This window comes from Mauremys mutica, chromosome 8 (genome assembly GCF_020497125.1).
Source record: "Mauremys mutica isolate MM-2020 ecotype Southern chromosome 8, ASM2049712v1, whole genome shotgun sequence".
NCBI lineage: Eukaryota > Metazoa > Chordata > Testudines > Geoemydidae > Mauremys > Mauremys mutica.
The window spans coordinates 29,713,097-29,824,500 of NC_059079.1; the positions used below are offsets into that span (position 1 = coordinate 29,713,097).

The 111,404-nt window shown below is 50.3% G+C and overlaps 2 protein-coding genes and 1 long non-coding RNA gene across 3 annotated transcripts; 2 read left to right on the forward strand and 1 right to left on the reverse strand.

The window, feature by feature from the left end:
- The first annotated feature begins 11,896 nt into the window (after positions 1–11,896).
- LOC123375817 lies at positions 11,897–16,387 on the forward strand. The gene is made up of 3 exons (XR_006581582.1): positions 11,897–11,965; positions 13,843–13,938; positions 16,278–16,387. It is a non-coding gene; the product is annotated as an uncharacterized LOC123375817 (long non-coding RNA).
- A 30,828-nt stretch (positions 16,388–47,215) lies between these two features.
- Positions 47,216–67,039, reverse strand: LOC123376276 (adhesion G protein-coupled receptor E3-like). Its single transcript, XM_045028174.1, is given in 19 exon segments — positions 47,216–48,073; positions 48,603–48,710; positions 48,827–48,965; positions 49,680–49,771; positions 50,543–50,609; positions 51,357–51,592; positions 52,130–52,324; positions 52,493–52,663; positions 53,324–53,526; positions 54,219–54,338; positions 54,879–55,056; positions 55,734–55,838; positions 58,245–58,312; positions 59,410–59,541; positions 63,489–63,508; positions 63,510–63,642; positions 64,324–64,461; positions 65,648–65,704; positions 67,009–67,039. Coding segments are annotated over 19 exon segments (2,199 nt in total). The 3' UTR covers positions 47,216–48,067.
- Positions 67,040–81,940: 14,901 nt separating this feature from the next.
- LOC123376172 (calcium-activated chloride channel regulator 2-like) lies at positions 81,941–107,307 on the forward strand. Its single transcript, XM_045027983.1, has 14 exons — positions 81,941–82,111; positions 84,133–84,270; positions 86,224–86,374; positions 88,596–88,704; positions 89,553–89,721; positions 90,524–90,751; positions 95,094–95,321; positions 96,424–96,601; positions 98,474–98,580; positions 100,734–100,958; positions 101,896–102,166; positions 104,223–104,393; positions 105,348–105,587; positions 106,559–107,307. Exons 1-14 carry the CDS (start codon positions 81,941–81,943, stop codon positions 106,969–106,971), a joined length of 2,799 nt encoding a protein of 932 aa, XP_044883918.1. The 3' UTR covers positions 106,972–107,307.
- The last annotated feature ends 4,097 nt before the right edge of the window (positions 107,308–111,404 follow it).

Sequence of the window (111,404 nt, forward strand, 5' to 3'; positions counted from 1 at the left end):
CTTCCTACTGTATTTTTCACTGAATGCTTCTGAGGAAGTGGGTTTTAGCCCACGAAAGCTTATGCCCAAATAAACGTTTTATTCTCTAAGGTGCCACAAGTACTCCTCATTCTCTTTGCTGACACAGACTAATACAGCTACTGCTCTGAAACCTGTTAACAAAAAAAGATGCTCCAGTATGTCTGGTCAGCTCTGCCTTTACACAGTGGGGAGGGAGAGGGTCAAATTGTGTCTAGGACTCTTTAAGCAGAGCCCACACCCCCGGATACAGACACTTGTCCCCACCCTCTTTCTCTCTCACTCTCAGGGGATTTGGCATCCCTACCCCCCTGTTTAGCGAGTGAGCGTCACTCAGGGCAGGCTACGCACAGTTCTGCTGCCCTTTCCTCACACAGTCAGGGTGACAACCTGCCATTCCCCTGCACTCCCTACTAAAGTGATTTGTAACCCGACACCCACCAAAAGGGGGCACTTTGGCACAGCAGCTCCCTGTGCTGAGTTCCTAGGCACAGTAGGGTGCTTAGGCAAACACAGTCGGCTCCTGGAGTCTGTTCCCCCAGCTCATCACTCCACGTCAGAGGGGAGCTCAGTCCGACCCCACCTACACAGCAATGAAGAATGTGGAGGGAAAGCGGAGCCTTGTGTGTCTGAAACACCTCCCTGCTCCCGCCCAGCTCCAGACACTGCAGCCTTCACATGGGAGAGGAAGCTGCTGGTTCATTACAAACAGCTGATTGCTGCTCCTCGAGGTGAGAGAAGGGAGCAGGAACCACCCCCCAGCAGCTGGAATATTCCACAGAAAAATCAGGCATAACCCCATTGAATTCAGTAGAGTTACTCCTGCCCTGCACCCGGGTAACTGAGAGCAGTAGCTGGCCCACCTCAGCACCACACTGGTGTCCCGCAGCTCTGACTCGTCTCCCAAAGCCCTGGGACGTGGCCAGTCTCCAGTCTTAAGGGTGGATGCTCAGGGGAAGGAATAACCAATGTCCTGGTGAGGAACCCAAAGGGAGATCGTCCCTAGGACATTACAAGGCCTGGAGGTTGAGGAGATACCAAGAGCCTTTCACCGCCAGAGCAGCAGCTGACCCCTTGTTGAGGAGAGGGGCCAGACCAGCCTGTGTTGGACCTGCCATTATCAGTATCCCCATGTTACCTAAGGTTCCTGGGAAACAAATGGCAAGTTTTGGAATTGAAGGGCTGGGAAGTGCAGTCCCTGGGGATTGTTAGATAGTGTTGGCAGACTCTCCACACCCAAGTCTGGTGACATGGAGCTGAGCTGCATCCACACTAGAAAAGGTTTGGGCTCTGACTTCCATAACAGTGGGACTTTGGCTGTGACCCCACTCCCTAGCAGGCTTTGCAGGCCTGAGTCAAACTAACTTCTATGTGGACAGAAGTGGCTTGGTCTTAAACATGAGTCAGAGCCCCGGCTTAGTGTGCTGTGTAGACATACCATTGGTGCTTACCAAATAGGCATTGTAGGCACATGTCATGGGGCACTGGGCATTCTAGGGGCACTTTACTTTCTAAAACTGTGTGTGCAACATGAAGGACAGTTGTAGGCAGGTGAGTGGGGGGCTGAAGATGCAGTGCCCAGGGGCACATAAAGTGTAAATCCGGCCCTGCCCTCCAGGGCTTGAGATTCTGCCATTTTAGTTACAAACTGATGCGGAAACACCTCTCAGGCGCCTGAGTCACTTTGATTCTAAATAAAAAGCTTGTACGTTTTTTAACTGCTGCTTCCACTGCTGTTGCTCAGTCTGTTGCTTTGGGCCAGGTTACATCCCCTTCTGTCAGACATCGTCTTTGAATTCCCTCATTGGTTTGTGGTGTTACTAATCTCCCCTGCAGCACATAGGACATTTCCAACCGAGTGCTAGTCGGCTAATATTTTTAGTTCTTCCACAGACACAGCTACGGTTTCACCTTGCTCCTCACTCTGCCATGACACTTGAAATGTTCTACAGAAACGCTTGGCTGTGGTGTCTGTGCTTTCTCTGTTCAGACCTCTTGCAGGTCTTCTGAAGTTTTACCTCCTGCTTCCTGGGAGTGCAACAAACTCCTTAAGAGGGAGTAGGTTTTATTTAAGCAGCCCTGAGGAATATCACTCTGTTTGTCTTATATTTATAATCTCATTTACAAGGAAATTACTGGCTCTGGTTCTCCATAGATAATGCCGAGCCTCACTTTCTATAGGAAACTTCAATTTTCCCATCACTCGCTAGTCTTACGTTTTTCCTCATCACCAATGTTGTAAAGTGACTGCTCAGTGCAATGAAAATAAGTGCTCAAGACAGCCTGCTGGGAACTTGCGGCTTCATTTAAATGCATCCTCACAGAATGTGCGTGTACAGGCCCTGGAAGCCCCGTGGATCAGTGCCTCCCCCACCGTCCAAGTGCCACCCGCCCGCAGTGATCAGCTGTTTATCGCTGGTGTAGAGGGGGTGGAGAGCGGAGGGAAGGGGTGGGAGGGGGTGGGGTGGGTTCAGGAAGAGGCGAGGCAGGGTTGCGTGCTTGGGGGAACAGGTGGAGTGGGGGCAGGCCCTGGGGCAGAGCTGGGCTGGGAAGAGGAGTGGGTGGGGATGGAGGTTTGGGGGAAAGGGTGGAGTGAGTGGGGGGGGTCAAGCACCCTCCAAGCAACTGAGTCAGTTGTCACCTGTGTGTGTGTGAATTCCAACGGGGGGGTTGTAGTGTTGTTGTTGTGGGGGGGAGGGGAGGGGTTCCCCGTGACTAAAATAGGCAGTAAGTGGCACAGGATAGCACAGGCTGAGCTAGCAATCCAAGGCAGAGTAGGGCAAGGTTCCATCCCATAATATTCTGGGCAATTCTGCCAAGACCATTTTACTACACACCCCGCCACCTGCCCCAGAGAGATGGGGCAGAACCATGGGCCCCCCTTTCCCACCCCCAGGAGCAGCAGCAGCAGTGTCCCTTTTCTCCCACAGAGCTGGCAGTGGGGCCTTCCCCATATTTACCTCGGCAGCCTGGGTGTCTTGGGTGGGGAGGGGGAGGCATGCTGGGCTCTTACCCTCCTGCTCCCACCCCACAAACCCCCTGCCAGGGAGGGCTGGCAGAGTCCCCGCCCCCCCTGCAGGGCTCAGAGTTAATGCCCCAGTGGGATGCACAGTGCAGCTCCCCGCTCTCTGAGTGACTGTCTCACAGCCTGGACGAAGGGTGGCTGCCACATGCACCGATGTCAATAACGTCTGGCGCAGGCCAGAGCACCCTCATCCCTGGGCCGGGATCACCACGATCCTCTCCCCCTCCCCGATCCTCTCCCCCTGCACCAGGCAGGGCCCACCACAATCTTCTCCCTCCTGGACAGGTCTCACCACGATCCTCTCCCCCACCCCGGGTAGGGCCCACCACGATCCCCTCCCTCTTGGGCAGGGCCCACCACAGTTCCCTTCCCCGCTGATCCTCTCCCCTCTGGGTAGGGCCCATTATGATCCCCTCCACCCCTGATCCTCTCCCACCCGGACAGGTCTCACCATGAGACCAAGTGCCTCCCCCTCCCTCCCTGGGCCCACCACAAGGCCAAGTTCTTCCCCTCCCCCCCCCGGGTAGGGTGGTCAAGCCCAAAGCTGCCAACTTAAGCCCCTCCCTGATCTCTCAAACCAGGCAGGACCCAGCACAACCCCCTCACTGACCCCTCAGCTCTGCTTAGGGCCCAGCATTGGGCTGAGGCCCCCTGCCCCTGCACAGGGTGTTCAGCTCCCAGCCTATGCACAGCGAGATAGGGAAAGGGGAAAAAAATCTTCCTGGCAGGTTGCCACGTAAACCAGAAATCTATCGGTGACCCAAGTCCCTGCTGATGGCAACTGGTCGAGGGCACAGGGGCATCTCAGAGATACAGGGATCCCCTTGGACATACTAGTCCAGCAAAGCATCCACATGAGGGCGCTAATGAAAGACTGTCTCACACTGGTCACCGTAATCGTTGAGACGTCTGTATGCAAAATAGGAGAACAGGTATGTACAGATCCTGGCAATTATCATCTCTAGGTCTGTGAGTTAAGGCAAGTCACCAAATGGTAATCCACGTACTCCAGGTATGGGGCGGGTGGAGAGATACTTTTTTTGTGGGGGGATACTTATCTCACTTGAGTTTGTCATGTGTGAATGAAGGACTGGATGGTTCACAAGGGGCACCTATTTACAGGCTGAGATAATCAATCTTGTAGGAGACAGGGAAATGGCTTGGTAATGAAGCTTAGGCTCTAGAAAGTGTGTTAGGATTTTGTTCTCTATGTGTAACAGTGACGCTGGCAAACCAGATGTCAACTCTGCCAGGGCTTTAGGCCTCAGCCAAGCACTGACAAATTAATTGCTGACAACCAGACCCACTTGCCTGTGTGTTAGCAGGGTTAAGATGGGTACTGGACTTATGACAATGTTTTTAGTGTTTAGAATTTAGGAAATGTTTGTAAGTTGTTGCATGTATTAATCCTATTTCTGACCCTATGCCATGCTACAAGGTCATATTACATGTTTGCCCCGTAACTGTAAAATGATTGTTCTGATTAAGCAGCAAAGAATCCTGTGGCACCTTATAGACTAACAGACGTTTTGCAGCATGAGCTTTCATGGGTGAATACCCACTTCTTCGGTTAACTCACCAACCAGGGAAAAAGCTTCACCTAATGTAAAATGCTGAATCCTTACAGAAGGTGTTACCTCCTGCCCATCAGGAAGGACAATTGAATCCAAATGGGCCATTGTGGGACATCACAACACAAAGGCTTTGCTAATGACCCCAGCAGTGAACAGCAGAGAGGCAAACAGAAGGAGTTTGCCTGGGATCTGTCTGAGCAGAGGTACGCCAAGTGCTGCTTTAGGGGGACTGCGCTGGTGAGTATCTGAGTGTCTGTTGAGGGGACAGTTTGGCAGTTTGACCGTGAGCTTGATTGTTTGAACAGTGTGAATTGGGAGTGCTTTGTTCCAGCTGGGCCTGACTGTTATAAAAAGGCAGTCAGCTGCGACCCAGCTGAGCAGCAAACAGCAGAGAGGGAAACAGAATGAGTTTGCTTGGGAGTTCGCCTGGAGAGAGCCTACTGAGGCCCCCCTCTCGCAGGTTTCTCTGAGTAGCTTCTGCCACAAGTAAGGAAGCTCTTAGAAGGAAGAGACTATGGATGCTGAGCTATCCGCTGTTGTGACCTGCACAGGATGCGCCATGTTTGTCTTCCTTCCACAGGATAGAAGTGACTTTGTCTGTACAAAGTGCAAGCTGATCTCCATATTGGAAGAGAAGATTCAAGGTCTGGAGAAACGAATATCAACCCTGCGTTCCATAAAAGAAAATGAGGATTTCAGGATCGGCTTCAGCAGGCACAATGTTCTGAAGATTCAGAGCAGGCTACACAGTGGGGACAGAAGGCCAGCGAGGATAATTGGCGGCATGTGACTTCCAGAAGAGGAAAGAGTACCAGAAACATCCATGTACCACAAACACAGATGCAGGTGAGCAACCGTTTTCATGTTCTCTCCGCAGGTACTAGTGCAGAGAGTGGAGTGGATGATACATCTGAGGGAACAGAGCAGAAGGAGACTCCACTGATTGGAAGGCATGAGATGCACCGTCCTAGGGATGGGGGTTCCATGACCACCACTCCCAAGAGGAGGAGAAGGAGGGTGGTGGTGGTCGGGGACCTCTCCTCAGGGGGACTGAGTCATCTATCTGCCGCCCTGACCAGGAAAACCGAGAGATGTGCTGCTTGCTAGGGGCTAGGATTCATGATGTGATGGAGAGACTGCCGAGACTCATCAAGCCCTCGGATCGCTACCCCTTCCTGCTTCTCCACGTGGGCACCAATGATACTGCCAAGAATGACCTTGAGCATATCACTGCAGACTACGTGGCTCTGGGAAGAAGGATAAAGGAGTTTGAGGCGCAAGTGGTGTTCTCGTCTATCCTCCCTGTGGCAGGAAAAGGCCAGGGTAGAGACCGTCGAATCGTGGAAATAAATGAATGGCTAGGCAGATGGTGTCGGAGAGAAGGGTTTGGATTCTTTGACCATGGGATGGTCTTCCAAGAAGAAGGATTGCTAGGCAGAGACGGGCTTCACCTCACGAAGAGAGGGAAGAGCATCTTTGCAAGCAGGCTGGCTAACCTGGTGAGGAGGGCTTTAAACTAGGTTCACTGGGGGAAGGAGACCAAAGCCCCGAGGTAAGTGGGGAAGTGGGATATCGGGAGAAAGCACAAGTAGGGGAGTGCAAGAGGGGAGGGCTCCTGCCCCATACTGGGACACCAGGACGATCAGTGAGTTATCTTACATGCCTATACAGAAATGCAAGAAGCCTGGGGAACAAGCAGGGAGAACTAGAAGTCCTGGCACAGTCAAGGAATTATGATGTAATTGGAATAACAGAGACTTGGTGGGATAACTCACATGATTGGAGTACTGTCATGGATGGATATAAACTGTTCAGGAAGGATAGGCAGGGCAGAAAAGGTGGGGGAGTTGCGTTGTATGTAAGAGAGCAGTATGACTGCTCAGAGCTCCAGTATGAAACTGCAGAAAAACCTGAGAGTCTCTGGATTAAATTTAGAAGTATGAACAACAAGGGTAATGTCGTGGTGGGAGTCTGCTACAGACCACCAGACCAGGGGGATGAGGTGGACGAGGCTTTCTTCCAGCAACTAACAGAAGTTGCTAGATCACAGGCCCTGGTTCTCATGGGTGACTTTAATCACCCCGATATCTGCTGGGAGAGCAATACAGCAGTGCACAGACAATCCAGGAAGTTTCTGGAAAGTGTAGGGGACAATTTCCTGGTGCAAGTGCTGGAGGAACCAACTAGGGGAAAAGCTCTTCTTGACCTGCTGCTCACAAACAGGGAAGAAATAGTAGAGGAAGCAATAGTGGATGGGAACCTGGGAGGCAGTGACCATGAGATGGTCGAGTTCAGGATCCTGACACATGGAAGAAAGGAGAGCAGTAGAACAGAGACCCTGGACTTCAGAAAAGCAGACTTCGACTCCCTCAGGGAACTGATGGGCAAGGTCCCCTGGGAGAATAACATGACGGGGAAAGGAGTCGAGGAAAGCTGGCTGTATTTTAAAGAATCCTTATTGAGGTTGCAGGAACAAACCATCCCGATGTGTAGGAAGAAAAGTAAATATGGCAGGCAACCAGCTTGGCTCAACAGTGAAATCCTTGCTCGTCTTAAACACAAACAAACAGCTTACAAGAAGTGGAAGATTGGACAAATAACCAGGGAGGAGTATAAAAGTATTGCTCAGGCATGCAGGAATGAAATTAGGAAGGCCAAATCACACTTGGGGTTGCAGCTAGCCGGAGACGTTAGGAGTAACAAGAAGGGTTTCTTCAGGTATGTTAGCAACAAGAAGAAAGTCAAAGAAAGTGTGGGCCCCTTGCTGAATGAGGGAGGGAACCTAGTGACAGAGGATGTGGAGAAAGCTAGTGTACTCAATGCTTTTTTTGCCTCTGTCTTCACAGACAAGGTCAGCTCCCAGACAGCTGCACTCTGCGGCACGATATGGGGAGGAGGTGACCAGCTCTCTGTGGAGAAAGAAGTAGTTCGGGACTATTTAGAAAAGCTGAACGAGCACAAGTCCATGGGGCCAGATGCACTGCATCCGAGGGTGCTAAAGGAGTTGGCCGATGAGATTGCAGAGCCATTGGCCATTATCTTTGAAAAATCATGGCGATCGGGGGAGGTCCCGGATGACTGGAAAAAAGCTAATGTAGTGCCCATCTTTAAAAAAGGGAAGAAGGAAGATCCAGGGAACTACAGGCCAGTCAGTCTCACCTCAGTCCCTGGAAAAATCATGGAACAGGTCCTCAAGGAATCAATTCTGAACCACTTAAAGGAGGGGAAAGTGATCAGGAACAGTCAGCATGGATTCACCAAGGGCAAGTCATGCCTGACTAACCTAATTGCCTTCTATGATGAGATAACCGGCTCTGTGGATGAGGGGAAAGCAGTGGATGTGCTATTTCTGGACTTTAGCAAAGCTTTTGATACAGTCTCCCACAGTATTCTTGCCAGCAAGTTAAAGAAGTCTGGGCTGGATGAATGGACGGTAAGGTGGATAGAAAACTGGCTAGATGGTCGGGCTCAACGGGTAGTGATCAATGGTTCCATGTCTAGTTGGCAGCCGGTATCAAGTGGAGTGCCCCAAGGGTCGGTGCTGGGGCCGGTTTTGTTCAATATCTTCATTAACGATCTGGAGGATGCTGTGGACTGCACCCTTAGCAAGTTTGCAGATGACACTAAACTGGGAGGAGTGTTTGATACGCTGGAGGGTAGGGATAGGATACAGAGGGACCTAGACAAATTAGAAGATTGGGCCAAAAGAAATATGATGAGGTTCAACAAGGACAAATGCAGAGTCCTGCACTTAGGACGGAAGAATCCCATCCACTGCTACAGACTAGGGACCGAATGGCTGGGCAGCAGTTCTGCAGAAAAGGACCTAGGGGTTACGGTGGACGAAAAGCTGAATATGAGTCAACAGTGTGACCTTGTTGCCAAGAAGGCTAATGGCATTTTGGGTTGTATAAGTAGGGGCATTTCCAGCAGATAGAGGGATGTGATCATTCCCCTCTATTCAGCACTGGTGAGGCCTCATTTGGAGTACTGTGTCCAGTTTTGGGCCCCACACTACAAGAAGGATGCGGATAAATTGAAGAGAGTCCAGCGGAGGGCAACAAAAATGATTAGGGGGCTGGAACACATGACTTATGAGGAGAGGCTGAGGGAACTGAGATTGTTTAGCCTGCAGAAGAGAAGAATGAGGGGGGATTTGATAGCTGCTTTCAACTACCTGAAAGGGGGTTCCAAAGAGGATGGATCTAGACTGTTCTCAGTGGTAGAAGATGACAGAACAAGGAGTAATGGTCTCAAGTTGCAGAGGGGGAGGTTTAGGCTGGACATTAGGAAAAACTTTTTCACTAGTAGGGTGGTGAAGAACTGGAATGGGTTACCTAGGGAGGTGGTGGAATCTCCTTCCTTAGAGGTTTTTAAGGTCAGGCTTGACAAAGCCCTGGCTGGGATGATTTAGGTGGGTTTGGTCCTGCTTTGAGCAGGGGGTTGGACTAGATGACCTCCTGAGGTCCCTTCCAACCCTGAGATTCTATGATTCATATATTTAAATATTTTTATTTTAAAAGGGCAAAATTAGAGCTCCCAGATACACTTTAAGGATCTCCCCAGATTGATAGGAGCTGTGTTTACATTGAATTATTTGTAAGGCCAAATTAACATAGCCATTAGTGTTCTTCAGAGAGCACTTACTTTGGCATTCAGCCATGGAGGCTGTGACCTGTTGTACTTCAGTTTCCCTTCGTGCACAGCAGTTCAAGCTTGTAGTGGTTTTTCTGCTGTGGAAAGTTTTAGAAACATGTCTATGCATTAGCTGTGAAGCCACAACATTATTAGGCTTTTTAACACAAAGTGTGTTCTTGTAGAACCAAACAGCATAATCAGAAGGGTTTCTCTTATGTACCACTCTTAACATGTTCCAGGGCTTTTCCAAAAGACCTGCACATTGTACATTTTTACAGTTCTTGGTATCACCAACAAGTTAGTTACAATCATTAGCAATAACATTGTCAGGGTTCCTTCCCCACTCTGAACTCTAGGGTACAGATGTGGGGACCCGCATGAAAGGCCCGTAAGCTTATTTACCAGCTTAGGTTTACAGTAAGCTGCCACCACCAAGTGTGTTCCAAATCTTAGGGAAGAGCCACTTGGAACTCTGCCTTTCCCCAAATATTTCCCTAGTCTCTAACTCCCCCTCCCTCTTTCCTGGGCAGATTTGAGACTAATTCCCCCCTCCCCCAATCCTTACACCCCTTTTCCTGGGTGAAAAGGAAAAGCTTGAGAGTATCCCCTCACCATTTAGTCCTGGTGAACACAGATCCAAAACCCTTGGATCTTAAAACAATGACAAAATCAATCAGGTTCTTAAAAGAAGAATTTTAATGGAAAAAAAAGGTTAAAATCATCTCTGTAAAATCAGGACAGAAAATAACTTTACAGGGTAATCAGATTCAAAGAGCCCAGAGGAACCTCCTCTAGCCTTAGGTTCAAAGTTACAGCAAACAGAGGTAAACCCTCTAGGAAAAGGAACATTTACAAGTTGAGGAAACAAAGATAAAACTAACACGCCTTGGCTGGCTGTTACTTACAAGTTTGAGACTCGTTCAGAAAGATTTGGAGAGCATGGATTGATGTCCGGTCCCTCTTCATCCCAAGAGAGAACAAAACCCAAAACAAAGAGCACAAACAAAAGCCTCTCCCCAACAAGATTTGAAAGTGTCTTGTCCCCTTATTGGTCCTTTGGGTCAGGTGTCAGCCAGGTTACCTGAGCTTCTTAACCCTTTACAGGTAAAAGGATTTTGGTGTCTCTGGCCAGGAGGGACTTTATAGTATTGTACACAGGAGGGTTGTTATCCTTCCCTTTATAGTTATGACAAACATTAATATCAGTTCTGTCACAAGGGTACATTTACAAACATTTTTGTCGTGCCAAGTCATTGGTTTAGACAAATCATTCTTTAGGTCAGCTTGTTCAATATCCCTTTTGAACCTTTGCAGCTTTTTCTTGACCTCAGGGTCTTCCTTAACATAGGCTTTCAGTTTAACCACTCCCTTGGGGGTTTGGTATTTTAGGGTTAACCTGTGGCTTTATTTGCATGATAAACCTGTCCCCTTTCTCCTTGTTCCAGAGGGTCAAAATCTGAGCTCTCTTGCGTCTGAAGTCTTTTTCCACAGCTCACCACTAGATGTCAGGGGAGAGCTCATTCAGACTCTGCTTACATCTGTAAATACATAAAAACACAAACATTATCTCCCCACGTGTCTTTGGAGGGATATTTATTTTGCAGGATGTTTAACCCTTTCTTGCTGTGCGTCACAATCCCCACGGCACTTTACCCAGCATGCCTTGTCAGTCTCTAACTCCCATGAATCTCTCTAGACTTGAACTCCCAGAATCCCTCTACTCTGGGCAGCAAGCAGGAATGGGGTGGAGCTGGACCTGAAGCCTCTCTTAAAGGGCCACCCACCATACTATGAGCTGCTCCCATTGGCAGTAGATTTGCTGGTCGTTTGTAGCTGGGAGCTGCGAATCAATCCTTATGCTGAATCCCACGGCATCTAGGGTTACCACCTGTCTGGTTTGTACCCGGACAGTTTGGTTTTGGGCTTCTGTGCCGGGCCTATTAAAGGTTGTCAGGTGACTGGTTTTCAGGATCTGGCAACCCTAAATGGCACCCAAACCAAAAGCCTGGTTGTCACAGGGTGATGGGGAGGGCTAGCTCAATGGCTTGAGCATTGGCCTGCTAAACCTAGGGTTGTGAGTTCAATCTTTGAGGGGGCCATTTAGGGATGGATGGATGGGGGGGAGTTGGGAATTGGTCCTGCTTTGAGCAGCGGGTTGGACTAGATGATCTCCTGAGGTCCCTCCCAACCCTAAGATTCTACAATTAACCCTTGCCAGCCCCAGCTCCTTCTCAGCTAGGGCAGCCTCCTATCTGCAGGTGGGAGGATCCAGGAAGGGAGAGGAGCAAGTGATAGGGATGGGGCCTTGGGGAAGAGGTGAGGCAGGGGAGGTGCCATGGGGGTTCAGTTACCAGCAATTAGAAAGGTGGCAACCCTAACAGCATCCCTCAGGCTTTTGACTGATGTGGGATCCCAGCATGAAAATGGCTACACTGGGAACTCACACAGATCCAGCCACACACCAGCTGGCAGTCAGCAACAAACCCTCCATTACCAACGTATTCCTCTCCATGGAGGCAGGCAGTTGCTGCCATCCCCTAGCGTTACAGGCGGGCTCCTCACACTGCACATGGCCACTCAGGACACCAGCCTGGTTGTGGCAACCTTTCCCCTCTCCTGATCCCAAGGGCATTTCTGTTTGCAGTGTCCCAGAACCGAGCAGATTGGGAGAAGATCCGAGCAGAGGTTGCAGCACTGCAGAAAACAGCAGGTGAGAGAATCACAGAGACACTTCTGCCTCTCATCATAGTGAGAGTGAGGGACTGTGAGGTCACGGTTGTGGGCTCTGTATCTACCTGAGGCTATGGACTTGGGTGAGTTTTTTATTTGGTGTATTATGATAGCTCCTTGGAGCCCAGTCATGGCCCAGGACCCCAGTGTGGCAGGCGCTGTACATGATTAGGTGTTTTATGGTAGCTCTGAGGAGCCCCAGCTTGTACAAACACAGACCAAAATGCTTTCAGCCTAAGCAAGTCACCTCTCAGGACCCAGGTGTCCATGGCATGGAGAGTCTGTAGCCACTGAGGGCTCTGTGGCTGTCCCCGGCCTGCCCAGCTGGGGCTCTTAGAACACTGCAGGGACGATGCAGAGAAGGTCTTTGACTTTCTGTGGCTTGGGCGATGCAGGGAGCCAGCCCAGATGCCCAGAACGGTCCCTTCTGGCCTTAACATCTGTGGGTGAAATTCTGGCCCCCCAGAAGCCAGGAGGGGTTTTCCCTGTGCCCTGCCCCTCTATGAATCTCCTTTCTGCTCTGAAAGCACAGTCCCTACCTCTCCAGCTGAGCCTGGGCTACACGCAAAGGTTGTGCTCCTCGAGTTATATTGGTCCATTTAAAGCAGTACAACCCTCCTAGTGGAGATCCAGTTATCCTGGTATAAATGTACTTACACCAACACAGCCATTCCTACACAGGGAAGGAATACACTCAACTTGTAAAAGGCACCTTCGACTCGGTATAACTGGATCTGCTGTAGGGGTTGTACTGGGATATCTAGACCAGTTTAAAAACATCCCTAAATGAAAGAGTTATACCAATACAAAGGCTGGGGTAGGGCAGATCTTAAGGAGAATCTCCATCAGCAGTATAGGGTCTACAACACACAGCTAAACAGTAGAGGGTACTAGAGGGCAAGGAAGATATAATAATCCCTTGCTCTTGTATACGGCTGTTCGTCAGTAGATCTCAAAGCACTTTGCAAGGAGGGCAGTATCATTATCCCCATTTGACAGATGAGGAAACTGAGGCACAGGGCAAGGAAATTACTTGCCCCAGGGCACCCAGCAGATTAGTAGCAGAGATGGGAATTAAACTCAGATGTTCCGAGCCTCAGGCCAGTGTTCTCTCCACTGGCCGACCCTGCCTCCTTCACACATTGCTCAGTTCTGTAGGTTTGGTACCCACCCACCTCTGGTGGGGTTCTGCTGACACAGTGGCTGCCCTGAAGCATTTTAGATGAACTCTTAGGGGCGAGCGTCGATGGTTTAATTAGCGCTGAAGCAATTAAAAACCCTTCAGAGTGATTGATTTTTAAAGAAACACGAACAGAAAATCACTTTGTTACCAATTCTCAAGTAGCTGGTTCGGCTGCCCAGGAGCCAGCACCTGGCTCAAGGGCTGCCAAAGCCCTATTTGGGGTCTTTAAGTAGGACTTAAGCAGCCTGGTACTGTCCCTCTGCAGTCGCCTAAAGGGACCAAACCTGTGTCACACTGGGCCACAGGTGGTGAGAAGGGGATGGAAATTGCCCATGCCCTGGGCAGGGGGGAATCACAGATTGGTGTGGCGCTGGCGTCAGAGCCCTGCACCCGTCCGGCTCCCAGCCCCTGGTGTAAGGGATGGATCAGGGGCTTGGCTGGAGCGCGCTGCACCATGGTTATTCCCTGCTTCCCAGAGGAGGCAGAGCGTGAGTTAGAGCAGCCCAGAGGCTGCTCTGACTATCGCCAGGGGCCCAGGTTCCAACCATCACAGAGGAGACTTCAAGCAGGGCCCGTGGCATCTGTAAGCGGCCCAATGTTGGGGGCTGAGCAAGAAGCTCTGAGATGACCATGCTGCACTTTGGTTGCTAACCCCCTTTCCTCCACCAATCCAGAGGCTTTCCATCTTTTGGTGTCTGGGGAGCTGGCCGCTGTGAAGGAGCTTCACAGTAAAATGCAAGAGGACATCACGGCATTACAGAAAAGAGTGGGTGAGGAGCACAGTGCCAGCTGCCGTGCCCATGCTAGGGCAGCAATCAGAGGGAGGTGGCAGCAGACACGGGCCCGCAGGGCCAGATGCTCAAGAAAGCTCTCGGCACACGGCAGCTCCCCTTGCGGGATTCTCTGTTGTTCTCAGTGAGAGCAGGGCCAGTGCAAGGATGTTTCGAGCCGTAGGCGAAACTTACACCTTTGGCCCTCACCTGTGTCCGAGCCCTGCGGCGGCTCCCTGCCTCCCCCACCCTGAGGTGCCCCCCCCCAGCAGCGGCTCCCTGCCTCCCCCACCCTGAGGTGCCCCCCCCAGCAGCAGCTCCCCCCATCCGCCCTGAGGCGCCCCCCCGCAGCAGCTCCCCACCCCCCCTCCACCCTGAGGCACCCCCCTCGCGGAAGGTCCCCCCCCGAGGAGCCGTGCAGAAACTCCCCACCCCAGCTCACCTCTGCTCCACCCCCTCTCCGAGCCCTGCAGCAGCTCCCCACCCCCCCTCTGCCCTGAGGTGCCCCCCCTATGGCAGCCTCCCTCCAGCCCGGGGAGCCGTTCCACAGCTCCCTGCCGCAGCTCACCCCTGCTCCGCCTCCTCCCCAAGCATGCCATCGCTGCTTCACTTCTCCCACCTCCCAGGCTTGCGGCACCTAAGCTGATTGGTGGAGTAGCACAGGCAGCCCTCCCTGCACCTCCCTGCCCCAGCTCCCTCCACCTAAATGTCGGCGGCGACTGGGCGGACAAAGATCCAGCCGCTGTGGTCGCCGCCGAAGAAAATGCCACCCCTGAAATCCTAGTGCCCATGGCAACTGCCTAGGTCGCCTAATAGGTTGCACCGGCCCCGAGTGGGAGCTGCGGGGTGGGGGATTCTTTGAGCCAACCCCAGGCCCACCGAGGTTGCTGGCTAAAGCCATCCCCTGTCTACACTGGACCTGGGCGGGAGCCCCACACCGGGGTCGGCAGAGCGGTGCTAGCAGGGCTCGCTCTGGCATGCTAAAAAGAGCCGTGTGGCTATTGCTTTGGCGCTGCGGCTGGGGCTGCACTCAGGCCTCTGGGCCCTGGAGGGGAATGGGGTTAGAACAGGGGGCTGGGAGTCAGGACTCCTGGGTCCTTTTCTTGGCTCTGCCAGATTCTCTGCTTGGCCCTGAATTGGATTATTCTGGGTTTTGCTTTCTGGATTCTGTCTGCGGCCATTGCCCGTGGGGCTGGGCCTGGTTCCAGAGAACCTGTTACCACTTTTCAGAGTCTACCAAAACCTGGCATGAGGCCAAGCAGTTCTGTTCGGATTACGGGGCACAGCTGGTGATCATTAACACCAAAGAGGAGCAGGTAAAGCCGCCTGCCACCCTCCTGGTGTACCTCAACCAGGCCAGGGAATTGCACAGCTACCCAGCAACAGCAGCCGGTTTACCCCGGGAATTCCTAGCGGGTGGGACCCAGGTGACCAGGGAGCAGGTGAGACCGACTGGGCCTGGCTCTTAAAACACGGCTCTTTTAAGAGTCACCAGGTTTTTCAAAAACCACCAGTGGGCCTGGGTCTCAAAGGGGAGCCCAGCACTCTGCAAATGTGCTGTGTGTTAACCAACCCACCGTGAGCTCTGAGGCACAGGAATATTGACACCTGAGCACACCAGAAAACAAAACAAAAGCCTAGAGAACCGGAAAATATAAGCAGGGGGCAGGGTTTGAACTGGAGGTTTGTAAGAACAGGCTGGACAGACACGCATCAGGGACAGGCTCGGTTTCCTTGGTCTTGTCTGTGGGGGAGGGGCTAGGTGACCTCCCGGGGTCCCTTCCAGCCCCACAGTTTTAGGAATCTCCATGGAGTTTTTGCCAGTTCTGTGGGGAAGGGAATTGCAGGGGTGTTTTCAAGCAGTCAACCAGACCAACCTTAATTGGCTCCACCCTGAACCTTCCCCCCACACGAGGTTATGTTTCCTCCATGCAGCCATCCCCCATGAACTCAGGCTGAGATCTAGACTGAGACCACCTCCACTCCTTTCACCCACCAGCCAGCCAGGAACAGCCCTCAGTTCCTGCTGGATTTGAGGTGGTGACGCATCTACTGCATTTAAGCCCCCCCCCAGCATGTGTCACTCTTCAATGTTGTTATCCTACTAGCACCCTCGGGGACAGGGCTATTGTTCAGTTAGGGGAACTGAGGCATAGAGAGAGATGCAGGGACTTGGCCAGGGCCACACAGGGAGTCAGTAGCAGAGCTGGGACTTGAACCTGGGTCTCCTGAGTCCCAGGCCAGCACCCTGCTCACCAGGCCATCCTTCCTGGCATTGGCAGAGTGCGTGGCCTGTCCCCCACCCATTCATCCCCTTAGTCTGTTCTTGTCTATTGCAGGCGTTCTTGGTGAAGAACCGTACAAAGTCCCGGGTATACTGGCTGGGGCTGAGTGACAAGAAAGTGGAAAATCAATGGTTCTGGGTGGATGGCTCCCCTCTGAAACTCAGGTACGTGGGGTGAAAGGCTCCATGCCCCCCTGCCCCACCCCTTGCTCCCTGCTGTGGTCTCCATGGGGCTTTACTCTTCTTCACAGCTTCTGGAGCACTGGGGAGCCCAATGACTCCAGCAACGAGGACTGTGGCACCATGGCGATCGACGGGCGCTGGAACGACATAAACTGCTACTGGACAGACTACTGGATCTGCGAAAAGGCCTGGCTCTGCTAGAGCCTGGCTCGGCCGCCAGCCCACGCCCTTCCTGAGCCACGGGCTGACCGGTAGGACCAGGCCCTGCCTCCTCCAGATTGATAGTCTCCCCAAGCTGTGTTCTCTTGGTGATGCGCCCCATCGCACAACTCTTGCTGGGAGCTAGGGGTTGTTCTGAATCCCTAGGGGGATGGTATTTCTGCAGTGTGTCCTAGTGGATAGGATACCAGGCTGGAACACAACACACATGGGTTCTCTTCCCTGTTTCATCCTGGGACCTTGGACAACTCCCTTCCCCATGCCTCAGTTTCCCCTTGTAAGGGCTCAGGCTGTATCACTTCTGAATTTTGGATGATTGTATGACACTGTACCATGAAATGACTGGGTCATGGAATGCCTACGTGTGTGTGGATGCCCCAGGAGGTAGCAGGGTCGGCATGTCTCTGCCAGGCCAGACACAATGGGGACGGACCAGCATGCAACATTACGTTAAACACCGTGGGACAATGAGTTTCCTCTGCCTGGGAGACGCTGCTTTCTGCTCTTGTCCAAGGTGAGGGAGGCTTGGAAGTAATGGAAAGTTACCACAAGGCAGGACAAAAGAAGCAGGAGTTTGGAAAGGGACACCCAGGGGGGAGCTTTCTCGGGAACAGAGCCACCTTGCACCAGATTAAGGGCTGGGCTACACTAGAAAATCAGACTGACCCACCTATGTGGGTGAATAATCCACCCCCCTGAGCAATATAGTTCAGCTGACCTAACACCCAGTGTGGAGGGCTCAGTCGGTGGAATAATACTTCCATTGATTTAGCGCTACCCGTCTTGGGGAGGTGGATTTCCTCTAGTGAAGCACCCCTCCCGGTGCTGTATTATATGGCTGACCAGAAACTGGTAATACTGTTCAACCTTTCTTCCTGTAATATATGATTACTCAAAAAGAACAGGAGGACTTGTGGCACCTTAGAGACTAACAAATTTATTTGAGCATAAGCTTTCGTGGGCTACAGCCCACTTCATGGGATGCATAGAATGGAACATCTAGTGAGGAGATATATATACACAGACAGAGAGCATGAAAAGCTGGGAGTTAATTGGCCTCTCGGAGTTGGTAAGACCACTTCCACCTTTTCATGCTCTCTGTCTGTGTATATATATCTCCTCACTAGATGTTCCATTCTATGCATCCCATGAAGTGGGCTGTAGCCCACGAAAGCTTATGCTCAAATAAATTTGTTAGGCCTTGGCTACACTGGCACTTTACGGCGCTGCAACTTTCTCGCTCAGGGGTGTGAAAAAAACACACCCCGAGCGCTGCAAGATACAGCGCTGTAAAGCGCCAGTGTAAACAGGGCCGCAGCGCTGGGATCACGGCTCCCAGTGCTGCAAGCTAATCTCCATGGGGAGGTGGAGTATGTGCAGCGTTGGGAGAGCTCTCTCCCAGCGCCGGCACTGCGACCACACTCACACTTCAAAGCGCTCCCACGGCAGCGCTTTGAAGTTTCGAGTGTAGCCAAGCTCTAAGTCTCTAAGGTGCCACAAGGACTCCTGTTCTTTTTGTGGATACAGACTAACACGGCTGCTACTCTGAAACCTGTGATTGATTACTGGCTTTTAGCAATAAACTTGACTGGTATTGATTGTTTGGTCTCTTGAATATATTTCATAACGAGCCAAAGCGCGGGCAAGCAATTGACTATACTATTTATCATCTGCTTTTAGGCTGTTTTATATGTGGATTGTTCGTTTTCGTCAATGAACTCACGCAGACAAATGATCAAAGGCAAAAGCACTGTCTCACCCGTGCGGGAACGCTTTTCTCAAAGCGATCGCTCCATAGCTGACCTTCCCATACTTGTCCTCAAAGGCAAACGGCACAACGCTTTCAAACGGCGAGGCTGCTAGACACCAAAAGCCATGCACTTACCTGGGACGCTGGTTTTATGGCTCATTACAACAGTTTTGTAACACACCGTGCTGCCTACCTCAAACTCTTTATGTATAATGCTCTTCCCCCCAATTGCCCCCTTCATTTCCAGTGACCGCCCCCACCGCATATGACCCCTTCTGCTTAACGATCTGTGCCAGCTTGGATTTTGCTTGCTCTGCTTCCTTCCCCAGAGCTGAAGAAGGGCTCAGAGTTGCACAAAAGCTTGTACCAGAAGTTGGTCCAGTCAAAGATATTAACCTCGTCCCCCCTGTTTCTCGTTGCTTTGTGTGAGTTGTGCTCTCCTGGGCTTTACATAATTAAATATAACGAACATAAAGCTGATAGACTGAACAAAGAGCGTGTGTGTGTGTCTGTGAGCGTGTGTGTGCATGTGTGTGTGTAACTGCTTCTCAACAGAGGCGTGTCCCTGAGAGGGTTAAACTGTAGGTCAGAAGCGTGGCACCTTTTGGGCGGAGTTCTGGGGGAGGCTGGTTTAAGTACAGGGGCCTCTGAAGGGTCAGCGCTGTGGCCAGAGGGGGGTGGACAGCTGGGTCCAATGCTCGGAAGGGGGAGCTACAGGGAACATCTGTGCCCTGAGAGTGAGCCTGGGCACCCCAGGTTTGGGGCAGTGGCTGGTGTCTGTTCAGATTTCCGGAGCTTGAAACCCTTCGGAGATCCAGGTGCAGAGGCTTGGATTCCCCTCAGAGCAGTCCCAGTGGGTGGCCCTTTCCTCGCACATGGGTGACTTCCTCTCGCCCAGCCCTCGGGCAAGGGTGGACCCGGCTCCAAACGGATCCACCCACTTAAAAAACTTTGCTGCCTTCCACCCCTGCACTGTATACCTGGCAACCCATCGTTCAAGCTGTGCTCCAGGGGTGTAGGGTAAATGGGGTAGGATGGGGGAGGGGAGCTGCACTCCATGAGTAGGGAGTGAGTAGGGGAGGGGGAGCCATGCTCTGGGAGCACGGGGGGCGGTGAGTGAGGCAGTACAGGCGAGGGGCAACCATGCTCCAGGGGTGGGGGGTGAGTGGGGCAGTACAGGGGAGGGAGAGCTGCACTCTGGGAGTGGGGAGGTGAGTGGGGGAGGGGAAGTGGGGGAGGGGGAACCATGCTCCAGGGCCACGGGGTGGGGGGTCAGTGGGGCAGCACGGGGCAGAGGGAGCACTGCTCCAGGGGTGGGGGGTGATTGGGACAGGATGGGGGAGGAGGAGCCACGCTCCAGGGGTCAAGAGGTGAGTCAGGCAAGATGGGGGAGGGGGAGCCTTGCCCCATGGTTGGGGGTGAGAGGAGCAGGATGGGGAAAGTGGACCTGCGCTCTGGGGTTGTGGGGTGAGTGGGAAGGACAGGGCAGGGGAATCCATGCTTCGGGGATTGGGGAGTGAGTGGGGCAGGATGAGGGAGCGGGAGCCATGCTCTGGGGTCAGGGGCTGAGTGGGGTAGGGCTGGGGAGGGGGAGTTGCACTCTGGGGTTGGGGTGAGTAGGGCAGGATGGGGGCGGGGAAGTTGCGGTCAGGGAGTGAATGGGGCAGGACAGAGGAGCTGCCAGTACCCCGCTCCCCCGTTCCCATGTGCTCCTCCAGGTTCCAGCAGCTTCTGCTTGTCCTGCCCCCGGTGGCGGAGGCTGCTTATTGCGATTAACTGGAGTGTCAGGGGCTAGTCAGCACTGCTGGCCGGACACTGCCAGGTTCCCTTTTCGACCGGACTTTCCGGTTGAAAACCAGACACCTGGCAACCCTTACTCAGAAAAACACGGTGTGATTGAACTGTGCCCTTCTGCCAGCTGGAGTCGGCAGCCACCAGGGCCGGGTTTAATATCCACAGCCCCCACCCAGTAATCTGGGAAAATCAAACTCTACAGGGCGCCTGTAAGAGGCAACACTTCCCCTTTCACGAGCACTGAGTCTGTGCATGGCAGAGAACATTTAATAAAAAGGGGGAAGGAACCTGGCATTAATTGGGGGAAACCCTACAACCATGATTCAAACGCAACTGACCATGAGCAAAACTCCCACCCCAGAGGACATTGGGCCGTATCCTTTGCCTCCGTTTTTCACCATGGTGTGAAAATCCAACAAACGAATGTCCCTTTAACATGCACTCCCCTCTCCCTCTGCCACACCCCACTCACAGCTGCTGTCCTTGGTCTGTGGAGACCCAGAGCCCAGCGGTGCCTTCACGTGCGTTCACACGGGGAGGAGGGGGGAATTGAGCAACTGCTGCGTGTCGTTCACTCTGCTGCTGTTGTTCATGTCACCGTTCACCACACTGTGCCATCCTCTGCTCCGTCGCCGCTGGCCCTGTGCCGTCCCCTTCTGCTGCCTCCTGCCTCTCTACTGTGACCTCAGCGGGGGAACCTCACCGCTAGTGCAGGCCGAGCCGCCCTTCCACAGAAACGCTGCCCCACAACAGATCTAAGCAGCCCTTGGACCTGATGGAGTCTAGGTACCTCTATCTTTAAAGTGGCCTGGCCCAGCCCTGGCCCTTCTTCCTCAACACTGGGCTCTGGCATCCAACCCCCTGTTTTGTGAGCTCAGTTCGGCGGAGGGGGACCCCGTCGGCCAGGGCCGGCTAAGCACAGTTCTGCTGCCAGTTCCTCCCACAATCAGGATAAAAACATTTCAGTCCCCTGCATTCTAAAGTGATTTGTAACCCAGCACCAGCCAAAACGGATGATGCGGGCAATGCAGCTCTGTCTGCTGGATACCCAGGCCGAGCAGGTGTGTCCATGTAAAGACCGTCTGGCCCTGAAACCTCCTCCCCACCCCCTGCAGCTCATCACTAGCTGCTTCAGACCTTGTTTCCATAATTATTAACCAGTCTAAGTTATTAACTTACCAGGATGCTTTTACTATGTAATTAACCAATTGTAGTTGATAAAATAGTGATACTTGGTCAGTCATTGTGCTGTGACAAATATGTATAAAACTGACATACTGTTTAAATATGATCATAGAGTCCTATAGCAAATGAAACAATGAATTCACCATACTGTGGCTCTCTTGGGTAATGTTGAGTGCTAATTTGGCTCCTGAGGTCTGAGTATCGCTGATACAGGTCCAGGGTTTGATCCTGACAACCCGCCCGGTTATGTTATCTTTAAAACTAGCCTGGGGAGAACAGTCCTGCTCTGGGACGATGGACCAGATGGGACCTAGCAGGGCTGTTCCCTTTTTGAAGCTGTGACTCACTCAGGGTCAGCACCGCCCCGCGCAGGAGGCAGGGTGATGGGCGGTGCTCTGACATTGCCACGCAGGCCGCACCACGGGAGTGTCTGAGTCACTGCGTGTATAAGAAGCCCAGAAGGAGTTAACAGCAGAGCACACGGGGCACCCACCCAGCCCGCTACCCTTGGCCCCAAAGGGGAAGACGCCTGCACGACTGAGAGATCCGAGGGGACGCAGAGCAGATGCCCAACCCGCCTGGAGAACCTCACTGGGACTGGGAGGACCCAGGAACATGGGCTGGGGTCTGTCCCCTCCCCGCGGTGAGACAAGCAAGCTCCTTTGCTGGCTGATGAAGAACCTGCTGCTCTGTGTGTTGCTCATTTCCTAGGGGTGGCAGTCAGGTTGCTTCCCTTTTTGCTCCTTCGTGGTGCTGGAAGAAAGCTCAAAAAGAAGTTTGGCTTTTCCTCTTTTCAAAAACAGATCAGGAATGAGGGTCTCACTTACTCTGCCATCCCTGGAAGCCCTGGGGGTGACTGGGGAGCTGGCAGGACTGACCGGGTCACACTGTGCACAGGGGAGCAGAGTTTGGCCCTTTGGATTCATGCTTTTCATTGTTGCGGGTGCCCATTTAACTCAAATGCCTGAGACGCAGCGGGGAGAAAAGCTCTTTCAGCTAAAGATGCTACACACAGATCCCTGCCCCTTCAATTACTGTCAGGCTTGATCCGAAGTGCGTCCCACTCAGGGCTTGTGGTGGTGGTGGTGGGGAATAAGAGCCAGCGTGTGGCCAGGACAGGGTTATCAGAGCCATTTCCCCCCTTTCCAGAGCCCCCCTTCACGAACCGGCAGCTGGTGATCACCACCGTGATCATTATCACCGTCAAACTGCTCCTGGTGACCCTGGGCCTCCACTACCTCCTCTACTGTGAGTATCCACCATGCCCTGGGCCCCCTACCCCCACCAGAGCTGGTCTGGTGAGAGCTCAGCACCTTCTGAGACAGCATGAACTAGTAGAGACAGAACGGGACTAAGCCCTAGGAGACCAACGTTCTATTCCAGCTGTGTGACCTTAGGCAAGTCACAGCAATGCCCTGTGCCTCAGTTTCCCCATCTGTAAAATGGTGCTCATGAGCCTGACCCCCTTCACAAAGTGCTTTGTGTGCTCTACTGATGAGAAGGGGCAGGTGTTATTATTATTAGGGTTTGAGATTCCCCCCTCCCCAAATCCTGCTCATCCATACACGGAGGAGGTGAAAGCCCCAATTGGCCAGGGGGCCCGTTGCTGGGATTCCTGCCCCCCCACCCCTCCCCCGCGGCTGGTAAGATCAGGGCTGGAGGACAGGGGTAAATGGGAGGTGCTCTCTGGGCTCCTCTTGAATGTGCTAGTCTTCCTTTCCTTAATGGCCCAGCCTGTGCACTGAGAACAGGGATGGCACCACATGGGGCGTAGGGAGGAGGATGAGCACCCAGCAGGGACAGGGGTCAGGGTGCTGCAGTGTCTCCTTCCAATTTAGGAATGTAGGGATCAGGGGTGGTTCAGCCTGCAGATGAGGTGGGGGAGAAATATGCTGGAAAGTCTTGATCTGGTTTAGGGGTGCAGGGAGGTGGGGATCAGGCATTAGGCAGGGTTGGGGTGCTGCAGCATCACCCTCTGGGGTGCAGGGAGGTGGGATGATCAGCACCCTGCGGGGCTGAGGCGTGTATCCTATCAATGGCCCTGAGACTAACACAGGCCATGCTCAGTTTCACAGGCCACCCCTTCTCCCACCAAGCCAGGAGACCCTGGCCCCACAACCCAGAGGAGCACAGCAGGTGAGAGCAGAGTGGTGAGAATCCAAATGCAGTGTCACATTCTAGCTGGGGTGGGGGGCTCCCCCCTAGCTGGGGTGTGGGGCTGCAGAATCCCCCATTAGTGCCAGGGGTGGGGGCTGGGACCTGGGAATGGGGCCCTGCCACTCGCCCTGTGAAAGCAGAGCCCATAAGGATGGATGGAGGGGCTGCCTGTGCCCCATGTCTCTGCCTGTAGCTTCTGCTTTCACTTGTAGGTTTCCTGCTGTGGTTTGGCCTGTGCTCTGTGTCTGCAGGGGGGAGGTATCAGCCCCTCAGCAGCACATGAGGGGAGGGATTGGACCTCCGTCAGCGCATGGGGTGATGGTGACGGGATGGATCTGCTTTCCGTCGGCATGTGCGGGGGGGAGGGGGGGAGACGGAATGGCCCCTCAGTGGAGCATGTGGGGGAGGGATCGGTCCTGCATCAGCATGTGGAGGGTCGAATCAGCCCCTCGTCAGCATGTTGGGGGGAGGGATCAGCCTCCCGTTGGCATGTGGGGTGGGGGGATTGGCCCCTGGTCGGCACGTGGGGAGGAGCGTTGGCACGTAGGGGGGAGGGATTGGTCCCCCATCGGCATGTGGAGAGGGAGGGATCGACCCATCGGTGGCGTGGGGGGGGGCATTGGCCCCTCGTCGGCATGTCGGGGGGGATCAGCCCCATGTCGGCACATGAGAGGGAGGGATTGGCCTCTCTTTGGCACATGAGGTTGGGGGAACCGTTCCTCGTCGATGCATAGGGGGAAGGATTGGCCCTTAAATCAGCATGAGAAGGGTCAGGGATCAGCTCCTCATTGGCACATGGGAAAGGAGGGATCGGGTCCTCGTCGGCGCCGGGGATGGAGATCGAACCCTCATTAGCGTGTGGGTGGGGATCGGCCCCTCATTGGCGGGTGGGGGGGATTCGAGCCTCACTGGCACATGGGGGGGAATCTGCCCCTCATTGGTGCCTGTGGGGGGAGGGGCTCACAGCTGCATTTTCTCCTGCAGGCATTCCCTGGTGCCAGTCAAGCTGGGAAGAGAAACAAGGGAGGTGCTACCTTTTCTCCCGGACTAACCAGACCTGGAAGGCAGCGAGAAACTCCTGCTTAGCCCAGAAGGCTGATCTGGTGGTGATCAATGACGAAACGGAGCAGGTACAAGCCCTCAGCCCCACCTCTCTCTGGGGTGTAATGACCCCTGGGCAGAGGGCCGGCATGAGGCTTTGGCGCTGTTTGGGCCTGATGGGAAGAAAGGAACGGTGGGAGTTCCTGGTGCAGGGCTGGAGCAGGACTCCAGCAGTGACAAGGGCTAGCTCTGTCCCCCCCTCCCCTGGGGTGAATTTTGCCCAGTGGGGGCAGGAGGGGCTTGGGGCAGCAGCACAGGGGACGATGTGGAGCAAACGGTGGGGAGGTTTGAGGAAGGCTCGGAAAGCAGAGCTGCTCGGCAGATAAGAGAGGAGGTTTCCAGGCAGGGTAGTCAGACTCCCTGGGAGGCAGGGAACACAAAACTATCTCGCCAGAGGTGGATTCCCACCAGACTGCAGAGCCCAGGGGTGTCTGCTGGGAGAGAAGAGCCAGGACTTGACTGTAGTACCACAGGCGCTGACTTTAATTTTTCCAGGTGGGTGCCCCACCCCCTTCAGCCCCGTCTACACTACACCCCTTCCCTCAAGGCCTTGCCCTTGCCCCGCCTCGTCTTGCCCCCACTCCCCTTCCCCCAAGACCCTGCCTTTGCCCTGCCTTGTCCCACACCTGCTCCCTCCCCTCCACCAAGCACCTCCTGCCGGCTGCCGAACAGCTGATCAGCGGCTGGGTGGCCAAACAACTGATGGGCGGGTGGCTGGTGGGTGCTGAGAGCCCCAGGGCACCCACAGCGTCGGCACCTGTAGTAGTGAATATATTTCCTTTGGTCAGTGCTTTCCAGTGCCAGGAATGGGCCAGCACCCTGGCTGGTGCACAGCAGCTGTCATCGGCGTGATCCTGATTGACATCAGCTGGGGATCTGGCCCAAACATCCTGCAACAGGAACTTGGGTGACAATTCTAATGAGGCTTGAACCAGATCAGGCCCTGGCTGGCTCTGCTGGGTGTATGGGAGGGAAAAGCAGGAATGATTTAGGTTAGTCCCTGTGGCCAGCAGCTCTGGCTCATACCCACAGGGATGAGGGAGCCCATCTGGGGGCAGGCTTTTTACAATCATTTTCAAAGTGGAAGAGCCCTTTGGAAAGAGGAACTCGGACGGTGCATTCGTAACGCTCACCCTTATCTCCTGCTGCACCCGGTCGTAATAACTGGCCTGACAAATTTACCCTCACTGTGAACGCAGCTGTAAAAGTTTGTGAGCATTCCTGAGATGGTACAATGACCGAGAGTAACCAGGGTTGATGGGAAAAGGTCCCAAATGGGAGACAGATGGAGTTAGTCCAAATGAAAGAGCCTCCTGCTGTAACTCAACGACTGGGTTCAGATCACGCCTGGCAAACAAGAAACACGTGGGACCAGAAAGGAGTGAATCCAGGGTTGGAGATTAAACCTACTTGGTGGCCAAAGGAATGAGGGGATGGGCTGTTCCACCCATCACTCCCTTTTGGGGCCCTGAAAGAGAAAAATAGGCTACCGGAACGAGCTTCACCATCATGGCTCTCCCCTACCCCGCATCTTCTGGGACCCGAGACCTTTGTCATCCTGAGCCTGAAACGTCCTGACCAGACGGGGCCAGAGAGAGGGACCCAGATGGCGTCGCCTCTACCGGCTCCAGCTAATCCCAACCACCAGCTGGGATGAAACGGGTCGGACTGTAACAACAACAGCCGCTCCAGCCCGTCTCAACAGCCGGATGGTTGTTACCAGCTCTGATACCATCTAAGAGACAGTGCCGGGTTTCACTCAATCGTAGAACTGGAAGGGACCTTGAGAGGTCATTTAGTCCAGTCCCCTGCACGCAAGGCAAGACTAAGCATTATCTAGACTATCCCTGACAGGTGTTTGTCCAACCTGCTCTTAAAAATCCCCAGTGATGGAGATTCCACAACCTCCCTAGGCAATTTATTCCAGTGCTTAACCACCCTGACAGTTAGGAAGTTTTTCCTAATGTCCAACCTAAACCGCCGTTGCTGCAATTTAAGCCCATTGCTCCTTGTCCTATCCTCAGAGGTTAAGAACAATAATTTTGCTCCCTCCTCCTTGTAACAATTTTTTTTGTGCTTGAAAACTGTTATGTCCCCTCTCAGTCTTCTCTTCTCCAGACTAAACAAACCCAAATTTTGCAGGTTTCAGAGTGGTAGCCAGGTTAGTCTGTATCAGCAAAAACAACGAGGAGTCCTTGTGACACCCCAGAGACCAACAAATTCATTTACAATGGCGCCGGGCCCACACTGAGGAGGGGCCCTGGTGCCCAGACTGTAGCCCTGCCCCCCTGCGTTCTGCCCACACTTTGCGCCAATGACCCACCCCCACTCAGCCTCTCCCCACTGAGGCCGCGCCTGCCGCTGATTCCTCTCCGCTCCCTCCCAAGCGTGCCAGCGGTGGGTAGGGCCTTGGAGGGGAAGAGGCTGAGCAGGGGTGGGGCCTTGCGGCCAAGCATGGGCGGAGCAGGGGGCAGGGCCACAGTCCGGGTGCCAGGGCTCACAAATGTTTAATCTGGCCCAGGGGGTAAGAGCCTGTCACACAAGGAGGGCGGGTTTCTTGTAAAAACTCTGCAGCTCAAGGGGACGGGCCCAAGGGAGGCTGGCGGACTGAAAGCCTGGCTCGGTGCTTTACCGTTCAAAGGCTTTCCCTGTTTTTTCCCTCTTCGCTTTGTCTTTGATCACAGGTTAAAAGGGTTTTTAAGGGAAGCGAGCAGGCCGGGTTAGCGCTGTTTAATGTCGGCCAACGGCTGGGTTCTGGTAATACCTTAGGCCCGTATATTCCAGCTAAATGAATACAACAGGCCCTCCTGGACTCCCTGTGCATTACCCTCCCCTGCTGGGTTGTGCCCGAGTTTGACTGCAGGGTTGGGATTTGTTTGGTGCAGTGTGTGGGTGATCTATGCCACAGCCCCGTCTGTCCCACTGCAGGACCCAATACCCTCCCCCCCGGTTCCAACACCATCCATCCCCCAGGCTCGTGGCCTCCTCTCCCCACCCCAGCTGAGACCATTGCCAACCCCTGCTCCTCCACTGACGTCTCTCCATCCCCCCCCACTTCCCTGGAGGGAGAGGAGAATCGGGCTTCTTGCCTCCTCCTCTGGCATATGCAGCACTGAGTGCCCAGGTCCTCCCTTGGGGTAAGTTCCTGCCATGGGAGACGCCTCAGGATCTGGCCTCAGTTCTAACCACCCAATTCTCTGTGTCATCCTCTCCAGAATTACTTGGCTATTAAAGCTCGTTCCATTCGTCACTGGATCGGCTTCACCGACCAAGGGACTCAAGGCACCTGGCGCTGGGTGGACAACACTCCTGTGGCATTTACGTAAGCATGGGGCGATCCTCTGCTCTCCCCTTCCTGCCCCCAGCCTTCCCCAGCTGCCCCTGCTCCTGCAGGCACTTTCCACCTCAGGAGCTGCAAGGCTGAGGCCAGGGATGGAGCCACTCGGGTTTGATTTCATGCCCTGAGGACTGAACGACTCGAGGCTTTATCGGTCCCCGCAGGTCACTGTTTGCAATCTGGCCCAGGTCTCTAGTGACCAAATGGAATTGCTGCTGGGTGCCCTCTGTATGAAATGAGCTTGATGAGTCTCAGCCCAGTTCCCAGTGGGAAAAGCATCCACAGATCGCACTGGGTGCTCGTTGGCCATCACAGCCAATGGACCGAGGACGGAATGGGTCACAGGGACAGAGCGCCCCTCTCAGCCTACAGAGGGGTCTCTCCAAGGCTGGTCTGGTCTGAGACATTGTGGTGAGGGGAAGCTTGTGCTGCCATGGCGTGTGTGGATAGCAGCCTCTACCCTTGCAGCAGGGCCTTTAACAGCGCAGCCCTCCCCCACTTATGCCATTAGCTGGTAGTAGGTTGTTATCCTCTAGTGGGCCAATCATGATGCCTGCCCTGTGATCAGGTAATGCTGTCTCTGGCCTCACGTTCATTTGGATACTTCAGAATAAAAGATCTGTCTCCTCTAGGGGGAATGTCACAAACCCTTGAGACTGGAGTGCAAATTGTTCAACCCCCACTCCCCTCCATGCAGACAGTATTCAGCCTGGCATCATGGGCAGCAATATTGTTCCCTCTACTTGCTTTAATTCCCCCTAGTGCTGGCCAAAGTCAATGGAATGAGCCCAATACTCCATTGCTCAAGAGCTCTTTATGCTGCTCTGGCAGCATCAAGGGATTTTGAAGGAGATTTAATCTCCTCCCTCACCCTCGCCCAGGATATAACCAGCATAAAGGGGCTGGAGAAGAGCTGACACAACAGCCCCTGGTGCAGGGGTGGGGCTGGAGCCCTGCTGGGCTCTGGCCATTCTAAGCTTCCCAGAACCCCACTGGGCCTGAGCATAAGTTAAATGAACCCCAGGGCTGCTCTAGGTTACACTGAGGGTGGGTCCCAGTTTACAGGGGAGTGTATCTCCTCTTGGACAGAGAGTCGGCGGGCCAAGGGCTCTGAGGGCTCATCTCTCTCTTCTCGTTCAGGAACTGGAGCGAAAAGGAGCCCAATAACCTGTTAATGAACGGAATCGATCATGAGGACTGCGCCCACCTGCTGGAGACTGGCCTGTGGAATGACGAACTCTGTAGTAACTCTTACAGGTGGATCTGTGAAAGGGCTGCCACTGTGTAAACAGCCCCACAGGCTGAAATTCATCCTCCTGCTGCGAGGCTTGGGCACCATTCATGGCCTGCGCATAATCCTGTCAGGCTTGTGACGTTGCACTCCATATGCTTTATAAAAATATGTTTATAAGTGTGAATATGATGTAACTGGAATATGCGTTGTACAAAAGTATCTTGTAAGGTATCATTACAAAGCTCATATTCTACTGTGTTCATCCTGTTTATATGAATGTATCATTCTTGTATCTGAAACTAGGACTATGAAGTATAATTCTCAGGTCCTATTGTAATTATGCAAAGTGTGGGCCATTAATGGTGGTTTAGAATCTTGATGGCTCCCATTGACTAGAACAATTGGTTGTAAATGGCTCTATTTACTTGCAAACCTTCCGGGGTACATGCAGGCCAGCCCTGGAAGAGTGAAGACTGGAAGTCTCACAGGACATTTGAACATGTCACCTGATACTGGAATCCATCTTAAACCTGGTGCTTTTCCATTTATAAAGAGGGGTGGGGACCCAGAGAGACAAAAGATTCCTGCCTTGTGCCAAAGCTATAAAAGGGGGTGAAACAGAACAAAGTGGGTCCCAGTCACGAGAAAGCCCTGGCTTTTCACGTAAGATGCCCGCTGGAACTAATAAGGACAGTACCAAGGAAAAGGATTGGCCCAGACTAGAAAGGAATCTAGTCTGTGAAAGAAGCTTATGGGAACATCTCTAAGGGTGAGATTTACCTGTAACCAGTTTCTTAATGTATTAGGCTTAGACTTGCATGTTTTGTTTTATTTTACTTGGTAACTTACTTTCTTCTGTCTGTTATTACTTGGAACCACTTAAATCAGGGGTCTCAAACTCAAATGACCCCGAGGGCCGCATGAGGACTAGTGCATTGGCCCGAGGGCCGCATCACTGACACGCCCCCTTGCTGCCCCTGGCCCCACCCCCAATCCACCCCTTCCATGAGGCCCCGCCCCTGCCCTGTCTCTTCTCCACCTCCTCCCCTAAGCGCGCGCAGTTTTAATAAATATATACACTCAGTAATGCACCTCACTCAAAGGACAAAACACGCACTTAGATTTACTGCCTAAGGCTCTGGGAGGGAGTTTGGGTGGGGGAGGGGGTCTGGATGCAGGCTCTGTGCTCGATGCAGGCTCCAGGCTGCGGCAGGGGGTGGGGGTGCAGGCTTTGGGATGGAGTTTGGGGATAGGAGGGAGTGCAGGGGTGAGGGCTGTGGGGCTGAGGGCGAGGGGTACATGATGCAGGAGGGGGCTCAGGGCTAGGGAAGAGGGTTGGGCTGTGGGGTGAGGGCTGTGGATGAGGGGTTCATGATGCGAGGGGGCTCAGGGCTAGGGAAGAGGGTTGGGCTGTGGGGTGAGGGCTGTGGATGAGGGGTACATGATGCAGGAGGGGGCTCAGGGCTAGGGAAGAGGGTTGGGCTGTGGGGTGAGGGCTGTGGATGAGGGGTTCATGATGCGAGGGGGCTCAGGGCTAGGGAAGAGAGTTGGGCTGTGGGGTGAGGGCTGTGGATGAGGGGTTCATGATGCGAGGGGGCTCAGGGCTAGGGAAGAGGTTTGGAGTGTGGGGTGAGGGCTGTGGATGAGGGGTTCATGATGTGGGGGCGCTCAGGGCTGGGGCAGAGGATTAGGGTGCGGGGGGATGAGGGCTCTGGCTGGGGCTGAGGATTAGGGTGCAGAGGGATGAGGGGTTCATGATGTGGGGGTGCTCAGGGCTGGGGCTGAGGATTAGGGTGCAGGGGGATGAGGGGTTCATGATGTGGGGGCGCTCAGGGCTGGGGCAGAGGATTAGGGTGCGGGGGGATGAGGGGTTCATGATGTGGGGGCGCTCAGGGCTGGGGCAGAGGATTAGGGTGCGGGGGGATGAGGGCTCTGGCTGGGGCTGAGGATTAGGGTGCAGGGGGATGAGGGCTCTGGCTGGGGCTGAGGATTAGGGTGCAGGGGGATGAGGGGTTCATGGTGTGGGGGTGCTCAGGGCTGGGGCTGTGGATGCGGGTGCGGGGGGAATGAGGGCTCTGGCTGGGGCTGAGGGTTTGGGGTTGGAGAGGCTCAGGGTAAGGGAAGCCTGCCTTGCCAGTACTGGCGGAGGGCAGGCACTAGGACCCTGCACCCTAATCCTCAGCCCCAGCCAGAGCCCTCATCCCCCCCCCCCCTAATCCTCTGCCCCAGCCCTGAGCGCCCCCACATCATGAACCCCTCATCCCCCCGCACCCTAATCCTCTGCCCCAGCCCTGAGCGCTTCCCTTCCCCGCCCCCAGCCCAGCCCCGGCGGGTCCCGCTTCCCTTCTCCTGGCCCCGGCGGGTCCCGCTTTCCCCCCCCCCTTACCCGAGCGCGTCTCCGGCGGTCCAGCTCAGAGCCGCGTGGTGAGGGGGCGGGGCTGGGAGCTCCACGCCGAGCGCAGCGCTCAGCCCAGAGCTCCCAGCCCCGCCCCCTCCCCACGCGGCTCGGATCGGGGCGGGGCTCAGGCGCTCGGACGGAGACTCGGCGCTCTATGCGCCGAGGCTCCAGGAGAGGGGCGGAGGCGGGAGCCTCCGCTTTTCTCTTGGGGGGCCCCTGCGGAGCTCCCCTGGGGAGCTCCGCGGGCCGCAGGGAAGAGCTCCGCGGGCCGCATGCGGCCCGCGGGCCGCATGTTTGAGACCCCTGACTTAAATCCTACTTTTTATACCAGTGGTCGGCAACATTTCAGAAGTGGAGTGCCGAATCTTCATCCATTCACTCTAATTTAAGATTTTGCGTGCCAGTAATACATTTTAACGTTTTTAGAAGGTCTCTTTCTATAAGTCTATAATATATAACTAAACTATTGTATGTAAAGTAAATAAGGTTTTTAAAATGTTTAAGAAACTTCATTTAAAATTAAATTAAAATGCAGAGTCCCCCGGACTGGTGGCCTGGACCTGGACAGTGTGAGTGCCACTGAAAATCAGCTCACATGCCGCCTTCAGCACGCGTGCCATAGGTTGCCTACTCCTGTTTTATACTTAATAAAATCACTTTTGTTTATTGATAAACCCAGAGTAAGTGCTGGAGATAGGTGATCTGCTGAGCAGTTTTTGGTTGAAGTCTGCAGCTATGGGGGCGTGGCCCAGATCTGGGTCTGTGTTGCAGCAGGCTAGCATGTCTGGCTCAAAATGACAGGGTTCTGGAGTTCCAAGATGGCAGGGAAAATGGGCTCAGAGATAATCTCAGCACATCAGGTGACAGTCCCAAGGGGATTTCTGTGACTGAACCTGTCACAGGGCTTTTGTCCTTTGCCCAGGGCTGAATCTCACCCAGATCCTAGCTCTGCTGAGGTATCCCGGCACCTCTCCCCATTTGCTGCTTCCAGTGAAAGCACGTTCCCCCCCGGCATTCCCCAGTGCCTGGGTCGGGCCCCCACCATCTCCCAGCCTCACTGAACCCCCATTGCTTTTCAAATTCAACATTACAACTCCTTTCTCCCCTCCGTCATGGAGATAATGAGGCAGCACTAGCGTTGGTGTCCTGAGGGGAGGCGGGTGCTGGGAGCTGGTCCCTTGCTCTGAAGGGGCTAGTGGCGTACACAAGGGGCTGGGAGCCAGGACTCCTGGTGTCTATCCCCAGCTCTGTGAGGGGAGTGGAGGCTAGTGGTTAGAGCAAAGGTGGGCTCAGAGCCAGGACTCTTGGGTTCTATCCCCGGCTCTGGCAGGGGAGTGAGATCTAGTGGTTAGTGTGGAGTGGGTCTTGAGTACCTGGTCCTCCACAGTCATCTGGGGGGACCAGGATGCAGGGTTGGTGCAAGGATATTTTGCGCCCTAGGCAACACTTCTACCTTGCGCCTGTCCCCCCGGTAACATTGGGTCATTGAGGGGCAAATCCCAATAAGCCTTTATAGACCACAGGGGCCAAGACCAGATTCCCCCTGAACTCCTCCTGAACTCCCCTGCACAGCCCCCCTGTGAGCCCTCCCCACCCAACCCCGATGGCTCCCGCCCCGAGTCCACTCACTGGCTTTGCCAGGCTTGGGCCGCTGCAGCAGCTCGGCAGGGAGGAGCTGCCTTCTGGGGGCTCCTGCAGCAGATGCATGCGGGCAAAGGCCCCCGTGCGCCCCCCCAGCTCCCACCTCACCACGCTCGGGCTCTGCAGCTCCCAGGAGTGTGAGCCGCCACCGCTGCCCCTCCCGGAGCAGGCTTAGGGCCCTTGAGCCCCGGTGGTGGCTCACATGCCTGGGAGCTGCAGAGCCCCAGCGTGGCAAGGGGTAGGGCGACCAGACAGCAAGTGTGAAAAATCGGGACGGGGGGTGGGGGTAATAGGAGCCTATATAAGAAAAAGACCCAAAAATCGGGACTGTCCCTATAAAATCGGGACATCTGGTCACCCTAGCGAGGGGGGAGCTGGGGGCGCACGGGCGCCTCTGCCTGCATGTATTTGCTGCAGCCTGCAGGAGCCCCCCAGGGGGGTGCAAGGCCACAGCCTGGGCAGGAGGGGTGGGGGGCGGGGCTGCTCCCCGCTAGTGGCACCGCCGCCTTTGCAAGGCTGCTGCCCCCCTGTGCCATGCCGGCTCCATGCCATGTGAGCTGGGGCTCACTGCCCCCACAAGCCGACACGCTGGCTCTCCGGTGTCTCCGGAAGGTGGCTCCTCCCTGCCGAGCCAGGGCGCCACTTTTTGGCGCCCCCAGGGCCGTCCTTAGGATTTATGGAGCCCTATGCAGTATTTTTAAATTGGTGTCCCTATGCCCGACGGCAGCCTGAGCTTGCAGCCTGGCGGGGGCGGGGGCAGAGGGACAAGGCAGAAAGAATAACAAGACGCCTGGCCTCCCTCACAATGGCGGAGAGTAACAGTTCCCTGCAGAGACCCCTGTACCCTCTCCCTCACGCAGAATGGACATGCAGAAGGTACCTAATTAAAAGCACTAAACTTTGGAATAAAAAATGTCAGTCACACCTTTTTTATATGCTCTGAAGTTTGTCAGACATTTATTTGCAAAAACTTTGTGGTAAGGGTGAGTCAGCTGTCTTGCTGAATACAGCGTTAAATATTATGGAATACATGATGCAGCTCTTCTCTGTTTTACATTTTCTTAATCCGTATTTCTAAGCTGATTTTATATTTTAAATGTACTCTTAAACATTCATAAAGTAATCATTCCAGATTACTATATATTTAACTCACTGAAACAAAGACATTATTTTAAATTAATCAGTCACAGGGGTTTAAGTTCATAACAATGTTCATTGCTTTTAGAAAAAGGGAACACTAGTTTACTTTGTGAGATCTCCATAACAATAGACATGTTTATGAAATTTCACCAACTTTAAAAAAAATGTTTCCAAAGATTTTAGGCATAACAAAGGATTTTATAGCTTACTAAGGTACTGATTTTGCTAGAGGGTTCTTGTCATAACTAGAAGGGAAGGGTAACAACTCTCCTGCGTACAATGCTATAAAATCCTTCCTGGCCAGAGGCACCAAAATCCTTTTACCTGTAAAGGGTTAAGAAGCTCAGGTAACCTGGCTGGCACCTGACCCAAAGGACCACTAAGGGGACAAGATACTTTCAAGTCTTGGGGGGAGGCTTTTGTTTGTGTGCTCTTTGTTTTTGGGTGTGTTCGCCCTTGGGACTAAGAGGGACCGGACATCAATCCATGTTCTCCAAATCTTTCTGAACCAGTCTCTCTTTTTTCAAACTTTTAAGTAACAGCCAGGGCCGGCTCCAGGGGTTTTGCCTCCCCAAGCAGCCAAAAAAAAAAGTAGCAATCGCGATCTGCGGCAATTCAGCAGGAGGTCCTTTGCTCTGAGTGGGAATGAGGGACCCTCCGCCGAATTGCCGCAGAATATCTGAAAGTGCCGCCCCCGCTCCGGAGTTGCCACCCCAAGCACCTGCTTGATAAGCTGGTGCCTGGAGCTGGCCCTGGTAACAGCCAGGCAAGGTGTGTTAGTTTAACTTTGTTTTCTCAACTTGTGAATTTTCCCTTTTCTAGAGGGAAGTTTAATCTCTATTTTGTTGTAACTTTGAAACTAAGGCTAAAGGGAGGTTCCTCTGGGCTCTTTGAATCTGATTACCCTGTAAAGTTATTTTCCATCCTGATTTTACAGAGATGATTTTAACCTTTTTTTTTTTTAAAATAAAATCCTTCTTTTAAGAACCTGACTGATTTTTCCATTGTCCAAAGACCCAGGAGTTGGGGTCTTTGGTCACTTTGTAACCAATTGGTTAGGATATCATTCTCAAGCCTCCCCAGGAAAAGGGGTGTAAGGACATGGGGGGATATTTTGGGGGAAAAGGAACTCCAAGAGGTCCTTTCCCTGTTTCTTGTTAAATCACTTGGTGGTGGCAGCGTACCAGGTTTTAACCTAAGCTGGTAGAAATAAGCTTAGGGGGCTTTCATGCGGGTCCCCACATCTGTACCCTAGAGTTCAGCGTGGGGCAAGAACTCAGACAGTTCTCTTAAAACTAGTTCATGAAATAGTTAGAAATAAAAAAAGGGAAACTCATTTGTCCAGCTATCTGGCAGGAAAGGGTGTTGTCCCTTTAAGGCTGTCTTCAAGATGGGGGTGAAGGGAGAAAAGGATGGACAGAAAGGACAGGAAGACTTTGGAAGCAAGTTTTTTGTACTATAGCCGTTAAAATTAAAATGTGTATTTTAGATAAGAGTGGACCTTTGAAGGATTTATTTGAAAAAAGAAAAAAAAAGGTCTGAAGATCCAAGCGTTTAAGGCTATAGATGAATATTCAGATTGTGCATCTAAAAATCTATGCAAGGATTTTTTAGAGATGTGATTTTACCATCTTCAGCAACACACTAATGAAATATTTGTAAAGCAAATTTTAAACGAAGGTCCTGCAGACTAACATGTTCTGAGTAAATATTACAGTGATGCACAACTGTTTTTGTCAGTAAATTCAGAAACTGACAGTATACCTGGGGCGTGGCAAATGCCTGTTAAACGGCTTCATTACCCCTTGAATGGCTTTTTAACAGTTTCAATGTTGTGCTAATAGGTCTGGCAGACTGGAAGGTTATTCACTTTTAAGTTACTAGATCCCCTCCAGAGGAAGACTCACCAGGCTGTGGTGGGAGCCTGCAGGAAGGCTCAGAACAGGGATAAGAAAACTTGGGGGGTGGACACTAAGACTCAGGGGTGCCCCAAATTTTCAGGTGCCCTATGCAGACGAATAGCTCTCTGCTCTTACATGCTGTGCTCCACTTGGTTGTGGGGCCAGGGTCTCCTGGCTTGGTAGGAGAAGGGGCGGCCTGTGAATCTCAGATCCATCGATAGGATGCATGTCCCCTCTATGCACATTTTGTCGGTGGAGTGCGTCCTCACTAGCAGGGCTTGCATCGACTCACGGAGCGATGCACTGTGGGTAGCTATCCCACAGTGCACGGAGCCGATTGGAATGTTGGGTTGGGCTCGCAGTGCCTCATGGGATGAAAACATTTGTGCAAGTGGTTATGGGAACATGGCATCAGCCTCCCATGATGCACTTACCTCTCTCCCTTCCTCCTTGAAATCAACGGCAAACAAACCAAGCCTTTTTCATGCCTTTTTTCCTAAGCCAGCGTTACCCGTGCAGATGCTATAGCATGGCAAGCACAGACCCCACTCAGACGTACACTGTTGTTGTGAGCACTGAAAACACCTCACACCTTAACCTTCAGTATTTGCAGAGCCAAAGCAGGAGCTGCCGTGTGGAACAATGTGACACGTATCACCTTGACACCATGGAGTACCGCTTCTGGGCCCAGGAAACAAGCACAGACTGGTGGGACCACATCGTTATGCAGCTATGGGATGACAAGCAGGGGCTGCAGAATTTTCAGATGTGTAAGGCCACTTTCATGGAACTGTGCGAAGAGCTTTCCCCAGCCCTGAAGCGCAGCAATATCAAAATGAGACCTGCTCTGACAGTTGAGAAGTGAGTGGTGAGAGCTCTGCGGAAGCTTGCGATGCAAGACTGCTACCGGTCAGTGGGGAATCAATTTGGAGAGGGTAAATCTACCGTGGGGTCTGCTGTGGTCCAAGTTGCCAGGGCAATCAATAGACTTCTGCTAAGAAGGGGAGCGACTCTGGGAAATGTGCAGGGTATAGTGGATGGTTTTGTCGCGATGGGGTTCCCTAAGTGCGGTGGGGCGATAGATGAAATGCATATTACTACCTTGGCAACAGACCACCTTGCCAAAGAGAACATAAACCAAAAGGGATACTTCTCAAAGGTATTGCAAGTGCTGGTGGATCACAAGGGCTGTTTCACCGACATCAATGTGGAATGGTTGGGAAAGGTACATGACACCCACATCTTCAGAAAGCTGCAAGCAGCAACTTTCTTTCCAGAGTGCAAAATAACTGTTGTTGATGTTGAAATGCCAGTCGTTGTCCTTGGAGACTCAGCCTACCTCTTGCTCCCATGGCTCATGAAGCTGTACACAGGCAGCCTGGACAGCAGTAAGGAGCAGTTCAACCATAGGCTAAGCAAGTGCAGAATGGTGGTGGAATGTGCCTTTGGACGTTTAAAAGCCCACTGACGTAGTTTGCTTACTAGGTTAAACCTCAGTGAAAGCAGTATTCCCATTGTTGTTGCTGCTTGTGGTGTGCTCCATAATATCTGTGACACAAAGAGAGAAAAGTTTCCAGCGGGGTGGGGGGTGGAGGCAGATCGCCTGGCAGCCAGTTTTGAGCAGCCAGACACCAGGGCAATAAGAAGAGCAAATTGAGATGCACTGTGTCTCCGTGAGGCTTTAAGAACTAGTTTCATCCACGACCCACAGGGATGTGAACTTTATGATGCATCTGAAGAAGTGGGTTTTTTTACCCACAAAAGCTTATGCCCAAATAAATCTGTTAGTCTTTAAGGTGCCACCGGACTCCTTGTTGGTTTTATGTGTGTTGTTCCTTACCAAGCTGCCCCCTTCATTGCATGTCCCCCACTGTAAACTACACCCCCGCTAACCACAGTGTGCTGAGCGAATAAAGAGCCTTTTCTCCTCAATCCATTAATTTGTATTATGCTCACAAGCACTGATGAGAGACAGCAAAGAAAAGTAAAGATAAACTGGGGCTCATAACACTATGAGTGGGGGGAGAAACAAGGACAGGTTGCTTACAATTTGTATTGCAATAACCATCAAAACTGTGGGATTGGAGGCCTTCTGTTCCTTGTACCCTCCCCTGCAGTTGAGTACAAGGGAAACTGAAGCTTCCCCTCTCACCTTTTTCACCCCCCCCCCCAACCCTGCATCCTAGGATGTCTGGGGAAGGAGGATGTGGAACTTGGCAACTGGGGCAGCAGGTTCAGCATAGGGTGCAGTGGGACTCTAGCCTCCAGCTACCTTTCTTGAACCTCAACCAAATGCCTCAACATGTCTGTTTGCGCTCTCATAATCTGCACCATCTCGTCCTGTGCATCACTCTCGTATTCCCTGCATGATCTCCTGTCCTTGCAGCCATTGTGCACGTTCTCCAACAGTGCAATCCTCCATGCACTGAGCTCTGTCTTGTCACTCTTGGAGGCACGCATTAACTCATTGAACATGTCCTCCCAAGTCTTCTTTTTCCACATTCTAGTCTGGGAAAGTCACTATCCCGGTGTGGAGGATGCACCCACGGACAAGGTTTCAACTGCAAAGAATGCAAAGCACAAGGGTAGCGTTGACAGTGCAGACATTGTTTGAGGTGCAAAGTTAAATCTTTTCATAAAAGAAACAGCCCTCGATGCACTTCCCTGCAAGTCACAACATAAGCAGAACCACTGCAGCTGCTAATAGAAGCGACTTGTCTGTGGCTAATAACCAGAGCAACTGTTCATCTCCCTTGTTTTCTGGTACGGGTCAGTGTAACTAAAATAAATGCTCAAGTGTGCCTGCTGGGAACTCACTGCCGCACTTAACTGCATGCTCACAGAATGTGTGTGTACATAGGCACCAACTCCATGGGTGCTCAGCACCCACTGGAAGCCCCATGGATCAGCACCTCCCCCCCGCTCCCAGTGCCTGCCTACCACGCACTGCCATCAGCTGTTCAGCGGCATGCAGGAGGCACTGGGGGAAGGGCAGAGAGGCGTGGGAAGGGGCAGAGCGGGAGCGGGAAGAGGTGCAGTGAGCGTTTGGGGGAAGAGGTGGAATGGGGGCAGGTCCTGGAGCAGAGCCGGGGCAGGAAGAGATGGGGTTGGGGTGGGTATTTGGGGGAAGTGGAAGAGTGGAGGTCAAGCACCCTCCCAAGAACTGAGGAAGTTGGTGCCTGTGTGTATGTGAGTGTGCGTGACTTCCCACGGGGTGGGGGGGGGGTATTGCAGGGGGAAGGGAAACCCACTGACTAAAACAGAAAGTAAGTGGCACAGGATAGCACAGGCTGAGCTAGCAATTCAAGGCAGAGTAGGGAACAATTCCATCCCATAATATTCTGGAAAACTCTGTGGAAACGCTAAAGACCACTTTACTACACCCCCCTCCTCCTGCCCCAGAGAAATGGGACAGAGTCATGGGCCCCCCTTTCCCACCCCCAGGAGCAGCAGCAGCTGCAGCAGTGTCCCTTTTCTCCCACAGAGCTGGCAGTAGGGCCCTCCCCATATTTACCTCAGAAGCCTGGGTGTCTTGGGGGGGGAGGGGCAGGCATGCTGAGCTCTTAACCTCCTGCCCCCACCCCACAAACCCCCTGCCAGGGGCGGGAGCTGTGGCTGGCAGAGCCCCCCCTCCCCCCGCAGGGCTAATGCCCCATTGGGAGGCACAGTGTAGCTCCCCCCTCTCTGAGTGACTGTCTCACAGCCTGGACGAAGGGTGGCTGCCACACGCACTGATGGCAATTTCGTCTGGCGCAGGCCAGAGCACACTCATCCCTGGGCAGGTCCCACCATGATCCCCTCCCTCCCCCCCGATCCTCTACTCCCCAGGCAGGGCCCACCATGACACTCTCCCTCCGCGATCCTTTCCTCTCCGGGCAGGGCCCACCATGAGACCAAGCACCTCCCCCTCCCTCCCTGGGCCCACCACAACGCCAAGCCCTTCCCTTCCTCTGGACAAGGCGGCCAAGCCCAAGGCTGCCAACTTAAGCCCTTCCCTGCACCCTCAGCAAGTTTGCAGATGACACTAAGCTGAGGGGAGAGGTAGATATGGGGCAGGGTAGAGATAGGGTCCAGAGTGACCTAGACAAATTGGAGGACTGGGCCAAAAGAAATCCGATGAGGTTCAACAAGGACAAGTGCAGAGTCCTGCATGTAGGACAGAAGAATCTCATGCTCCGCTACAGGCTGGGGACCATCACAGAAGGCAATTAGGTAAGTCAGGCATGACTTGCCCTTGGTGAAGCCATGCTGACTGTTCCTGATCACTTTCCTCTCCTCTAAGTGCTTCAGAATTGATTCCTTGAGGACCTGCACCATGATTTTTCCAGAGACTGAGGTGAGGCTGACTGGCTTGTAGTTCCCTGGATCCTCCTACTTCCTTTTTAAAAGATGGGCATTACATTAGCCTTTTTCCAGTCATCCGGGACCTCCCCCAATCTCCATGAGTTTTCAAAGATAATGGCCAATGGCTCTGCAATCACATCCGACAACTCCTTTAGCACCCTCGGATGCAGCGCATCCGGCCCCATGGACTTGTGCTCGTCCAGCTCTTCTAAATAGTCCTGAACCACTTCTTTCTCCACAGAGGGCTGGTCACCTCCTCCCCATGCTGTGCTGCCCAGTGCAGTAGTCTGGGAGCTGACCTTGTTTGAGAAGACAGAGGCAAAAAAAGCACTGAGTACATTAGCTTTTTCCACATCCTCTGTCACTAGGTTGCCTCCCCCATTCAGTGAGGGGCCCACACATTCCTTGACCTTCTTCTTGTTGCTAACGTACCTATAGAAACTCTTCTTGTTACTCTTAACATCTCTTACTAGCTGCAACTCCCCTGCACTTCCCAAAAACTTCCTGGATTGTCTGTGCACCACTTTGTTGTTCTCCCAGCAGATATCAGAGTGACTGAAGTCTCCCATGAGAACCAGGGCCTGTGATCTAGTAACTTCTGTTAGTTGCTGGAAGAAAGCCTCGTCCACATCATCTCCCTGATCTGGTGGTCTATAGCAGACTCCCACCATGATATCCCCCTTGCTGCTCACACTTCTAAACTTAATCCAGAGACTCTCAGGTTTTTCTGCAGTTTCATTCCGGAGCTCTGAGCAGTCATACTGCTCTCTTACATACAACTCCCCCACCTTTTCTGCCCTGCCGTCCTTCCTGAACAGTTTAAATCCATCCATGACAGTACTCCAGTCATGTGAGTTATCCCACCAAGTCTCTGTTATTCCAATCACAGCATAATTCCTTGACGTTGCCAGGACTTCCAGTTCTCCCTGCTTGTTTCCCAGGCTTCTTGCATTTGTGTATAGGCACTGTAAAGATTATGATCTACTGAATCTATTCATCCTATTTGTATGCGTGTATCATTTTTGTATTCAAAGTTATGAATATTGGCTGTGTACTTGCTTGATTTTTAAGTAGCCTTAATAAAGCATTTGATCAGCTTCCTGAGAAATGAATGTGCAAATTAAGTGCCCAGTCAAGAAGCACTTAACAGACAATGGATCTTGGAAGGCTCCAAACCACATAAGAAGTCTACCTGAGGACCTTCAAGGTAGAATGTGAACCATGGCTGCTACCTGTAGGTTCTGAGTCATGCATAGATATGTGACTTGCCCATGTGACTCCAAAACTCCATCTTGTAGCTGGAATTCTACACAGGGGGACGGAGGGGTATCCACCCCCAAAAGAAAGTCTATTTAAACCCCTGGGAGACCTCTCCATTTAGTCTTCAGCTGGCTCAAGAATAGCCTCTCCACCCCCAGGGATACCTGAAAGAAACTGGAACTAAGGACAGTAACTACAGTGGGTGTGAGTGATTGCTGGACCTAGACTAGAAGGAGACTAGTCTGTAAAAGGAAGCTTACTGGAACACCACTGGGGGTGAAGTTTTATCTGTATTCAGTTTTCTTACTGTATTAGGCTCAAACTTGGGTGTTTTATTTTATTTTACTTGGTAATTCACTTTGTTCTGTCTGTTACTACTTGGAACCACTTAAATCCTACTTTCTGTATTTAATAAAATCACTTTTTACTTATTAATTAACCTGGAGTATGTATTAATACCTGAGTGGGCAAACAACTGTGCATATCTCTCTATCAGTGTTATAGAGAGTGAACAACTTATGAGTTTACTCTGTATAAGCTTTATACAGGGTAAAATGGATTTATTTGAGGTTTGGACCCTGTTGGGAGCTGGGCATCTGAGTGTTAAAGACAGGAACACTTCTTAAGCTGCTTTCAATTAAGCCTACAGCTGTTAGGAGATGTGGTTTGGGCTCTCACTCTAGGGAACAGGAGCTGAGATCCTCAGGGTCAACCTGGTTTAGCCCTAAAAGACATTCAGTGCTGACAGGTTACTACAACTCTGTCACCTTTTGGACCCACAGAGTGTAACTCGTTTGCGTACGTATGCTGCCTGCTTTCACTCTCTTGTTTCATTTGCCTAGTTAATAAACCTGTAGTTAGTTTATTACAGGATTGGCTACAAGCGTTGTCTTTGGTGTGTGATCTAAGGTCCAGCTGGCCTGGCAAGATAGACTGCAATGCCCCCAGGGACTGTGACTCTGTGGTAAGACTGCTATAGTGCTTCAGGAATTCACTCTTGTTACTGGGTAAGTGAAAGCTAATCATAGAACTGCACAGCACCAGTTTGGCGTCTCTGCCCTGAGATTGGCACTCAGGGTTGTGGGCGGCTCCAGACAGTGTGACAGTGACCATTTGTCTCCAATATTCTCACTCTCTATTATGGGAATCTCTGTTTGATGATCAACTTACTCTTGTTTTCACAACAGCAGAACCTCAGAGCGGTTAACCACACACCTCATTTGGAACCAGAAGTGCGCAATAAGGAAGCAACAGAGACCATTCCTTTGCTAATGGTTGTGAGATTGCTTCAGCAGCTAGTTCCTTAGGTAGGATGAATTGCATTGAGCCCTGGCATCTTGGATACATCTAACTCGTGTTCAGGTCTGGGGAAGGTAAACAGAGTGTCATAGAGTTCAATCTGATCACCATCCAGTCTGGCTGTCTGGCTGCAGGTGTTGGCTGGGGTGGGCACAGCTACAGGTGTTGGGGGGAGCTGTTTTTCAGGGTCCTCCTCCTCTCTCAGCCTGATTTGATGTCTGTTATAACAGAAGTTAAAGTCTTTTTTACATGGTGCTTAATGCCTATTTCGCTTCAGTCTTCAGGTTAATGGTTAATGGAGACCAGGAACTCAGCACAATTAATATTAACAACCAGGAGGAAGGAACACAAGCCAAACTAGGGAATGATCAGGTTAAGGAATAGTTCTGTTATTACAGAAGTTAAAGTCTTTTTTATGTGGTTTAAGCAAGATTTGTTTTATATATACATATAAAGACCTGGGGTTTTTTTGTTTTTATTTTTATTAGCATGGGGGGATCAGTGTCTCCTGTGGGATTTGCGGGATCTAAGGTTTTTATGGGTGGAAGCTGGATAAAAACGCAAGAAGCAATGCAGGAGCGGGTGGGCCTGCGTATTGTAGGGCAGGACTAGAGCGGGATTAAAAAAATAGTCCCAAGAAGGGCTCCCATACACATCTCAGGTCGTGCCATCAGCAGCCTTGTCCCCAATGACTTTCTTAGGCCCAGACGTACATGTCCTACCCAACGCGTTTCAGCTCCAGAGTCCTGCTGACCAGGCAGCATGACCCTGGGTTGTGCAATGGGAAGATGTCGTGTGCTTCCTGGGTACAAACAATTCTGCATTTACAGCAGATTTTCGGTTCTTTTCTTCCTCTTTTATTTTCATTCCTGGGAAGCGTGGGGGACGGGTGATGTGTGCGATGGGGCTGATGTGAGGGTTGGGGACACAGCCCTCCCCTCCCCAACCCCCCCACTGACAGGAGCACGGGAGGGTGGCTGGGGTGCACAGGGCACTGTGCAGGGTACAACCCACAGAGAGGTGTGGCAATTGGCTGTTGAGGGCCAGAGCAGCGGAGAGTGTGAGGTGCCTCCCTACCTCCCCCTCTTCCACCCGGCTTGGGAGGTGAACACTGCAGATGAACTTCTGAACCTTGGGGCTTCACTAACCAAGGACAGCAACTGTGAGTTGGGTGACTCTTGAGTTGCTGGACTTAAGACCCTGCGGGGAAAAGGACACTGCCCAACTTACCTGGGGTGGATCTTTTGCTCAAGGTTTGTGTTATGAATCCTGTTTGTGATGTTTCCCCACATAATGCCGCATTGTTACTCTCCTTTATTGAAAGGCTTTTCCTACACACAGACTCTGTGCTAGTGAGAGGGGAAGTATTGCCTCTTACAGGAGCCGAGGGGGTGGTATGTAATTGTCCCAGGTCACTGGGTGGGGGCTTGAGCCCAGTTTTGCATTATGTTATTGAAACAGAACCCTTAGATACTGAACCCGACCTTTGTTGCTGCCAAGCCTGACAGGTAGAAGGGTTACATAACTAAAAAACAGAGTGATATTCCTCAGGGGCTGCTTAAATAAAACCTTCTCCCTCTTCAGGACTTTGTTGCACTCCCAGGAAGCAGGAGGTAAAATTTCAGAAGATCTGCAAGAGATCTGAACAGAGCAAGCACAGACACCACAGCCAAGCGTTACCGTAGAACATTTCAAGTGTCATCACAGAGTGAGGAGCAAGGTGAAACCGTAGCTGTGCATGTGGAAGAGCTAAAAATATTAGCTGACTAGCGATTGGTTGGAAATGTCCTATGTGCTGCAGGGGAGATTAGTGATACCGCAAACCAATGAGGGAATTCAAAGACGATTGCTGGCAGAAGGGGACATAACTTGGCCCAAAGCAACAGACTGAGCAACAGCAATGGGAGCAGCAGTGAAAAAACGTACAAGCTTTTCAATTAAAATGCAGAGACAATCAAAGTGACTCAGGCGCCTGAGAGGTGTTTCCGCATCAGTCTGTAACTTTAAAATGGCAGATCTCAAGCCCTGGAGGGCAGAGCTGGATGTACACCTCATGTGCCCCCAGGCACTGCATCTTCAGTGCCCCCAATGCCTACAGCTGACCTTCATGTTGCACACAGTTTTAGAGAGGTAAGAGGCCCCTAGAATGCCTGGCACCCCTAGACATGTGCCTACTATGCCTATTCGTCGGGAGGTCCTTCGCTCCGAGCGAGAGTGCGGGACCCTCCGCCGAATTGCCGCCGAATATCTTAAAGTGCCGCCCCCCTCTCGAGATGCTGCCCCAAGCACCTGCTTGGTAAGCTGGTGCCTGGAGCTGGCCCTGCCGAGGGTAGACCTCAATGGTATGTCTACACAGCATACTAAGTCAGGGATCTGACTGAGGTTTAAGACCAAGCCCCACTTCTGTCCACACAGAACTTAGTTTAACTCAGGCTTTCAGTGTCTGCTAGGGGGTGCGGTCAGAGCTGAAATCTCACTGTGATGCAAGTCAGAGCTCAAACATTTTGTAGTGTGGCTGCAGCTCAGCTCCATGTCACCAGACTCGGGTGTGGCGAGTCTGCCAACACCATCTAACAATCCCCAGGGACTGCGCTTCCCGGCCCTTCAATTAAAAAACTTGCCACTTGCTTCCCAGGAACCTTATGTAACATGGGGATACTGATAATGGCTCCTTTGTGAAGGACATTGAGACCTTCTGAGGAAATGAGCTACAGAAGAGGTAGGTAGTCCTAGGGTGCAGGTCCAACACAGGCTGGTCCGGCCCCTCTCCTCAACAAGGGGTCAGCTGCTGCTCTGGCGGTGAAAGGCTCTTTGTATCTCCTCAACCTCCAGGCCTTGTCACGTCCTAGGGACGATCTCCCTTTGGGTTCCTCACCAGGACATTGGTTATTCCTTCCCCTGAGCATCCACCCATAAGATTGGAGACTGGCCACGTCCCAGGGCTTTGGGAGACGAGTCAGAGCTGCGGGACACCAGTGTGGTGCTGAGGTGGGCCAGCTACTGCTCTCAGTTACCCGGGTGCAGGGCAGGAGTAACTCTACTGAATTCAATGGGGTTATGCCTGATTTTTCTGTGGAATATTCCAGCTGCTGGGGGGTGGTTCCTGCTCCCTTCTCTCACCTCGAGGAGCAGCAATCAGCTGTTTGTAATGAACCAGCAGCTTCCTCTCCCATGTGAAGGCTGCAGTGTCTGGAGCTGGGCGGGAGCAGAGAGGTGTTTCAGACACGCAAGGCTTCGCTTTCCCTCCACATTCTTCATTGCTGTGTAGGTGGGGTCGGACTGAGCTCCCCTCTGACGTGGAGTGATGAGCTGGGGGAACAGACTCCAGGAGCCGACTGTGTTTGCCTAAGCACCCTACTGTGCCTAGGAACTCAGCACAGGGAGCTGCTGTGCCAAAGTGCCCCCTTTTGGTGGGTGTCGGGTTACAAATCACTTTAGTAGGGAGTGCAGAGGAATGGCAGGTTGTCACCCTGACTGTGTGAGGAAAGGGCAGCAGAACTGTGCGTAGCCTGCCCTGAGTGACGCTCACTCGCTAAACAGGGGGGTAGGGATGCCAAATCCCCTGAGAGTGAGAGAGAAAGAGGGTGGGGACAAGTGTCTGTATCCGGGGGTGTGGGCTCTGCTTAAAGAGTCCTAGACACAATTTGACCCTCTCCCTCCCCACTGTGTAAAGGCAGAGCTGACCAGACACACTGGAGAGTCTTTTTTTGTTAACAGGTTTCAGAGCAGTAGCTGTATTAGTCTGTGTCAGCAAAGAGAATGAGGAGTACTTGTGGCACCTTAGAGAATAAAACGTTTATTTGGGCATAAGCTTTCGTGGGCTAAAACCCACTTCATCAGAAGCATTCAGTGAAAAATACAGTAGGAAGATATATATACAAAGAGAACATGAAAAAATGGGTGTTGCTGTACCAACTGTAACGAGGGTAATTAATTAAGGTGAGCTATTAGGTGAGCTATTATCAGCAGGAGAAAAAAACCTCTTGTAGTATAATCAGGAGGGCCCATTTCCAACAGTTGACAAGCAGGTGTGAGTAACAGTAGGGGGAAAACGAGCCTGGGGAAACAGTTTTTACTTTGTATAATGACCCATCCACTCCCATTCCTTATTCAAGCCTAATTTAATGGTGTCTAGTTTGCAAATTAATTCCAATTCTGCAGTTTCTCATTAGAATCTGTTTCTGAATTATATTTTGTTGGAGTATTGCGACTTTGAGATCTGTAATTGAGTGACCAAGGAGGTTGACGTGTTCTCTGACTGGTTTTTGAATGTTATAATTCTTGATGTCTGATTGGTGTCCATTTATTCTTTTGCGTAGAGACTGTCCGGTTTGGCCAATGTACATGGCAGAGGGGCATCGCTAGCACATGATGGTATATATCACGTTTTTTTTCTCCTGCTGATAATAGCTCACCCTTCCTTCTACATGGAAAAGTACCAGGTTTAAGATGGATTTCATTATCAGGTGAGATGGTTACATGTCACTGTAAGACCCCTAGTCTCCATTCCCCATGGGCTGGCCCACACGTATACAGGGAGGCTTTCAAGTAACTAAGGCCATTTACAGCTGATTGTTTCTGGAGCACCCTTAATGGCCTCCACTTAATATATTTTTCCATCAGTGATGCAAGTTTATAGCTTAGTCTCCTAACTCCACATATAGAAATAACACATGCAAACAAATAGGATGAACACACTTAGCAGATTACAACCTTTCTAAAGACACCATACAAGGGGTATTTAGCGTAAAGTATATTCCAGTTATGTCCTATTCAGAAGCATATTTTCATAAAGCACATGGAGCGCAGCGTCACAGGGGCTCCAGCTGGTTCTGTTTTGTACTGGAACCTCTAGGTATTGACACCGGCCCTGGTTGCTGCCGACTTCGCCTGGCAGAAGGGTTACTCCTGGCAAGAAAAGCAGAAAAAATGACAATAGGTTCCAAGGCCACTGAGAGTGTAATGTGCAAACTGGTGGGTTGTCTCTGGGAGGCGACACTCAAAGCCCCTGGATCCTGACCCATAGGGATAATGGAGCCAAGGGAAATTCTTCACGGTGCTGACTGCTTATTGGGGATGATCTGTCTGGACTGACAAGGATTCAATCCCAGGGGACAATCTGATAAATTCATATCATTACACTGCAAGAGCCAATGCCTGCCTAGTCCACAGTGAGTGAACCCTGGAGCTCCCAGGAGAGCCAAGGGAAGGGAACGTGGAGGTGCCAGGACAGGACATTCTGGTCTGGTGCCTAAGACATCTAGGATACCCCTCGATAGTGACCGACTGTCACTGACACTTGCAGTGACATTCCCAGCTGGCTCATAACCAATCCTGAGTCATTCAGGGGACAAATCTCCTTTACAGCAGTGATGAGACCCAGCTAGAGATGACTGTGTCACAGGCTGGTATTGGAGCAGAGCAGAGGACCTCTTACCGTCTTGGTGCTGGTGGTGGGGACAGCAGACATGGATAGATCGTATGTCTGAGATTTTGTGCTGGATATTCGGAATCCCTTGATCCATCTCCTGTACTCCTCTCTCACCTGGAGAGCGAGGGACACGGTCACTGCACTATGTAACTAACGCTGAGAAGATCAGACAATGCCACCGTGAGGCTGGTGAAGGTGCTGGGTGGGCGCTGACGGGCCGTGGGCGTTACCTGGCGATTGAAGAGACAGTGCACCAGGAAGATGAAGGCTCCCTGCAGGCTGTTGACGATGGTGAATAAATACGCCATGACTGTGGCTGCTGGGCAGCCCAGAATGAAGAGCTGGGCGATGGCTTTAAAGGTCAGTAACCTGGGTAAAGGCAGATGGAGAGATCCCATTATAATAAGCCTATGGAAAGCGATTGGGTCAGGAGAATCCGGGCAGAGTGGGGTGGAGCTACCGGCCCCTGCTTTCCTGTGTGGGACAGGCAGGGCCGGCTCCAGAGCCCAGCGGGGCAAGCAGCCGCCTGGGGCGGCCCTTTCCCGGGGGGGCGGCAGGCTGGGCCGGCGGACCTGCCGCAGTCATGCCTGCGGGAGGTCCACCGGAGCCCCGGGAGCAGCGGACCTGCCGCAGGCATGACTGCGGAGGGGACGCTCGGCCGGCGGCTCCAGTGGACCTTCCGCAGGCATGACTGCGGACGGTTCGCTGGTCCCGCGGCTCGGCTGGACCTCCCGCAGGCATGCCTGCGGCAGCTCAACCGGAGCCGCCGGACCAGCGAACCGCCCGCAGCTGCGGGAGGTCCAGCCGAGCCGCGCGACCAGCGGACCCTCTGCAGTCATGCCCGCGGGAGGTCCGCTGCTCCCGCGGCTCAGGGGCGCCTCCCGGGCATGACTGCTTGGGGCGGCCAAATTTGTAGAGCCGCCCCTGGGGACAGGGTTACCGTCAATGCAAACACACTGGGAATTCATTCCCATGGACCCTAGATATACTGTTCCCCTCCTGAAATCTCTCACACCCTCCGGTGCCAAGGACTCTCCAATCCAAGGCATCTGACCCTCCAGGATTGTTTTGTTGCCCTCTCACCTGTGGTCTCTGAGGGTGGACACATCTGCACTGAGAGAGGAGAGTTTGTTTCTGAGGATTCACAGGGTCAGAGAAAAGAACGTTATATTTATCTGTGGGAAGAGTGGGAAATATTTCCTGTAAAACATCCCATCCGGGGCTGGTGACTGCAGCCAAGGCAGAGAATGATCCCAGGGGACCGAGCCAAACACTGCAGAACCAGGGAAGGCTAATTTCTGGTGGGAATTATCCCCTCTTCTGTAATATCCCCTGGCAGCTCTCAGTCCCTCCCCATGCATGGAGCTGACAGCACAACCAGGGCTGAGATGGATCAATGGGATCACAGAGGCCAGATCCTGCTTAGAGTTCAATATGGAGCCTCTCCAGTGCAGTCAGGAGTTATTTTGGGTTTACACTGGTGTAACTGAGAGCAGGATCTGGCTCAGAGATTCCAGATCCTGCCTCTAGAATATTTCCTGCCACTTCTAGGCTGTAACAAATCCTCCCCCCTGCAACTTCTCCAGGGCATAGGGAGGAATATGTAGGGACATTTGTTTCCCCCCCTGCAAAAACCACTGCAGAGTGCAGCCCTCTCCCTTCCTCGTTCCTTGGGACATGAACTCGACTAGACCAAACTCTTCTGTCTTCACTTGGCAAAACTTCTGCTGACGTCCCTGGGAGCTGGGCCCGAGTAACGGCTGTGGGCCTGGCGATACAGCACAGGGACTCATCCCGGGACTGACCACAGCAGATGAGCCAGGTGGGACCTAACTGGGTCTTTCCTTGTGTTTTATGGGCCACGTTCCCCTCCCTACTTCACTGAAATCAATGAGGTCGCAGAGGTGAGAGGAGAATGGGGCCCTGTGGTTCTGTGAGGTACCCACCAGGATTATGGCACAGACTGGGCCCAGGAAGCTCCAACAAAAGCCTCTGTCCAGGCTGAGCCAGCAGCTACAGGGAGGGAGGAAGAAGAAGGTGACTTTAATGGGATTACTGCCCTTTTTCAGCCCCCAGGGGCAGAGAGGGGGTGTCACAGGGCAGCTGGATCACAAAAGCAAGATGAATCTCCACCTGCCTGTGACATGGCTGACTCTCTTGCAGATAGCAGGCAAATAGCCATCCCCATGTACCTCAGCATCTCCTGCTTTCAGCCACCACTTCCTCTTCCACCTCCTCACATGACCCTTTCTGGTGGATGGGCGCAGTATTGATGGAGGGCCAGACATGCAGCAGATGGACATTGGTCCAGCTGCACTGAAGGAAGTGGAGCTGCCCTGATTTACACCAGCTGAGGATCTCACCTGGGGTGTCTAGAACATGCCACGCCCTGTTTTAGTGGAGTCGCTCACTTTAGAGAGGGGATGCTCAGGGATTTGCACACAGTAAGAAGGTGCATTTGTTTCCTACCCACCAGCCCCACAAACCCAGCCTGGGACCTGGGAATCAAGGTGGGATCTTTCTGGCTTGTTCTTCTGCATCATCAGTGGGGTGAGGAGTGTAGATGTCTGACAGGGGGGCAACTCAACTATAGCGCTGGGGCAGCTTAGTATCCCTGGGGATGGGAAGGGTCCCAGGGGGAAATTCAGCTCCCAGGCAGGGCGAGCTGGGAAATCTAGGTTCAAGTCAGACCTGGGGTGAGCCGGACAAGCACATGGAAGCCACATCCCAGCTCCCCTTCGGGATGGGCGCTGCACGTACTGTGTGGAAGTTCCGTAGCCACCAGGATTCACCGCTGCAGAAATAGCCACCACCAGGGCTGGGAATCCGTAGCCGAACGGGTACATGAATCTCTTCTTGAACCGGTTGGCGCAGGTGTAATTCACGACCTGCAGGTTCCAGACGGTGAAGAAGAGGTGCAGCCCCTCCAGGAACATCCAGCTGAAGCAGGCCAGGAAGAGGTAGTGTAGGAGGCCAGCAATGACAGCACACGCCACCTGGGGGAGACAGAGAGCCCAGGGACACTGCAAGGGGAAGGGAAATGCTGAGTATGGGGGAGACCTGCAGGGGGCGGGGGTGTCACACCGGGACTCTTGTTAGCACGGCTCTCCAGGTACAGCGCTCCGTGACTCAGAGACGGCAGGTTCCTCGGTCTATGGAGGGTCCTGCGGGTGCACATTGCTGATGCAGGAAGGGAGCAGAGATTAGTGGTTAGAGCAGGACTCAGGGGATCCAGGTTCTGTTCCCAGCTCTGCCACAGAGTCCCTGGGTGACCACGGGCAAGTCACGTAGGAGAGGAATCGAGGCACAGGGAGACTGTGACATAGGGATAGAACTGGCTGAACTCCAGAGGTTGGGGACACTCAGAGCACTGTGTCCAGTGTGAAGGGGCCTAACGGGGTGGAAACATCCCCCCAGGAACCCTCCCTGTGTCCGGCACAGCCCAGAAACCAGGGAGCACAAAGGGGTTCAAAGCCACACACCCCAGCCCTGCTGCGCGTGGAGGCACAGAGCAGGGAAGAATCAGGCCGTACCTGACTGCCGGGGTGGGTCACCTGCGTGAGGAAGAGGAGGTCGGCCAGGAAGAGGCAGAGGCAGAGCTGCAGGTGGAGGGAGGTGCTGACGTTGCGGATGGAGCGGCACAGGAGGAAGGTGAGGGTGGCCAGGAAGAGGCACAGCAGGGAGAGGGTCAGTCCCACGTAGATGATGATGGTTAGTGAGTAACTCTCCTGTAACACAGCAAAGGGAGAATCACCAGTGACCCCAGCCCAGCCCCCTCGGCTCCGACTCAGACTTTTCCCCAGCAAAGCCTCCAGTCACTCCAGGGAGAGCTTTGCCCACAACTGAGTGCGGAGCTCAGGGTCCTGCCCTGTGACCCGAGTCTCACAGTGAGATACCGTCACTGCGGTGGGAGCCATTAGGACGGCGAAGCTGGAGAGATGGTCACAGCTGCAGGTGGTGTGAGTGCTGTTCGTGCGCACGGCGGTGCAGCCGTCCAGAGACCAGCTGCCGCTCTCGGCCACCACTTTCCAGTAGACACAGAGAGCCTCTTCCTCCTCTTTTTTGGCCTGGAAACACAACAGAATCATCCTCATCCTCACGGGACCACAGAACATCGTTTCTGTTATCACATGTCTATAGCAAACCCGAGGCCACTGACAGCTCCACGGCTCTCCCCAGGCAGCCCCCAGTGCCCACTGGGACCATCCCGGTGACAGCGGAGAGAGAGCACAGATCCTGCTGCTCCAAAAGCCCAGGCCCTGCTATTGGAGCGAAAGGGAAATAAATCCTGCTAGCCGTTAGCACTATGAGGAATCTGGCACATGGCTGAGCAGTTCCGACAGCATCCAGCAGAGGGCAGTGCTGTGTGCACACATACACATAGGCACCCTAACCACGTCATTACCGTATCAAAGTGTTTCATGCTGATTTCCTGAACCACAGGCTCTAGAGAAAGCGGCTTTCCGGTTATCCCAGCTCAGGGGTGAGCTAGGCGGAGCTGTTACCCTAGAGCACTTTGCACAGCCCTGTGTCGTGGTGCGACCCCCGGTAACCTCCTCCAGTAACACAGCCCCAGTGCATCAGGAATAAGGAGGCCTCCTCTTCTCAGGACCATCCGGAGCCAGAAAGGCAGCACGGTCCAAATGCCCAGCAGGAGATTGTGCCTTCTACATACCCCTCTGGAGCTCCAGATATGGAGCAAAGCGAGAGGCTCTTCCATCACGCACCTGTCTGTGGCGCAGGGTGAAGTTTGCGGGGCTGGAGAGGTGAACGTGGCTCCCGTCTCCGACGGCCCCACTCACCACCCTGGAGTTGAGGTGACTCTTCTCCAGCTTCCCACCAGCTGGTAGATTTCCCTCGCTGAGACGTCTCGCACTGATGATGGAGTCCAAAGTGGAGTAAGAAATAAAAGCAGCAGCTCCCAAACCTGCTGGGAGAGGAGAAAATCCCTCATTAGGGAGCTGGGGACACAATGGCAAAGAATGAGCCGGCCGGGTGCTCAGGGGTCACAGTGAGTCTGTGGCAGCTCTGGGAATGGAACCCAGGATCCTGGGAATGGAACTGGACTGTGTCACCTCCTCCCTTGGAGCTGCCAGAAAAGTGTCCAGCTGGAAACGTTGAGCTGCAGGATGCAGCGATGAAGATACGGATTTTCTCAGCGAGACCAGGAGAGGGGCTGGCCAGGGATGAGCTTCCCCTGGTGCTGGAGGATTCGGGGCCCTGAATATGGCAGCTGAGGGTCCACGTTACGCTGGTCCCCCACATCTCTGTTTGGGGGTCTAGCTAGACTAGGGCATCCCTGCCCTTTCCATTCTCTGGGCCCATTTCATACCAGAGACCCTCTCATGAGCCGTCTCCCCTCTGAACCCCCAACTCCTCACTGCTGGGGGCTCAAGCTGTGGGACAGCCAGGAACGAAGGTGTCAGCTCCATGGCCACAGCCTGAGAACCACTGGCTCAGCCAGCAAGGAGCACTCCAGGGCTAGAGACAGAGGCCGGGGCCGGCCTGGGGATCCATGGGAAGGGAGGGAAGAAGGGGGGAAACCCAGACTGGGGTTCAGTGCCCAGGAACCGCTCTGTGCCGTGGTTTGGTCCCTGGGTGTCTCCATCCCCGAGATGGTACCTTGTGTAGCTGCCCCGGTAACTGTAGCACAGTGCACAACCATCGTCTCCTCGTGAGCGCTCAGCGTGAAGACCTCGCTGTGCTGGCTGCAGTTCCCCGTGACGAGCCGCGTCTGGATAGCTGCGGGGGTGGGGGTGAGGAATGACAGAGCCCCTCGCTGTGAAACCACTTCCCTGGGAATCTGTCCGTTCTGGGCCAGATCCACCCCCCTCCCACTCCGTTTGGAGCCGGGGGGCTTCAGGGCTCTTTTGCACTATGGGAGGTGGAAGTTTGATCCCCCCGCCCGAGTTCCATTGATCACCCTTCCATCTCCCCTCCCCCCATTCTGGCTGTGTCTCCCTGGGGATGCTGCATCCCCAGCAGAGGGAGTAGTGGGGGTGGGGGGAGGCGCCTGGCTCAGAGTGGCAGCCACTAGTGGTGAAATGCCAAATAATCACATTTAAACTCCTCTTGGTCATTACTGTTGCTCCTGGGGGCACTGGCGGGGCTGGGTTATATTTCCTGGTGCAGGGGCCGTGCTGTTCTGTGTCTGTACTGAACACAGGCTCACATCACAATGGTATATAGGCTCTAACTTCCAGTGGATTTGGGGCACAGTGTGTAACCCCATATCTCATGGCAGCCAGAAGGTGGCGCTGAGAGCCACACGTCCCCCCTCACCCAGAGACTCTGTCGTCACGTCCTGTGTTGTCCTCTCCGGAGACCGGAGCGCAGTGGCCAGCGCGGCCCGTTCCACGCTCTGCAGCAGGACCGTCACAGCCGACCCCACCTCCTCCTTATCTCCACCATCCCAGAGGGAGGTGCTGTTCAGGAGAGCATTGAAATGGAGAGTCACGTTCTGGGGACAGGAAAGAAAAAGCCCTGGGAGCGAGGAGTCCAGGGGTTCAGTTGCCACGTTCCCTGTGTTCCCAGGGGGCGTCGGGCATCACAGCCAGTGCTAGTTCAGGGGGCTGCAGTGCTCTCAGAGGGGGAGCCCTTTACAAGGGAGGTCCACTGAGGCTGACTCAGAGCCCCACTGGGACCTGAAGCTAACTGGGGTTAGAACCCTTTGTCCTTCCTTCTTCACTCCTGCTCCCCCATCCCTCCATTACAGATGCCAGGGAACAACATTGTCACAAGCCCACGGCTTCCTAGGCTGTCTCTATGCTGCATCAGGCAGCTGCTCAGAAATGTCTGGCAGGGCAGGGATAGAGCCCAGATCCTGCTGCCTGAAACACTCAGGTCACTGACGGATGAGCTGAGGGAGAATCCCCATTAACTGTTAGTAGTGTAGCACCTCTGATGAACAACCACAGTTCTGAACACTAGAGGACACATATGGGTGGACAAACACAAACTTGCACTCACACAAACACCACTAGAGGGTGCATCCCCCGCTCCCTACGGCAGTGGAGGGCACAGATCTTGTCTGAGGAGTATCTACATGTCTCCCTCTCCTCCAGCGAGACACCAGGCTCTGGGGCACACACAGGGGCACTAGTATGCAGGGCACATTCAAGGGGCGGAGCCTCTCACCTCCAGTGATAACGTCACATTCCCGTCTCCGAACATGGACATCAAAATGTCTAACATTGAATTAAAGAAAGGGCAAAAACTGCTGCTTCTGCTGCTCCGCTTTCCCTGCAGAGAGACCCAGGGCAGAGGGTGAGTTCTGCAGCTGCTGAAGGGCGACTGACATTGGTGTTTGCCTTGTGCAGGGGCCTGATCCTGACACCCCTCATTGAGTGAATAAAGCTTTTATATCAGACGTGTCCAGGACATGTACAATGGTGCTGTTGCCACAGCGAGAGGTTCATGGGGAGAAAAGGAACAGTTTCTAATAACGGCTGGGATACATCAAGGCTTGTTCACGTTGGTGCTGGATGCACTGACAGAAAGCAGCCAGAGAGGAGTCCCCTGGCACCCGCCTTTTACAGATGTTGTAGTGCTTGTGGAGGAGAGGAAAGAGGAAGTGAAGGAAGATGCAGAGAGACATGCAGATGCATATTGGAAAGAAACGACATGAAAATCAGCAGAAGAAATCAGAGTACATGATCTGTAGTTTCAGTGCTCTCCTGCAGGAAGACAATGGGTGTGTAAGTCTGGGGACCAGCCACTAGCAAAGCTCCAGAAGTTTTAGAAGGTTCAATATCAATCTGCAAACACCTAGAAGATAATAAGGTGATAAGTAACAGTCAGCATGGATTTGTCAAGAATAAATCCTGTGAAATCAACCTGACAGCTTTCTTGGGCAGGGTACAAGCCTTGTGGCTGGGGGGAAGCAGTAGATGTGCTATATCTTGATGTTAGTGAGGTTTTTGACACTGTCTCATGTGACATAAACAAACTAGGGAAATACAACCTATATGGAGCCAGTCTAAGATAGGTGCATAACTAGTTGGAAAACCGTTCCCAGTGAGTTATCAGTGGTTCACAGTCAAGCTGGAAGGGCGTATCCAGTGGGGTCCTGCAAGGATCAGTGCAGGGTCCAGTTCTGTTCAATATCTTCAGCAGTGATTTAGATAATGGCATACAGAAAACACTTATAAAGTTTGAGGATGTTACCAAGCTGGGAGGGCTTTGAAGGATCGGACTAAAATTCAAAATGATCTGGACAAACTGGAGAAATGGTCTGAAGTAAATAGGATGAAGTTCAAGACGGACAAATGCAAAGTTCTCCATTTAGGAAGGAACAATCAGTTGCACACATACCAAATGGGAACTGACTGCTTAGGAAGGAGCACTGCGGAAAGGGATCTGGGGTCATAGTGGATCACAAGCTAAATAAGGCCTGGTCTACACTACAAGTTTATTTCGAATTTAGCAGCGTTAAACTGAATTAATGCTGTACCCGTCCACACAACGAAGCTCTTTATTTTGAGATAACGGGCTCTTAATATCGATATCTGTACTCCTCCCCGACGAGGGGAGTAGCGCTGAAATCGGTATTGCCATTTCGGATTAGGGTTAGTGTGGCCGCAATTCAACAGTATTGGCCTCTGGGCGGTATCCCACAGTGCACCATTGTGACCACTCTGGAGAGCAATCTGAACTCAGATGCACTGGCCAGGTAGACAGGAAAAGCCCCGTGAACTTTTGAATTTCATTTCCTGTTTGCCCAGCGTGGAGAGGTGATCAGCACAGGTAACCATGCAGTCTGAGAATTGAAAAACAGCTCCAGCATGGACTGCACGGGAGGAACTGGATCTGATCGCTGTATGGGGAGAGGATTCTGTGCTAGCAGAACTACGTTCCAAAAGACGAAATGCCAAAATGTTTGAAAAAATCTCAAAGGGCATGATGGAGAGAGGCCACAGTAGGGACTCACTACAGTGCCATGTGAAAGTTAAGGAGCTCAGATGAGCCTACCAGAAAACCAAAGAAGCAAATGGAAGGTCTGGGGCAGAGCCACAGACATGCCACTTCTACGCCGAGCTGCATGCAATTGTAGGGGGAGCCGCCGCCACTACCCCACCCCTGACCGTGGATTCCGAGGAGGGGGTAATCTCAGCCATGGCTGAGGATTCTGCAGATGGGGAAGGTGATGATGATGAGGAGGAGGACGAGCTTGCAGAGAGCACACAGCTCTCTGTTCTCCCCAACAACCAGGATCTTTTTCTCAGCCTGACTGAAGTAAAAGGCATTATCCCAGACCATGAAGCCATGGATCACAAGCCATGGATCACACACCATTATAAATGCTGGAGGCAAAGCGGGGTTTGGGGTGGAGACTGACAGTTTGCGACCTGCCATGTAATACCCTCATGACCTCCTGAGAGGTAGCAACCTCCAGTTTGAGAACCCCTGTACTAGTAGGGGTGTTGTAAGCAAGACATAAGAAGTAATTCTTCCGCTCTACTAGAGGGATGAGGAGGATCGAGTCCCAGCGATGAAAGAAACAAACACAGAATTGCCCTGATCTTGGATTGGGGTTTACAGGGGTCACCGTAATACCAACAGCAAAGATTTTTGTCTGGGAATTTCTGTATTGGTGGTAAAAAACACAGGGCAAAATCCCCCACAAATGAATGATGGGGTCAAACGTACCTGCAGAGAGAAATTCCTGCACGTCTCTTTGATTCCCTCTAACTCAGGGCTGGAGTTAATGCTGGGGACTTGGAGCGATGGGAAGAGAGGAGCAGACGTTAGAGTTTTCATATCAGATTTTCATATCAACTCACTCCTGCCTGGGGGAAATTCCCCTTCTCTTCCCAGCCCTGACAGCTGCTCTCTCTGCACATGAAAGTCCTGCGCTGCCAATAGTTTAACATGTGGCTGCTACAAAACTCCCTCCCTTCCTCCCCGTCTCACTCTGTCTCTCTCTCCTCTCCATTTAGACTCTGCTTTGCCTGTCCCTCCTGCTCCCGTCTCTGAGGCTTTTTGCCGTGTTTCCATCTGCTCTGCAGAGAGACCTGCTGGGTACAGACACCTCCGCCCACTGGGGGGAACCCACCTTTCCACATGCCTTAGCCCCGCTGCACTGCCGACCAGGAGCTCCCCAAGGTAAGTGCCACCTGAGCCCCCTCTGCAACCCAAACTCCCTCCCAGAGCCTGTATCCCGCTCCCCCTCCTGCACCCCAGCCCCTACCTGAGCCCTGAGCCCCCTCCCAGAGCCCCCCCCACACTCCAACCCCATTCCCCAAGCTTGACCTGGAGCCTGCATCCCCTCCCACACCCCAACCCCCTGCCCCAGCCTGGGGAGAGTGAGTGAGGGTGGGAGAGAGCGAGCGAGAGGGAGAGGGATGGAGTAGGCGGTGCAGGGGCCTCGGAGAAGGGGCAGGGAAGGGTGTTTGGGTTCGTGTGATTAGACAGTTGGCAGCCCCAGGGAAGAGACACCTGGCCCCTGGCAGCCCTGCTCACCCCTCCCCGGCCTGGCCCTGGTGTAATCCCGGCCTGGCCCTGGAACAGCCCCTGCTCCGCTCCCAGAGCCAGACCTGGGCTCGCTGGTGCCTGTGGCTCTGAGACAACCGGAAACACCCCAGTGGACGGACAGGCTGGGCTGGGGGAGGGGAGGGCCTGGAGGCTGAGCCCTCCCTGGCCAGGGCTGAGACCCAGAGGGACCCCGTCCATGGGGGGCAGGGGGCTGGTGCACATCCCAGACCAGTTCCCAGCTCCCTACCCCCTTGGGCAAGACCTCTGCCTGTGTAACCCCAGACCCTGCCCAGCCCCCCCCGCCAGGTGTCCCCTCCATGCCCCCCGTGGCAGGACCCACCTTGGCACAGGGTCGTGTTCCTGGTGGAGGGGACGTAGCCGGCCCGGCACTCACACCAGTAGCTCCCGATGGTGTTGATACACGTGGCCTTGGAGCGGCAGATATCTTGGGTCTTGTTGCACTCGTCGATGTCTGAGAGGGGAAAGCGGGGGAGGGGGTCACACACACTACGGCTGGGGGCGAATGACCATGGAGGCACCCCCCACCCATTGCAGGGGGCGTGGTCTGTCAGTCAGTCTGTCTGCTCCATCTACCCCTCCATTCTATTCTCCTTTCTTCCCTGCTATTTGCAGGGCCCCAATCCCTGCAGCACAACCCCTCCCCCACCCCCAGATCAGGGGCCCAACCTTTTCCAGACCAGGCCCCTGCGATCCCCTCCCTGCACCAGCCCTGGCAGAGCGGGGTTAAGGGGGGGGGGGCGCTCAGCCAGTTAAGCTGCAAAGGGGAAGTGACTCAGCTGCGTGCAGGGCGCTGGCTAGAAGGAAGCTTGCCTGGGAGGGGACAGGTGGAGCTTCTCTACAGCCCGAGGGCTGGGCCCAATGGTGGGGGCCTGAGGCGAGGGGGGCTAGGAAGGCCCGAGGGGGGGGCTAGGAGCCCCGGAGGAAGGGTTCTGCTATCAGGCATAGGAGAGAGGGATCTGATTTGAAAGGCTCCCCCAGAATGGGGATCACAGCGTGACCTGGCCAGACGGTTGAGACACGAGGCAGCCATGACTCCGGGAGCTGCAATGGTGGAAGAGAGGATTCTTCCATTGTAAGTGCAGGACTCTGCACTTGTCATTGTTGAAACTCATCAGATTTCTTTTGGTCCAATCCTCTAATTTGTCTAGGTCCCCCTGTATCCTATCCCTACCCTCCAGCGTATCTACCACTCCTCCCAGTTTAGTGTCATCCGCAAACTTGCTGAGAGTGCAGTCCACACCATCCTCCAGATCAATGATGAACGGAAGAGAAGAAAGGGGGCGCTGAACTGGAGCTAGTCGCCAGAAGGGGGCGCCAAGCTCAGCGTTACAGACCCCAGCCCTATGGGTCCTCTCCCCGTTCGGGATACACCCAGCCCCGCCCCTCCCCTGGAGCACTAGGAGAAGGGTGGGTGGGCTGCGCCCAGGGGAGTGCAGGGGAATTGGGTGATGTCCCTTTAAACTAGAATCACGTGACTCCGGGAGGTGGGGCTTTAAGGCAACGCCACGCATTAGTAACACTGCAGAAAAGCCAGAAACATCATGCCTTTGCCACGACTGTTTCCAGCTCCCATTATACCTGTGCAGATCTTAGACGTATCCTTTTGAATCTTCCCAAATCCCTCTCTACATTTACACATGTAACTCCCTGGCATGTTGATGCAGTTCCCGTGGGGCTCACAGATTGTGGCATTTCGCTGGCATTCGTCAATGTCTGTAAGGGGAGAGAAAGCGCTGGGTCAGGCTGATCTAGGAGCTGGACCTTGGGCACTGGGATGATGCTGCTGGGGGATAATCCGGGCATCCGACATGCACCGTGCGCTGGGGAGACGGGGCTGGTTAGAGCCAGGAGTTCAGTGACTGGGTCAGTGAACGGGAGCAAGTGACTATTGTCCGGAATGAGCTGCTCCAGCTGGGAAGGGAAACGCAGCCCTGCCAGGACACGCGCCTGCTGCTTCCTAAAGCTCCCAAGCGGATCTGGCGATGCCCAGTGCCGCAATATCAGTGCGGACGGCAATGCCTGAATGAGCCGCCCGCCCCTGGAGGGGACAAGTGGGGAGCTGCTTTGGAGGAAGGGGATAGAGACTAACATGAGGGCTGGTCTAATGCCTGGATATCAGTCAATGGGGTGACCTCCTCTGCAACCCACCAGCTGCCCTGGACACCCCCTTGCACACAGGCCAGTGCAGAACCAGAGGGGTTCAGAGACAGGCAATGAGAATGATCAGGGGCCTGGAAAAACCCTCTGCGGAGAGAGATTGAACAGACTGGGACTGTCACCTTAGAGTGAACATAAGAGGGGACGTGTTAAGAGTCTATAAATGCCTGACGGGGATAGAGAAGGGAGATGGGGAGCTTCTGTTCTCCCCACCTCATAACACAAGAGCAAGGGCCAGTCAGGGAAGTGAGAAGAGGGGAAATTCGGAACTGAGCCAAGGAAAGGCTGTTTGGTGCAATGTGCGATTAACCTGTGGAACTCCTCACCACAAGAGTCACTGAATTTAGGAAGTTTCAAGGAGCGACTGGACATTCCTATGGATGATGAGAACAGCCAGAGGGATCATAGTTAAAGGGCACAAACGTTTGGGAAAAGAGAGAAAACCTCCTGCTTTGGGGCTTCAGCCCAGCTGAGTGTTAGAGACCAGGAAGTGAGGGCAGATTATCCCCCGGCTGCCACTTCAGGGCTCTTCCACCATCCTCTGCAGCATCTGGTTTTGGCTCGTTGGAGCCGGGATACCAGGCTAGATGGGCCTCAGCTCTGATCCCGTCTGTACTGTGCAGGTGCCAGCGTTACTTGTGTCTCAGCCTAACTGGCAGCACGGTTTTGCCTCTTCAGAGGCTGAGCTGCTCCCGGGGCACTGAACCCTGTCAGAACCTACCGGCTGCATCCTGCCAAGTGCTGCCTCCTCCGTCCCTCGACCCTGCGACACTCGTGGGTTCTCCTGACAGCACCAAGGCGGCTCCGCGTTTCCAGAACCTGCTTTATTCCGGAACCGACGTACAATCGGGTTCCGTCCCCGAAGGCTTCCAAGAGCCCATGCGGGATGGGAACAGAGCTTCCAGCGTCCTTATCCATCCCGTCCTGGTGCCATTGGGATGTTTATAGCGGGTAGCGCCGCAGCCGGGGCCCCGTGGTGCCAGGTGCTGTACACACATCGAGCCACAGCACAGCCGCTGCTCCAAAGCGCTTTCCCCAGCTCGGACGCTCTGTCTGCTGGAGAAGGGGGGCCATGCGCTGGGTTCTCGGTTGTGCGGCCAGAGCTCTCCCCTCCCTTGGGCTCACGGGTGTCCCGCGGCTTCCAAACTCGCTCGGAGTTGCAGGGAGCTCTGAGATTGGGTGTTCCCCGCTGTTACACGGGGAAATTGAGGGTAACAGCTCCTGTGGAATCGCTCACCGTCCGGACACTCTGCTCTGGAATAATCAGTGCACTTCCAAAGAGAACAGCGATCACCATCAATCCCCCCGGGGACAAGCCCTAGGGATTCTCCACACGGCTCCCTATACCAGCTATCCTTGTACAATCCCCGGGGCGCTGGCTGAGATACCTGCAGTGCTGATTTCTTCTTGTGCCTAGACCCGCCCCAGGGCACTGGCTGGGGTGATCCCACGCAACCTGGGGCTGGCGCAGGAACGACTGGGCGAGGTCTCTGCCAGGGAAGCGTTTGAACCAATGGGCTCCTGAGTTCTCCCAGTGCTACGGCCTGGTGCTCTGCGCCCCCCCAAACGGGGGTGTAATGGGCGGTTTCTATGGGAACGGCCGGCTGGGACTTGACACAAGCTCTAACTACCGGCTGAACGTCGCAAACAAGGGCCTGGAACGCCCCGGCCCCTTCTCTGGTCAGGCCGCCCTGGCTGCCTATGGGGGCATAATAGCCCCCTTGGGAAACACCCTCCCACCCAGGGGGCTCCCTGTCAGTGTGGGGCTGGAAAAGGCTCTGCTCCCAGCCCTGAGGGAGGGGGCAGATTGGGGGCGTGGCCGGGGTGCCCTGCGCTGGGGCTATTCCCTGCTCCCCAGGCCCATAGGGGCAGAGCGCACTGTGCTGTACGTGGACCATACACGAGGCCCCTTCCCAGGCTCAGGGGCACTAGCAGCCTGGACTCTGTGGGCTGGCAGCAGCGAGGGCTCCACCCGCCTTCCCAGAGCCTCCCTGCAAACTTAGGGGTTTAGTCCCAATGCAAACACTGAGGTAGGGGAGATCCTGCCCCCACATGCTGGGGCAGAGGTTGAGGGTCACGGCTGATCACAGCCCCGGTGAGTGGATCAGGTGTCTTTGCTGAAGTCCTTAGCAGCCTCTCGCACAGCACCAGCTCTGGAATGAGCTCAGGGGTGTGTCTATGGAGGGGAGACAGAGATTGGAGGACAGAGCAGGGTGCAGTGGGAGCCAGGGGAGAGCTCACCCTGGCAGCTGTTCTCACTCGTGTGTGAACTTGGCTTTCCCAGAGCTGGGCTCGTAGCCATCGATGCAGCTGCAGTAGTAACTCCCAGGCATGTTGGTGTAGTGTGCGCTGCGTCCGCAGTCTGGCAGGCTCGGCTCCACACACTCGTTAATATCTGTTACGCAAGAGGGGACGCTCTGTACAGTCCTGGCAGGGAGAAGTTCCCCGTATCACCCTCCCTCCAGCCCCCCGCACTGAGCTGGGTGAGGGAACCCAGGTGACCGGAGTCCTGATTGGTTAGTGATTAAGGCCCTGATTCTCAGTTACCCATTTCTGCTGCTAGAATGTCAGAAACAGCCCCCCCGCCCCCGAGCCTCCTGTCACAGGTACGGCGGGTTCGGCCCCACAAACACCCAGATCCCCCATGTAAGGGGAAAGTGGGGAGACATCCCCCTGGGATTCCAGGCTCCCTGTGTGTGTGTGACAAACTGCCTCACCTCTGTCCCCCGCTCCTTAAATCCCTGCGAGTGGGGGGAGGGAAAGGGGGAGTACAGCCAGGGCTGCCCCATTCTGCTCCCATTAGGACCCAGGCTGGGATTCAGATGGGTCAATGTGATGGGCCCCCCGACTCTGTGCCCCATTCACAGAGCCCAACACTCCTGGCTCCTGCTGCTCACTCTGGAGGCCCCGGTTCGATCCCCAGGAGGGCGGCCCTCACCCATGCTGCTGCCCCCCTCGTTCCCCAGCCGGGCTGAGCACCCCCAACAGGCCCTGGAGTCAGTGGAGTCGGCTGCTCTGGCCCTTAATGCCCTGCTCTGTCCCAGCCCCCCCCCGGACAACGTGGGAGCCCCGTTACCATCACAGGTCTCCATTGTGTCGATGAAGAAGCGATTCCCATGTGGCTGGTATCCATCCAGGCAGGTGTAGTGGGTGCTGTTCACACACTTGGCGTCTGCTGGGCACAGCATATGGCTGTTGCAGTCCCCAGTGGTACCTGCAGGGGCGGGAACAGCTGGGCAGGGTCAGCCAGTGCAGAGCGGCTCCCCCCCACACACACAGGGGGATCGACTCCTTTCACACGCCCCATTCGCTGATTTTCATCCCTGGGCGCCTGGCAAACAGCTCCAACGCCATCCACCGCCTGCCACACGCTGCCCTCGGCTGCACAGGAGGCCTTGGCTCCCCGGGGTGCCCCCGGCACAGACAGGCAGAGCCGCCGGAGCCGGGCGTCGCTTCAAGTGAAACTTTTTTGATCTCACCCGATTTTCTTCCTTTCATCATTACTCTCATTAACGTCAATTTCAAACTGAAACCTCTCTTCAAACTGGAAAATGGGATTTTTTAGTTTTGAAAATTATTCCATCCCCCCTCCCCCCATGCATTTTTTTCCCTGAGTAAAACCAAACATTCCCCTGAACCAAATCGGCCTGCCCGGCTCTGCTCTGGATTGACTGAAAGTGGAATTGGGCGTGGGGCTAGATTGGTTACTGAGCTGCCTTCCATGACCCAGACTGTGACCTGCCTACGGGAGCTCCTGGATCCATTAGCTGCCTGGTGTTTGGGGCTCCGCTGGGATCCGTCCCTCTGACCAGCCTGAGGGGAAGGATCCCAGCGCAGCTCAGCCGGCTGCAGGGCTTGGGGTGGGAGCAGACGGAGCAGGGTGGGTGCAGCACTGGGGGACCCCAGATGGTCAATGGGAATTTGCCCAAATCCCATCTTGGGATTCACAGCAGAGCTGGACTCGGGGCGCAGAGTCCTGATCCCAAACACTCCCCAGTTGGGCACGTGGGTCCCAGGTTTCAGTTCAGCCTGATTTGGGGGGGGGGGGACACAAACAAAAGCCACTTCTAACGTCTGCGCCTCAGGGGCTACAAAGGTTACCTGCCCCTTACTCCAGCCCCCAATGTAGAGCCCTGGGCCCCAGGGTCTATTCTCTGCTGGCCAGGGGGCTGGGAAGGGAAGGGGAGGGCTACACAGGGGCCTTCTCCTCTTCCCTGCACGCACCCACCGTGCTCTGTAAACCCACCCGAAGACGCCCACGCCAAGGGGCTGCTCCCGGCTCCCCAGACCCCTGACTCTGCTCTCCTCCCACAAGGGAAAGGGGCCGGAGGGGACGGAGGCCGGAGACCCCGGGCAGCCGGGAGCGCTGGGGAAGGTTAGCCAGGAGGAGTTGGCCTTACCTTGTATGCCATGATTCTGGGCCACGGTGCCCCACAGGCACAGGGCGATGCAGAGCCCTGGAAGGCAGAGACAGGGTGAGGCCCCTGGGCAGATGGTAACCACCACTCAGCTGCACACACCCCCAGCTGCCCCAGTCCTGCCAATCCTGGGCCAATGGCCAGTCAGGGCCACGTCGATGGTGGAATTAAAAATGCAGAAACCTGGTGCTCTGGGAAATCAGCCCCAGCTGGGATCCCTGGTCATATTTTTAACTGGGTCCAGTTGGGAACTGGGATTTTGGCCATGGCACCTGGGTCTTTTATTGCGTGTATGAGCAACAAAGACCAGGAGCCCCCATTGTCAGGGCTGGATTTATACTTAGGGCGCCCCTAGGCACGGGGGCTCAGTGGTCGTCCCCCCCACCCCCGCCTTGGAGCTCCGGGGGCCCTGCAGCCTGGAGGCAGCCGGGAGCTGAGGGGTCCCCTGCTGCTAAGTTCTTCACCACCACAGGTGGCGGGGGAACCCCACCACTTTTAACTTTTAGGTGCCCTGCCGCCCAGTGCGCCTCCGCCCAGCACCCACACCCCCTCTGCCCAGAGCTGCCCCATGAACTCCCCCAGAGTCCCGCTCTCCCAAGCCCTGCCCCCGGCCCGCACTCACTGGCCCCCCGGGAGGTGACACTGTCTGCTGGGCAGAGGGAGGAGCGCTCCAGCAGCAGGGGTGTGTGGGGTCATCTCCCCCTCAGCCGGCCCTGCCCCCTGCTGGGGCCCAGGAGCGGCAAAATTTGAATTTTTAGGTGCCTCATAGAACGCCGGCGTCCCTAGGCACGTGCCTTCTGTGCCTAATTGGAAATCCAGCCCTGCCCATTGTGCCGGGATGTACCCAGAGCCCACAAGCTCTTCCCCAAAGGGGGGTGAAAGGGCTTGAGGGTACCCTACAGGGAGGAATTCCCAAGTGCTCCTTCCTGAGTTCAAAGGGGTTTTTGCATTTGGGCGGTGGCAGCGTTTACCAAGCCAAAGTCAGAGAAAACCTGTAACCTTGAGGGTGTAATACAAGCCTGGAGTGGCAAGTATTAATTTTTAAAATCCTTGCGAGCCCCGAATTCCTGCACTAGAGGTGCCAGAGTGGGGACTCAGCCTGACACCATCTTTGACCTCTCCATGCTCTGATCTCATACTGAGTCTAAGACCGCAGGTACGCACTCAGGGTGGCCAGTTCCTCCTGCCTCCGCGGTGACACTTCTATTTCTAGCAGAGGAGAGCTAGCGTGACTACCTTCAGCTGGAACATTCACCTTCCAGCCCCAGTGCAGACAGACCTGTGGGCCCCCCAGACTCTCCTAGCCCCACCCGAGTTCAGCCCATGGACTTTGTTCCACTCACCCAATGGATACACATCACCTCGGGTTCCCATGGTGGCTCAGACGCTGTCAGGGCAGGTCAAGTTCTGAGGATTCTGAGCTTTGCAGCCTCCTTATCTTGGAGAAATTAGACAGGAAGCCAAGTCAACTCATGTCCTGTTGCATTATATTGTATCGACCCACAGCACTGCACTGTGCACACAGGAAAGCACTGTCTTCTCAGCACACCCTGCTCTCCTTCCTTCTGCCTTACCACTTCTCCCAGACCCATAATCATTTACATTGCTGAGTACCTATGGGGAAAACTGACCACAGTGCAGAGGACTTAGCACCGCTTCACAGAATCACAGAAATGGGGACTTGAAGGGACTTCAGGAGGTCAAACTGTCCATCCCCATGTGCTGAGGCAGGACCAAGTGCACCTAGACCATCCCTGGCAGGTGCTTGTCCAACCTGTTCTTAAACCCCCCAATAACAGGGGTTCCACAGCCTTCCTAGGTCACCTGTTCCTGTGCTGAACCATCCTTAGAAAGATTTTCCTAATATCTAACCTAAATCTCCCTTGCTGCTCACTAAGGCAATTCCTTCTTGTCCTACCCTTGGTGGACGAGGGCACCAATTGATCACAGTCCTCTTTATAAAAACCTTTTGCATATTTGCAGATTGTTATCATGTTCTCCCTCAGCTGTCTTGTCTCTGGACAAAACATGCCCAATTCTTTCAACCTTTCCTCACAGGTCATGTTTTCTAAACCTCTGATCATTTCTGTTGCTCTCCTCTGGACTCTGTACAATTTGTCCTCATCTTTCTTGAAGTGCAGCACCCAAACCTGGACACGGTTCTCCCACGCTGAGTAGAGGAGAACAGTCACCTGACATTTGCCTTTTTTCAATAGCATCACACTGCAGACTCACATTTCATTTGTGGTCCACCAGAAAACTTATACCCTTTTCTGCAGTGTGGCTGCCGAGCCAGTGAGTCCCCATCCCTCCCCTGCAAGTAATGACTTCCAATTAGCTTTGCACCCTCCTTGTGGTAGTTTCATCTAGTTCATATTTCCTTAGTTTGAGTAGGAAAATGTCATGTGGGACTGTGTTGAAAGACTGACTAAATTCAAGATACATCATGTCAACCTCTTCCCCCACAATCCACTAGACATGGTACCCAATCAAAGAAGGATATAATGTTTGTTTGTCAGGACTTGATCTCAGGGCCGGCTCTAGGTTTTTTTCCGCCCCAAGCAAAAGAAATTTTGGCTGCTCCCCATCCCAGCCCTGGGCTCCCCCCCAACACCCCCTGCCACCCCAGCGCTGGGCTTCCCCTTTTCCCCCTATACCAGTGCCCTCCCCCCACCCCTCTGCTGCCCCAGCCCTGGGCTCCCCCGTTCCCCCCCACCAGTGCCCCCCCACCTCCTGCCGCCCCAACCCTGGGCTCTCCTCTCCCCCCACCTGTATCCTCCTTTTGCCGCAGCCCTGGGTCACTGGTAACTGGGCCTGGAATGGTGGGTCCCAAGGTGGGTCATTCAGCAGGAATTTTGGATGTGCACAAAACACAGACAGGACTGGTTCCCCTATGGTTACAGAGCTGCAGTAAAGTGGAACAATTTTCAGCTTGTGTGATTGGAGGATATCTGGATGCATATTATAAGACCGCCCTACACAAATGAGGAAAAGTTGAGGTGCCTTTATTATTCTTTTGTTCCACTCTTTCTTTCTATGGGGAATTTGCCAATGCAATATCACTGTCTTCCTTTTAAACAAACAAACAAACAAACAAACAAACAAACAAACAAACAAACAAACAAACAAAAGGCAATGGCTGTTGAAAATAACAATTCCAGTCCTCATAACCACTGGGAAGCATTTCTTGCTCAATTTTATCCTAGTTTTTCTACAGCAAGTTACAGTGGATCAGTATATTTGATCTGGGAGAAATGAAGTAACAGCTGCCCAAATTGAGCCTGAGCACTCCTGAATTTTCAGGTGTTCAAATCTGGAAGGCAGGTGCCGGATGTGTGTGTGGGGGGGGTGGGCTCCGCAGGGGGGCACGGCAGCATGTATGCAGCAGTGTGTCTGGCGCTGCGCGGAGCCAGACACGCTCGTCTGAGTGGCACGGTAAGGGGGCTAGGAGGTTGGAGAAGGGGTAGGCGTTCTGGGGGGGGCAGTCAAGGGTCAGGGAGCAAGGGGGGGTTGGATGGGGCAGAGGTTCGGGGGGGCAGTCAGGGGTCAGGCAGCGGTTGGATAGGCATGGGAGACCCAGGGGTTCATAGCAAGGGCAAACTTCAAAAAAAGGAGCTCTAAGGGAAGTGTAGGGGGTGGGCTCCTGGTGGGATATTGGGGAGGGGTCTCAGGAGGAGGCAGTTGGGGACAAGGAGAAGGGAGGTTTAGGTAGGGGCTGGAGTCCCAAGGGGCAGTTAAGGGCAGGGGGGGTGATCAGGGGACAAGGAGCCGCCATGCTTAGATAGGGGGTGAGGTCCTGGGGGGCAGTTAGGGGCAGGGGTCCCAGGAGGGGGTGATCAGGGGACAGGGAGCGGGGGGGGAGTTGGATGGGTTGGGGTTTCTGTGGGGGGCAGTCGGAGGGAGTGGATGGTGGCAGGGTGGGGCTACCCTCCCTTCCCCTGGAGTGTCCTGTTTTTTGAATGTTAAAGTATGGTCTCCCTACCACTCACAGCAGGCTGCCGCATGAGGTCCCCCTCCTTCCTTTCCAGTTGGTAGTGGTGAAGGGAATGCTGGGAAATGTAGTTCTTTCCCTGCTCCAGGGCTGGCTCTACAGGCAGGGAGCTAACTAAGGAACTACAGCTCCCAGATCCCCCTGTTGGTTCTCAGCTTCCCTGCTGCCTCTGCAAATGGGCTGCCCCAAGCAGGTGCTTGCTTTGCTGGTGCCTAGAGCCGCCCCTGCTTGTTCTTGACAATCCATGTTGGTTCTTACTTCTCACCTATTATCCTCTAGCTTTTAATACATTGGTAGATTAATCATTTTTCCAATATCTTTCTGGGTATTTAAGATTGGTTCTCTGGTCTACACTTCCCTTAGAGCTCCTTTTTTTTGAAGTTTGCCCTTGCTATGAACCTCACCCATCCTCCAGGAGTTCTGGAAGACAATCACTAATTCAGAGATTGCTTCAGCTAGTTTCTTAAGTACTCTAGGGTGAATTTCATCAGGCCCTGCCAAATTGCATAGATCTAACTTATCTAAATATTCTTTATCTGTTAACTTATCTGTTATTTCCCTATTCGGGACAGTTTCCTTTCCTCTTATTGAAATTAACTGGTGTGAAGGATCTGGACACAACTAACCCTTTTAATCCTGCATTCAGTAACACTGAAGAGGTGCCCATACTGAGTGGCTGGTTGCTGACATCATGGTCAGAGATATCAGTGTCCTGGGTTGTTATTGAGTCTTGCTGCAAGCAGTCATCTAAGGTGGTGCAGCTGTAATGCCGAAGTCACATTGTGAGCTGTGGCTCTTCTTAACAGAAACAAACAGGAGAACAGATCTTCATCCAGCTCACAGTGCGGCTCCCTAGGAGTGAGATGGTGCTGTCCAAGTCTCAGCTGTGATTGTAGCTCTTGTCTGCAGCTGTCATCTTGGAGATGCAGACAGAACATCAGACCTGTTCCAGGTGGTGCTGTAGTAAGAAGATGGAAGAGCCGGCTAATGACTATCCGTGCTTGACGGTGTCACTCACAAAAGCTCATGCTCCAAAACGTCTGTTAGTCTATAAGCTGCCACAGGACTCTTTGCTGCTTTTACAGATCCAGACTAACACGGCTACCCCTCTGATACTTGACACCTGACCAGGATGGTGATAGTGACTGTGAAATGCTCAGGGAAATTAGAGAGTCTATAACAATCAAAAACTCAGTAATAATGGGGGATTTCAACTAGCCCCATATTGACTGGGTACATGTCACCTCAGGACGGGATGCAGAGATAAAGTTTCTTGACACCTTAAATGACTGTTCCTTGGAGCAGCTAGTCCTGGAACCCACAAGAGAAGAGGCAATTCTTGATTTAGTCCTAAGCGGAGCACAGGATCTGGTCCAAGAGGTGAATATAGCTGAACCCCTGGTAATAGCGACCATAATATAATTAAATTTAACATCCCTGGGTGGGGGGAATGCCACAGCAGCCCACCACAGGAGCATTTAATTTTAGAAAGGGGAACTATACAAAAATGAAGAAGTTAATTAAAGAGAAATTTAAAGGTACAGCGCTTAAACTGGAATCTCTACAAGCTGCATGGAAACTTTTTAAAGACACTTTAATAGAGGCTCAATTTAAACGCATACCTCAAATTAAAAAATATACTAAGAGAACCAAAAAAGGATCACCATGGCTAACAACAAAGTAAATGAAACAGTCAGAGGCAAACAGGGCTCCTTTAAAAGGTGGATGTTTTGGCGAGTGGGGTGCAGGGGAGGGAAAGGGCAAAGGCAGGTTAAAGGAGCATTTGTTGGACTTTCACACCGCAAGGGGAGAAACTGAGGCAAAGGACACTGCCCATTATATTCCGGGGTAGGAGTTTTCTCATGGTTAAGGCTACAGTTATGTCATGGAGGTCACGGACATGAAACCTTTCCCCTCCAATTAGCTCTGTCCCCCAATAATCCCCACCCCACAACTGACCAGGGGGCAGGGAGCTCCCTAGCCTGATGGAGGAGGAAGGCCATGGAGCACCTGCCCCTCCCCCCAACATGTGCACTGGGCCCTACCTGGAGAGGCTCCGATGCCTAGGCCCGCGGTGCTTGGCCACGATGCTGATCTTCTTGATGCCATGGAAGGGGGCAGCATGGGGCACAGTGGTGTGGACGGGGAAGGCCGTCTCCACCACCATGCATCTCTGTCTCCCCCAGCTTCAGAGCCCAGAGGCTGGCATAGGGCTCCTTGGTCTCCAGGCTCCATGCTGCTAGGGCCGGTGGACCACATTCATGGCTGTGCTGGCAGCAATCTCCGGCTCCTGCTGCACCTGGATCACCATGATCAGGAGTGGGGTGGGTCAGAGATGGGAGGTTACTGTTCTATTCTACTCAGCGCAGGAGAACCGTGTCCAGGTTTGGGTGCTGCGCTTCAAGAAGCATGAGGACAAATTGTACAGAGTCCAGAAGAGAGCAAGAGAAATGATCAGAGGTTTAGAAAACATGACCTGTGAGGAAAGGTTGAAAGAATTGGGCATGTTTTGTCCAGAGACGAGACGGCTGATGGGGGACATGATAATAATCTGCAAATATGCAAAAGGTTGTTATAAAGAGGACTGTGATCAATTGGTGCCCATGTCCAAGGGTAGGACAAGAAGGAATTGGCTTAGTGAGCAGCCAGGGACATTTAGGTTTGATATTAGGAGAAACTTTCTAAGTCTAAGGATGATTCAGCACAGGAACAGGTGACCTAGGGAGGCTGGGGAATCCCTGTTATTGGGGGGTTTAAGAACAGGTTGGACAAACACCTGCCAGGGATGCTCTAGGTGCACCTGGTCCTGCCTCAGCACATGTGGATGGACAGTTTGACCTCCTGAAGTCCCTTCAAGTCCCCATTTCTGTGATTCTGTGAAGTGGTGCTAAGTCCTCTGCACTATGGTCATTTTCCCCCATAGGGTATCAGGTACTCAGCAAGGTAAATGCTTTTGGGGCTGGGAGAAGTGGTACGGCAGAAGGAAGGAGAGCAGGGCATGCTGGGAAGATGGTGCTTTCCTGTGTATAGTACTGTTGGTTGATACGATATAATGTAACAGGACATGAGTCAACTTGGCTTCCTGTCTAAGTTATCGAAGATTAGGAGGCTGCAAAGCTCAAAATCCTCAGAATTTGACCTACTGCCCTGATAGCGTCTGAGCCACTATGGGAACCTGAGGTGATGTGTATCCATTGGGTGAGTGGAACAAAGTCTATGGGCTGAACTCGGGTGGGGCTAGGAGAGTCCGGTGGGCCTATGGGTCTGTCTGCACCAGGGCTGGAAGGTGAAAGGTCCATCTCAAGAAGACATAGTCACCCTCGCTCTCATCTTGCTAGAAATATAAGTGTCACTGTGGAGGCAGGAAGGACTGGCCGCCCTGAGTCCATACCTGTGGTTTTGAACGGGATCGTAGTCGGGGCAGGGAGCCTTTCTCGTTACTTGGTCAACTGCAGCCATACATCAATTTTTGGCATGACAGCTGGGTCAGATGCCAGCTGGGTATGTCTCCTCGAGCTAGAGTTTACAGCTAGGCATACGCTACATTGGTGTAATGTGCACTTTCCTCTGCTCCCTCCAGTGCTCACGTTGCACCAACTGAGACTCAAGGCAGATTCTCTGAAACACCCTTAGATTTACTGAGCTAGATTCCTGGGGCTGGCTGAGATGGGCTCGCTATCAGACCAGAGCGTGGAGGGGTCCCAAATGGCTTTTCACCACTTTCACAGCTACTGAGTCCCAGGGGATAACTATGGATCAGTTGGTTAAATCTATTTCTGAAGTGTTCACCCATATATGCTGGGCTAATATATTACATGATCAATAGGTATGATTCAAATTACATATATTAATATGGATAGTATGTGTTTAACACATGGTAGGATATAGATATTCAAGCCTGTCTGCAAAGGCCTATACTTTAAGAATGCAGGTGTATTCTTATCACTTAGCTAGTTACAGAGGTATAAAAGAAAGAATTAAAATCATTGTCTATCTATGTAAGGGCCTTCTCTCACTGGGACAGTCTGAGGCCCTGTTTAGTCATATTGAAATAAGGCAATCGGGTGCTGTTAGGAGGTGATCCGGTTTATTACCGGTTTATTTCCCAGAGAAAAGGAAGAGCCGAGAAGATATGAACGGAAATTTAGTTTGATAGTTTTCTGTCTGGTAAGAACTTACTTATTAATAGACACAGCTGGAGAACCCTTATGTCTGTACAGATGTAGTTGTGAAATCCTCGCTTCTGTATTGTTTTGTATGTTTATTTGCATGGTCTCTGTCTGGTTCTGTGATTGTTTCTGTCTGCTGTATAATTAATTTTGCTGGGTGTAAACTAATTAAGGAGGTGGGATATAATTGGTTAGCTAATCATGTTACAGTATGTTAGGATTGGTTAGGTAAATTTTAGTAGAATGATTGGTTAACGTATAGCTGTGAATATAATTATATAAATTAGGGGCAAACAGGAAGTTTGGATTCAAAAATAAGGAAAAATGAACTTGAATTTAAGCTTGCTGGAAGTTCACCCCAATAAACATCAAATTGTTTGCACCTTCGGACTTTGGGTATTGTTGCTCTCAGTTCATGCGAGAAGGACCAGGGAAGTGGGAGAGTGAAGGAATAAACCCTCTAACAACACATATAACATTCCATTGTATATACACCTCTAGCAGTTACATGGCCTGGAATGGTGGCCTGTATCTTCCTTTAGTCTTGTTCACCTATGCTAAGCATCCCATGATGTCTTGCATTAGCCAGGAAAACTGTCAGGATCAGCATATATGGGGTGTTCTACTGTAGTAACAGGCAGGGAGTTACTCTTATTGGAATGTCCCAAAGATAAGGACAATATATACGGGACAAGCCTAGGAGGTGCATCACGCTCTTGGTACCTGGAATTCCTGAGTCCAGAACAAAGAGCTAAGGGGTGCCATGTGGTACCAGGAAAAACAAGGTAGAAAGATGATCGGTTAAGAATAGCCTCACAGGGTGCATACAGTACCTCTTTCCTTGTACACAGGTTGGGTATAAAAAGGACAGCTTTAGGGGTGTGACTCTGGACACAAGCCTTCTTTGTAAGGTGAATTCAGCACTGCTGCAGGAGATATTCCTGAAAATTGGAGTTGTATTGAACCTTTGTTAATATGCTGTTACTGAGTATTAGCAATAAACCGGACCGATATTGGTTATTTGGTCTCTTGGACATATTGCATAACAAACCAAAGTGTGGTCAAGCAATTGACCATACGGTTTATCAACAGAAAGGAAACCCAGGATCTTCAGAACTGGAAAGGTTTCAGTGTATCAGCCGTGTTAGTCTGTATCAGCAAAAAATAACAAGGAGTGCTTGTGGCAGCTTAGAGACTAACAAATTGATTTCGGCAGAAGCTTTTGTGGGCTAGAACCCACTTCACCAGATGCATGGAGTGGAAAATACAGTAGCAGGTATAAATACACAACATATGAAAAGCTGGGAGTTGCCTTACCAAGTGGGAGGCCAGTCAATTCAATTAACAATAGGATACCAAGGAAGGAAAAATCACTTTTGTAGTGGTAATGAGAGTGGCCCCTTTCAAATAGTTGACAAGAAGGTGTGAATAACAGTAGGGGCAAATTAGTATGGGGGAAACTAGGTTTTGTAATGACCCATCCACTCCCAGTCTTTATTCAGGCCTAATTTGATGGTGTCCAGTTTGCAAATTAATTCTAGTTTTGTAGTTTCACATTGGAGTCTGCTTTTGAAGTTTTTTGGTTGAAGAATTGCCACTTTTAGGACTGTTATTGAGTGACCAGTGAGATTGAAGTGTTCTCCTGTTGGTTTTTGACTCTTATAATTCCTGATGTCAGATTTGTGTCCATTTAGTCTTTTGCGTAGAGACTGTCCGGTTTGGCCAATGTACATGGCCTGAATAAAGACTGGGAAGCAGATATTAATGAGTGTCTGGGGCTCAGTGGGGTAAACTGCGGACCCAACACCAACTGCACCAATGTGACTGGGAATTACTCCTGCAGCTGCATCGATGAATACGAGTCAAGGGCTGAGAAAGCCAAGTTCCCGCATGCGAGTGAGAACAGCTGCCAGGGTGAGCTCTCCCCTTGCTGCCACTACCCCCTGCTCAGTCCCCAACACCCCTGGGCTCATTCCAGGCCTGGTGCTGCACCAGAGGCTGCTGCCAGCTGCAGCAAAGGCCCCCGATCCACTCACCGGGGCTGTGATCAGCCGTGACCCTCAACTGCTGCCCTAGAGCGTGGGGGCAGGAGCTCCCCTGGCTCGGTGTTTGGATTGGGAATAAACCCCTAGGTTTGCAGAGAAGCACCAGGGAGATGGGTGGGGCCCTCGCTGTCCCCAGCACACAGCATCCGGGCTGCTAGGGCCCCCCTGAGCCTGGGAAGGAGCCTTATATATGGTCCATAGACATAGCACAGTGCGCTCTGCCCCTTGTGGGCTCTGGGGAGCAGAGAATAACCCCAGTGCCTGATGCTCTAGACAGGCCCCCAATCTGCCCTATTGGCCCCAGGGTGCTGAGAACAGCCCCAGCGCAGGGTACTACGGCCATGCCCCAAACCACCCCCTACAACAGGCTGGTGGCAGGGTGGATGAAGGGCCCTTACACCGGCTCCAGGCTGGCTGGGGAGGCCCCTGCACAGGATGGGGGGATTGTCAGAGACCATTACACTGCCAGAGTGGCCCAGCAGGGTCTCCGTGTAGCTGTGAATCCAGCCTTTGACTGCTGAATACTCAGGACATCAATCACCTGGGTCCTGGGACTCCCGTTGCCCAGGTCAGTACAGGTGGGTGCACTGGCCGCAAGTCGGAGGTCTGGGGGCTTCTGCCACAGACCCCCCGTGAGAGCCACCAGAGGGCAAACAAACTAGATTAAAGGGACAGCACCCAATTCCCCTGCACTTCCCTGGGCACAGCCCACCCACCCTTCTCCTAGTGCTCCAGGGGAGGGGCGGGGCTGGGTGTATCCCGAATGGGAAGGGGACCCATGGGGCTGGGGTCTGTAACACTGAGCATGGCGCCCCCTTCTGGCGACTAGCTCCAGTTCAGCGCCCCCTTTCTTCTCTTCCACCATTGCAGCTCCCAGAGTCGTGGCTGCCCCGTGTCTCGGCAGTCCGGCCAGGTCACGCTGTGATCCCCATTCTGGGGGAGCCTTTCAAAGTCAGACCCCTCTGTCCTCTGCCTGCTAGCGAAACCCTTCCTCTGGGGCTCCTAGCCCCCCCTCGGGGCTTCCTAGCCCCCCTCGCCTCAGGCCCCCACCATTACAATATTGTTTTCTCTACATCACACACACATAGGATTATAATAATCATTCACCAAAAACTACATTAAAAGAACTTTGTGGCACAAAACAATCAAGAAAAATAAAAAGAGATTAAGCAAGTTATATCACACAATTGAAGGGGTTAAAAACGAGAGGTGAGATGGATGGGAAGGTCCAGGAGAGAGATGCTGCTTTAAATATTATGCAAACTCTGCTGGCTGTTTGTCAAGGCCCAATTCTTTATCTGATTTAAAAAAAAAACATAACAACTCTTTCCATTTCTGTTTAGGAAATTGGAGACACTAAAACATTTCTTTGTTCATAGTTTAATTATGGCGATAGTATCTGATCAAGGAAAGTCGCCGTTTCCACTTCCTAGGGATGGATTTAGCTGGTGTATAACTGTGGATAACATGCACAAATATTTTACTGATCTTTATTAAGGCAGCTGCTCTGATTCCATCTGGGTATTTTCAGAAAGAGAGCCATGGGCCTCCTTTAAAAAAGGCAAAAAAACCCACTACCTTGCTAATATTGTAAATGGGGAGGAAAGGTGATGCAAGTCTATAGATTTAGGAGGACAAAGAGGTGGATGGTAGGGAGATACTCTCTTTTGTACCATTGCTCCCCATCTTCTTCTGTAGACCCTCTAATGAATCACCTCTAGAGTTAACAAGCCAGTTGCAACTTGAGTCAGCAAAGTGCACTTAACATTTCTCATCAAGATCATTATCTGCTAACAGGGTGGGGTTTTGGGGCAAATACTGTCAGCCTGGTGCCAAAACTCCTCATATGTAGGGAGTATAAATCTGCAATAAGTATCCAAATAGTCTGTTTATTCATGTATACTGTGATTCATGCTTACAGGTTTTTTAAGCATTACTAACAGAAATGTACACAAAATGAAGCCATTGTATCATGCAGTCAGGGCCATCCCTAGAGGAGCCCAGAGCCCAGGACAAATCAGCCTCCTTGCTAGTCTCCTCGCCATCCACCCTGCGTGCCCGTCCACTGCTTGCCTCCTCACCTGCCTGCCTTCCACTTGCCTCCCCACTAGTCTGCTCGCCGTCCGTCTGGCACCCACCCCGTCTGCCCGACCTGCAGCTCTCCTCCTCACCGTCCGCCCGCCCACCTGCCTCCTCACTCCCCTGCCGCCTGCCTGCCTGTCGCTTGCCTCCTCACCCACCTCCTCACCCCACTTCCCACCTGCCTCACCAGAATATTGGGGCAAATGGCATCCCGATCACACATAACGTAAACGTTAACATCTCTGGGTGGGAGAAAACACCACAGCAGCCCACCATGATAGCATTTAATTTCAGAAAAGGAAACTACACAAAAATGATGAAGTTCGTTAAACAGAATTTAAAAGGTACAGTGCCAAAACTGAAATCCCTGCAAGCTGCAGGGAAACTTTTTAAAGACACCATAATAGAGGCTCAATTTAAATGTATACCCCAAATTAAAAAGCATAGTAAGAGGATCAAAAAGTGCCACCGTGGCTAAACAACAAAGTAAAAGAAACAATGAGATGCAAAAAGGCATCCTTTAAAAAGTGGAAGTTCAATCCTAGTGAGGAAAATAGAAATTAGAAAGGAGCATAAACTCTGACAAGTGAAGTGTAAAAATATAATTAGACAGGCCTAAAAAGAATTTGAAGAACAGCTAGCCAAAGACTCAAAACGTAACAGCAAAAAAAAAAAGTGCATCAGAAGCAGGAAGCCTGCTAAACAACCTGTGGGGCCCCTAGATGATTGAGATGCAAAAGGAGCGCTCAAGGAACATAAGGCCATTGTGGAGGAACTAAATGAATTCTTCACAGCTGAAGTTGTGAAGGAGATTCCCAAACCTGAGCCATTCTTTTTAGGTGACAAATCTCAGGAATTGCCCCAGACTGAGATGCCAGTGGATGTGGTTTTGGAACAAATTGATAAATTAAACAGTAATAAGTCACCAGGACCAGATGGTATTTACCCAAGAGTTCTGAAGGAACTCAAATATGAAATTGCAGAACGATTAACTGTGATATGTAACCTATATTTTAAATTAGCTTCTGTGCCCCATGACTGGAGGATAACTAATGTGATGCCAATTTTTAAAAAAGGCTCCAGGGGTGATCCTGGCAATTACAGGCCGGTAAATGTAACTTCAGTACCAGGCAAACTGGTTGAAACTATAGTAATGAACAGAATTATCAGACACATAGATTAACACAATTTGTTGGGGAAGAGTCAACATAATTTTTGTAAACAGAAATCATGCCTCAACCAGGGCTGCCCAGAGGATTCAGGGGGCCTGGGGTCTTTGGAGGCGAGGGGTCCTTCTGCTCCGGGACCTGCCGCCGAAGTGCCCCAAAGACCCGGGGCAGGGGCCCCCTGCCGCCAAATTACCGCCAAAGACCTGGCACTTCAGCAGTGGGTAATTCGGCGGCAGGGGGTCCTTCTGCCCTGTGGTGGAAGGACCTCCCACCGCCGAAGACCTGGAGCGGAAGAAGCTCCGGAGGCCTGGGCCCCGCGAGAGTTTTCTGGGGCCCCCAGAGCGAGTGAAGGACCCCGCTCCAGGGTCCCCAAAAACTCTCGTGGGGGCCCCTGCGGGGTCCGGGGCCTGGGGTAAATTTGCCCCACTTGCCTCCCCCTCTGGGCGGCCCTGGCCTCAACAACCTATTAGAATTCTTTGAGGAGAAGTATGTGGACAAGGGTGATCCAGTGGATATAAGTTTCAGAGGGGTAACCATGTTAGTCTGTATCAGCAAAAACAACGAGGAGTCCTTGTGGCACCTTAGAGACTAACAAATTTATTTGGGCACAAGCTTTCGTGGGCTATAACCCACTTCACCAGATGCATGGAGTGAAAAATACAGTAGGCAGGTATAAATATACTGCACATGAAAAGATGGGCGTTGCCTTACCAAGTGTGGGGTCAGTGCTAACGAGGCCAATTCAATCAGGGTGGATGTGGCCCATTCCCAATAGCTGACAGTTCACCCCTTCTTGTCCATCAATGGCTATTAGCCATGGTGGGTAGGGATGCTCTGAAGTGACCCTAGCCTCTGTTTGCCAGAAGCCGGGAAGGGGCAACAGGGGATGGCTCACTTGATGATTCCCTGTTCTGTTCATTACCTCTGAAGCACCTGGCATTGGCCACCAGGGCTGCCCAGAGGGGGGGGGCAAGAGAGGCAATTTGCCTCAGGCCCCGAGCCCCACGGGGGCCCCCACCAGAGTTTTTCGGGGCCCCTGGAGCGGGGTCCCTCACTCGCTCCGGGGGGCCCGGCAAACTCTTGTGCAGCCGGGCGCAGGAGCTTCTGCCGCTCCCGGTCTTCGCCGGCGGGGGGTCCTTCCGCTCCGGGGCGGAAGGACCCCCCGCTGGCGAATTACCGCCGAAGATGGAGCGGGACCCGCCGCCAACGTGCAGCCCGGTCTTCGGCGGTAATTCGGCGTCGGGGGGCCCTTCCGTTCCTGGACCCGCCGCCGAAGTGCCCCAAAGACCTGTGGCGGGGCCCCCCTCCGCCAAATTACCGCCGAAGACTGGGCTGCGCTTCAGCGGCGGGTCCCGCTTCGGCGGTAATTTGGCGGCGGGGGGGGCCCCGCCGCGGGTCTTTGGGGAACTTCGGCGGCGGGTCCAGGAACGGAAGGGCCCCCCCGCCGCCGAAGACCCCGGGCCCCCGGAATCCTCTGGGCGGCCCTGTTGGCCACTGTCAGAAGACAGGACACTGGGCTAGATGGACCATTGGTCTGACCCAGTATTGTCATTCTTATGTTCTTAACAACCTAATTAATAAGTAATGCATCATATATAAACACACAGAGACATGCTCCTTATTAACAGAAAAAATAAGAGATATTTCCTAGTTTGTCACACATGTATTGCTCTGTCTTGACTTGTCAAAAACTTAACACTAAATCCTGGATCAGAGTTCCCAGGCCTCTTTTAAGACATCTTACCACATGTTCATTGGAAAGCCAGTTGTACTGGTGCCATTACTCATTTCTTGTGAGTCATTTCAAAACTCTCAAATCTCAGCCAGGAACCTTAAGATGTACAGGGAAGTATCTGAGTCTAAAATAAGAGAGTCAGCCATCTGGGCTATTTGTTGGAGACCTTTGAGATTTTAAAAAGAGGCAGAAAATACCTTTAGTTCTATTCCTCTTTTCTTAAGCAACTTTTCAAAGTCTACATGTGTTTATTCACCTGAGTTGTTCTATTTTTTTAGTTTGGCTTCTGTATTTGATAATCCTAGCTATTTTCCCCCTTAGATAACAGACAGATACAATCCCTGAGCCTGGTTCTGATATTATCCTCTTGGGGCTTGGCTACACTTGCGAGTTATAGTGCATTAAAGCAGACCCTAACTCCTGAGGAGTCCACACTGGCAAGGCACATAGAGTGCCTGGACTCTGCAGCTGGAATGCTTCTGGTAATCCACCTCCACCAGAAGCATAAAGCTTGCTGCACCCTGGCTGAAACGTCTGGGGGTCAGTGTGGCTGAACTTTGACACCATCTCAAATCTGTTAAAAACATTGTTGGGGAAGAAAAGTTATTATCTGATCTTATCAGATCATTCATTAACCAATGTGTGTAATGGAGGGCACATCTGGGATCACCATGTCCACAGAGCTAGCAGGGGGCCCCTTCTCAGGAGGGATAATCAAGACACAAATTAAGTAAAACCTCTCTTACATTACCTGGCACTTAGCATGTGCTCATCACTAAAGCAGTTTGGAACCAGATCAGCCCAGGAAGGTTGGGGATCTGTCTCTCTGCTCTGCCAGGGCGTGGAGAGTTAGCAAGATGCTCTCTTGCTGGTCCCACTGCGGGAGGGGGTGGAGGAAAACGGGCGAACAGGTTAGGAGCCCCGTCTAGGGTGAGGTGAGCTGAGCCAGTTGCTAAACCGCCCTGTCCCGCTCCACGGAGGAGCCGCGCTCCTCCCTCCTAGCCAGTGAGCTTGGCAGCCCAGCCCCGGCACCGGGCAAGCAGCAGGGCGACTGTGCGGGTCTGAGTCCCCCATTGCCTGCGGGATGCGCTGCGGGGACGGGGCTGCTGCTGCTGCAGGCTGGCTGCTGACGCTGCTCACTCTGGCGGCCGCCCGGGGCGCTGCGGTGCTGCTGCAGGGCAATGGCTACGATGGGCTACTTGTTGCGATCAACCCGCAGGTGCCAGAAGACCAGAAACTCCTCGCAAACATCAAGGTAAGAGGCCCCACGTGAGGTCTCAGTTCGGCTCGAGCTCTTCCTGCAATACAAAGCGGCTTCCCTGCAGCTTGAATCGTCCTACAGCTTACCCTTCCCCCCAGAGTAGCACCAGTTCAATAAGGCAGCAGCAAGCCGGTGCAATGCTGGGTTGGGACAGTCCGCTTGTTAGCACACAGTCTCGCTTTCGTTACACCCCCGGGGCCTTCACCTTCCCTTGTGGGCTGCAGAAATGCTTGAGGGTTTTTTTTTAAAAAGAGTCTAACCCCGCTAGGTTTTCACAAAGTATTTTTCATCGAAAGCTGCAAGGAATTCCTTGTCGCAGGCTCACCGCAATGAAGCAAACTCCTGATATTAATGGTGATGGGTATTTTAAAAAAACCTATGTGCAGTAATACACCACTAACTCTGTTTCTATGGATGACGTTATTGTCAAGGTATAGATTCAAATAATGAATGTGGGGTGGCCCTGCTGAAGCTGAGCATCCGCCCAAGGCAGGGCCACCCAGAGGATTCCAGGGGCCCGGGGTCTTCGGCGGCGGGGGGCCCTTCCGTTCCGGGACCCGCCGCCGAAGTGCCCCACAGACCCACGGCGGGGACACCCCCCTCTGCCGAATTACCGCCGAAGTGGGACCCGCCGCTGAAGTGCAGCCTGGTCTTCAGCGGTAATTCGGCGGCAGGGGGTTCCCGCCGCGGGTCTGCGGGGCACTTCAGCGGCGGGTCCCGGAACGGAAGGGCCCCCCGCCTCCGAATTACCGCCGAAGCGGGACCCGCCGCGGATGTGCAGCCCGGTCTTCGGTGGTAATTCGGCGGAGGGGGGCCCCCACTGCGGGTCTTCGGGGCACTTCGGCGGCGGGTCCTGGAAGGGAAGGGCCCCCCACCTCCAAATTACCGCTGAAGACCGAGCTGAACTTCGGCGGCGGGTCCCGCTCAGTCTTCGGCGGTAATTCGCCAGCGGGGGGTCCTTCCGCCCGGGAGCGGAAGGACCCGCCGCCGGCGAAGACCGGGAGCAGAAGAAGCTCCTGCGCCCGGCCCCGCAAGAGTTTTCTGGGCCCCCCGGAGCGAGTGAGGGACCCCGCTCCAGGGGCCCCGAAAAACTCTGGTGGGGGCCCCTGTGGGGCTCGGGGCCTGGGGCAAATTGCCCCTCTTGCCCCCCCCTCTGGGCGGCCCTGGCCCAAGGGCATAGGGTATAACAATTTTTTTAGATAAAGATTGGATATTTTTCTAAGACATCTGCTCTAGGAATCATAGCGGAGAAGTTCTATGGCCTGTGTTTTAGTGGAGGTCCGACTAGATAATCACAATAGTCCCTTCTTGCCTTAGACTCTGTTATGCATTTAGTATTTTGCTAGTGTGTTTTGCTACGTTCATATCCATGTGTTCATCTAAGAAGGTGTGGCCTTCAACAGGCCCAGAGTTTCAACATGAAAGGGAATCTGCAGTAACAGCTCCAAAGACAGTTGTTCTCCTAGTTCCACTCCTGACTGATATTGTGAAAGTTATTAAGGCAATTATAATTGCCCAGACAAGTCCCGGACAGTATGTATGTTTAACCTGTCTCATTAAAACTGACCTTAAGTGAGATTGTTCAAGCTTAGTTTATACCAGTAGGTTACACAAATGTTATGCTTTATAGTTTGCAATTGTATTTATCACCAAGAGATGATCTGACTAGTGGGTGAAGCTGAGGTGCAGGAATCAGATCTCAGTTTCTGGCTCTGACACTGATTCTCTCTGTAGCCTTGTTACGACCCTTATGTGACTCAGCTTATTGGCCTGTAAAGTGACAATAACAACATTTATTTGAACCTCACAAAGGTGGTGTGGGAGTTAATTCACATTTGTAAAATATATTGCAATCCTTGGATGAAAACACTGTAAAAAAGTGAAGTAGTTAATTTTTTTCTTCTGATTGTCCAGTAACTTTTCTACAGATCTTGCTGCGCAAAGTAATATACACCACTGACCTAATGCCCCAGTGACTCCAGTAAGTTTATTTTTTAATTTCATTTTATTACTAGGAAATGATAACTGAAGCTTCTTTTTATTTGTTCAATGCTACACAAAGAAGAGTCTATTTCCAGAATATAAAGATTTTAATACCTGCTACATGGAAAGCAAACAGTTATGGGAAACCAAAGCATGAGTCATATGAAAAGGTAATATTTAAAGCCTGTCTTGGAAACTGAAGTACCATCATGAGCATGTTTTAAAAACAAATGTTCCTTTTACCCTATGGACACTAAACATCCATTTTCACCATTGAGTCTCTACCCTCCCCATGCCAGATATACACCTCTCCCCCCCCCAGTGCACAAAAGCTACGTCACTGCACCAAGGCCCTGCTGTCTGCTCCTCTTCTCGCCCCCTTCTTTCACTCTTGACTGTTTGGATGGCAAGAATGAAGGCTCATTAAGGCATTTCTGGATGTGACTTCCCCTTGACTGTCCTATCTCCAGCTGAGGATGCTGCTCACCTACAAAACCTCTGGACTATATCAGTATTCACAAGTAAAAAGTCACCCAGTGGGCAGGCTTGCTGTTCTGTAAATCCACTTAAATATGTAGTTTGTGCACATTCCTTCATGCCCCTGGATAGCATTAAACCCAGAGATTCTCTGAATGTTTTTGTTTGAAGTCACCCCAACAGTAGGTACAGGCAATCTGCCCTACCGGTGTTATACAGCAGTGGTTCTCAACCAGGGGTCCAGGGCCGCCTGGGGGGTTGTGAGCAGGTTTCAGGGGGGACCACCAAGCAAGGCCAGCATTAGACCTGCTGTGGCCCAGGGAAGAAAGCCAAAGCGCAGGGCCCCGAGCCCCACCACCAGAGGCTGAAGCCTGAGCAACTCTAGCTTCACAGGGCCACCTGTGGCATGGGGCCCTGGGCAGTTGCCTTGCTTGCTACCCCCGAATGCTGGCCCTGGCTTTTGTATGGAGAAAAACAGTTATTGTGGCATGGGTGGGCCAGGGAGTTTTAATAGCATGTTGGTGGCGTTGAGCTGGGGCTCACAAAGAAAAAGATTCACTGATCATTATTTCTGACATATGTTTTCTGACTGGGGAGAAAATATTAGAGAAAAATAAAGAAAAACTTGTTTGGCTAATTATTTGAATGAATGTTATCAATACTAGGTAAAAATAATGTTAAAATGATTTCCAAAATAAGTTAATGTGTTTCTACTGTCACAGAGAGAGAATGTGTAAAATAGCACTTTTGAAAGGAAGAAACTGGCTACATACTAGAAAGGAAACAAGTATGAAGGGGGGATATGATAGAGGTCTATAAAATCATGAGTGCTTTAGAGAAAGTAAATAAGGAAGTGTTATTCACTCCTCCTCATAATACAAGAACAAGGGGCCACCAAATGAAATTAATAGGTAGCTGGTTTAAAACCAACACAAGAAAGTAGTTTTTCACGGAACGCACTGTCAACCTCTGAAACTCCTTGTCAGAGGGTGTTGTGAAGGCCAGTACTATAATGGGGTTCAAAAGGGAGCTAGATAGATTCATGGAAGTTAGGTCCATCAATGGCTATTAGCCAGGATGGGCAGGAATTGTGTCCCTAGCCTCTGTTTGTCAGAAGCTGGGATTGGCTGACAGGGCATGGATCACTTGATGACAACCTGTTCTGTTCATTCCTTTTGGGGCACCTGCCATTTTGGCCACTGTCAGAGGACAGGATACTGGGCTTGATGGACCTTTGGTCTGACCCAGTATGGCCGTTCATATGAAAAGAGTATTATCAAGAAAACTGCACATGTTATAAAAGTATTTGCTGGCCTATGGTGTCTGTTTATTTCTATATGTACAGGGACTGATTCTTATTTACCTTAAGGCCATTTTACACACTTTAGTCACGTAAGGAGGCTGGAGTATGAGTCTAAATGTAATTTTCTCCCACGTTAAGGTCCCTTTATTCTCCAGAAAGTTTTAATGTGGTCTTAGTGTAAATGAAAGTCAGACCCAGAATGTTTTTGTTTATGATTTGTATTGTAGTAGCACTTAAGGGTCCCAGTCACGGACCAGGACCCCTTTGTGCTAGATGCTGTACTTACATAGAACAAAATATTACTGCACATAATTAATTAAACAAGACATTTTTGTAATTTTAGGCAGAGGTCATAGTTGCTGCTCCTTATTGGAAACATGGAGATGAGCCGTATACCCTACAATATGGAGAATGTGGAAACATGGGAAAATATATACATTTCACACCTAACTTCCTAGTAAATGATTATTTGATTGATGTCTATGGATCACGGGGTAAATTTACTAAATCATTCTTAATTTTCTGTTTTTATTCTCCTTTGTGTTCGGCAAAAGAGGTGTATCTATGAGGACTCTATAAAGTAGTTGCTGTCACTTTCACGTGTGTAGAAGTGTAATTACTAAGTATGCCAAGAGTCGTAATAATACTAGGTACTTGTATTGCTCCTTCCATCTGAAGATCTCAAAGTGCTTTACAAACATTAATAAAACCTCACACCACTGTGAAGTAGGATATTGGGATCTCAGCACTTTGCAGGATTGAGATATTTCCCCCCTGCCCAAAAATACACTTTATGTAGAGCTGCTGTACAATAGTCCAAGTTTACCTCTCCTCAGATGTGTGGCCAAAAAAATCATAGAAATGTACATGAGGTCATAGATCTAGTCTATTCTCTCTGCGCCAGGGCATGCTTAAATATACCTATACTATCCCTATTAAAAATCATATGACATGAAATCCAGAGACAAGGTGGGTGAGGAAATTTCTTTTATTGGACCAACTTCTGTTGGTAAAAGAGACAAGCTTTTAAGGTCAGGTCTGAAGAAGAGTTCTGAGGAGCTTGAATACTTGTCTCTTTCACCAACAGAAGTTAGTCCAGTAAAAGTTACCTTACTCACTTTGTCTTTCTCATATCCTGGGACCAACATGGCTACAATAACACAGCAACTATTTGTGACATCCAGCCAATTATAAATATGGAAAACTGATAGTATTCCAAAAATTATTTTTGTCAGGATTGTCCACTCTTTACACGGGGCATGAAGTTAATTTTGTTAAATGCAAAAGCACATATTAAATGCAATTATATCAATGACCTAGATAAGTACTCATTAGGGTAAAAATGCTGTGAGTAGTCCCAATGAAGTCAGTGGGACTACTTATGTGAGTAATGCAAGTAGGCTTTGGAGAAGTACTTACTGGGCTGGCTAAGACAATGTTACCTCTTTCTCTTCCTAATAATTGACTTTCATGATTCATGGTTGTGCCACTTGTGAGCTTCGAGGTGGTCATCTTTGCAATCACTTATGTGAGTGCCTGAGTAAGGGTTTGCAAGACTGAGTCCATGAACGTTAAAAAGTCAAGGAGTGCCAAAGTTGTCATAGTAATATTAATTCATTTGCATTGCACTGTGTATTCAAGCATACATGAAAAAGCTTAACTAGTAATTTAAAATTACTAGTGTAATTTTACTAGTCTTCAATGTGTAATTGAAGCATGGAAAATTAGAGCCCAAGTTGAACTTGGGTTTTTGTTATTTGTTTTGTTTGTTTTTTGAGCAATTCTCTTCTGAAGAAAGTCTGTCAATTGAATAATGGTGTGTGAAAACTGTGGAAATTATTAAAAACTTGTCTCTATTTCACTTTGGGTAAGACTGCTCCCCAAACACAGACATCACATAATGAGCATGGGGATGAGTGAGTACCCATTGCAGAGAGCTTGACTGAGAGATTTAATTTTTCTGTGAGTTTCAGTTCAGTGACTTTTTCCCCATCAAATAGATGTGAAAATTCAAATCCAAATTATCTTGGCAATGGGCCCATTTTCAGGGGAAAATATGTGCAAAATTTGCATGCAAGTACCATGTCTGAATTCATAATAAAATGGGGGAAAAATGGAAAATTGCATAGTTGAACCCTTTGCTGCAAATGTTTCACAGATGTCTCTCTAGCAAGCACTACTTGCAAACCCCATATTAAAATTGTATAGGGATTTGCTTTTGCCCCATTCCCTTGGCATCTAAAGAACTCAGTTCACCTAAAAGAAAATCAAGGAACCAGGAACCTTAAGTCTTTAATTACTGTTCATTGTGCACCTTCCAACAATTTCAATGCATATTTAAAAACAAATAAACAAACAAAAAAACCTCATTGCACATCTGCGTCAATATAGGTTTAGTGCAAGCCCAGATATATAGTAAAGTTAGAAGGTAATTTTCAAAGAAATAAAAGCCAAGACTTTCAAATGAGAGTGTCTAACGTTAGCCATATTTAAGCACCAATATAAATGGCTTGATTTTTTATTTATTCATTTATTTTGAAAAATATTGAGCACCCACTCTCTTACTGTTCCACAGTGGGATGTGCTGGGTACTCAACAATTCTGACAGTTACTATACATCTTTGCTGGTTGGTTTTATTTACAGTGATCTGCAATGGCAAACAACTAGAATACATCTTACATTATCCCTTAAGTTTCCATGTACTATTCCCACAGGCAGAGTTTTTGTCCATGAATGGGCCCACCTTCGATGGGGGGTATTTGACGAGTATAATAATGAAAAACCTTTCTATATAACTGGACAAAATCAAGTTAAAGTTACAAGGTAAGTTATTTTACTCTTATAAATTCCAGTTCTGATCGGCTTTAGAAATATGGGTTTCAGTAGGGTACAAATCTGCTTTGTTTCTGTAAACTTTTGAAGTGTCTCTTTTTCTCTTAGTGCCTATTTCACCCCACATAAAAATATCCTACCTACACTGTAATTAGTTCATATGAATTGTATTAATTATTATCCTTTCCTTACTCCACATTGCATTTTCCTCTCTTAATGCCGTTGTGCTAGTTGTTTGTCAAGGACACTGAGCCTGATTTTCTTCTCCTGTAGACTCAGAATTGCTCTCAATCTGGAGAGGCAGATGTTCAGCAATTCACTTTCCTGTCACTCCATCTATTTGGCTATCTGTCAGCTGCCTGTTCCTTTTCTCTGCTGCCTCCTTTTTCTCTTTTCATTTTCCTAGTTGTCTTCTCTTGTCTAATCCCTCCCAATATTCTGCAGGCCCCCTTCTTTCTTCCAGAGCTTCTTGTGCTGGACTAGTTTTTCCTCACCTTCTCTATCATTACTGCCTCAGAGCTGGTACCATCACTGCTACGTGACCTGCTCTCACCCAGTGGGATTGTCTCTGTTCATCTTTTTTCTCCATGCTGCCTCTCTTCCCATATGCCAGGGCTGGGCATTAGAAAAAACAGCAACATTGTGTATGGAATACATTTCTACAAAAAATACCTCTTCAAGCACATTAATTGTGTGTAACTCATTAAGGCCATGATCCTGCAATTAGGCTCTGCCCAGTGGACAACTGTGTCATTAAAGTCAGTGCTCCACTCATACCCATAACTGGGGCCTAACTCCAGTCAGGAAGTTCTAAATGATAAATATTCTTTCATTCCCAGGTGTGCGTCTGACCTTACAGGGATCTACATCTGTGAAAAAAAATCCTGCACTGAAGGAAATTGTGTCATTAATCAGCTGACAGGACTTTTTAAGGAAGGATGTGCATTTATTCCTGAGAGAACTCAAACTGCAAAGTCATCAATAATGTACATGCAAAGCTTATCATCTGTAAGTATAATCACAGAAAAATAGATTTTTCTACAAGCCACTCTACAGTTGCAAATATTACACTTTATGCTCCTTTTAGAAACGCTAAGTGTCTTTAAACCTTTATCTCAGTAAACAAACTGTTGAAAACATTTCTACCAATGAATGCTGACCTGTTTTCTCTATACTGATGTCTAATTATATATGACAGTCCATAATAAAAATCTAGAATATCTTTTGGACCCCTGGTATATTTCACAAATCAGACTCTGCTTTTCACACCATTATAGAAATGTACATTGTATGTATTTGTGGATGTCACTAAACTAGGATCATATAAGCAATGTTGTTGTTTCCACAGGGGCAAATTCTGTAATCCTTACTCAGGCAAAAGTTCCAGTGACTTTCATTGGAGTTTTGCGTAAATAAGGACTGGGCTCAGATTTTCGTCTTACTCATGATGGGTTAAATTATACTTACATGGCACTGGCATGCTGGACATGAGAGAGAAACACACTGCCTAAGCAGTAATATTGATTAGAGGCCTTTCTATGGGGCTGCAATAGTTTAATGGATTGGGTATGTGACTGCGAGAGAGAATTTCTAGGTTCTGTGCCTCACTCTGCTGTTAATTTGGGTAGCTCATTTAACCTGTGTCAGTGCCTCAATTATTGTGTTGGTAAAACAGATATAATAAAGTTAACTGAAAGTGCTCATGGCTCCTGTAGTAAAAGGCACTATATAAGTCCAAATTATTATTTTTCTTACATCAGTATTTGTATTCTTGTGTTGCCGCCTTTATTTCTTTGTTTCCCATTTCTAGGTTGTTGAATTTTGTAATGAAGGTAACCATAATAGAGAAGCTCCCAATCTGCAAAACAGAATGTGCGACTATAGAAGTACATGGGATGTAATAATAAGCTCTATGGACTTTAATAACACCCTTCCAAGGACCAACACCAGCCTCCCACCTCCTCCTACCTTCTCATTGTTACAGAAGAGAGACAGAGTGATCTGTTTAGTTCTTGATGTTTCCCACAGCATGAATGGGGTAAATTGTCCATCAGAAATATTTCTATCTGTTTATTGTAAACACATTTGACTTGTTTACATTATACATTCAAACACCTTATCTATACTAACCAGGGACTATTTTTTTGCTGAAGAAATTTTCAATCCTGTTATGGGGTGGGTGGGGGTATGTGTGAGCACACGTGTTTAAAAAACAACAAAACATGTATTGTAGAGATTATTAAGGCTAAGATTTAGTCACAGCTATTTTTAGTACAAGTCAGGGACAGGTCACCGGCAATAAACAAAAATGAATGGAGCCCATGACCTGTCTGTGACTTTACTAAAAATAACCGGGGTCAGAGGCTGAGCCCCCCCACCCTGGCGGGGAGCACAGCTCTAGTTTTAGTGGCTGCAGCGGGGGAGCACAGCTACGGAGGAGCGTGCAGCCCCTGCTCCTGAGCTGGCTGCAGCTGCAAGACAAGAGTGTGCGGCCCTGGTGGCAGCCCTGGGAAGCTGCAGCCTGTGGACACATGGCTCCCTCTGCAGCTGCCAGCAGGGGCATGCAGTCCCAGCTGCAGCATGGTCCCCACTGCAGCCCCCAGGCAGTAGCGTAGCTAGGGGGGGAGCGGGGCAGCAGCCACTCCCCCACTGAGCACAAGTAGCGCCTTGTCAATTTCTTGGTGCCTTTTTAATTTTTACTCACCTGGAGGGAACAAGGGGAGCAATTTGAAAAAAAAAAAAAAAAAGGCGCCACCTGCTGCGGCGCTTTTACTCACCCGGCGGCGCTCCGGGTCTTTGGTGACACTTCGGCAGCGGGACCTTCACTCGCTCCGCAGGTCTTTGGTGGCATTTCGGTGGCGGGTCCTTCAGTGTTGCCGAAGACCCGGAGCGCCTCCTGGTGAGTAAAAGCGCCACAGTGGGTAGCACCTTTTTTTTTTATTGCTCCCCCGGTTCCCTCCACCTGGCTATGCCACAGAGCAGAAGCCACAGGCTGAGGCACAGCGGGGGTGGGAGGTGTGCAGTTGGTGGGGGGTGGGGGACGCAGACCCTGCTCTAGAGCTGGCTGCAGCTGTGGGACAGGGTGGCTGGGGCTGCAGCCCCTGCCAAGCCCCAACCGCAGTGGGGGAGGGCAGATGGCCCTGGGATGTAGTGAAGGGGCGTGCATGGTCCCCGCTGCAGCCCCTGGTGGAAGCCGTGGAGCTGGAACACAGCAGGGGACGCAGCCACAGGGAGTGCACAGCTCCTGCTCCCGAGCTGGCTGCAGCTGCTGGACAGGGGCTCACAGCCCAGCTGCAGCCCCCTCCCTCCCCCCAGCCACAGAGTGGGGGCTGCTTCCAGCCCTCCAGCCCCAGGTGAAGGGCAGGGATGCAAAGTCCTAGATGGGAGAATGAAATTTGAAGACTGAAAACTGATAAAAATTTCAAAGTTAGCCTCTGATTTTGAGTGCCTTAGTGTTTGGGTATCCAACTTTAGCCAAGATATTGTTAGTCGTGCTGAGAAGTCACAAATTCTCTTGGATTTCAATGGGTGCTTACCATCTACCAAAACCAGGCCCAAGGTGTCTCAAGTTGGATTCCAGACACTGAGACAGTTAAGACCAAAGATCACTTTAAAAATGTTTCCTTTTTTCTTTATCCCCAAATAAACAGGAACCCAAACCAGTACTGTCCTGTATAACCTGCCTGACCCCAACCCGTTCAAACGTTGGCTATGTTTGGATTTAGAATGCGTGACCCATTGCCTCATTTTCCAGGTTATGGATGTTATTGGATCCAAAAGATGGGAAAAAATTCTGCTTCAGAAATTTAAGTCCTACTCCTAGCCCTCAGGTGGCTCCCCCTGTTAAAGAACTCAGCTAGGAAGCCCTCTCTATATAAGCTATCTGCATATAGCAGTGGTTCTCAACCTATTTACCACTGTGGGTGGCCTTCAATGTCTTATGTGGGCCACATCTGATACTACCTGTAGAGCCCTGAGGATGTCACATGGGCTGCAGCTGTGTGCTGATTGGGCCGCAGGTTGAGAACTACTGACATAGACAGATATACATGGCTTTTATACAGAACTCTTATAACACATTCTGTTCTTTCAGGCTCCCACTTATGGTTGTTGCCATTCTCTTGGGCTCTCTCCTGCCAGTGGGGGGCTGCTGGAACAGGCTACCATTTCTTCCAAGGGTATGCTTACACTGGGAGTGTGCTTCCCATCTTAGGTAGAGAGACACGTGCAAGCTCTCCTCCAAATAGCATAAGAAACAGAGCAGTGTAGCTGGAAGTAGCACATATGACCGCTCAGGCTAGTGACTTGAGTACAAACCTGCCTAGACACTATAGGTACCTACTTGGGCGGTTAGTCTGACCTGTGCTACCCCTAGGGTTGCCAACAATCTAATCGCACAAAACCAAACAGCACTGCCCCGCCCCTTCTCCAAGGCACCGCCCCTGCTCACTCTATCTCCACTCCCTCCATCGCTCATTCTCCCACACCCTCACTCACTTTCATCAGGCTAGGGCATGGGATTGGGGTGTGGGAGGGGGTGAGAACTCTGGCTGGGGGGTGTAGGCTCTGGGGGGGGCAGGGATGAGAGGTTGGGGGGGGGCTCCGGGCTGGGGCAGGGGGTTGGGGTGCGGGCAGGGATGCAGGCTCCAGGAGGGAGTTTGGGTGAGGTGATTCCAACCTGGGGCAAGGAGTTTGGGAGGAGGAGGGGGTTAGGGTTGCAGACTCCAGCCGGGCAGCACTTACCTGAGGCAGCTCTCGGAAGTGGTCAGTATGTCCAGCTCCTAGGTGCAGGGGTAGCCAGGTGGCTCTGCGTGCTGCCTGTGCCTGCAGGAGCCGCCCCCGCAGCTCCCATTGGCCATGGTTCTCCCATGTGGAGCCTCCTTGGCCACTCCCTGCACTGAGGAGCCGGACATGCCAGCTGCTTCCAGGAGCTGTGTGGAGCCAGGGTCAGCAGGGAGCCTTAACATCCCGGTCAGCTATGATGACCAGAGCCACCAGGGTCCCTTTTCAACAGGGTGTTCCGGTCGAAAACTGAACACCTGGCAACCTTAGCCAGCCCTGGCTACACTGCTATTTTTAGTGTGCTAGCTCAGCCAGTCTGTCTGCTGGAGCTGGGAAACATGCCGCCAGCTGCAGTGTAAATATACCTAGGAGCTGCGGCAGCCTGGCCTTGCTGACTGCTAGCACTACCCGTACTCATCTCACTATTACCTTGTGTTTCCACTCTCTGTCTGTTCTATACATCTCTTGTTTCTCATGCTATGCTTAGATTGTAAGTTCTGTTGGGGGCAGGAACTGTCTTTGTGTTAGGCATATAAGGTGCGTACTAGCACAGGCTCTGCCACAATACTCCTATATCACTACTAATTGTAATAAAGTAGAATTACAAATCCCAGAAAACCTTGCCTGGGAATCTATTCCCCCGGTGTTTTGTGTGTGAGGGAGAAGGGTCAGCTGCCATCTTGATAGAAGATGCCCATTGGATTACGAGGAAGTATGGGAACCATCCCTTAGGGTGCCATTTTTTGCTTCCAATCAAGAAAGGAATTCCTTCCCATCTCAACTGATTCTCTCTCTCAGAAACCCTCAGAGTTTAACTGGCCTGCTAAGGTAGGGTGATCAGGTGTCCCGATTTTATAGGGACAGTCCCGATTTTTGGGTCTTTTTCTTATCTAGGCTCCTATTACTGCCCCCACCCCCGTCCTGCTTTTTCACACTTGCTGTCTGGTCACCCTACTGCAGGTAGGAATCCTGAGCTGTAATAGAGCTGCTTTCCTGCAGTCAGCCCACTGGCCAGCTTCTCAGGACTCTACCGTAGCTTCCCTTCTACTGATTAGATATTACCTTAGCAAGTTTCTTATTCAATCTAACTCACTTTTCTTCATTGAACATGACAGCAGCTGGCTGGGACCATCTGTAAATACCTGGGACTGTTCCAGCCGAATCAGGGCTGTTACCAGCTCTGTAATTTCTATTGACTCCGTTAACCTTTTGTAAGCGGAAGGGGCATTGCCTGTGTAGCTGATCCGGTACCAGACTTCATACTGCAGGGCTCATTTGTTTCATCCAGCCTTTGAAGAGAGGTCAGGGAATTCGGAGTATAGGCTCGTGGGGGTGGAGGTAGAATTTGACTATGCTACTGCTAGGTAAAGCTGATTGATCTGCAAATTTTGGTTTTGTAATTTTAAATAATTGATAGAGCATGCAGAGCCTGTCCATGGGCACCTTTTATTCTAAATTGAAACTAGTTTTTGAATATGCAGTATTTTATGTTGTTTTTCTCTAAGATGCTGTTCTTTTCAGCAGATAATTTAGAGGTGCCTGGTTTCATTATTGCGAATTATTAATAGCACTGTTTGCTTTGAATGTTTTATATATAGGATGATCGGATCAATCGACTGCGTCAGGCAGCAGAATTGTATCTACTGCAAGTTGTTGAAGACAATTCTTATGTTGGTATTGTCACCTTCAATAACGAAGGAGAAATCAGAAGTCAGTTGCGTCAAATAGTCAACAAGGACGTACGGAAACAGCTTGCTTCTTACCTACCCACTGCAGCACCTAGTGGAGGAACAAACATTTGTGTGGGTCTGCAGCTGGGATTTGAGGTGAAGTAGTGCAAGCACTATTTCTGTTTGCATCACTTGTGAAGTCACTAATTATGAACATTTCTGGGTTTTTGTTGCTATATCAAATGGAGTCTGTTGATTATATTGTTTTAAATAACTTTTATTGGTTTTCCACTATACATACAATACGTTTACAACCTACTAAATATTATAACTAATAAAAAATTGATATTTCAAGGCAGGGTATTAGGTTTTTTTAAAAAATAACTTTCCTTTAATTAGTTTACATTGCACAGTCTTTCTTTCATAGATTTAATGATCTGTGTTTTAACATGCAGTTTTAGCACTAGAAATCACCCAAATGAAAAGTTTCTGAACTCTCCAAAACTCTTTCATCTACTATTGAAAATGCAGTTCTGCTTTGATAGGTGATTAAACAGCAGTGGCACTTCTTACTCTGCAGACCTGCTCCCTGTGTGTACTTAGAGTCATATCTGCCAACACTAATGACTAAAATACATTTTAACTACTTTTTACTCCTGTTTACCCTACAGGGTCAACACAGCAGAGCGAGTGAGTGGAATTCCGTTATTTCTTGTGCATCAACAGCTCCAATCAGTTGCACCTATGCAAACACACTGAATGTTGCATGGGTTTAGCCAAGGACATAATTTGGCTAGCAAAATCTTTATTACTGGTGGATGGTGAATTAAAAGGAAAGAATCCAGCATGACATTCCGAGTTAGCAGGGATGATAGATAAAAATAAATACAATAAAAAACAGCTGAGCACATTTGATATGGAAATACTTTGAGAAACAACAAGCCTAGAACCCCTGGATGCTATTTAATGGTATTTATGTCCTGCACAAGTACACTGGGAAGGGGGTAAAGTTGAAGGCGTTCCCTGTGCTCATTCCTTCTGAAGTTTACCTATACAGGACATTCTTAATTTAGCTGATATTATTTCTTCACTCCATAATATAATAGATACGAAATGCAGAGAAATTGATGAATATAAGAGAACTTGCATTATGTTTGCTTTGATATACTTCTTCTTACAATGCCATTTTCCTGTACCTGTATGTGCAGAGCATATAATGTACATTTTTTCATATTAATACTTAGTGCTCTATTATCAGGTGATTAAAAAACAAGATGGAAATATATATGGTTCTGAAATTATATTACTGACAGCTGGAGAAGACGGTGGGATAATTGAATGCTTTTCTAACGTAATTAACAGTGGATCGATCATTCACACCATTGCTCTTGGCCCATCTGCTGCTAAAGAAGTGGAAAAATTAGCCCATGAGACAGGTAAAAAAATTTTTTACAAACTGTCCCCAGTCCTGTAAACACTTGGCTCAAATAGTAAAGTAAACAGAGTAAAGTTAAGTAAATATATAGATGTTTGCTTGACTGTGGAGCTGTCCCTCTTGTGTTTGTTTTAACCAATCTGTGGTTGTTTGCTGTGTTGTAGCTGTCTCTCTCAAACAATCTGGACTACTATGTAGGTAGTGTCTCTGTACTCTGAAGGAACTACTACTAAAGAATACTGCTTTTGCAGAGCTGAACTGATAATTCATCATGAGTAGTTTGTCAATTTTTCCCTCTTTATTTTCTGTTTGAAATGTCCATGAGCAGACTTCAAGACTCTCACATTTAGACATTATTCAAAATTATTTGCAAATTTCTTATTCCTGTATAATTGCTCACTAACAGTTCATTCCTAATATTTAACATACTGATTTTTGTGCTGCATTGGTAAGATACATAAGTCATGTGGTAATGCTTCTGTTCCTTGATTGGATGGCTTATTTAACGAACTTACATGGCTAGACTCTGAGTATTTTAGCAGAATATAAAAATGAAAATTGAATTTCAGTGACTAGAGAAGCCTCAAGCTTAAAATTCCTTTTTCCATCTCAACCGTTTAGATGCCTGAGATCAGTGAGACAAACTATGAGTAAGGACCATTTGTCATGGGTGAAATTAACCCTTGTGTGGAGGGCCACCCCAAAGATTGAAGTGGGACTTAATGTATACCTTGTGTTGGCCCTCTTTACAAAGGTGAGATCCAGGGCCTAAGTTCTAAGTTTCCAAAAGTGAACATTAATTTTTGGAGTCTTCGTTTTTGCGTAGCCATCATTACATGGCTAGCAGGGGCGGCTCCAGACCCCGGCATGCCAAGCGCATGCTTGGGGCGGCATGCTGCGGGGGGCGCTCTGCCGGTCGCCAGGAGGGCGGCAGGCGGCTCCGGTGGACCTCCCGCAGGCATACCTCCCGTGGTCAACCAAAGCCGCGGGACCAGCGGACCCTCCGCAGGCACACCTGCAGGAGTTCCACAGAGCCGCCTGCCGCCCTCCTGGCGACCGGCAGAGCGCCCTCCGTGGCATGCCACCCTACTTGGGGTGGCGAAATTTCTAGAGTCGCCCCTGATGGCTAGGGTTGCATAGTCTAACCCCTGCTCACACAAATAGCTTTATTAAAGCCGAGGGGGTCTAATTATGTAAGAACTCTCCAGCATGAGTGAGGGCACCAGTAGCTGGCCCTTTGTTTTAAACTGGGCACTCACAAATGGAGGCATGCAAAATCATTAGTCACTTTTGAAAGTGCTGATCACCCACACCTCTATTTTAAATCAATAGGACCGTTGGGGGCTGAACACCTTTGACAACTAGGCCAAATAGGTCTAAAGTTACTGGGCACTAAAAAATTCTGAGGTCCATAAAAATGAGGCCACTTTTGGAAACTTGGCCCTAAATGTCTAAGCAGTGTCCAATCCTGTAATCCTTATTCATGCATAAAGCCTTCGTCACAAGTTGTCTCATTTAGTAAGGCTTAGAGGATTGGGTCTGTAATGCAGTGGGAATGCATCCTGTAAATAATGTAAAATGACTACTACAATTTTTAAAATCAAGAGAGTCATTGAGAGATGGCACATTTAGATTGTCACTCTGATGAGACCTATTTTGAAAGCAGCGGGAGAGCTTTTGGTCACCAACTATTGAAGTCCATGTTTGTTATGTGGCAATCCTCATGTTGCTTTGAAAACATTGGGCTAAGATTCTTGTGGCGAGTTCGTTCTATATCAGTAAAATCTGGGTTCATACATCAAGTACGTCAAAAGACTGTAAAATAGCTAAAATTGAGTTTCTATTACAGAATAAAAACTGTACTCTATTTCAGGGGGCTTAGCGTTTTTTGCCTCAGATAGACTGGACTCCAATGACCTAATTGATGGTTTCAGCGCAATTTCATCAGGGAATGGAGATACTTTCAGTCATTCCATTCAGGTCTGTCTTGTAACCAGTTTTAATGCTTTGGTTTCCCAGTTTATTCACTAGCATTGTAGCATTAGTAAAACTTTTGTATTACGCTGTATAAATGTATTTTGAAAGAGGCATGGAAGTAGTAATTAAGGATGGGCAAACCAGTTCAGGCAAAATAAGAACTGAACCTCCTGTAAGGTTTTGATCAATTCACAAACGCTTCTTTTCCCTCTTTGCTGTGGGCTGACAGGTAGGAAAGATGCAAACTTCTCTAACCCTCCTTTTGCTGTGACCACCACTCTCACCTTTACAGGACAGCTGCTGGGCCTAGCTGGGTTTCTGCTAGGCACTGGTCGGTTCACTTTGAGTTCTTGTACAATGTGCTGTGCTTTAGCATTTTACCACAAGCTCTGCTACATGCTAGAGCACATGCACTTCGTCATATGGAGGTGTGTGAAAGTTTGCAGCAGGTTCAGCTGAGCACCATGCATCACCTAGTGATACTCCTGTCTCCTCTTGAGCCTCTGTTTGTATCTCCACCATGGGCTTCTTTTGTTGGTGTGCAGAGAAGGATGTGGAAATAGATTGCCAAGAATTCCATCTGAATCAAAGTTTTTAACCGTATCCAGTGTCATCCTCACTACTAACAACATTGCTGTAGAACAACGTGACTATGCCTGGAATATTGAATACAGCTTTGGTACTCTGCAGCATAAAATAGATATTGTAGAGAAGAGTTGACAAAGTGTAACTAGAAAGCTCTGAACTCTGAAGGATTTGTCATACAAATAGGTATGTAGGAAGCTGAACTTGTAATACAGAAAAACAATGTGCGTGACACCAGCAGGGAAACAAAGAAGCTTCTTTAAAGGTGATGTGCTAATGATTTAAAGGAGGAAATATGCAGATACTGTCAGAAGAGTGAGATGTACTAGAATATTGACTCTCAATAAGAAAAGGAGAATACTGTGAATGCACAATTTGACCCAATCCTCCAGCTGGCGTGTATAAACTTAGCTTAATTGAATATGGGCATCTGTACAGATAAAATATGTGCTGCTTTAACTACCCTCGTAGTGTTGATGAAGATACACCAGTATAAAAGTGTTTTATACTGATACAGCTATTCCCGCACAGGAAAAGGAATAAGCTATCCCGGTATAAGACACCTTTATACCAGCACAACTGAGTACACACTACAATTGTACTGGTATAACTATTTCAGTAAAATATCCCATCTCCTGACTGAAATAGTTATGGTGGTGCAACTTTTTCAAGTAAAAACAACGAGGGGTCCTTGTGGCACCTTAGAGACTATCAAATTTATTTGGGCTTTCATGGGCTAAAACCCACTTCATCAGATGCATGGAGTGGAAAATACAGTAGAGCAGTATAAATACACAGCATATGAAAAGATGGGAGTTGCCTTACCAAGTGGGGGGTCAGTGCTAACGAGCCAATTCAATAAAGGTGGAAGTGGGCTATTCTCAATGGCTCGTTAGCACTGACCCATCCAGGGAACCATCCAGGAACTGTGGCTCACCCAAAGAATGGGCTCCTATCTCCTCCCAGCTGTCTTTATTTTTTTGCCTTGCAACACACTGAACTCTCTGTCAGCACTCAACAAATAATTAATAACACGAGAGGCCAGTTCCAGCCCTAGTACATGAGTCCACCAACTCTGCATATTTAGACAGCCACAGAAAGTTTTGCAACTTTGGTTCCTATCCTTTAACCAGTTACTAATCCATGAGAGGACCTTCCCTCTTATCCCATGACTACCTATTTTCCTTAAGAGCCTTTGGCGAGGGACTTTTTTCAAAGGCTTTCTGAAAATTTAAGTACACTATGTTCACTGGATCATCCCAACATATATTTGAGCTTGTCAGAAATTCCATGTAGTAGAGAGAATTGTGTGCACCATATTGGGAAGAAAGCCATTGGGCCTGAATATCCTTTCATTTATACCAGTGTAACTTCTCTGATTTCAGTGGAATTACTGCTGAAATATATTCAGAATGAGAGGAAAATTATGAAGACAAATGTCTTAATATGTATTTTGTCCTATTTAAGCATGAGATTTTATTTTTAAGGGTAAAATAGAAGGTCTTATCTGGGGGAAAATGCACTTTTTTTTTTAATCTAGTAATTCTGTTTTGTTTTTTTTTCTCTGATAGATTGAAAGTGCTGGTGAAAGGACTGAGAGCTATAAGCAGTTTAGTAGGACAGTGACTATTGATAGTACAGTAGGAAAGGATACCTTCTTTGTAGTAACGTGGCAGACTGCTGAACCACCGAGGATCACTCTCCTTGATCCCAATGGAAAAAACTACACCAATAAGGACTTTGAGGTTAATACAGTGTTGCAGGTAGCTCGTCTCCAGATTCCGGGAATTGCAGAGGTAGAAATTAACTTCTTTCTTTTGTCATTTGATCATAACCAATGTGTGAAACATGAATTATTTAAATTGTAATCACATATGGAATAATTAAATAGAGTGTGATATGATGATTCTGTCACATTGCAATTTCATAACCTTTTGTTTTACCCACTGAACAGAAAAATAGGTCTCTTTAGATTTAAAAGAGACTTTAAAGCTCATACACATCTTATTTTTACTTCCTTTACAATAGAATTCACCTCCACATCCCCCAACCCCTCACTGCTATGCAGGGGGTCCATTTTCTTCCTTTTTATTTCCATGTCTGATATGTAGCACCAAAAGGATTGAAATGATTTGTTAAAATTTACAAAGCCATAATTGAAAAGAACCTGTGATTTAAAAAAAATCAAGTTAAAAGGCTCAAGAATAAAGGAAAAGGAGAGAGAGATCTCCAGAGATTAAAAGGGGCATGTGAAGACTGAACTAATCCAGTGTGTGTAATTCCTTTTGAAACACTCACAAAATTAGTGCATGTTAAAGTTGCTAACAAGATTTGTTAAAACAATGACATCCAGTGCATCAGTTTTTTGTTAAAATTTATATATTTCCGAATTATTCTTCTGAGCACTCAGACTCCATGAGACTAGAGGTGCTGAATTTTATAACACTGAAGGGCATGAATCTGTAAACCCTTCTTCATATAAGTAATCCATTGAGGCCAAAGGAGACTACTTCAATGAGTAAAGATAACTCGCATGTGAAAGTCTTTTTAAAATCCCACTCTGTGACAAATTCGGTCACTCTTAGTCACGCAGAGTAATATTTACTCAGTCATTTAAATGAGGCTATCGGGAGAGTAAGGTACTCAGCACGAGTGAGGATGTCAGAATCAGGCCCAAAATTAAAATCCATGATCAAGGGGGCGTTCTTTAATTTTAAAATATTGTTTTTTCAGGTTGGGGAGTGGACCTACGCTCTCACGAATACTCACCCATCCCCTCAAGCTCTAACTATGACAGTGACTTCCCGAGCAGCAAACTCTACTATACCTGCAATAAATGTGAAAGCCCATGTCAGTAGTGATAGAAACGAATACCCTAGATCGATGGTTGTTTATGCACAAGTCAGTCAAGGACTTTCACCTATTCTTGGAGCAAATGTAACTGCCGTTATCAAACCAGAGACTGGAGATCCACTTATCTTGGAACTTTTAGACAATGGTGCAGGTAACGAGGCTCTTGTGCCATGTTGCAATTTTACAAAATAAAATCAAAGGGCTATCTTAATTGCTAATGCATTGTATGATTTTTAAACAATGTGCTGAGAGATACTGGCCCTGATTTCAATCTCACTTACATGAGTGCAACTGACATTAGTGGAATTACTCCTAGTTTAGGTCCCTGTTCTGCAAAGCACTTCAGCATGCACTTAATTAAAAGCATGTGAATAGTCCCACTGAAGTGTTAACAGAGTTCTGGTGTATACTGTATTTGAGTGAGGGCCCAGTCTTCTACTCCCCTTCAAATGGAGGGACATGGATGGTGTCTGTACTTGTAGTATAAAGCCTTTAAGGGCCAACCACGCCAAACACACATTACTTCTTAGTAATAAGTATTTTGCAGGATCAGGCCCTTAAGTTTCTTGCCCTGAGGAGCTAACAGTTTGAGCCTGATTCTCCAGTGCCTTGCATCTGGTGCAATCGTTTGCATCTATGTGAAGTGGTGTAAAACATCACCATTCTGATTTAGGTGTAAAACATCACCATTCCCACCCATTATACATTTGCTTTGCACTGCTTTAAATGATTATGTGAGGTGCAAGGCACTGACAGATCAGTCTTTGTCTATGTATTTTGTGAAGCAATGTGTATCTCTGTGCTGCACCATACTTATTATAAAGGCTTTCTATAGACAGTTGGTAATTATCACTTCATAATTTTATTGACTGACATTTCTGTAAATTGGGAGGTGACTTATACATTGTTTTCTTTTGTATAATTATCTAGCATTTGCAGCTATGATGAATCTAATCCCAGTTACAGCACCATTTATTGAATTTACTCATTGCTGTCATCCTTAGAGCTAAGGCCCCAGTCAGAATCCAGTTGATGTCACTAGGACTCCATGTGGGAATAAGAGCCCCTGCCTGAAAATCCCTTTGTAGCACTGAGACCTAAGTGTTTTCAGCTTCTCCTCTGGACCTTTATTTATTTCCCTGCCCCCAGCCTCCTCAAATCTTCCTCTGTTGCTGTTGCTTCAAAAAGGATACTTAGCTTCTCGCTTCTGCAGTGTGTGGCAGCTGAATCTGCTGTAACTGTTTCTGAAAGCACAGATTATAGGTGAGAGGCGCCCAGGAAACTAAAGATTTTAATGTGAATGGTGCTCTTGACTTGTCATCTGTTATATGCAGTTTATGCGACTACACTTCCTACTGAATCATACTCACATTTGGCTTTTTGGCATCTTCAGCAATTTTAATGGTGTATAGCCAGGGGAACAAATGTGCTGCGGGCTGTCTTTTGTTGGCATGCAAGGCCTTCCAGAACAGGCTGTAACTAGGGTTTTATTTGGTTCATAGTTCACATCAAGTCATAACCTGCCAACGGTGATGTGCTACCAATAATTAACGAGGGTTCCCATAAAAATTTTACGATGCAACCAACTGCCAAGTGTATATATGCTTACAGGAAGGAAGTATGAGGGAATTAGGAATCTATTCTTTCTCATAACCACTGAGAAAGGAGGCACTACCAATTGCCTCACAACCTCCCTTCAATTTTTGGCACTATTTTAATAAAGACCTCCCTGGATCTCCCTCCCACTGCACAACCGTGCCTGCCTGTTGAAAGCATAATACTTGCATTGCTGTCTTTTAACTGAGCATTGTGGTTTGATTCTGTGGCCGTTTTCTTACGATGGTCTGACTTTGGCTCACTTGGCTTTAATGATATAGTTGTATGATCATCTATGGTGGGAAGCAATAGGCCCAGGAGATGAAAATCCCTTAACTCTCCCATGCTGAGAAATCAGCTGCTCCCTCAGTCAGTATCCCTCAGGGTGATAAGCAAACGTTCTAGTTCCCGATTGCATTCTCTTGGTCACTTTATAAACAGCCTGGGCAAAATAATTCTCTGATTTTGTACAGCACCAAAGTCAATGGAGTTGCATGGGCTATAAGTCAGAGCAGAATTTGCCTCCATCCCCGCCTTTGAGTTTCCTTCTAACAATGAAGAACTAACTAATGCAGAAATTTCTTTGTGCTAATTCTGTTTTTTATGTCTAGGGTCAGATGTTGTCAAGAATGATGGTGTCTATTCCAGGTACATCTATTCTTTCTCTGAAAATGGCAGATACAACTTGAAAGTACGTGTTCAACAAGCTAACAAGACTGTCAGAGCACACCCCACAGTGCTATGGAGTCATTCTATGTATATACCCGGTTACATAGAAAATGGTAAGATGGAGTAATGCGGAGTGAGGCATGTAAAACAAACTCCGTTGTGGATACACTGTAATAAATAACGGCATCACATTCTCTCAAACACTGATAAAGGGCATTGGAGCATTGACATCCTTGCTAAGAGATCTTCATAAGTATAAGGATCTGCCCAGCTGGATGATATTAGTTTTGGATGCTTTTCAGCAATTGTTTTAACTAAATTCTGCCCTTTCTACACAGGAACAAAAAAATGGTAGCTAAAACCGTGTTTAAAGTAAGTTTTAAAATCATTATTTCTTAGAACACTACTTTTGTAATGTAGATGGCACCTTAGAAGGAATAAATCCACACGGATGTTGGAAGTTCTCCTGCCTCTACATCTGTAAAGTGCCATATACCCCAATGGCACTGGAAAATCATAATCAATCATCTTACATTCAGAATTGTTATAAAGGTTTAGCAAATGTCAAACACGTAACATTTTATGCTGAGTCCCAACTACTTCACTTAGGTATTATTTTCATTCTCATTAATTCAGTATTCTTGAAGATACAGAGAACATACTATGGAGTGATTCTGGTCTCCCAACACCACTGAGTTCAATGGAAACAACACGGAGTCCGGTGGCACCTTAAAGACTAACAGATTTATTTGGGCATAAGCTTTCATGGGTAAAAAACACACTTCTTCAGATGCAGGAAGAAGTTGTTTTTTTACCCACGAAAGTTTATGCCCAAATAAATCTGTCTTTAAGTGTCACCGGACTCCTCATTGTTTTTGTAGCTACAGACTAACACAGCTACCCCTCTGATACTTGAGTTCAGTGGAGTTATTCCTGATTTACAGCTGTATAAGTGAGATCAGAATTGGGGTCATTATATCTTCAGAGCTCCGTAATGTGAAAATGTTGAGACAAGTCCAGTTGTGGGTGAGGTTTTATGTTAATTTTGTTTGTGTATGTGGCTGTAGGTAAGATCCAGATGAACCCACCAAGACCCTCAGTGATCAGTAATGAAGATATTCAAACCAGAGTAGGTGGCTTCAGCAGAACAGCTTCAGGAGGCTCCTTCATAATGTCTGCAGTTCCTACTAGACCCCATACTGATGTCTTTCCACCATGTAAAATTATTGATCTTCATGCCAGAACAGCCAACGATGTGATTATTTTGTCATGGACAGCATCAGGGGATGATCTTGACCAGGGGCAAGGTATGTTTGATGGTTTGTCACTTGTCATCTGATTGCAATGGAATTGCTGTGGCTGAAACAAATTTTCACTGGTTCCGCTTAACTGTGTCACAAAAACTTGCAACCACAACCATTTTGTACAGAGAAAAGACACCTTTTTTTAAGTGTCAGTACAGGTTTTGCCTGTGCAAACCAATATGCTTCTGAAGCATGAGAGCAAGTGAAGAAACTTTCTGAAATTTTTATCCACTATTTCTATGGTGTTGGTATGAAAAAAAAAGTCATTATGAACCAGTATGCTACCCATAAATGACCTATATGTGCCATTCCTGTCACTCAGCATGAAACACAGCATACACAAGATTTTGGGGGAATTCGATCCTATTGAAGTCAATAGGAGTTTTGCCATTAACTTCAATGGGGCCAGAATTTCACTCCAGGTTTTGGGGTGATTTTGGACTGATTAGGCCAATGGGTTTTAAAAGAATTGCAAAAGTGGTGCTTGCAATTGTGATGGAAGGCTTTACCTCCATAATATTGTGGTATTGCTTTCTGAACAATCACAGAAGGGAGCCATGTGGTCTCCAAATGTGAAGGGAGAGAGTGGAGTGAAGAGTGAAAGCCTTTGACTCAATAATTTTACTGTAATTTTACTACTTCATTCTAGGCTGAATTGAGTGAAGTTGGTAGGGCTGCGAGGCTTTGGGTGAGGACAGAATTATCCCATTCTGGCTATTAAATTCAATGTCGTGAATCTTTGTTTTCAGTGAGATTTCAAGTTCACAAGTGTTTCCTCAAGTCTCCCTCAAGTTAGCAGAGCAAGTGTTCTGTTATGGGGTCTGTCCAGCATGCAACCTTCACTGTTCAGATGGTTGAATTGGGTAACTTGTGCTGCTAACAATTTGACTGCTTCTAAAGGAACAGATCAACAGTTTCAATTACAGGGTTAAATACATGCTGTATAATCTATGTTGACATATTTCCATTTTCAGCTGCAAGTTATGAAATAAGAACAAGTGAAAGTCCTCTGGAACTAAGAGACAACTTTGATAAAACTATGCTAGTGAATACTTCTGATTTGACACCTCAGCATGCTGGGTACAAAGAAATATTTGTATTTAAACCAGAAGCTTTTGCAACAGAAAATGTCACCATCATCTATGTGGCTGTACGTGTCATTGATAAAGCCTCCCTGCACTCTGATGTATCCAATATTGCACAAGCAGTGAAGTTTGTTCCCCCAATGGATTATCTCACTGGTAATATTGAGTACAGTATTTCAAGGATAGTGTTGCTAGGATTTGGGTTAATAACAGCAATTTGCCTTATTACAAGTGTAACCATATGTGCTTTAAAGAAAAGGAAGAAAGTGGTTAACACAGAAACGGCAACAACTCTACTGTGACTTAAGGTGAAAGTTTGGATGATGTCTACTTATTTTTCTAGTAGCTGTTTCGATTGTTTTTTCAAAAGCTACATAAAATAATTGCACTAGTACAGAAAAGGGTGTATAAAAACAATTGTAAAGCCATAATGCAGAACTATATGAAACTGCTGTGATTTAGTAGTATCATATTGCATGTACACTGCATTGTATGTACTGCATATATACACCCTAAACTTATGCCACTTAGAGCTTTATGCCACTTGATTACATATTTTTATATATACAGTATGATGAAAAAAATGTAATTAAATTATTCATTCAATGTCTTAAATCTATATGCAAAAGAAGACGTACAGTGAGGTTTCCTGCAGCTGCCTGTATGGTGAATGCTTTTATTATTCAGTTCTCATGCATGTCATGGTATCCGGAGGGCGCAGTTGTTTAGAAGTGCACCCATTTGGAGGATGTGCTGTGGCAGGAAGGAGCTTCATGCTGGTCCTTGCCTGATTGCTCTCAGTGAACCAGGAAAGTACCATATTTAGAGGGGACTAAAGTGCACGAGTGAAAGAAGTTTCCAAGGAATGCTGCAACCCAAGGAGCTTGTTCACTGAGAAAATGCAGTTGCAAATCTGTTTTCAGCCATTTAGAGTCAAACTCTCATAAAAATACTTGCAAGAGTTTGGAACCATTGAACCTCAAAGTTAGACATGAGGCAGTCTGATCTCAAATGATAACTTAAACCTAGTCCACACACCACCTCTTTTGCCCATTTCTACTAGAAATTGAGCTTTATAATGCAAACAATGAGCTATTAACTGTATCACTGTACGTACATTACCATAATACTGCTCCTAAAATGTCAAAGGGATTTCAAGGCAGCCTCTACATTCATGCCCAGTATTTTGCATAAAAACTGTTGTACATATAAAAAGTGAAGTTTTACCACAAGCAGCATTTGTGCTTGTAAATCTGTTTTTTACCCACTGTTCATAAAGAAACTTGTGCTTTGTGCATGCATAAAATTTGAGGGTGTTAATTTGGAGAAGATTTGAACATGTTTTCAAAAAACGTAAATGTTACAGAGTATTGGTCTGCTTGTTCTTGGCATCATCAAACAAATGTAAAGAATGTAGCTTTTCACATACTAAGCCAAATCCACCGCTCATCCTACTACAACTGAAAACAATTGGCCAAATTTAAATCTAGTGAAACTCCATTGTCGTTAGCCATTTGATTAGTCAGTGGCTCTGAAGCATGGTGTATGTTGCTATGCCACTAATGTGATTTTGTTTTCTATCTGCTGCACCTTTAAAAGTTTGTTTTTTCTGAGGAGATAACAAATGTGGAAGAGTTCTCTCTCTGTCCTATCCCATAGCATTTACCACAAGGTAAGCACTTTACCCCACCTCTGGGTAGAGTAACTCACCCACAGTAAAACTAAAGAGCTTTGCCTCTGCTATGTTTTTACAGTGGGATCGCTAACACGCATAAGTTATCCTGTTTTAAACCATACCCTTTTTTTGTCAGTGAAGACACACCCTCAGAGTCAGGTGTTTGCAGAGGCAGAACTGATTCAGCATGTAAATCAGAGGTAGCAGATACTGTTCTCCCACAGAATTTTTACTTTTGTTTCTTGTTTTGTTGAAGAGGGAGTAGACTGGCTCTCTGCTGACAAGCCCGGTCTGAACTACATTTAAAAAAGCACTAAACAAGACAAGCATTTTTAGCCTAACCAAAAGAAGGCTGAGGGGATACGTGATTGCTCTCTATAAATACATCAAAGGGATAAAAACCAGTTAGTGAGAGGAATTTAAGTTAAGCACCAGTGTGGATAAAGGAACAAATGGATGTAAACTGTCCAACAAGTTTAGGTTTGAAATTAGACAAAGATTTCTGACCATCAGAGGAGTGAAATTTTGGAACAGCCTTCCAAGGGGAGTAAAGGGGGCAAAAAACCTAATTGGCTTAAAAACTGAGCTTGATAAGCTTATGGAGGAGATGGTAGGATGGGACTGCCTATCAATGGCATGTAGCTGATCTGCGACTGCTAGCAGTAACTATCCCTGGTGATGGGACACTAGATGGGGAGAATTCAGAGAATTCTTTCCCGGGTGTCTAGTTGGTAGGTCTTCCCAAATACTCGGTCCAACTCAGGGGCGGTGGAGTGGGGGTGCCAAGGGGCCCTGGCCCATCCACTTTTTGCCATAGGCTCAGCCCCTTGCCCCTCCTTTTCCCCCGAGCCTTGAGCCCGGGCAGCTATGGGGAGCCTTGGACCCTCCGCTGGCCTGGGGGTGGGGGTCAAGAGCAGCCCTCAGCCTATGTCCCTGGGCCCCCCACCCAGGGCAGGTGGAGGGTCCACGGATTCATATAGCTGCCTGGGCAGCTCTTGCCATGGCTTGGGTCTGACATGAGGAGCTGAGGGCTGCTCTCGGGCTCGTCCACGCTGGCTCCAGCTTAGCCAGGGGGTGGGGCCTCAGGGGGAAGAGGAGGGGTGGGTCACAAAAGGGGCCTGGTCTTATGCCCCCCACCCTCCATCTAGGCAGAATCCATCACCTCTGGTCCAACTGATCACCATAATTGGGGTCAGGAAGGAATTTCCCCTCAGGTCAGATAGGTGAACACCCCTCCCCTCCCAGGGTATTTCCTATCATCTGCAACAGGGGGCAGGAGCAGGGGCTGTTCTGAACTAGTGTAAATGGTGAATTCTCTGTAATTTCAAGTCTTTCAACCATGATTTGAGGACTTCTGTAACTCAGCCAGAGGTTAGGGGTCTATTACAGGAGTGGGTGGGTGAGGTTCTGTGGCCTGCAATATGCAGGAAGTCAGACTAGATGATCATTATGGTCTCTTCTGGCCTTACACTCTATGAGTCTAAAAGAGGGAGTTTCATTTGGTGCTTTGAACACTTTTGGGCTAATGCAGATGGGAAGAGGAGCAGAGGAGCAGCAAGGGTGGAAAAGGGACCTGAAAGGAGGTGATGGGAAGGAAAGAAAACAAGTGGAGAAATGAGGAGGAAAAGATGAATTGGACAAGAGCAGAGAAGGAGTCTGGAATAAAAGAGCTCAGCTGGAATGGAGAGAGAGAAAATCAGGAGCATACAGGACATGGGGCAGCCAGAGTAGGGGCTGGTGCCCCTGAAGATCTGTTCTCCATGGAGTTGTAGGTTAAGAGAAGGCTGACGGACACTTTGAACAACTGGGAATCCAACCCTAGCTCAGGAAGACTTGAAGAATTCCCCAACTTTTACTGCACTTGCAGGTAGGATGAGTGGGGAAGAAGAGAAAAAATGGGATTCTGAGTAACTCTGAAGGAGAAGAGGGAAATAGGGAAAAGAGAAAGCAGTTAAGAGAAGAAACGGGGAAGGGTTAAATGAGGGGAGACCTGGAAGGGTGAGAAATGTAAAGGCCGAGGGAGCTGTTTTCATCCTTGCTCCCACCCTGCTGCCAGGGATACTGCTGGGCATCCCCCACAACAAGCCACAGAGACTGGGTATTTTTCCCCAGTCCAGCACGCTCCCTATGATTGGGGTGGGGCACCCAGGAGAGTTTCCCTTTCGCTCTGTGGCTTGATTAAGCAGTGCCTCAACACAGCTTTTCCTCCCTGCTCCTCGCTCAACCTGCTTCCATCACAGTGGGGTGGGAGTGGGGCTAGTTGTGCTAAGCTTCCTTCTTTTCTTGGTGCAAACACCATCATGATGACAGTAGCTGCTGGCTTTCAGACAGAGGCAGCCCAGTGAACACCTCTAGTGGAGGGCTGAGGCTTTCGTGTGCAGGATTTAAAGAGAAAAGCCCCATTAAACACAATGAGGAGAATTATTTTAATAACTTTGCCAGGCTGGGGTCAAGTGCTTCGCATATGATTTCATATTATTGCTGTGAGCCAGTCTGATTGTGTTGGGTAGGGAAGAGATGGGGGAAATACTAGAGACACCGGAAGACAGAGGTGAAAGTAAGCCGGTACGGGCCGGTACGGAGGACTGGTAAGAAAAGGAGACTGGCTGAGGGAGGGAGAAGCCTGCCCCCTGCATAAGAATAGTTTAAACTCAGCTGTTCCCTGAGCGGTTCAGCCCCTGGGGTTAGGAGCGGTTTCTGGCATCCTTGTTAATTTCACTCACAGTAGCTGGGGGTCGGGGGTCGAGTGTGTTTGACCATGGCAGGGGCAGTCCTTTTCTGCCCCCAGGAGGAGGGGATCTCTCCAATACTAATATACACAACAAATACAAGCATTTGGCTGCACAGCTTAAATCCAGAGCTAATAAAAGCAGGTGGAAGGGAAAACTCACTGTCACATTGGTTTCTCATCTTCTCCCTCCCCCTTCCCCTCCTCCAGCCAGGCTGCAGACAAGGTTCTGCATTCCTGCCCTCCGCCCAGCAGGCAGGGCCAGCTCCAGGCACCAGCTTATCAAGCAGGTGCTTGGGGCAGCAACTCCAGAGCGGGGCGGCACTTTCAAG

Excerpts from the sequence above, each read along its gene's own strand:
- LOC123376172 (XM_045027983.1), top strand. The coding sequence starts at position 81,941 with ATGCGCTGCGGGGACGGGGCTGCTGCTGCTGCAGGCTGGCTGCTGACG. Across the intron at positions 96,602-98,473 it reads AAAATTAGCCCATGAGACAG|GGGGCTTAGCGTTTTTTGCC; the intron begins GTAAAAAAATTT and ends ACTCTATTTCAG. Across the intron at positions 105,588-106,558 it reads TGATCTTGACCAGGGGCAAG|CTGCAAGTTATGAAATAAGA; the intron begins GTATGTTTGATG and ends TTCCATTTTCAG.